Genomic DNA, 113,534 nt, shown 5'->3' on the forward strand with positions numbered 1-113,534 from the left:
ATTGAAACAGGACAAAAAGACTAACAGTCGAGTTTGTTTTACTCTCCTCTATTTTACATTAATTCTTCTTCCTCAAAAAGGTCTGCCTTGCCATTTGACTTCTGATTAAACAACGATTATAAGGATGGCTATCTCGCCAGATCACTTGGAACTTACATCTTCCCGGGCCAAGCAAAGTTAAACATCGACTGCAACCAAACCACTGATTTCCAAGTCGAGCAAACTATCGCAATCAACACCTACGCCAACCAACAAGACACAATTGTTTTAAAATAACAATTAAACCGACTGTAACAAATTGTTATCATGGATTTAGTCCAATCCGACGTCAATTCGGAAGAACTCGAGGGAAACCAATTTAATTAAAAATCAGCAAAATTGTTCAACTTGTTGTTTAACCATTTATTAAAAAAAAATACAGAAAACAGCAGCGTACATTTCGTCGATGTCGTTTTTTGATGACTACATCATCCAGAACGAACTAACCATCAACCTATTCGTTGGGTTCTTGAAGGGTGACATGCCGGTGACATAATGCTCATACACTCCATTGGCGATTAGTATGACAAGGTTCCTGAAGATCTGGAAGACCCGAACGTCGCCTATCGCGGCGAGTTCAACATTAGAAGCTACTAGGACACTGAATACAGTGAAACAAGTTTTCTCGTTTGAATTTGACGACAAGTCATCAAGGTTTTCCGCGCCTATTCGATTCCCTTCATATTTATGCGTCCGCATCAACTGTAACATCAAATTGACCATCTTCTCCGAGTACTAATCCTTAAATGAGTGCGGAAAAATTCAAGTGCCACTCGATTTTCCTGATCGCTCCACGCCGCGACGAACCTTGTTTCCAACAACTGGCCCAAACAAACGCCGAATTCAAAATCTTAACCCTCACAACACTTACGAATACATAGATGGTGAGTTCGAGCTTCACGACAGCTAGGTAGCTGTATTACAGCTTTTCGCCCACAAGTTCACTTATTCAATTATTCAACCAATCAATTTTCAAAAAATACCAAAAAAAATTGGCCTCCTCTACATAAAGCGCATAATTCCTTCCTTCATATAACCAGTTTTTGATGCTTCTCTCATTCTCTTCAACTTCACAAACAGCTAATAATTATATCAAAAAACAAAAGAAAATTGAAATTCAGTCTTTTGCTTGCACAAAAATGCTGCTCCAAATCAGGCTGAGAAGTTTTGGCAGGGTTAAACGCCTATGGCTAGATTCTGCAAGCCACCTTATCCCACCGTCGATTAAACTTCAGTTACTACCCCTCGCCTAGCAAAATGAGCAGCACAATAAAAAAATGGTGACCCAGAAAACCACTTTCATTGCTTTTCGATGTAAAATTGGCTCGTTAGACACTCTCTGATACAGGAATCATTTGAAACAATCAGAGACACTGTACGTCTGTATATCTCTATCTTTAACGTTTTGTCGTACACTTTCAAACGTTTTTTCAATAACGTTCTTTAAAGCTAAAAAAAGTCAGAAAGGTGAAAAAAATATTGTTTAACTTAGAAAAAAAGCATTAAGGAAAAAACGTCAAAAAGAGGAAGACAAAACGTGTTTACGATTGTTTCAAATACTTTTCTGCACTAGAGAGTGCCTAAATGGCAGGTGGCCAGTTTTACATCGAAATGTAACAAAAATGGATTTCTGGAGCCCCAATTTTTTTCTGTGCGGTTTATTTTGCAAGGCGAGGGGTATTAACTGAGGTTTAATCAAAGGTGGGATAAGGTAGCTTGCAGACTCTAGCCAAAGGAGTTAAGTACCGTGAAATTTCTAAGCATGATTTGAAGCAACTTTTTGCCCGGACAAAAGAGTGACTTTTTTTGAAATAACTAATTGCTGTTTGCTACAGGAGACTTGCGCAGAGCCAACGCCCCCACGTGATCCACAGCATCGGGGATACTGGTTGAGTTCTGTCCTTCCATGTGATTAAAACACTAGTCAAGTAGCTGCGTGTGTTGCCGATATAGTCATGCATTTGTAAGAGAACACGCACAAGTAACTTCGCAAACAGCTATTAATTATTTCAAAAAAAAGTCAGTCTTTTGTCCGGGCAAAAAGTTGCTTCAAATTATTCTTAGAAGTTTCACCGTACTTAACCTTGCAAGCCTTCTTATCTCATCTTTGATTAAACCTCAATTATTACCCCTCGCCTAGCAAAATGAACCGCACAGAAAAAAGTGGGGCTCCAGAAATCCATTTTTGTAACATTTCGATGTAAAACTGGCTCTTTAGGCACTCTTTAATTCAGAAAAGTATTTGAAACAAACATAAACATTTTTTGTTTTCCTCTTTATGACATTTTTTCCTCAATGTTTTTTTCCCAACTTTAACAATATTTTTTTTAACTTTAAAGAGCGTTAATCAAAAAACGTTTGAAAGAGTAAGACAAAACTTAATGAAATTGGTTTTCTGGGGCACAAATAACATCACTGTTAAGCGCAGACTTTGACAAAACAGAAAACTTATAAGCACAAAAATTAGTGGTTGCTATTGAAACAAGACGAAAAGTGCGGACTAAAAAAAAGATTTAGATAAACCAAATCAACAGTTGGTTTAAAATCATCGTACTTTTTTGTTAACTTTCTCAATGAACTAACTCCCAACCCGCTTTTCCTGCTTACGAACCTATAAGAAACTTCAATCTCTATTCCAACAGTATTCTTCTGAAAGGACACTTCACCCTTGTTAACGGATAAGACTAACAGTTGAGTTTTTTTTTCTTCTATTTAAAATTACTTTTTCTTCCTCAAAAAGTTCTGCCTTGTCATTTGACTTCTGATTGAACAACGATTATAAGGATGGCTACCTCGCCAGACCACTTGGAACTTACATCTTCACGGGCCAAGCAAAGTTAAACATCTACTTCAACCAAACCACTGGTTTCCAAGTCGTGCAAACTATCGCAACTCGACCTACTCCTGGGATACCCGGCCTGCTCCAGGACAATCAACGCCTACACCAACCAATAAAACACAATTGTTTCAAATTTACCCTCACAATTAAACCGACTGTAACAAATTGTTATCATGGATTTAGTCCATACCGACAATTCGTCTCGGAACTTCTCCATTTCACTTGGAGATCCACATGTGCAGCGGGGTTTTCTGTAACAAGCAAAAACTTCAAACTACAAACTAACAACAGCCCATCGGAACCGTCAACGGAAAAGCTCAAATATTTCGAAACAGAATTTTTTATCTTCAGTTTTATCACCAAGCCGACACATATTTGAATTTAGTCCATATAATTTTTTTAAATTTGGCATACTAATTATAACAAATGCCCAGAGCGTTGGATTTTTAATTGGCAGTTAATCAAAACTTCTGTTTTTTTCTTCAATTAAAATACTGCAAAATATCCACGTATTTTAGACCAACCTGAGATTAACAGATATTCGATGAAGCCAACTGGAGAATACTAATGGAATTTCTGTTGCAAGGTCAAATCGAACAAGCAAAGCTTATTGCCTTTTCCCCTGTTGCAGTTTTCTAAGTTTCATCTCCTTCCCTTAAGCGATTAATGACAGTTACTACTTCATTCTCTTTAACTCTTAATTGAACTCTAAGCAGGAGACCAATTTTCTCATGCCTAGCAGCTTCAGCGGCATTCATCGATCTTAAAAACGCTGACTACTTTTCAGCTTCACTCCTACACTAGCCTGCTAACAGCGATGCTAAACTCCTTTGCTCCAATTTCTTAGGTATATCGTCTGCAAGTCTACCTTCGCTACCAACTCTACTCGCAACCAACTCTACTCTGACCCGAACATGGAGTTGCCAGCACACCTCACCATCATGATGAACAACTCGCCAACGTTTCTTGTTCAGTTGTACTATCCGCCACAAGGCTATTTGCTGACCTGGGCTTTTTGTCATATAGTTACCTCACTGAACATCAAAACATCCAAAATTTCATCTTCCGCGCACAAGTCTACTAGCACCCTGCTTTGACGAGTACTTTATGTAGGCCATGGGAGCCGTAAGGATCTCCAGCGCCAGACCAACCACGACGATGGCCCAACCTTGAACAATGGACATGAGAGTGGGGGTACAGCAGTCAAATTTAAAAAACACGAAAAAATAGATAAGATAAAACTAATTCAAAATTATTCCTTAAAAGCATGTATATACATTTTTATAAAGCATGCCACAACTGAAGCCTTAAATTTTGATAATTAGTCCCACAAAAGTGTAAGCTAAAAGTAACAGGCCAGCTGAAGTATTCATCACCTTCAACTAAAAGGTAGATCAAGTCATACCTCATGGCCGAGAGGCTAAGACTTTTGTCCCGTACAAATAACACCAGGATTCGAACCACGCAAAAACGTTTTTTTTTTGTTCATACACCAGATAGACTCTGAAGAAAATGTTTAGGAAAACCAAAAAGCCTCACAAAAGGAAATTTTGCGAAAACACTCAATACTTGCACCCATAGCCTAGCGGACAGGGTACGCGACAGAACGACAATACCTCGGTTCTAATCCGAAGGCTGACGGTTGTAGTTTTTTCAAAAGGAACGAGTATCCCTACCTGGGGATCTGTTTTATAAAAATTTCGCCAGAACTATTTTATTAATAAAAACCCTTGAAAAATCCCTGATTGGTTGAAAAAAATCACCGCCAGTTTACGGACTAACGGATAGAATTATATATTATATATTATATATACATAAATAACAATAAAAGTTTTTTTGATGTCTTACACTAGTGCTGCAGGTAATTGAATTCTATGAAACTTTGCTGAAATCTTAACTTTTTTTTCAATATGCTGGTGTTATGCTATAACCATGATGTTATTGCCAATACCTTATCTTGTTTTATGAATAAAATTATATTCATTTTTTTGTTCTCTCGGTTCATCCAAATTACTCTGTTTTCTGCAATCTGAATTACAATTCTAGAAGCCATAAAGGATCTATATATATCCTATGGACACATATATAGATCCTTTATGGCTTCTAGAATTGTAATTCAGATTGCAGAAAACAGAGCATAATGGATGAACCAAGAGAACAAGAGGATGAAAAAAAATTAACCATAATAACAAGATAGAGTATGTGCAATAAGACCATGGTAATAGCAAAACCCCAGCGACAAAAACAAAGCAAAAAACTCCACTCAGATTAACCTTTTTGAAGCAAGAACCTCCAACAAAAACCGCGCACAGCTTTTTCTTTCAACTTAGGAAATATTTATTGTAGTGGTCCAAATGCTTTCCTACTGGTTGAGAGAATTAGAAAAAATTGCAACGAAAACCTATTTTTCCTTTGGAAACAAATGAAGCCGATTACAAAAACAGCTTAAGATTTTCTCTGATGAACTGACAGAGCCAATTATCGCAGTTAGTCTGAGAATTTCTTAACAGACTTTTTTAATCCGAATCAAAAATGCAAGGACATTTGAAACGACAAAACACTCGCTCACTATAAGTTGAACTTGAAATGATGTAGCTGAAAATGCGTGAAAACAAACACCCTCCACATGAATTTCTTCTTCATTTTTGAGTGTCCAGAAAATGTAACTTCAAACAATCAAAAGCTCAAAGAAGTTCCAGTGTTTGATTTAAAATGGCAACCGTGTTTGGCAAACCGTATGGCAACCGTGTTTAGCAAACGTTCATTAAAATTTTTCAATCTATCATTAGTTTCCAATAAATTATATTTAGAAAAAGAAAACAGTTGTCTACACAGAGGCGAAGCAGAATACACAGAAACCGCAACTTGAACAAAAAAAATTACAAGTTCAGCAAAGTTTCATAGAATTCAATTACCTGCAGCAGTAGAGGAAGATATCAAAAAACTCTTAATTATAATTTTAAAATTGGAAAACTCCTGCTATAGCAACGAAGCCGACAAAAACAAGGAACTTAGAAACTTTTTATTGTAGCGGTTCAAATGCTTTCCTACTGGTTGAGAGAATCAGAAAACATTGCAGAAAAAACTTTTTTTTTTCAAAACAAATAAAGCCGATTACAAATACAGCCTAAATTTTTCTCTGATGAACTACCAGAGACAATAAAAAGAGGTTTTTTCATTACTACTGGTTTAGATTTATTTGAGTTTTTTTCTGATGCTGAAACCAATGAAATAATTTTTTTCTAAATATTTTTTGATATTTACGTTTTTTCACTAAATCAATTGTCAAAAGATCAGGGAATTGTGTTTGCGCAACACCAAAAAAAACTATTAGCTACAACTTGAGTTTAATTTTAAATAAAACTGATGTTTCAATTCGGTTCTAAATTCTACTTCAATTCATACTAACTTTGAAGGGGGAGCGCGCGCCAAAAAAACGCAAAGATTTGGAATTTTTGGTCAAACGTTTCCAAATGATGCTTAAAAACGCCTTTTTTCAAAGTTTTGTCAAAACAGGGTCCTTTTAGTGCTTTGGGAGACCTCACAAAATTAATTTGGTCGACCTAAAAAAAATCCGTCCGCCCCCTCGAGAAAATCCTAGATCCGCCCCTAGCTGTCGTTGAACTTATTGTTTTACCACGTTTTTAATCGAATTTTCATCAATTGGAGTATCACTTTTGCATAAGACGAGAGAATTAATGATTTGAAAAACTTTGATAAGCAAGAAAAAAAAACCCTGTCTGCATTCTGCACTAAAAATATGCTGCTTTTTGATACACCATTCATTATACAACATAATTTTGGTCTTGAATATTGGTTCTAAACTGCTATGACCATATTTCAACAGGCTCATAAAACCATGATTTGAATTGCGGTTACCAGCCAGATTTGAAACACTAGTGCAATGTTAGAAACCAAATTGAAATATATTTCCTAGAACAATCAAACAAAAGAAATTGTTAGAAAATTGCAACAGTAGATTTTTAGTGGGGAAATAACAACTCATTTTGCATTCCAAAATTTGTTTAACTCCTTGCGCTCCGCGTCTCGATTTTTTAACAAAATTACACGAACGAAATACAGCTGCTGGTTGCCTGCTACAGTGCTGATTCGAATTATCCGGACAAACAATTCAAAATTTGAAATTTCAAAGACATTTCTCAAATTGGGTTAAAATTAGACAAAAAGGAAGAAAATAAAAACTGCTCAGAATTTCACAAGATTTAATATAGTGCCATTTATTTTTCAAAATTCGCAGCTAAATTTTTTATTCCAAAATAGTTCTTTTTTTTTAGTTAATCAACAATTATGCTAAGACTACTTATTGATAAGAGTTTATTGATAAGAAACTTCTTACCTTGTTTGCCAAATCTTTAAAAGGATACAATCTCCAAAAATCTTTATAAGAAATTATACTTTTGGTTGATAGCCGGAAAAAGTCATTTTTACTAAATAAAATACAAAATCTTTGCTTATAAACAAATTTCAAACAATTTGAGAATTTTTGGAATTTTTATCTTTCAAAATTATTGTTGGACTGAGTAAGAGGTTTCTTTTAAAATAAGTTTTTCATCAATTAACTTGGTAGTTTCAACGTAATTCTTGATTAACTAAAAAAATGACTAACTTTTAGGGCAAAATTTTGGCTGTGAATTAAAAAAAATTGCACCATACTAATTCTGCTGAAATTTTCAGCAATTTTGTTCTCTTAACCCAATTAAAGGAAAAAACTTTTAAAAGTGCAAATTCCGTTCATTGCGTCCGGTTAATTTAAGTCAGCACTGTACTTAACAACTATTAGATTGATAGAGCTATACATTAAAGTGATTAATTATGTTGAAAAGGATTTTGGAATCACATTTTTTTTCGAACCGATTTCACGGAAAAAAAACATTTCTTGACAAAAATTTGTTTTAAGCAGAAACTGAACCGCTGTAAACCTATAAAGGAAGTCATTCAGACAATGTTTATTGCAAAAAACTAAGGCAGAAATTAACTGTTATGAGTTCGTTGTTGCATAATTTTCTTGCTTCTATAATTTTTAATGACAGACTAGAAACTATTGAAAAAAGTTTTGCGTTTTTTTTAAATCATACATTTTAAATTTTTAATAAGAGCTCCCGGTTGCTGCCCATGTGCCAGAAATTGCAAAACACTGTCATCAATTAAACAAAATAAAGTTTTAAGAGCTCGTGAGAGGTTTTCAAGTTAGCTTAAGAAAGGTTAGTCTAATTTCAACAAAAATTAAATAGTTAGCTGTTTTTAGTGTATGAAAATACTGCTGGTTAATGCGCATGGAGTGTCGAATGGTTTGAGAAGGTTTCAAACACCGTTAGCATTATTTGGAACAAACTAGAGCTTAAAACAAAAGGATTTAAAATTGATTTAAGAAAAATTGTTGTCTTTTTTCAAATATTAGCCACTTTTTATCTGTTACAAATGCTACTGGTTGCTGGACATGTAGCGCTCAGTTTTTCGAAAACGGTTTTCAATTTGTATGAAAATAGAAGAAAAAATTTATCAGAGCAGGACAGGAATGTTAAAAAATTAATTTAAAACGATTATTACGTCCAGCTTCAAAAATTAGGTTTCAGCACAAATGCTGCTTAATATTCCTCATTTAGCACAAACCGTTTCAAACACAGTCAAATTCGTTTAGCAAACTTTAGAAATATATGCAACTAATTGTTTGTCCGAGCATGCGCCCGGATTGCTTGAATTTAGACAGCCTTGAATAATTGCCCAAAACTTTGCCCATTACCTTCATTTAAAATAATAACTATTCAAAAGCTGTTAATCTGTTTTATCTAACGTAAACAAACACCTGCTGTTTTTTGCGACCAATTAAAAAATGTGGAGAAACTTTGTATTCGAGTGTCTTTCAGTTTTAGTGTTTTGAGTGATAATTCTTGTTGAAACCCATTCAGTCGTGATTCGAATGTCCTTAAAAACTTTCAAAATCGGGTTTGAAATTGTTGACTTTTTGTCCAACTTCTAGCGAGTAAAGCAAACCAGCATGCTTCTCGTGCTTAATTTAGGCCGTTCACAATAGCTGCTTTATGCTCAAGTTTTGTTTTACTTGAGTATGATTAGTTTTTGGTTTTTTAAGGCCATTTTGAGAATTAAAAACAAAGAATTCGGAAGACCTCCGCATAAAAAACTGAAAAAAAAAACACTGGAATTTTTTTGTTGATTTGTTTTTCTTGTCATTTCTTTCGAAACAGTTGCCCAGTTTGCCTCTTTAACCATGAATGCCGAATGTGCCCAAGTTTCAGTTTTTTGTTCATTCCTTTTATCACACCATGCAGCCAAGATGATACTAATTGGAAAGGAAAGTTTCTTAAGACTATGGTCGGAACATTCTGTGCTACTTGCATAGTAACTGGCTAACCCTTTTTTGCTTTTACCAATCTAAAAATAAGGAGCATTCAGACTCAGAAAAAGGCGAGTGAAAGTTTTTGCGATTTTTCACGAACAAGCTGCACAAACCAAACAGGGACAAAAAAAGTTAAATAAGGAGCTGAAAGATGTCAAAAAAATGAGACCAGTTACGAAAAAAGAGACGTTAAACTTTGTACTAGGAGGTGCGGGAGGTGCGTTTTTGCTTAGAAAAACTGCTCGTTGGGTTAGAGAAAAAAACTAAAATTAAAATTTTAGAAACAGAGGTGAAGCGGAGCTTCTTAACACTTGCGATGTAAGTCACACATTGTGGTACAAAATAAAGAATGAAAAATTTAATTTTGAAAAATTATGTTGGAAAAAAAATAACTTGACGAAAGTTGAAAAACTACCGCAACATAAAATTCTATTTGTATGGGATGAAATTCATTAACAGCCCTTTAGGCCTCGGAGCGGTTAACCGGTTAATTTATTTTAACCGGATAATTTTTCATTAACCGATTAACCGATGGAAATGCACACCAAACCGATACTGTATAAAATTCAATCAATTTTGCCAAAAAAGTTTTCTTCAGAATACTGTATAAAAATCAATCATTTTAGCCAAAACGTTTTCTTCAGAATTAGCCGGCTAACCGGGTAATTTGAGATCGGTTAACCGGTTAAGAAAAAGTTATCCGCTCCGAGGCCTACAGATCTTAAAAAGTAGAAAGCATTTACTGAGCGGCAACAAACTTTGGGTCGATACCTGTGAGCCGAAAACCAAACGACCCACCCAATTGAAACGCACAATCCCAAACGGAGATATTTTAGCCTCGAAATTACGCAAATTAAGTTGACCAAGTCGATATACCACAAACTGAAACTGTTTGGATATTAAAAAAAAACAAAAAAACTCAAAAATCAGACATGGTAAAATTATATATTTGAGAAATTCCGTTAAAGTAAAAACGTTTCAAATTCGAACAAAAGCCATGCTGTAAAAAATCAACCAATAAATCCCTACCACAAAAAAATTGCGCTTAAAAAAAACGAAAAATGAACGGACAAAAACCACGACCCCGAAAAAATTTACGATTTTTTTGAAAAGATAATTACAACCTGAAACGGGCTTGAACTAATTTCAACTTATTATGAAGCATTCGTCTTTCTACTGTGCTGGCTGTTCTAGAGTCTATTTCAACTAATAATTAATACCGGGCGCTGTGAAACCGGGCTGTGAAAATGACCTCGTATTAACATAAAAGCGTTTGATTGTGATTGCAAAAAACCATGCACTATTTCGTGTTTAAATTTTGAGGAATGTTCTTCGCCTCAAGTTTTTGTCTGAGATTTATGCAATTCGAGAAAGTTTCTTTATATCATCACTGTACAAACTATAGCTACAGAAATAACGTTTTTATTAACGGTGAAGTTGAGAATTACTCCAGAGCTCCGTACATTAGGATCTGCATTCGCGAATCGGCAGAATGATCAAAATTTCTAAGTTAGTAAAAACTGATCTTAGGAATTTTTTAAATGGAATCTGCCTTTTTCGCATCTTCCTAATTCATTTATATCCGTTCAAATGCGTTTTCTATCTCTTTCAGCTTCTATCTCTAACTTTGGCTTTCTTACATCATCATATGATTTCCGACCAATGCCAAATTGAAAGGAAAATGGAAAATCAATAGATTCTCTTTAAAAAAACATAATCAATCAAAGATTGAAAAAGATAAATGAACGCAAGTAAACAAAAAACACACTGACTTTGCTGAAAAAATAGCAACTTTCGATTTTCAAAGAAAATAGATGCCCTTCAAGCTCCTTGAATTTCTAGAACGATTTATGACCGGCGCTTCTTTGATAACATTAACCCAATTAGAGAAAACTGGATCAACAGGTAACGTTTTCATTCAGCTAGAAATAAAAAAATTAAATTCCACTTACGAAACTAGAAATCGTTCGCGAATTTTCAAGACATTTGCACGTTCGTATTTGTAGAGTGCTATTTACGTCACTTTCAGCAGATGAATTTCAATTTAACTAAAAAAATGCATTATACCTAAGTGCATCAATATTTTAAGACTTTTCCTGAAAAAAATCAGTAAGACCTATTTAACAGACTTCACTACATTCATTACTCTTAATCAGAGAAAGCAAATAATTTCTATCAAAACATTTAATTTCACATCAAGTACAAATTTTTTAACAACTATCTAAGTTTCAGTCGAGCCAACTACTGTTTTAATAGCCTTCATTCGAGTATTCAATAGTGTAATCTGGGAATTTATTTTTCAAGATAGATACAGTTTTTGAGTGGTCAGCTTGTCCGAACCCCTGTGAGTAGCCAAAGACGAAGAGAGTCTTTTCATAGTTGTTTCGCTCTATCCTTCCTCCGCCGGGACAAGAGAGTGAAATCTCAGACGAGTTCACACTTTGTTCAGTCTACAAATAAAAAAGATCAAAGAGTAAAATAAAAAAAAAGCATAAAAGGTTAACTTTTTGTAATTATCAATTAGATCAGATATTTAGTGGGAAGCAGAGAGTACTACAAGATGGATTAATAATTTAAAAAATCCATAATGTGGCAAAATTCTTTGTCTTTCATTGCATTTTTTGTTGAACTTTCTCTCGCAAACTAAAGTTAATTTTGAGTGACACAAACAAACTTGACACAAAGTCGTAGTAGATTAAATACTGAAGATTAGAAGTCGTTTCTTAGTTAAATGAGCGCAAGTTATACGATTACCGCTTGTCCATAGCGGCCTTAATCCGTAACTCGAAAAGATTTTTTAAAAATCATAAAATTAAATTTGAGATCCTCATCCGAATTACAAATGTATCGATTCAATATTAAGTCTTGAGCTTATTTGAGTTAAAAAATCAGTTTAATTCTTCTTCTCGCGACCAATTTTGTCTTCTTTGTTGTCTCTTCCGATCAAGACTGGCAACTGTCTAAATAACTGAAGGGAAGCGTTGTCTCCATGGCTTTCTGGACCAGTGCCAAAAGATGTTGGCAGACGGGTTTGGCTTTGATTTTGGGCCTTTAATTCACCTTTTAACTCAGCAATAATCTGTGACTGCATCAGAATATAATTTTTAGCCAGAAGTAAGGTGGCAATTTTAGACAACTTTCTGACTGATGGACTATGTGCGTACGGTATTACGCTCCGCAACTGGTCCAACGCATCATTCAAATCGTGCATTCGTTTTCTTTCACGTGCGTTCACGTTCAGTCGGTGTAGTTTAACTTGGTCAGGTTTCTTATGGGACTCTTGGTGTTTTTCACCGTCGTCGCTATAAATTGAATTCTGTCCGTTGTTTTGAAGGTGAATTGATAATAAATTTTGATCCATGAAAATATAATTTTGCTAACTGCAACAATGTTATTTAATTCGGCCGAAAAAATATCAATTGGTTCGATATCTGAAGGAAACCGATGATAACTTTCAAAGAAAAATAGAAAATTTACGGAATACTTGTCGACCAAAGATTAACTTTTAAAACTATTTGTAAGCGAAGTTGAAATATTTACCATATTACGGATATTTGACTTATTGTTTTGACTGATGATGAAATTAACTGACAATCTGACGGGGTGAAAATTAATTGACGAGTTCGGTTGAAAAATCATTAAATGGCTCAACTAAATTTTGCCTCTCCTGATGTCACATTTAATGGATGGTCTCCAAAATAACGCCAACAATTTTACAGCCTAATCTATATTTTCCTGTATAACCGACTAATTGTTCTTGTCACAATATTGTCAACAGGTTAATTGAATTATTTTCCTATCCCGTCAAAATTTATAAACAGGTTACTCAATCCATCATTCCACAAAAAATCATCGCATTTTTATGTTACCTTACTAATTTACTGTAAATTGTTATAAAATGTTAAAATATGCTATACGATTTAGAGCGATAACATCGCAATCACCTAATGTTTTAGCTAGCAAAATGATGCTTTTGGCGTTTGCGTTTTCACTCGTTGAAAAAGAGATAACAATTTCAAGAACAATTTTCCAAAAAAAATGCAGAGAAAAGGAACTGCTGAAACCTACTGAAAACAAGATGCAGATATCTCAATGTCTTTCCACATTAATTCTTCTTCGTCAAAAACTTTCAAATTTGTTGTGGTTAAATCAAGTTGGGTTATCAATAAAAACGCTCACTGGGATTTAAAGCTGTTGAAACGGCCATCGGACTGTGGCCAGTGGAAAAGAGCATATCAAGAATATTACGATGGACATTCTTTAAAAATTTAAACCAATTAGAGAAAACTAGAACAATAAAAAACTTTTTTATTCCGCTGGTAACTCTGGAAGTAAAAAATCAAAAACTCCAAAAAAAACTTCGCTTAAAATTTTGCAACCAAACAAACTGAATGTCCATCGAAACAATTCCGCGTATCAAAAGGCACTTTGGATTGCTTGCTATAAATAAAAGAGCAATATGAAAAAAAAATTAACAGATGAAGTTTCAAAAAACTAGAATTCAGAAATTTCAAACAATTATCACAAAATTTAATTTAACTTTGACAGCTTATGAAATCAACCTTGTAAACAAGCAACAGTAAAACCTTGATTCACAACAAAAATGATAACTTTAAAAAAAGACGCCCGTTAATGAAAAACATACGAAAAATCATATTTGTCACAAACAACGGCAATCTTGAACCTCGTGCAACAAATAACTATATAAAACTCGTTCTAGAGGTTTTTCTTTTCAAACTGAAAATTTTGGAGTACAAAAATAAAAAAAATCCATGAAATATAGCTACGCTCTTCAAAAAGGAATTGAAAAAAAAACAATTGAATTGAAAAGAATTTCCTTAAAAAATTACCTAGTAAAAAAAACTACCAAAATTTGTACAAAATCAATCAAGCCTTCAAAATATCAATTTACATCTGAAAGTAACCCATTAACTCTAGACAGTAAACCTAGACCCAGAGCTGTTAAGGTAGAAACTGGAGATCTTATTAAATTAAAGATCCTGTGAATAATATATTAACGGATAAAAATCTAGTAACCGATTGCAACGCCATAGCTTATCGCAAGCGTGACAATAAAATTTCATTTCTAAAAATATTGGAGATTTTTGCCAAGTTCCGTCAAACTTTAAAATAAGCTAAGAAAAATTGAATAAATGATTTCATTTATTCAATTTTTCTTAGCTTATTTTAAAGTTTGACTGAACTTAGCAAAAATCTCCAATATTAAGATATAATGTTAGTTAAAATATGATCAACTTGTAGCAGAATTGACTTGAAGAGGTCAGTCTATCAACAAATTTCGTCTTCCTTAATCTGAAAATCGAAAGTCAACTTCGTCAGTTTCTCAGATTGTTTTATTTTAGAATCGGAACCACAAGGTCTTTCCTATGATACCACACTTGAACTCTTACGAGATTTCCTTGAGGTGGTCAAAATCGGTTGAAAAAAGGACGTAACGCCACACTTCCTTTCCACTATTCGAGTGGTCGGAATAATAAGTTACAATGAATAGGTATTACAAATTAGTTTTGAAAACCAGAAGCTTGAGAGTTTCAATCTCGATATGATCCGTGCTTTGTGCAACTCGCAAGCACAAAATTTTACCCAAAAGTTGCATGCGAAAATTGTTCAAAATTGGCCGACTTCTCTTTCTTAATAATTCTGTCTGTTTTATGATTTCTGTCTTAATATGATAAGTAAATAAAAGTTAAAACCAAAAGAATAAATTTAAAAGAGCAATCTCCCGATTTTGAGCAACTTAAGCATGAAATTTGAATTTATGGTTGACCTTGAGACAATTCTGTCCGAAAAAAATTAGCTTTTGCCCGAAGTAAATCATTTGCTCTTTTAAGTCAACTATTTAGGCTTCAACTTTTTGGAGCTCTATCGTGTGCAAAAAACAGCCCTAGGCAACATTTACTTTCGAATCTACAAAAATGTGCATAACAAAAACACGAAAATGGAAAAAAAATTCCAGAAAACTCAATGCTATTTACAGTTCTGTGAAAATTTTCACATCAAAGTCCAGCACCGCAACGTTTGCTTGTGCAAAAAGCAGTGACATTAAACTTCCCAGTTGCTGTATAGTAGCACAAACTGCAACGGCCGCAGTATGTGGCAAAGACTAACAATTTTCGGTCCTTTCCTTATTGATTTCGGTCTCAAAATTGGTAAGCTTTATGCTGCATGAAAAAAAAATAAAGTTAAAACAACTAAAACATAGCCTAGAGGCAGCTGGAAAAAGGTTAGTGGACTCTCGAAACCAAAAAGCTAAATGAAATTTAGTATTTGGAAGAAAAACGCATTACGTCAAACAGCGGGAAAGCTAATTTGAGCTACAACATCTTCGACTTTTTCTGAAAGTCACCGACCTAGAGAAGCAAGCGCCTTCAAATAAATCATTGATACCTGAAAACAGAAATAATCTTATGCAACTAGCACAAAATGTTTCCTCTACAATTAATGCTGCACAACTAGTTTAAATCTGAAAAAAAAATTCTTCGAAAAAAAAACATCTTTTTTTTTAATTGAACAAAGCTGCAGCCAATAAAATTGCAGATTATACTTAACTCAGAGGTGAAACTGAACTCCACATAACTTATGATACAATGCCATCTGATCATTGCAAGCTAGCGAATAGAAAATGAGACAGAAATAACCATTTTTCGGGGGGGGGGGGGACTAAATTCCAGGAAAACAGTCGAGAAACAAAACCACCCGCTTCAAATAATCCTTCAAAATTATAACTTTTTACATTATTAGTGCTTTCAATTTTGAGGAATTGAAAAAAAAACAAATTATCATTTTGTTTTTCAATCTTTTATTTGTAATAGATTAAAAAATTTTGGAGCTTCCAGTAATCAACAGCTAGACTACCAGTAATCTTTTGCGTCGAACCCCTCCAATTTATGATTTTAGCATTCCGGATTTTTAGGAACACGACCGAATATTTGGGCCAGTGAATTGACCGCTTATGGCGCTTTTCGCCGCTTCCGCTTTTTTCGAAGCGGCTTTTCGCTTTTACCGCTTTTCTAAACTATAGATCTCCGCTTTTTAAGAAAACAAACAAGGAAATATTAATTGAATTAAATCTATTAGTTTTTAAGCACATAAGATTCTCGAGAAATTTTGCGCCCAAGCGACTACGTTTTGTATGCTTTCTGGATAAGTCGACAAAAAATGAAGTGGTTTGTTGATTTTGACAATGGGCAAGAGTAATTAACTCGACAAGCGCTCTGCAACATTTTTATGTGTGAATAAACGCTTTTCTGAAAATGAGTCGCGCTTTTAGCGCTTTTCTAGAAATCATTCCGCTTTCACCTCTTTCGCTTATTTCAACTGGTTTACCGCTTTTTCCGGCCGCTTCCGCTTAAAGCGGTCAATTCACTGATTTGGGCTCTATGTGTTACGAACAATTAGTTGACCTCAATTCAATTTGGAACTATTACACAGAGACGAAGCAGAGACGGAACTATTACACAGAGACGGAACTATTACACAAGACAAGCGCAGCATTGCAAGCTATTGAATAGAAAATGAGACGGAAATTACGAAATAGAAAAAAAAACACTTTGAAAAACACTACCATCATTATGAAAATAAGCTTTTAATATTTGCCGAGAGGTAACTAAGCCAACATCACGTGGTTAGACAGCCCCAGGCAACAGTTACTTCCCAATCTACAAAAACTGGTGCAACAACAAGAAAACAGAAAAAATCCAGAGAGCCCAATTCTTTTTACAGTTCTGTGAACATTTTCAAACAAAGTCTAGCACCGGAAAACCATTGGTTACTGCAACATGGCCAAACAACAAAAGTTGATAAAAATTTGGCTCTTTTCTAGTTCTCCACCATTGCCTTTCGAAAACTCACTCACTCACAAGTTTATTTAATTTTTGTTTTGTTGATAAAATATACTGTAAAAAAACACGTGCCAGCATGAACAAGTTAACAGATTACGACATTTTTGATTGCAAATTGTCGTATGAACAATTATTCAACAATTATAACATGTAATTGTACAATGGGTGGGAAACTGGAAAAGGGCGAAAAACTTCTATTTATAAGACTCCTATTTACTAGTTAACACTGATGGCCTAACAAAAAACCGAAGGTTGATTTTTTAATTATCGGTCCAAAAGAACGTGTCAGAAGCTTGGTTATGGCAGCAAGGAACTTGAATTTGGCAATGAAAATTTCATTTAGAAAACATAACCTTTTCAAGAATATCTGCATGATATGGGCACTCTGCATATCCTCTCACAAGAAGCTTGGACAATTTCGTAGATTTTTCTTTGGCTTTAATTAGGATGTATTTAAATTTCCCTTCATTGTCAATTTCAACATCTTCAATTTCATCTAATTTCATTGTCTAGCTAAAATTAAACAGCAGAGGTTATATTAAAATTAAGATGTCTGATCAAAGTAGCACTCGTTGACTCGAGTCATATTTGAGGCTAAGAAGGACAGGCATTATAGTTTTTGGCTAAGGAGCCAGAGACAATATTTCCCCGAGCTTTTTAGCTCAATATGACGGAGGCACTACGTGGTTTGTTTGGAAACAGAACATACCACCACCACCTCGACGCTAGAAAGAGTAGAACGTTCTATTGTAGGTTACTACGTACACTCAGTGTGTTTGGCCATTTCACATGGATCAATCTAACACTCACCTTGTCTCATTTTCATAATCAAAATTTAGAAATTTAAATCCCGACGATGCCCAAACTGCGAGAAATAATTATTTTAAATTTCTTATCAAATTATTTTTGTTGAATTCCGAACCCATTTTTGGGTAAATGTATACTTGACAAAATAGATAAATTAAGCTTAACTCATTAAGCTTAACTCAAGCTGTTCATTTCAAAACAACAAACGCTAATATACTTGACTTAGTCCTTGTGCTTAGTCTTTCGCGCTACATTATCAACACCTATCGAAGACCGGCGCACCTCATACTCAATAACGGAATGGAAATCACATCTCGTGAAGGAACGACACAAGGCGATAATCTTGCCATGGCTTTTTATGCGGTTAGTATTAAGCCTCTGATTGACCGTCTGAAAGCCCACCTCTGCCATCAACCATGGTTTGCTGACGACGCCGCCTCGATCGGGAAGCTGCAACATGTGAAAAGCTGGTGGGAGTCATTGTTGTCACTGGGCCCTATAATAATAATAATAATAATAATGAACAAGGATTTAGACATAAAGCCATGGGGCTAAAATGCCCCGCGTTGGGAGTTTTAAACTGAGTTTTATAGTTTCTTTGAGTTTACACAGCTATTGCAGCAGTTTATTCTCCATGTGCATGGGACACTTTCCTCATATTTACTGATGAAATAAATCCAGAAAACGTTTTTGAGGCTTGATTTGAGTCTTTCGTATTTCATCGCAAACAGGTCTTCTTCTTCCTGAGTCTGTAAAATTTTGTTTGCTAGTATAGGTGTTCTGTGCCAGAAATTGCTTTTCGATTTTTCGTAATGATAATTTTTATGCGCTAAGTTATTTTTCGTTGATCTTCTTGTTGGGGCTGTAGATTCTTTGAACTGAACAAATTGTCTCCGATGGAAGTTGTATTGGTCGTTTATTATTTTATGAAGCAAGAGAATGCCGTGCATTTCGTGGTAGAGAGACAGTGGAAGCAGGTTTAATCTAATCAGTCTGTCTTTATAGTTGATGTTGTTACATGACAGTATCCAACGTGTAGCTTTTCTTTGGACATCTTCAATAATTTTTAATTCACACTTATTTGCTTTCCATATGGGTGGGCCATATGACACAATTGGGGTTACATATCCACAGTAGGAGTTCAGTTTCATTTTTAAGCTCGCTGATTTTGAAATATTTCTTTTAATTAAAAATAAGCAGCCTATTGCTTTTTGGGCTCTTATTTTTGCGTGTGCTGACCAGTTTAGGTTGTTGGTTATTTGTATACCAAGGTCTTTTTCTGAACAGGTTTTTTCAAGTATATGGTCACCGAGATACATGTTTAGGTCAAGTTGGGGGTCTTTGAATATTATATTGTGACATTTTTTCAAATTAAGACTCATGGAATTATCTTTGCACCATAAGTTGATCGTGATTAGGTCATGTTGGAGCAGGGAAGGGTTCGTTGCAACAATTTTATAATCGTCTGCGTAACCATAGCACGAGTTGGTGAGTGATGACGGTAAATCGTTGATGAATGTAATGAAGAATACTGGCCCTAACAGTGAGCCTTGAGGTACGCCGCAACTAACTTCAAGATGGCTGGATACTGCCGCACCTATTCGTACTTGCTGTTTTCTGTTGGTTAAGTAGTTTGCTAATAGTTTAAGTGCGTTTCCTGATATGCCAAATTTATTGAGTTTATATATGCACAAGTCGTGAGGAACTTTGTCGAAAGCCTTTTCGAAGTCTAAGTATATTGCCTGTAGAGACTTGATATTAGGGTTATCAAAGTCATCATGGTTTTGTCGAGGAATTGGAGCATTTGCAGAGTTGTCGATCGTTTAGGACAGAAGCCAAATTGGCTGTCATGGATTTGCGAGAAGATCTTTGGTGAGATTTTAAGGAAGATCAGTTTCTCTAAGACTTTGGATACTGCAGTTAGCAGGCTGATGTGCCTGTAGTTTGTGACCGATTGCTTGTTTCCATTTTTAAAAGTTGGGATGATTTGGCTAAGTTTCCAGATCGTTGGAAATGTTGCTTTGTTGGTGATGTTGTTATAAATCAGTTTTAGAGATGAAGTTATGCTATCTGCTAAATTGGTTAGGACTGTGTTACCGAGTCTATCTGGTCCTCTTGCTTTTTGGAGGTTTAATGTTTTAAGGATGTCGTATATCTCATTTTCAGAGAAATTGAAGCATTTGATTGAGCCAGGTAATTCAGCTATTGGTAAAATGTTTTCATTCTGCTTAATGTTAAAAACGCTTACGAAGTAATTGTTTAGAAGATTAGCTTTACCGTGCTCTGTTGATTCGGTTTTTTTCATTCCAGTACATTGTTTTTGGAGTACTTGAGTTTTTTCGTATGCTTTTAAAGTATTTTTGGAGCTTTGAGAAATTTCTGCCCTTGAAATTGATTCTTCGAAGTTTTTCTGATCTAATTCGGATAAATGATCTACAAGGTTTTTAAGTCTTTCAAGATTGCGGTTATTAGTATGAGTATTTTTAAAGGCTACTTTTTTTGATGCTGTGTTGAGTCTTTTGACAATATCGGAGGTTTCAGGTGTGATCCAAGGTGCTAGGTTCATACGGTGTTTGGTCTGTTTTTTCATGTGTTTTTCTAGTGCTATATATAGCCAGAGGTACCATGAGTTGATTAAGTGGTCAATGTTAGAGTAGCAGTACGGTTGAAATGGGTGTTCCAAAAAGTATTTGTTTAAAGTAATCCAATCGACGTTGTTTAATGAGAAGACACCAAAGTCCAGAAAGTCGGATCCGTGTTGTATGGGAGTGGCTTTTTCGTCATTGTGTGTAAGAGATGATATCGTGATTAGAAAAGGTTTGTGGTCTGATAATTCTCTTTCTTGGTGTGAGAAGTGTTTTTTCATATGGTTGTCTATCGTGGTGTTTAAAATAATGTCGGGGTTGTTGCAAAGGACAATATCTAATTGGTCATGAGGGGGTTCGATAAACTGTTGAAAGTTCATATCAATAAAAGTCTGCAGTACTAATTGTTCGTGTTTTTGGGTTGATTGCAAGGTTTGCCAATGCGTATTAGCGAAGTTGATGTCACCAACCAATAAAATATTTGGGCATTGAAATTCATTTGAGTAGTCAGTTAGCATATTCAATAGTTTGTTGAAGTCATCTGTGGATAGCTTATATTTGCTTTCGTTCGGGGCACTGTAGATACAGCATAGGATGAGAGGTGTCGGAGTGTTAAGGAGGAGTCCAACGCAGTCCGTAGTGTGTATTTCAAGTTTTGTGAAAGCTAGAGATTGCTTAACAGCAATAAGCACGCCCCCGTGTTTCGATTTTGTTGAGTTGGTAGGTCTATCACATCTAGTTATTATGTGTGCTGGCAGAAAAAGCGCGTTGTCAGGGATGTTTTCAGTTAACCAAGTTTCGCTTAAGCAAATGATGTCATAATCGTTCGATAGTATTATATTGCTATGTTTCATACGTCTATTTATATCCAGTATACTTCGTGTATTGAATGACATAACATTCAGCGATTCTAGTCAGTTGTCATTTCTAGTCTGAATTGTGCTGTTTGCCTCCGGTTTAATTGTAACTTTTGTCCAGGTGTCGTCTACTTTTTCATGCAGTTCTAGGTTTCTGATTCGAAGATTTTTGGGGTTTTTACTACTGCTGCTGAGATTTCTACGTTCTCTCAGGATGGCGTTTTCCAGTTTCATTTCTTCGACTGAGAGTTCCTTACTTATGAAGACATTTTTGTCATAATTTTTGAGGGCCGGTGTTGATGATAGTATCAAGTCTATTTCTCTTGGACAGGTTAATCGTACCAGTATAGTTCTGTGGTTTGCTCGTTCTTCGCTGAACTTTCCCACACGCTTGAGATCAGTGATATTGCATTCGAGGTTTAAGAATCTTATGATTTTATTTACCTCATCATAGTCATGGTCAAGTCTTTTTCTTCCATCTCTTTCCTTGATCTCGGGGACCCCTCTTATTCTCAATCCTTTGCTCAGGGGTTTGATTATGTTTTGCGCCGCTTCTTGTGACCAGGTTTTACCCTGTTCTGCTATTGGCAGGCTTTGGATGGGATCTTTAATATTTTCCATTTTTGTCGAGACTTCGGCTACTACTTTACTTAGTTTTGAAATTTCTTCTTCAATTTTTTTGATGTTTTCACTTTTGTCATGTGATGCTGTGCTTCTGATTACTTGATCTCTTATTACGTTGGACAAACAGGTATTGCATATCAGTAGTGCGTTGTTACCAAGTTCCAGTATTCCATTGAGTGCAACGGTCGAGAGGCCAGTGCAGACAACTTCAAGGTGCATAGAGCAATTACAGGTGTTGCAATTGTATATTGGGTCATTTTCGTTTATGGGTTTCTTGCATGTTTTGCAAGATTTTTTGTCCTTTGACATTCTCAGTTTTATTTATGTTTACGTCCTCTTTTCTCTGTGGAAACTGTGTTTGGGGGATGAAGGTTTAGGTAGTGTACTCGAGTCCTCAGGGTGGTACCTAAAGGGCGCCGATTGAGGACTGAAGTATCAGTGTTAGGGTTATGAGAACAGTTGTTTGAGACCTTAAGGGTACTTGATGACTAGCGGGAGAAAACGGTTTTTTTTATAGATGTGAATTCACAAAGACATCAAATCTGGCGATACCTAAAGGGTAATCAATAGAAAATTCAGTCTCTGTGAAAATGATGACACCGACAAGTGTTGTTGCCGCAGTGGTATATATTCGAGTAGCCCTCGCTATCAGTTTTTACACAGAACTTCTTGTAGATGATTTTCTTTTTCAAAATCGTTTGGAGACTCGCAAGCGATGCTGTTGTTAAATGCACTTCGTCGGAAGATAGAACAGTTTTGGTGGTTATTCCTTTCGATATACCGCGATATCGCCAGAGTTCTTTCTTTTTGCGAAGAATATCGTTTAAACGTTCCGTTCGGGCTGGTCTTCCGAGTCTGGGTGGTAGAGCGATAATGAAAACTTTATTGCAACGTTCTGTCAACCGTAGGCCAAGTTGGGATAATTCTTCAGCAACGTCTTCGGGTGTTCTCGTTGAGTCTTTTTTGTCTTTCGTAAACAGATCGTTCGCACCAATGAATAGAGCTATAATATCGTATTCGTTCTTGCGGGGCAAGAAGTTTAGAACATCCGCGATACCTGCACCAGGAAGGCTGAGGATATTGAAATTTGGGAAAGTTAGATTTTTCAATTGTGAGTCTCCGATCAACAAGTGTTGCGACGACGATTTCTTGAATATGTGAAATCTCATTGGTTTTCACCCATCCACGGCTAGGAACGGACGGGACTTTTTTCGTTTCGAATAAGGTGTTCTTGTTCCTAGCTACAACTTTTCTGAAAACACACAGTTTGAACGAGGGAAGAGGAATCTATTTAATAAGTTTACTTTGATATTCTTAACTAATAAAATATGTAAGCGTATAGACTGTTAACTGAACAGATTGTTCGTATGAACACAACTTATTCGTATGAACACAACTATTTAATAAGTTTATCACAACAATTAGGCTAATGTTAACTTATGAATACTACCCGAGACCAGACAAGTGCTGGCTGATATTAAAAGATGAAACGTCCAAGAAAGTAGCTGAAGACCTTTTCGCGAGTTCAAAAGTTAACATTACCACGGAGGGCCACCGATATCTCGGGGGAACATTAGGTTCGGCGCAGTTTAAACAGCAGTACGTTGGGAAACTGATTGAGGAGTGGGTCATACAGATCTATAAGTTAAGCGAAATGGCGACTCGCGAACCACATCTTTCTTATGCTGTGTTTGTTAAAGTCATGCAGAGCAAGTGGTCGTTCGCCATGCGCACCATTCCCAGCATCGACGACGGTTTAACTAAACTAGAGGTCCACATACGTTATTTCCTAGAAAAGATTATGGGCAGAACCATCTCTGACTTTGAGCGCAGAGTTTTAGCTTTGCCCTGCAAAATAGGTGGTCTAGGCGTTTTCATACCCACTACGCGAGCGGAACGAGAGCACGAGAACTCGAAACAGTTGTGCACGAGATTAACGAGCGCTGTTATCGAGAAATGCGAGCTACCACCCTCGCATTGCACAGAAGAGCGCAAAGCCATCAGAAAAAGGAACGAAGAACACGCTAAGTCAGAATTGAATCTAATATTGCAAGAAGCCACGCCGTCTCTAAGGAGAGCCTTGGAGGTGCTCCAGCCATAAGGAACATCAACTTGGCTGTCCTGCATGCCGTCCAGAGAACACGGTTTCTACTTTAACCGCGACGAATTCAGAGATAGTCTGAATTTGCGATATGAGTGACCACTTGTCAACATGGCCACGAAGTGTGAATGTGGACAAAATAACAGCATTGACCACTCATTAGGTTGTAAGCTAGGTGGCTTTGTGATTATGCGCCATAACTGCGTCCGGGATCTCTTTGCTGATGTTCTTGATAGTGTATGTAAAGATGTAAGCATTGAGCCTCCGCTAATTTCCCTGACCGATGAGGAAAAAATTACTATTCGGGTAAACATTGAAGAAGGCCCTCGTCTCGATATCGCATGCAGGTCTTTCTGGACGCCAATGCAAAAATCGATGTACGACGTCAGAGTGACCCACATCAACTCACCATCGAACCGTGGTAAGCCAGTTAAAACAATTCTTGCCGACCACGAGAAGATGAAGAAAGCTGCATACCTAGAACGGGTTCAGCAAGTGGAGCATGCCAGTTTCACCCCCCTTGTCTTTGCTACTAATGGAGCAATGGGTGAAGAGGCCGATCACTTTTGTACTGTTCTAGCGGAAAAACTTTGCTCTAAGAATGGCTGCTCTTACGCTGATAATGAGAACTATATAAGAAAGTGCCTGAGTTTTACCGTCATCAAGTCCGCTCTGATAGCCCTACGCCGTAAAAGGAAAATGAGAGATTCTCCAGTAAGAATGGTGGATGTTGATGTAAATATTCTCAATTCCCGATAGTCTGTCTTTAAGTTCACTCTCTCCTAGATGCGCCTTTCTTCTGTCCTTTCCCGTGTCGTCCTTCTTGTCTCTCTGCTATAGCTCTCCGCCAACCCAGTTCCATATCCATCAGTGTCTGTTTCCCGCTCTACTTCCATCTGTTCATGGTTCCCGAGTACCACAACTCGGCCTGTCGTTGCACACCGTTTTGGATGGTTTGAAGCTGTGCATTTTTACTATTTTGAAATTGTCTGTTTCTGTTCTGTACTTTTCAGATACAAATTTTAATTAACTGTTGCTTATTCCTTGTTAGCAACCAGGTTGAAATAATTGACACCCTACCACTCGACGTATTTACTGTACCAAAATCTGATCACAAACCTATTAACTCAATAATTCGCATAACGGAATTCAAGAAAAGCTCCACATTTAGTAAGACCAGTTTCTATAGCTGTTGCAAAGCTGACTTCAACGGTTTAAACGATGCGTTTTCAATCAACACCTTCTCACCTTACTTCTGGTTAAATGTTACAAAAATAGTCGAACTATGGTACGAATGAATTCATAGCTTTCTGCCAAAATTCATCCCGCGTAGAACTCAACATAGACAAAATTTTCCTCCCTGGATAACTCCTGCGACGTCAAATTCAATGAAACGTCTGTCATCATTACCCAAACAAAAAGGTTCGCAATGTGCCTCGGTGATTGCAATGAATGAAAAGGGACAAACCGCCGTAGAGAATAACAGAAGCGAATACGAACAAGATCTGGCTAACTCTGTTTAAATACTTTAGAAAGTTCCGTAACTCAGAATTACCTTCCGTCATGAAACTTGATAATTCAGTTGCGAAAACCTTGCCAGAGCGAGCTAATCTATTCGCCAAGTTTTTTGTAATCTAGCATTTATAATCTCTTCTCAACCATCCTGTCTTGAAAAACAAGAGCACTCAGCTAAACAAATAATTCCTTATATAGAACCAGACAGGAATCTGATTGCCAAATTATGTAATGATCTAGATCTAAGTAAGTCGAGAGGTCCCGATCTACTACCCCCTGTTTTCTTTAAGCGTTGTGGTAAATCTTTAACGCCCTCTCTCTACCATATCATATATAAAGCACTCCAGACATCTTGTTTCCCTGATAAGTAACTACAGGCCAATATCACTTCTTAAAATTGCCAGCAAAATCATCCAAAAAAATTCTTTTCATCGATCTCTATAAACATCTAGAACCTTTGTTGCACAACAACCAATTGCACAACAACAACGCGCAAAAAGATCAGGGACCATCCAAATGCTGCTCTATCTTGTGTGACATTCGACCAGAATGGACATGAATGCAGATTCAACAGATTCGAAATTTTAGCAGCTAACCTTCCGAATTGACGGTTTTAAGGGATTAACAACGTTATTGGGACGATTAGTCAAACGGTGAAGATCATGATATTCTGGTATTTTGAAATTTCAAAAATTCGAAGTATGACGTCATATATCTGAGAAACGTCAGAAACGATCATTTTGGCAGAAAACCGAAATAAAACACAACAACAACATTAGTTGCGATAGCGATAACGACGAGAATTGTGATTGGAAAACAACAATAAATTGCAGAAGTAGCAGAGACCGTTCCGAGTTGCAACTATTGTGTCGCTACAATAGATGCAAGGCCGTTGCGAACAACTGTGAAGGGTGGAAGACAGCCTTCCGGAAGGAGAATAAGAGTCTTATTTCCCCGGATTCAAGAATCCGGAGGGGTCTCGGGACTGGAACTTTTATCATCTTTTATAAACGTTTAGCTCCCCTATTATGTCCTGAATTGAATTTAATTTACATCTGAATTCATTCTGCTAAGAACAGAAGCTAGGAATTGGGGGAAAGGGTTGATCCATCTTCGATGGAGATGATGATTTTTATCTACTGAACAAAAACAATAACAATTCGATAAATAGTAGTAGCCCTGTTTTTAGGAGTGACCACGTGGTCTGGGGATACTGAGACCCAGCCATGAGCTCACTACTTCTGCATGTAATCTAGTTAATTTGAGTGTTTTGACCGAAGCCGAAAGCAGTAACGTTTTTGTCGACCCGATGTTAGAAAGACCACCGAAAGTACTGGCTTGGTAGAGACGGTGAAAAGCATGTAGAGCTCTGTTTAGACGTTGGCCAGTCGTCTCAGAACCTAGCTTTATTTTCCGTCGATATGTATCTTCTGGGCGAATGTTACATTGATACCATATATTTAGCTATAAGCAAAAATGAAGAAGTAGACGTAAAATATACCGATTTCGAGAAAGATTTTGACAAAGTAGATCACGGTATTCTGATTGATAAGCTCTACTCGTTGAAAATCAGAGGCAAAATATTAAAGCTAATTTATAACTACCTGACAAATCGAACACAATGTGTCAAAATCAAAGACTGTCTGTCCCAATCATTCTATGTCACAAGCGGTGTTCCTCAAGGATCAATCCTCGGGCCATTGTTTTTTCTTGTCATGATTAACGACCTACCAAGTGTATGTAATCATTCCACCAGCTTTCTATACGCAGACGATGCAAAGTTCATACGAATTGGTACACTTAACGCAGAATTTCAGAATGACCTAAATAACATCTTCACGTGGACTCATCAAAACCAGATTGCGTTCAATGCGTCAAAATGCACTCACCTACCGGCGACTTTTACTTCGACTCAATTCAAATTAAGAAAGTCTCAGAAGAAAAAGACCTAGGAATAATTGTAAAATCGGATCTAGGCTGGACATCGCATTTTAAACTTAGAAGAGAGTAAACTAAAAATTTCTGGTTTCATGCAAAAAGGCTGGCTATAATGGTTGCTCAAAAAATGGACTTTACCAACACGATAGGACTCAAAGGACGGTTGCTGCAATGGATGTGGGAGCATTTCGAGAAAAGATTCGATGACTCCAACCCCTGTAGCTGGAAAACTCTGTGCGACTCTACCCGAAACAACTGCAGAAATATGTCTAACTAACTGAACTGAAACTGTGGGGGAAACCCCTTGCGTACGCTAAACTCATATTTTTAAACAAATCCATCCACTGTTGTATTCCTTTAAGGACAACAGCGAACTATTCCATTTCCCCCTTTTAAAAGACAAAAATATCTCCAATTGTCTCCCTCTGAACTTATATAATGAAATGCACGATATACTAATACACCCAGCTCTGCTCGAAAATCAGTATGAATAGTGTGAAACGCATCTCCGGTGCTTCGAGTGTTTAACAAAGTATGAGAAACCGAAAATATTGGAAAAAAGAATTGCATCCTTTGAGTGTACTCTGACAGCACCCAATTACAAGGTACTTTCAAATTTTTTTTACTCAAATTTTGAAACCATAAAATTCTGTGAAGTTCTTTTAAACAAATTAAAATGACATCAAAAACGTCACATCTCGGAAACTAAAAGCAAATGAGCAGACGCAATGAATGCAAAGTTTGCAACTCGGGACATTACTCCCACAGTACCCTACTACATCGTTCTGGCGACGCAGCGTAGCGTGCTAGACTACGCGGCTTCTGCCTGGCGGCCCTGGCTGGCCAACACCCAGCTCGAGAGAGTTGACCGAGCCCAGAACCAAGCCCTACGCCGCATTACTGGACAGAAAGCCTCCTGACCTCTGGAAGCCCTCCGCCTCGAATCCGGTGTCCAGAGCTACACTACCACTTCGAAACGACTGGTCGCGGCTTCGAGATAGAAAGCGTACAGGTTTCCCCCACAGCACCCCGGCGCATCCTTCTCGAAGGCAACACCTCCCACAGACTGTACAGAGACAGCTGGAGGGAGAAGAGCAAACGACTTGAAGAGCAACTCCCCACCGACCTACAGAAGAGGCTCCCCCTTCAACAGATCAAGGAACTGCTACGACAGACGACGCTGGGGAGTCTCCACCACCCTAGCAGGAAAGAACAGAAGTGACGACGCGAAAGACTAAACGATCAGCATCATCAGCAACTCTGGTGCTGACTTGGTCATCTATACGGACGGTTCGGCAGCCGAAGGTACCAGGAACGGAGGTGCAGGGCTTGGCCTCACGAGAGGGAGCCCTGCGGACCCCGAAGTTTTGCATAGCGCCAGCATCAAAGGCAGGGCTATCATTCCGTCCTTTGAAGAAAAAAGAGAAGCTTTTGGAGCAGCGCTGAACTGGATAGAAGACTCCAACTGCGACCCCGACACCGTCATCATGATCTGCACTGACAGGCAGTCCCTTGCCACAGCTCTCGAAGGCGACGGACCTGAGACTTCCGATCTCAGCCTCACTTTGGACTCCCTCAGGCGCCCGATCAAGATCCAATGGATTCCAGGCCACATGGGTATCCCAGGTAATGAGCTGGCCGACAGAGCAGCCAACGAAGCATTTAATCTCACAGACAAATCCAAACCAATCACTCTGAAAAGTGCGATTTCTACAATCAAACGATCCTTCAAAGATCCTCCCCTCCAACATCCCCGGACGGCTGCAACCTATGCAACCTGTCTACATCACGCGAAAAAACTATTCTTAGGGTTAGGTCCCATCAGATGGAAACTTGTGAATTTTGTGAACCTTTTTATATCTAATTTCTTTGAAAAGCGTTGAAAAAATTCTAAAAAAACGTCATATCTGAAAAACTACAGGGATTTGAGCAGTGATAATTCGAGGCAAGATTCGCAATCCCTGAGGTTCTCAAAAATTTTGGATCTTTTTAATTCTAAGTTTTTTTTAAAAACTTTTTGAAAAATTCATAAGAAACGTCATAGATAAGACAAAAAATCTTAATTAAAATAATGGATTCAATAGAAATAATGGATCTTAATTAAAAAAAAGGGAGCTGACCCTAACGCTAGAGTTCCAGAATCAAAAAATTCTAGCTAAAACAAATTTTTTTTTGATATACCTTATATGCTAGCATGAAAATTAGCGACAAAACGAAATTGTAAAAATAAGTAACTACAGGCCAATATCACTACTTAATACTGCCAGCAAAATCTTCGAAAAAGTTCTTTTCATCGATCTCTATAAACATCTAGAACTTATGTTGCACAACAACCAATTAGGATTTTGCGCAAAAGGGTCAGGGACCATCCAAATGCTGCTCTATCTTGATACCATATATTCAGCTATAAGCAAAAATGAAGAAGTAGACGTAATATATACCGATTTCGAGAAGGCTTTTGACAAAGTAGATCACGGTATTCTGATTGATAAGCTCTACTCGTTGGGAATCAGAAGCAAAATGTTAAAGCTAATTTATAACTACCTGACAAATAGAACACAATGTGTCCTAAAACTTAAAGACAATGTGTCCTTAAAGACTGTCTGTCCCAATCATTCTATGTCACAAGCGGTGTTCCTCAAGATCAATTTTTCTTGTCTTGATTAACGACCTACCAAGTATATGTAATCATTCCACCAGCTTTCTAGAGAAGACCGGATTTGTCCGTTATTTGAGCTTGTACCAGTAGTAGAGGTTGCACTTCGGCTTGTGCAATTTGACGGCGACCTTTCAAAGACTAATGACTCAGTTCTTGACTAGCATAACAAAGAAATATGGGAGCCTCGTGATGTGCTATGCAGATGAGTTGGTGATAGCCACACCCACCTTCACTGACCTTATTGATAGGCTTGATGAAGTTTTTGACTGAATGAAGAGAGCGGGCTTGAAGTGCAAACCTTCGAAAGGCGAAAGAAGAGGAATGGAAGAATAGTTCTCCGTCCCATTGCATACGGCAGTAAGGTTTCGAGCGACACTGAGATGAAGTATGGTGCGCCAACAGCAGAGATGTTTGCGGTAGTCACTTTCGTGGAGAAGTATCGCGCTTATTTAGAGACGACTCATTTTAATTTGTGGATGGACAACCGAGATTTATCCTGGCTGAAAACATACTCGATGGACCAGAGTTACATTGGTCGTTTGATAGTAGGTTTGGGTGGCTATCACATGATAATCGAACTCAAGATGCGTGACAGGCACCTGAATGCTGTCTGTCTCGGCAAGAAAGCCTAATTTTACGAAACCTTGAAACCGAAGAAAGCCAATCAGGCGGAAATCAAAGAAGAGTTCGTCTTTTTAAACAAAAACACGTAAGAAACACTTCTCTTGACGAGGTGGCTGGATAAGTCAGGACATCCTGCACCGGGACACCCTGAATTACAGCTGGAAATACGCGGCAGAGATCATAATTTTTTCCAGGAAGAACCCGGTGCCCTTGGATTGTTTGCTACATTCCAACCTGGTTCAGCACTAACTGTCTCGCATGAAGATAAACAGCCTCTCATTGCCAGACAAAATGGTGCAAGTCAGATTCTTGGAAAGGGAAGCTAGGCGGTTGTTGAAAAGGTAAGTGATTAGAGATAATCATGAACGGGCGGCAGCAATGGCATCCTAGATGGTCAGTGAGAAAGCAGGGATAAAACTATCAAGACTACATTACAAAAAAAACGAAAGGGACTGTAGGACAGTAGTTCAGCGAATAGTCCTCTCAGTTCATCGTACAAGACGAAGATAGATATCGTGATGAGAGCATCGTACAAAGCGAAGGAACCAGAGAGCAGGGGACTCAGAAGAAGACAGTCACATTCGAGACCCCTGATCAGGGACTGATTGTGATTGAGTCGGAACACTCGGAGCAGGAAAGTTTGTCCCGGGAGTCGACACTCAAGGAAGCGGAGACGCACATGAACACGACCAGGTGGACAAAATTTTGTCTGGGGAGTTCAGTTGGATGAGTAAACCAAACACATCAGAAAATGCCGTGGAGACATGCTCCACGGTAGAGTTATAAGCCAAAAATGTCGCGAGAAAATTGGAGGCTGATACATATTCAGACAGAAACTCGAGCTTGGGATCGGATGTATTGGAATTGGCGATCGACACAGTGTTGTTGGAGACTCGATCAAGAGACTTCGACAGGGAAGTGTATCGAGACCCTGATAGAGATCGCTATATGACACAGTCTTTGATAACAAGGCAGATGAATTAGAGATGATAGCGGTATCGAAACGTTCAGAGAGCCTACTACCGCAGAAGGAAGCAGTCAGGATTGACCTAGAACCATTCAAACAGGCGACAAAGCCATTGAATGATTTGATGTGTTTGGGAAGACATACTCCTCGTTTGTTGGCTAATATTTTTAAAATAGATGACTTGGTCAATAACCGGAAAATAGTTTCTTAAAACAGTCAATTCGTCTCCTGATAGTGTAACTTGTTCTTTCCGCTGAACAACTTGTCCTCGGCAATTCATTTGTTCTGTTCTGGTCAAAGTTATTTTGATATCACTCTCTGGTGTCATCCAAGCCAAGTACACTAAATTTGGAGATGGGTACGTCTCCGCTTTTGCTAGTCTTTTGTTGTTGCTCATTTTTCAGCAAGTCAGAGAAGAACTTGATTTTTTCAGGGCGCTGTGATTCCTGGAGTTGTAATGATGTTATTGTCTATTGCAAGATGGATAATTCTTGAAATGTAAGTTTTCAATTCTCGGGCAACCCAATTCATCAAGATTCACAACTTCTCGATCCAAGTTATTTGCAAGAAATTCAGCCTTCTTTTTTTCCTTGGCGTAAAATACAGCGTTAGGATTTTTCAAAACGAATAATCTGATTGAGGTTTAAAAACAATTATTCTCCGCTTTCCCAGTGAATTCCGTGAAAGTAGTTTGTTAACCAGTTGTACGCTTTTTTTTTCAGCTCTGGGTAGTAAGTTGAAAAGGACTGGAGGTAGAAAAATAAGAGAGTCGCTATAATCAGAAGTTGAAATTGCTAATTCTTTAACTAAAAACGTACTTTTTTCTTCAGCGAAATCAAGTTTTTGTTTCCAAATCAAACCAAAAATTTCTAGACAATTTGAAATTAACAGCCAGCTAAAAGAACAATTTTTTGTCAATGTTTTCGGAATAAGCGTAACTTAAACTCATGAAAAATTTAGGGAAAGCTTACGTTTTATCAGCTTCCGAAACCTGTTGTTCCAAAAGCTTTTATTTGACGAACAATTTCAAGCGAGCTAAAATGTTCAACTTGCTTGTTTTAGATGTCATCATATACCGAAAAAGTTATTATTCCGTTCGGTGGTTTGGAACTCCTCAATATCCCCATTGAGGAGGTATATGTAAAAGTTCAGGCTGCTGCTGGTCCTGACTTTCTGCTGGTGAAGGAGCTCTGGCTCAGGCCGCGCCAGTGGGCCAAGAGAAACCTCTTCTCCGGACTATTGTCAGCTGAAGGCGAATACTCACTGAGCAACTCAGAGACGTTGTCGCCCTCAGATTCTGGCTTGGGATGAGGGCTTCTGATCTGCTGGGGCTAATGGACAGCGCAGCAGTTTCAGTATATTCTCACCTCTTCTTATAAAGAAGAGGTTTTTTGTCTATAACGAATTTTATTTTTCAGTCCCTTTCATTATCATCCCCTTTACCCATTATGCTTCATTCGGCTTACTGGATTATCAACTTTTGGGTAAATTCAAACGTTTTATACTTATTAGTCCACAATATAACGCGCGCAGTGAAGTTTGAACCGTCAAAGTCAAGGGGAACTTGCATCAACCAATATTTTTTTCCATTCCCGTTTCCATAAATTGCAACGGCACATCGAAAAAAGGGGGATTAAAAGTGGTTATTTACCTAGCCACTTTTACACTACTACTCATGCGAGGAGCCGCCAGATTCATGCGAGTAGGTGATCAACCTCAAGGGTCAGATAAGTGAAGCGGAGAGGTGTTTAAATAACAGCGAGAAGCTGGGGGTGACAAGCCTGCAAATCAGGAAGCAACTGAGACTCTCACAAATTGAGGTAGAAGCGGGATTGAGAAATTCGCGCAAAGGGAGGGAGCCGTTGAAGGCTACAAATTAAAAGTTAAAGCTCTCGAAATAGAGATGAATTCGCTGCAAAGCGAGTACAAGAAGACAATTTCAGAAAGTCAGAGGGAGAGGAAGAAGCTTCACGTTAATTTGAAGGCAGAAACTTTTGCGAAAGATTTTTTCTTGAAGAGGCTTAGTCTACATGATACTTCGTTTTTGCCGGAACTAGCACCGCCTGAAACTGTGGATAGGCATTTTAAGAGTCTTTGCCTTCTATGCCACCCAGACAAAGGTGGAAAAGAAGAATGCTTCAAGGTGTTGATTGAAGCCCAAAAAATTTCTCATGGATCCAGAGGCGAGAGAAGTCTACAATAAAAGAGGACTAGACGCCACAAAAGATGTGTTGCGCTATGAAATGGACATTTAAACTGGAAGTTTGTCCTTTTGACAAAGTTTTTGATGTGCTCAGTAAAAATTTTCCCCCATAACGTGCTAAAAAAAATAAAAATTATATCATGGGGTAACCAACTGATTGGTAGAAATATCCACCATAATTGCTCCGGCGTGAGTGGAGCACTCCAATTTGTAGGGAAACGGAAATTTCCCTGTTAGAAAAGTGTAAAGATCATAAATTGAACTAGGATGGCAAGGCCATTGCTATTTTGAGATGTCTGAGAACTGTCAACGCATTAAATAATTTTGACAAATATGCAAACGCCTTGAAAAGCGGGAGAAAACTTCACTTTATATAGTGTCAAATAGGGCTGACAAAAGGTGCGAAAATCCGTAATCTGGGTAAAATCAATAATTACTTGGATTAAAGAGAGAGAGAGAGAGAGAGAGTTTAGGCTTTTGTGTTTTACACAAGGGTTTGAACCCATCACTTGACGGCTGAGCTGACTTTCTATAGATTGCAATGTCCACAGTTGCTTATGAAAGCCCAGGAACCTAGGTTGACTTCAGATTAATCTTTGTAGAAGTAATTCCAGTATAGTTTCGTTAGTTTTAGTTTGTCAAAATGTTTGAGGCCGACATTGCCTTTTCATATTATATTCAATAATTGACTGGTTCGTTTCTAAAAATTTTTGTCAGCCTTTCTTCTTCGAGTTTTTGTTACCGATGTTAGATCTTTTTGTCTTCATAAATAAAATTGTAATTGAGTTTTGCATTCAACTTTATCGATAGCTTGGTGTTTTAGCTGCCTTTCAACATTGATACTAACATAAACAGAGCATTTAGTTTAACGTAATACGATAATGGAAGCACTATCCGTTCAGTTTGTCTTTGTTTATAGTTGTTATCCCAATTACCCATTATACAGATATTTGCTTTCCTTTGGACACGTTCTATTTCTTTACTTTCAGAATGGTTTGCGAACCAGGTTGGTGACTCATAACTTATTGCAGGTTCTACATATCCTGCGTACGCATTGAGTATAGTGTGTTTAGCAGCAAGAGAAGAGATGTTTTTTTTTCAGGAAGTAGAATGCTTTGCAAGCTTTATTTTAACTATTTTCGACATTTGATTTACATCATAGTTTGCTGGCCATGATTAATCCAAGGTCCATTTGTTCGGTTCTTTCAGAAAATTGTTTTGAAATCAACATGAAATCAAGCTTCATGCCTTCTTTCTGTTTTATTGGTAAGATATAGCAATTACCCTCGTTTAATTTCATTTTATTAGCATTGTAGCAAACTTCACTTTCGATAGATCTTTCTTTATTGTTTCTGGCATCGCAGTTACAAGCTTGAAGTCATCCGCATGGCCGAACGCATCATATTCTGTCAGTGTTTTTGGTAGGTCGTTCAAATATATTATGAAAAGTAGCGGGCCAAATAAGGAACCTTGAGTTGCATCGCTAGTGACAGTACTGTTTCAGAAATGCAGTCACTTACTTTAACATACTGCTGGTGGTCAGATAACTAACAAGCAACTATTTTGAGAAAGTTACCTCAAATGTCTATTTTTTCAAATTTTGGAGCAGCAAGTTGTGTGGAACACTATCAAAAGTTTTTTGAAGTCAAGGTATAAAACATAAAGCTCGTTTTCCTTTTCATCGTATTCTTTGTATAGAAGGTCTAAAAACAAAAATAGTTGGGTAACAACTGACCAATGTCTTCTAAATCCGTATTGCGATTGGTCTAATTGCGTTTTAAATGTAACATACAATTCTTCAAAATTAAGTTTTTCCGAGACTTTTGATATGCTGCATGAAAAACTTATGGGTCGGTACGGTTCAATCATTGCTCTGTTCTGGCTCTTAAACAATAGTATCATTTCACTTATCTTCCAATAGGTCGGAAAGAAGCCCTTATTTAGGGCAGTTTTGAAAATCACTAATAATGAATTGGGCAAAGATGGTAGAGTTTTGAGCACTGCGTTTCCTATCCGGTCTGGGCCACATGCCTGATTAGTTTGTAGCTTTGTCAAAGTTTTTGTTATATTCATTTCACTGGTCTCGATTTCATTGAGTTTTTGCCTATCGTAACAAGTTTTCGTTATTTGATTAGTTTTAAGGAACACATTGGAAAAAAAATCAATAAAAAGTTTACATTTTTGCCTATTGTAAAAAGATTTTGTTATCTGATTACTTTTAAAGAACACATTGGGAAAAAAATCATTAAAACGTTTACATTTTTATTCGTCCTCATTTGTTTTCTGATTTTTGTCAGTCATAGTCACGGGGTACCTGCTGCTTTTGTGCATCGATTTGAGATACTTTTGAAGATATGAGAATCTTCGACCTCGAAACGTATTATTTTCAAAATTTGTTTGATTTTCGTTTAGCGACCTTTTCAGTCTCTTCTCCATTTTCTTAAGTATGATAATTCTTTTGAGAGAAGATTTTTTTGACACTTTCCGTTTATGAATTGATATCATCTCTAAGAGGTGTGATGACTCTTTCCCAATTCTATTGAGGGAGATTCGATCTGTGTGTGGTTGTTCGGGGAACATTTTCAATTAAACTTAAATCAAGCCATTTGTACCATTGTTTTACTAGTTCATCGACGCTACTATAGCAATGAGATCAAAAAAAGTGCTCTTCTATGTAGTATTATAAATATTTCCAGTCTACCTTGCTAAAAGTGAACTTTTTCTGTTTACTTTTGTGCTTAATTTCTGTTTCTAGTTGCAGTGCAACAACAAAGGCTTCGTGGTCCGAGTTGAAGCTTCTGTTAAATTCATTACCACAAGATCGGTTGATGGTCATGTTTGGATTGTTCTCTTTTTTTTCAGGGAAAATTTAACTCCAATAGACACTCAAAATATTTGTTTTCATTTTGATTCTGCGAGTATAACGTCTTCCAATTAGAAACATAGAAACGGTGCAAGCTGGGAAAATCATAAAACTTATACATTCAGAGCAATCAGTTGGGTTATAAATTTTTCCTTTGGTAAACCCTTCCAATAAGAAATTCCTGTAATTATCACATAAGTCTAGGGGATTAACTTTGAATATAAATATTAAAGCAGTTGAAGATGTTTTGATTTTTTAATTAAAATTATGCTCAATCCATGTTTCATTCCGAGAAAGCACGTGTTGGGCTGATCCTACCCTATGACGAGGTGCTCTCAAGGTGGATCAAGCAGTTACCAGACTCGATAAACCAATTTTAGTGACAGATGTAATGACATCGTTTAGTCTGGTTGAAGAAAATGATTTCACGGTTTCTCAGCAAAAATTTTGTTTGTTCCAGATCTTCCCTTTTAAATCTCCCACTTATCTTTATTTAATTATTACATAGTCTTGTGGTAAAAGTTCGGTCTGGCAAAAAACCTAGCCCCGCTATTAAGGTACTCTCTAGATGTTAGGCTGGACTCTAGTCAAGACTGCTCGATACCTTTCTCTTTCTTAGATATGATGTGTGAGTGACGACATACACGAATAAAAAATTTCGAAAAGTCTTGAGCAATGTGCATAGCGAAGCTAAATATCGGCACTTTCAACGTACGCCTTTAGGAACGATTAAACACCTAGTGGACGACGCGAAAAAGTATAAAGTGGACGTTTGCGGCCTTCGGGAAAGAAAGATCCAGTAGGAACGAGACGTGAATATCGATAAATTCAGATTAATAACCCAGGAAACATCCAAAAAACACTACGGAAACGAATTCTTTGTGTCGCTGAAAATCGCCAACAGCGTACACAGCTATTGGAAAGTATCCGACCGGATATCTGTTCTCCAAGTTCGATTAGAAGCTGAATACAAAATAGAGAAAACCGGGTAGCTGACGTTGAAACTGCCAAAACGTGAACAATACAGGTGCGAACGCGTCACCGATACAAAACTGAAACTAACAACTCAGAAACCGAAACATCTCTCAACCGTCGTCAATGTTTACGCCCCCCACACAGGCAGATTACATCACAACCGAGATGAGTTGGATGAAGTTTACCATAAACTAAACAAATTGGTTGGGGCGAACAAGAATCACAACCTCTTGTACATTGCTGGAAACTTCAACGCCAAAGTTGGACGCGCGACCGGATACACGTGCATCGGAAGGTACTCCAGGGGACGGACAAACAACCGCGGCACGGCTCTTCTAGAAGTCTGCGAGACGAACCAACTCTTCATCAGCTTTCAACAACGCGCCAGCCACATAACGACGTGGGAATCGAGAAGAAGCGTTAATGGAAAACTAATAACCTTTTTCAATCAGGTTGACTACATAGCCTGCTCCATGGATATGAAACGAAATTTGACGAATGCAAGAAGCTACAGCGGAACGATAACAGACACTGATCACCGTCTGCTGGTAGCAAGATTCAATATACGAAAGTACAAGTTGTACAAGACTAAAACCGAGCAAATTCAGCCACCACTTACCATCAATCGCTTGTTGTCCGAGAAGAAAACGAGAGAACAAAACCAAACCGAACTGGAGGCACGAATAAGAAAATCGGAACGCAACACGACCTGGGAAGTTTTGCGCAAGGACGTTTTCGCAGCCGCAACATCAACCTTGGAAGAGAAAGTAACGAGAAAAGATCATAACCCAGAGATCCTTTTCTTGTCGCAGAATTAAAGAGACTTACGACTGAAAGTCAAGGAGGCTACGTATGAGGACAAAATTAGAAGGCTCAGAAGCGAACGAAGTCAGATCCTCAACGAAAATCATGCCAAGTGAAGAAAGCGAAACAGGTTAGCCTCGACTTGGTATTGACTGAAATTGAAACCACACGTGACAATGCGAAGATGTTTAAATCTGTGAAATTCTTGTTACGAGGGAAACGGCAAAACCCGACGATGAAAGATGACAACAATCACCCGATAACACCACCGGAGGAGAGATACGAGAGCATCAAAGATCTTTTCCAACAACATTTCTTCAAGAACGATATCGACGAACTTGAAAGCGACACGTCACATGAACCGTTGGATAAGCCAATAACCGAAAATGAAGTAAGATCTGCGCTGAAGAAAATGAAGCAAGTAAAGGCTGCTGGGTCCGATTGGATTAGCGCAGAACTGCTCAAATACGGACCAGATATCCTAGTAACATGCGTGACGAGCACACTGAACAGTGCGTTCAAGCAGCACACCGACCTGAAGCTTGGTTATGGAAACCTGGTTCCGCTCCAGAAACTCGGAAAAAGAAGGGAATCATCAAGAACCTCCGACCAGTTGTACTGCTTCCAACAATCCGTAAACTGCTATCACTGATAACACTGAACCGAATCCGCTCGCCCAATGAACAATACATCTCTGACTCTCAGTGTTCAAGCGCAGAGAGACAACGGACATTGTCTGATTATTCAAGTGGCTGGTCGCGAAATCTCAGAAATTTCAGATGGGAGTGTATCTGACAGCAATCGACATGTCATCTGCATTTGACACGATCGACAGAAATCAGCTTATCAATACATATCACAAGATCATTCCACGAGACGAAATTCAACTACTACCAAAACTTTCGACGGAAACTAACCTGAAGATCAAGATTGAGAGTTTTCAGAACCATGAAACATTCCCTACCAACATCGGATCACCCCAGGGAGACGGACTAAGCGGAGTAAACTATGTCTACTTTGTCATTGCCGTTAAAGATGAAAGACAGGAACGAGATAAAGCGAAACCACCGGCACAATAAGACCACGATTACTCAATCCAGAAACCAGACGAAGCGATTTACGCAGATGATACCGACTTTATAAGGGAAAACGAAAACGACTTAATTTGGATTCAAGAGAACGTCACTACCATCTTGCAGACGCGTCGACTCAATGCAAACCCGGACAAGACCGAGATCACAGTGATCAAACGAGGAAACAGATCAGGAGAGAGGTGGAGGAAAACGAAGAAGCTCGGCCCATTAATGGGAGATTCTGAAGACGTGATACGTAGGAAAACGCTAGCCTTAACAGTCCTAGCAAAACTGCAACTTGTCTGGCGCTGCGATAAAATCAAATTGAGAAGACGATTGCGACTGTATAATTGCCTGGTGAAACCGATACTAATTACAACTGCGAAACCTGGGGTCTGAGCAAGACAGAAGGAAAACTAATCGACGCATTTCATCGCCAACAATTACAAAAAGTACTAAAGATCAAGTACACATACAAGATATCCAATAAACAACTATACGAGCGATGCGAATCATCACAAGTATCCCTCAAAGTGACCAGAAGACGGTGGTATGTGCTCGGTCACATATTACGTCTACCAAAGACAACACCCTGCTGGCGGTCTATGATCCATTATTTTAATCAAGAAGGATTGAAGAAATTCCGAGGAAGACCCCGCACCACACTCGTGGCCACCATTAACGAAGACATCAATGTATTCGAAGCAACAAATCAAAAAATAGCTGCAATTCTTGAAATTGCACCACTGGAGACACTCAAAACCCGAAAACCTGCTTCACCTCACTCAAATCGCAGCAGAAAGAAAGTGCTGGAAGAACATAACGAACGCGATCCACATTGCTGTCCAAGCGACTCAGTCCTGAAAATCCAACTGAGCTGTGTACGGGCTTACCTGATCTGACCTGAGATATGACGTTTTTTCTCTTTTGAAAATTTGAAAAAGTTTTAACCTTCAAATATGTAGAAATTTTTGTTAAAAAGAAAATTCCTAACGTTTTCGCAACTATGTGCATTTTCAGGTTTTTAACAATAAACTAATCTAAATGACGATAAAACATCAATTTACAAATGTTATTTACAATAATTCACATATAGTTTGGTTCTTAATTATCATGTTAAAAAATTAGCTAATCACAGTTGACCTCTAAGTTACTATTAAAATTAAAATGCTTTTAACCTCTAAAACTAATTAAACATTTTAAAACTAATTTGTCTGGAAGTTTCTGAGTCATAATCTTGATTTAGACATGAACGTTTAAAAAAAGAAGATATTTTGGGACTGACTTTTCAGTGTCAATTCCCTGCTCCTAAACTCAAGCCCGTTTTCTCTCTCCTGATATGTATTGCCTCTAGTAATAGCAATTTTGTTTGGTTGTTTGACCTATCTATAATTTCCCAACTAAGATCGGCGCTATAGTTTGTTCGACATAGGTGGAAGTGCATCCACAACATGACAGTTTATAAACCACTCTTGACTTGAGGTCATTAGAAAATGCTGACCTCAGTGATGGTAAACATGATTCTAGTTTTCTTGTGGTGAAAACCACTTGAACGTTAGTTAATTTTTGTTGCCTGTTAGCAAATTATTGGCTCTGGTTACCTCTATATTGCACCATCAGCATTGGGGGCTTCACATCCTTTGGTGATTGAATTGACAAATACCTCTCGCTATCCAGGCGCTTGCCCTTACCCTCGATGATCTTGCACAAGGCGTTTAAAGCCACCTTTGCGGACCAATTTTCAGGGTACTATTTTGTCAGCCATTGCACCCTATTAGTTTCCATAGCCTTATCAAAATGCTCCCAGCTAGACGTAGTCCTAAAAACCCGGTGTACAGTGCCTTGGATAACAATACGCTTATACTGAGTTGGGGCGCAGCTTCTATAGTGCAGTATAGTCCCTGTATCTGTTGGTTTTTGATACCAACTGCAAGTTACACGCCTATCCTGCGATACATTTATGTTCAAATCCAGGAACGGCAAATTCCCCTCCGAATTAGTTTTCTCTAGAGTGAACTGGAAATTTGGATGAAGAGAATTCGCGGCATCGAGAAGACAACTCGGCTCCCCTCTGACTGTTCTAACAATGTCATCCACATACCTGAGGAACAATTTCACCCGGGGAGTATCCTTCTCCTTGTTCTTAGCTCGGCAGCAGCTTTCACAGTATCAGACTATCTCGGTTATTGATGCGTTTACGTCATCGAATATTTTCCCGCATTATAGATAATACCAGTTCCGGCAACTCTCGCATTCAACCCCTTTTGATCTATATGCGAATTTCCTGCTGCAACATGGGCACAAGACATTTTTGACATTATTTTGCTGTATCTCCGATCCCACCGGTATTTTTTGTCTTAGAGCTATTTCGTACTCTTTCGGCCACAAGTTTGCCAGAATTACAGCGAGGGACGCGCCCATTGCTCAAACATCAACTTGAACATACCATGAATCATTACACTTAAAATAAACTTTGCTGACCGCCATATTCAAAAGCCTTTTCATGGTTACTCTTCGAGTTTCAGGACGAGACTCCTGGCTGTACAGCTTCTGTAAAGCAATTTCAATTGCCTCCTTCAGGGAAACGTTAGAGTACAAACTTTTCACATCAAGAGATATTATGCTTTCATCCGGATCTAGAGCAATGTTTTCAATTGTTTCTCTGGCCTCGTTAATATTGGTTTCTATTTTGGCTCCAACGATGCTGTCAAAAAAACTTTGCAACTTTTTTGTTAAGGTTCTCATACGAGCTGCCTGAAAATGACAGTACTGGTCGTAGGTGTTTCTCGGCCTTGTGTACCTTAGCTAAACCGTACAAACGGGCGGGTTGCCCCCTATTGACCTCATCTTAGAATATAACTGATCACTTATCTCGTCTTTTTTGTTCATGACTAGTAATTCTTTGTTAAGTTCCTTCTCAGTTTTCAGTATAAACTCTTCAGTGGTTGCATCTTTTTTCACAAACTGAGCAGATTGCAACAAGGATTCCGGCTTTGTTCCATACGTTTGTTTCCTCATCTTGCAAAAACCAACCCCCTTATCAAAAGGCACAGCCAGCAACCCATTATCTTTAAGATATTTCCTCGTTTTTTCAACGGCTTTGTCTCTTGAGGTTTGCCTTACTTTTATTTTTGCATATGCCTTTGCCGCGGCTTTTATTTCAGATAACGTTTCACCGGGTACTTTTTGATTTTTCAATTGTTAGAGAAAAATGTCGATATCCGCCAAAAAGTGTGTTTCGTTAAATTTGTCTCTAATGGGATGCTTCGGGCCCATTGATAGCACTTCATATACCCATCCAGGCAGTTCAATGTTATCAAGTACCTTAAGTGATTGCTCATTTCTCCCTCCAACAGGTTTATCTTGTCTCCCGGACAGTTTTTCTAACTTTTTTCTATGGTTTTCTGATGTTGTCTTTAAGCTTGCCTCAACTTCACGCCTCACAAAGCGGAAAATGGATGCCCACCACTGTTCGTCAATTTCTTTTTGCACCAGTGATCTTGCTTTCATTAGCATCTCCTATTACCTTTACAAGTTTGAAATTATGTACTTTATAAGTTTTGAAATTGTCGACCTTTTAGTGGGGTGATGTCAGGTTACTACCAGCGGATGCTTTTTTGGCCTCTCATCTTAATATTATTGATTTTTTTTCATTGAACAAATTTTTTCATTGAACGTACAATCAATTTGAGAAAAAACTGTATGATACTTTTGTGCCAGTCGGTCATATTCGGAAGTTTGACCTTGAGAGAAGCAAAAAACACTTGATTTTGGAGTGAAATTTAGTTTTTCAAAATTTCGAATGGAACCTGTCATGCACGATTTTCTCGCGATAACTGAAAATCAGAAAAGAGAAGTCAGAACGATCGAGTGACAATCGCGGGAAAGTTGCTAGAAAAATCAGTGGGAAATTGCTATTCGCAATTTCAGTAGCAATAATAATCGAGAGTAGAGCTGTCCCATCTGAAACAGAGACGAGCGCATTCCCACGAACTGGATTGTTGTGACTGGAGTACTATTTTTAACTGGACCAGAGTGAACCTTAGGTGGAAAGGTGGACAGCTAGAGTGTCCCAATGGTTCACGAGAACTCACAGTCTAGAGTAAAAAACTTGTTTTGTTATTGAAACTGACTAACATTAAACTCATCTTAGTTACTTTATTGATTCTTGAGTTGCTTACCGACTTATTTACTTCCTGGTTCTTGAGAGTGCTACAATGTGAGTACTAATTTAAATTTCTAGAGTGTGTTTTATAATTGTTATGTTGAGGTAAGGCGAGTTTTAGGTTGATCCATCTGAAATGGATCAAAGTTCCACTGTCTAATAAAAATAAACTTAACGGATTGTTCTAACCCGGTTTTTAACGGCGTTCATGTATTTTGGGTATCTAGAGACCTAAGTATGGGGACGTTTCTAATTCTAGAGTGGGGCGATATTTTAGTAGTAGCCTTTAAGCTGTAACGGGTCGTAGTCTCATGTCACAAACGAACCGAACTGGCTCCGACCGTTCTTGAGGTAGATAAACACAAGAGATGGTGTCCCTGACCCTTGAGCCAGTGGTTATAGGGCCTATTTTTCTTAAGCCTCATGTGTGACTGCAGTAGACGAATGTTACATAGTGTTTTTATGGCGCTCCTGGGTGTTTACGACATCAAGACTACGGAGTCGAACCCACTTGAGACAGCTTCAGGCTGAATGCCCATTCTAGAGTACCGGCGGTACGGTTCGACAGGAACGTGCAAACCTTCCGGTTGTACCGTGATAGCTTTTTAAGAAAACTCAAGAAAACTTCCTGGTACGCTCTCCGAACGAGGCTTAGCTAACCGAGTAAAGGGGGGCAACTAGGGGGACAAAAACACGAGCAAAAAGACAAAAAGCAAAACAAAAACCAAAAAAGAATAGAAAAAGGAACAAAAACCATAAAACGAAAAAAGACAGTGACTTTGACACCAGATTAGTTGGATCAAACCTTTATATTAATTAAATAGTATACCCATACTGTTTTACAAGTTCGATCGTTTCGATCAACCTAGCAATTTAAACCAGTAAACTGAATAAAGTGCCCGAGTGTGGGGCGTTGTCAAGGGTTTTCAGATAGCTTGGAACTTAGCTGGACCAATAGGAGACTTGACTGGAAGAGGTGACCAGCCGAGTGGGAAAGTGGTTCAGGGACACTTGAGCTGAACCAATAGGAGACTTGACTGGAAGAGGTGACCAGCCGAGTGGGAAAGTGGTTCAGGGACACTTGAGCTGAACCAATAGGAGACTGGACTGGAACAGGTGACCAGTCGAGTGGGAAAGCAGCCAAGAAGGATTTGGCAATTCTCGAGTTCTCAAGTTGGGCAGAACGGGTATCGTTAAAATCCACATTACATTATAGGAGATAAGTGTAAAATAGGATAAGCGACATCCCCGGTTTTGAGGAACGTTTTTACTTGAGCAGGCCTGGAGACAGGTCTACGGTTTTCTCTTGAGAGGTTTAGCACCCGGCGCTTAAGGTAATTTTAGGCTTAAGAAGGGGGGCTAAAAAGGGGGGAGGTTAGAAGGGGGGCTGGTTAAGTTAGAGGTTGGCGGTTGTAAATTGTAAAAAGGGAGAAATTAGAGTAACTAATTAGTCGACATCGTTGACTTAGTTACATTAGACATTAACACGCGTTGGTAATATTAGGTGGATATCGAAATTTGAACTCGAGTTAAGGAAGGTACCCTGGTCGGATTGGTAGGGGGGAAGGGACATAGACAGTTTTTGTAATACCCCATAAGATCGCTAGCAGGGGGGAAGGAAACGCGTGACAATTAGGTACCAGACATTTTTTTTAGATAGAAGGTAGACATTTGTCACCTTTGAATTTTAGGTGGGCTCATCTTTCTGTTTTTATTACTTTTTCTTAATTAGATTTTTGTTGCATTTTGGTGAGGATTTTTGTTAAGATTTTGTACGAACAGGTGATCACAAGATACCTTGGCACAGGTTTTGGTCTCAAGTTACTTGGAACATTGAAATAGAGGTAGCCAAAAAGAGAAATAAGAAAAAGGGGGGTCAGCATTTGGCTTTTAAGAGAGGATTTTGGGAAAATTTTACTAGAGCTTGAGTGGTGGTACAAGGTACAGTGAATCAAGAAGTCCCCATAACGAAGTGGAAAGAAGTCCCACCACCCAGACACTTGTCAACAGTCTTGGGACAGTACAGTCTTGGGACAGTGGTCTTGGGACAGGGTCTTGGGACAGGGTCTTGGGACAGGGTCTTGGGACGGGGTCTTGGGACAAGGTCTTGGGACAAGGTCTTGGGACAAGGTCTTGGGACAAGGTCTTGGGACAAGGTCTTGGGACGGGGTCTTGGGACAAGGGTCTTGGGACAAGGGTCTTGGGACAGGGTCTTGGGACAGGGTCTTGGGACAAGGTCTTGGGACAAGGGTCTTGGGACAGGGTCTTGGGACAGGGTCTTGGGACAGGGTCTTGGGACAGTAGTCTTGGGACAGTAGTCTTGGGACACTAGTCTTGGGACACTAGTCTTGAGACAGTAGTCTTGGGACAGTAGTCTTGGGACAGTAGTCTTGGGACACTAGTCTTGGGACAGTAGTCTTGGGACAGTAGTCTTGGGACACTAGTCTTGGGACAGTAGTCTTGGGACACTAGTCTTGGGACAGTAGTCTTGGACAAGAGTCTTGGGACACTGCCGGAAAGTACTGGGACGGTACCGAACAGTCTTGGGACAGGAGAAAGAAGCCTGGGACGGTACAAAGAAGAGTAGGGACGGCAATTGGAAGTCTTGGGACAGTGTAAAAATTGAAGTAAAATTACAAGAAGTGTTTTAAGACAGAATTAAGATAGAACAAGACTAATTGGAACCAGGTACGGTTGAGACCACAAATAAGGAAAGTTTCTCGAAAAGTTAATAAAGAGAACTGAAACAAGGTTTTCACCACGTTGTATATTTTTTTTTTCTTCTTTTTCTTCCTTCCCGAAAGATTTTATTCTTAGAATAGGGTTGTGTATATAGTAAAATTGTAAATAAAAGCAATTGTAAATAGAAATAATGAGGCAGAGCAGGGTACCGGTAGCTGAAAAAAGACCTACTGAAGCAAAGTATAATTCGTCGCTACGCAAAACAACATCAATGGGCCCAAAGATAACAAAGAAGAACTTTTCAGTTAACATGGTCAGCACAAGGAGTACAGCGGAGAACAGAGCAAGAGAGGGCATGGAAGGGGAACGAGTAGAACCCACCATCGAGATTGATCTAGAGACACCTGATCAAAGTGTTGATGAAACAAGGAAAATAGCGACGGAGTCAACTCCAATGCCCAATGCAGAAGAACCAAACTCGAAACCCGTAGAATTCTCACCAATAGACAACGTGGAAGATGCAATAGGCAACACCGAAGAAACGGTGAAAGAAGACTCTCAAGTAAAAAAGACATCTTTTACAGAAAGGTTGGCGATGATGGTCGGAATAAAAACGAAAGAGAACGTGACTGAAGAACCAAAAGCTGAAAGAGCACGAACATTTGGAACAGTGAGCACGAAGACGACAGAAGCCAATCCGAGAGAGGAACAAACTAGAGCAGAAGCGACGGCCGAAGAAAAACCGACGGCTGACCATGAAGAGGCTACTCTTGAGCTAGGTGACTTGATGGCGAAACTGAATCAGATCGACAAAAAGCTGAAGCACAGCGAAGAGGACAGAGAAGTGATAAGAAAAGAATTAAGATACAACAAAAACGAGTATCTGGATAGTTATTTTAACCTGGCCAAGGCAACAGAAGAGAGACTCAAGGAGATGTCAGATAATGTAGAAACCACCAATGAAGAACGAGATAAGAACATCAAAAAAGATTTGCAACAGTTAAAAAACCGATATGATGATGTCAACAGCCAATTAGGTAGCCTGGAAAAGAGAATGGACACAATGAGCAAAAATCAGGCCGAGAGTTCGTGTGCAATACAGGCGAAATTGGATGCAATCTTGAGTAATTCTACCTCACAAGAAAGACCGGCAGCGGATCGCGCGCAAGGCACCAGAGTTGACTTTGTGGAACCACAAAGGAACAAACGGCAATCGACACCGTTGCCCCTAACCCGGAATACGGTGAGCATAGCACCAACAGCTGCTAAAACAATCATGAAGAATGGAATGTCAAGTACAACGACTGGTCCGGGGGACTCAACAGCTAACAGCAACGCAGGTCCGGATGCTATGACATGGGCAAACACTTGGGAGATGATGAACAGGACTCTAGAGGCCTTCGCCACGAGGAACACTAACTCGAGCGATAGGAGAGATGGGAAATCAAGAAAAACATTCAAGAAGCCAAAAGAATTCAAAGACGACTCTGATGGATGCATTGACAAGTGGGTGGAAGTGATGAGATTACATCTAGAGTAAGACAACTTGAACGATGAAAGACAAGCATGCACAGCCATACTCAGCAATTTAGAAGGCACAGCATTAAAATGCGTGGTTGCGAAGAAAGAAGAAGAACGCGATACCGCGGACAAGATCTTCGAGATATTGCTGAATCGATTCGGGTCAGGCATGAAAGGTCACCAAGCGATGATGCGATTTGAAAAGAGAAGGCAGAGGGACGACGAGTCAATAGATCGGTTCCTAGATGATCTCGAGAGCTTGAGAAGAAGGAGTGACCCAGAAGAGTCGACAAACAGAAGAAACTTTAGCATTGCCTCGAAGTTCATTGATGGGGTAAAAAGTGACGACTTAAGGACAATGTTAGCAACATACTAAACATTGTCGAAAGACAGCGCACCAACCCCAGAAGAAATGAGACAGAAATCAAGGGAATACATGCTGATGAAACCCAAGAAATACTCGTATTCAGAAAACAGGAACACGCAAGGGGGAAGTCAACCGCAGAGGTCGTCATGGTACAAACCTAGAGATGACATGGACAAGCGCAGATCATGCGCGAACTGCGGGTCGGCGGATCACCACGTGGCTGACTGCACAACATACAAACAAGGCATGAAGAGTCTAGGATATGCACCAGATGAGGAGGACATGAGCCAAATGGAGGAACACGAGTACTATAGCGGCTTAATCATCAAGATAAGCGCAAGATGCTTCTTCTGTAACCAGGAGGGGCACTTCCGAATGGATTGTCCCTTGTTCTGGGAAGCGGTCAAGGACCAGAGTCACCCTAAACATAAGCTGGCATTAGCGGCGGTGCAGAATCAGCGGAACAGGCAAAACGAATTTGAATCGAGGAACTTAGGAGCACCAAGCACGGAATTGCCGACGAAGACAGTGAAAGCTGTATCACATGTTAATGATGCCATAGAATCCGCGGCAGGGAACTCTCTAGAGATAAATTATGAGAAAGCGGCGACGGAAGCAATTGCCAAAGTGAAACAGGACCTGGCTGCGAAAGAAGTAGAGCAACGACTAAAGCTGGAGATAGAAAGACAGAATTTTAACGAAGCATTAACTGGATCGAACCAAGCACCAGAAGCTGTACCGGGCTCAACAAAGACCGGGAATTGTAACAATGTAAAAATGATTACGGGAAATCCATTCGGCATATCGAGAATCGGGGCTAGAATAATGTCGATAATCACAGTGGGCGGCCACGAGGTAACCAGAAACTTGAATGAACCGAGTGACCAGACAGTAATGCATATTGATGTGTACGCAGATTGCTTGAGTCGTATAAGCCCACAAACGACTTCTAGAGCGCTGAGAGCACTACTCACGAGAGGGGGCAGCAAGTCGGTACGTGTTGATAACAGGTATACTGAAGCTTATGGTCCACACGAGGTGATGCTAAATATAGATGGGATTAACATCTATACCAAGACGATGATAACATGTGACGAAGACCTAATTGGGCAAATCTACGTAGGGAAAGAAGAGTTGAAAGTGAGATCAATTGGACACTGCGCCATGCTTGAAGAAGATGCAATGCACATCGGAACAGAGGCAGATGTGACAGGGCACGTGCTAGATATAAGTGGCAAAAAGACTCAGTTGCGTGGGTTGCTTGACCCGGGAGCAGTCTTGAGCGTTATACCAATCGAAACTTGGGAGAAGATGGGCTTTGACAAAGGTGACTTGATAGACTCGAGAATACGGCTGTCAGCTGCAAACAAAGGGGCCCTACGGGTGCTGGGCAGGACGCCGATAATAGCCCTCAATTTGGGGGAACGTAACCTGTGGATGAGCTTCATCGTGGTAGAAAACCTAGATGAATCTGACCAATTCATTTTGGGCAGAGACTTCATCAGGAATTTCGACGTAACGATTGATCTAAATAACGCAATGTTCAGGATACGGAACCCGGATAGGAGGTACGCAGTCAAACCGGTAAATTTAATAATGGCAAATGAAAACAAAGCACCGGTATTCTTGAGTAGGAGGGTGAGGCTAAAAGCTAATGAAGCGGCAATCGTAAGTTTGAGGATGAAAAATTACAATGAACTAAGTGACAACAAGCAAGTGTGCATAGTTCCGAATCCTAATAGTCAAAGTGCTGCTGTTTTAGGAAGATCATTTTCGATAGCGAAGAGCGGCCTCTGCGTCAGTGTCTTGTTGAATACCCTTGATATACCGATCACGATACAGAGAGGGAGGAAACTGGGATATGCTTTACCGGTTAAAACTCGATATGAAACAATTGAGAACTCAAAACAAAATGAAGTTGTTGATTGTCCCAATCACAGGGACAAAATTTGTATCTTGAGACGATTGCAGAAAATAAAAGATTCTTCAGGTCTTATTAAATCACTTAAGTCAGAAACGGATGATGGTCTTTCGAGCTGTTCAAACTTTCCGGAGCGACCTACACTAGATGAAATGCAAACTGATAAACCGGTCCTGCCGGAGATTGAACACTTGAGGGGCAAACTGAAAGATGAACAGCTCGAAGCCATCAAGGACGTACTAGAGCGGAACGAGGAAGTTTTTTCGAGGCATAAGGCGGATATCGGGTGTTGTAATTTCGTTGAGCATGAAATAGAGCTTGAGGAAAACGCGGTACCACACAGGGAGGGGGCGAGGCGCATGACCCCACACAAATCGGACGCGTGTAGAAAAGAGATCGAGACGTTACTAGAGTATGACATGATAGAACCATCCAAGTCACCGTGGGCGTGTGGAGTAGTGATGGCCAAAAAGAAAGGCGACCAGTTGAGGTTTTGTTGTGACTTTCGATACCTGAACTCCGTCACGGTGAAGGATGCCTATCCCATACCTAGGATTGATGAGAGCCTCTCGAAGTTAGGTGATGCAAAATTTTTTACGACTCTTGATTTAGGCTCGGCCTTTTGGTAAGTACCACTAAGGAAGCAGGACAGGGACAAGACAGGGTTTGCCTGCGAGTTGGGTCTGTTTCAATGGAAACGGATGCCGTTTGGACTTTGCAATGCCACAGCCACGTTTCAGCGGTTGATGGCACACGCGCTGATAGGCGTAACGAAGAAGTATGGCAACCTGGTAATGTGCTACGTGGATGACGTGGTAATAGCGACGCCAACACTGGAAGACCACATTGAGAGACTAGACGAAGTGTTTGCATGCATGAAGAGGTCGGGGCTAAAGTGTAAACCATCAAAGTGCGAGATACTCAAGGACTCAATAAAATACTTGGGCAGGATGGTAGACAAGCACGGCATCAGACCTGATACGGACGCCGTGGAAGCCGTCCTGACCTGGAAATCACCGAAGACAGAGCACCAGTTGATGAGCTTCCTGGGTTTCGCTAACTATTATAGAGAGTTCATCAAAGGCTATGCAGACAAGGTATACCCGATGCAACAATTAATGAGACACAAGGGCAAGAAGTTCACGTGGAACAACGCAGCAGAAGAGTCATTCCAGAGGATAAAGAAAGAGCTGTGTGAGGCACCAGTACTGGGTATGCCGACTGAGAAAGGGATGTACGTGCTGGACACGGATGCGTCGGTAGTCGCGATTTCTGGGATTCTTCACCAAGAACAAGAATGGAATGGGAAGACAGTCTTGAGACCAATAGCGTACGGGAGCAAAGTCCTAAGCGACACAGAGATGAAGTACGGGGCACCGAAAGCAGAGATGTTTGCAGTGGTCACCTTTGTCGAGAAATACAGGGTATACCTAGGCAGTGAGCCCTTCAAGCTGCGAGTCGACAATCGAGCACTAAGTTGGCTGAAAACGTACTCAATGGACCAAAGTTACATTGGGAGGTGGATAGTTTGCTTGGACGGATACAACATGATAATTGAGCATAGAACGCGAGATAAACATCAGAATGCCGACAGCTTGAGTAAGAAGACGGAGTTCTATGAGAGACAAGAGCAAAGAGAAGCAGACAGACCTGAAATCAAAGATGGCTTCTCATTCATGGACAAGGAAACGTACGACAGTCTTCCACTCACGAGGTGGCTGGACAAGTCAGGCAAACCGATAGAAGATCATCCTGAATTGCCTAAAGAGCCTCCAAAGAAGACCATCTTGAGGAAGAGCAAGAGGATTCCGATTGAGATTATACTCAAGTCGAAGATCGTGAAGGAGACGCTCAAGGCAAAAGGCTATGATCTTAACCAGGTGGAAGCAGGAACTGCACAGATAGATGATGACTTAATGAGGTTGCTCGAGAAACTATCAGATGATAAGCCAGTGATCCAGGAGAAGGGTACAGAGAAACCGGAATTCACTATACTTCGGAGAAAAGAGACAGTGAACGATACGGACTCATCAAGAGGAAGCGTCACTGACAGCAAAGATGTCGTGCGGTCACTAGTTGACAAAATCCCCGAAGACATTCTGGAGCAGACCAGGGTTAGGAAAAAGAAAGTGACGTTCAAGGAGGATACTGAACACCTGGGACTAGGTCAAGAGTCCGGGGAGTGTTCCAGGTTCACGGAAGAAGGAACCGGAGAAGGAAAATTGTCCGGGGAGCGTGAAGGATGGGATGAAGACTCGGATGAGAGCAGCGAAAACCAGGACAGTCTGTGCATGATACTGGCGGAAGAGAAGACAAGGCACCACGACAGGGAGTTACAGACGGATCCATCATCAGGAACGTACAATCTGGAGATACAGGAGATACGAGGTGGCGAGGAACTTGAGAGAATTGCGGTTTCAAGGAAGCCATACAGAGAACTATCATGCAACTCAAACGTCAGAACAAATCTGGTGCCAGAAGATGATATGAAAATCGTGAAAAGGATGATATGCGTGAAGCTGAGTGATGACATCCACAAACCTGGTGAGATGAATGGACAGATCATGGCGCTAAAGGAGCATGTCAGGGCAAGATATAGGCTGTCAGACCTAATAAGAGCCCAAAAGAATGACAAAATGACAAGTAACCTCTCCAAATGGATCCAGTCGGGGGTCAAGGAGAAGGGGGAACTCGAGGAAGACAGCTACAAGATCTTGAGCCAGTTCTACAAAGAGAAAAAAGACTTACTCTACCACACAGCTGATGGGGTGGTAGCATGCAAGAGGAAAGATGAGGAGAAGATATTACACAAACACAACCTCATCATACTGCCACAGTTGTATCAAACGGAGGTGCTTTTCAGATCGCACGACCAGATGGGCCACCAGGGGATAGACAAAGTACAACAAAGGATACTTCACAGGTTTGATTGGCCAGGAATGAGAAAAGCTTGCGAGAGATGGGTGAATGCCTGCCTGGCATGTCTCCAGGTAAAAGACCCAAGGAAGATGAAATTTCCCCTCAAGTCCGTTGAGAGCTCAGAGTTCAATGAAGTGGTGCAGATAGACCATCAAAAAATCAGCATGACGGAGTCGGGATATAACCAGATACTGGTTATAATAGATCACTTCACAAAGTTGGCGGAAGCGGTCCCGTGCCAAACAGCCTCGGCCGAGGAGACATGTGATCATCTGATAACGCATTGGATATCGCGGTATGGTTGTCCAATGACTTTCCAGTCGGACAACGGCAAAGCTTTTGTAGGGGACTTGACAAAAGAATTGATGAAGAGATCGCACATTGCTCAAGCACACTCGACAACCTATCATCCACAGACCAATGGGTTGGTAGAGAGACAAAACAGGACACTGGTCAACATGTTAAGGGTGTACTGCTCAAGATACATGACGGACTGGGACAAATACCTGCCACAGGTAGTAGGAGCCTACAACAGTACACAGCACTCAACTACGGGCATCAGTCCTTTCATGATGTTGACGGGCAGGGAGAGAGCAATGCCCCTGATATTCTTTTACCCGGAATACGAAGGGAAAAGGACGTCGCCTCAGGCATACGTGAAAGAAGCGATCAAAAGACAACAGGAATTGAACGAGCTATGCAGGAGGAACACGGCGCAAGCGCAAATGAGGCAACGCAGGAAATACGACGAATAAATATTACGAGCAAAGCCATATGAAGTGGGCCAATACGTGTGGGTCTTCCAAAATGTCATACCGCCCAAGGGAACAAAGAAACTACTCAAGAAGTGGAGGGGACCATTCATGATAACGGAGGTTCATCAACAAGGACGGTTCTATCGCTTGAGTACTGGGCGAGCGGCACATTATGAAAATCTGAAGCCTCACGTCCCGTCTCCAGAGGATTGGTGCATACCGAAGGACATGGAGGGTCTTGAGTACCTGGTGGTAGAGCCAGCGTGTGAAGTGAATGAGAAAGGCACTAGAGAGAAAAATGATGGTAATGAGAACTTGAGTTTGGACGACAATGAAAAGATAGGAGTGGAGTCTGATGCAGGATCATTTGTAGAAGAAGACTGGAACGACCCGGAGCAAGACGAGGTGCCGAAATGGATGGAACCGGATCGAACAACACCACCGGAAACCAGGACTGGCAATCGTAAACGCACAGGCATGAGGTACAACAGGTACGGGGATGACTTCTTGATCGATAAGATACAGCCAGACAAATTGGGCGAGGAATTACTGAAGGCAGGCGAACTGGAAGCTGGAGAGGAATGAGAGGTCATTGACGATGGTGGTCATTATCCGCAGGATGATTACTCGACGCCAGAAGTAGAAACGGATCTCGAACAGAGTGAGATAGAGAGGAGGGAGAACACGAACTTGAGGATTCTAGAGTGGATGCGTGATGTCAAAGACGAGAGCCGCGAAGGACAAAGCATTCAGCAAGTCGATGTATCAGCAGCAAATTACATGAAGACAGAGGACCCTCTTTTCGGATGGACGGCAACAGACAGGCCACTGGACATTCCTCAGGACAATTCAGACCCGACAACATCGACGGGGACGTCGATAAATATTTTTGTCCGGGGAGTGGGGGTAGGACTTACCCACACCGAAAATTTGATGATAAAGAAGCTCAAGGAAGTGAGAGAAACGAGCGAATTGGAACTGGAGGAAGAAGAGCCAGAGCCTACTATAGGTCGGAATTTCAAAACGAAATTCGAAATACCCAATGAATACTCGGAGAACATCATGATAACAGATAGCGACTTCATCCTGTCAAACAGGACCAGCGCGATCTGCATCACGGCGGACATGAGTTTCAAATCAAGATTGGAAGCTGACTTCAAAAGAGAGTACCAGAATGTAGAGTTTCTGTTCAGACAGAGACCAGGACTGGGAGGGATGGCAGCGCTTCCACCGTCAGTGGCACAAGTCCCGGGCAAATATCTGTGCTTCCTAGTAACGAGGGTCAATGACAGGAACACAATCGATCCCGAACACGTGATATTGGCACTAACAAGATTACGAGACTTCATGATTGAAAGAGGGATAACAGAAGTCTCAATGCCGGTGTATGACCCGAACAGGGGCAAACTGAGCCCGAGGGAATTGTACGCTATCCTACATGTGGTCTTTGCAGAAACTGAGATAATGGTGTATCTTCATAAGAAGTACTACTTGAGCATCGCCTGAGTCGGGTACATGGGGGTATCGAGTCGGGTGTGAGGGAGGAATCTTGAATTAGGTACTGGGGTGCGGCGCAGGTAAAGGGATCTTAAGATATGATTGGCATGACAATTAAATTTTAAAACGAGTTAACGGTGCTAAAACATAAAATGAATCTGCATGCTTTTAAGGGAATTCCAATTGAATTGTTTTAAGTGATATGAAAATGATAAGATTTTAACCATACTGGTAAAAGGGGGGTCTCTAGGTTAGGAACATGACATGTCAAGTTTCAATATGCTTTCTGTTTTCAGATCAAGTTTGAAAAACAAAGTTGAAAATCCAACTATACTCTAGCGAGAAACAGAGAGAGAAACCTTGATTGAACTCGCGATAATCGGCACTTACAGCAAGTATTTGCAAGGGAACAATTCGAGAGAATTCTTGAGTTGGGTAATACTTGAGTCGGTAAGGTAATTCTTGAGCTGGTAAGGTAATTCTTGAGCTGGTTAACACATACCTGTATACATCCCGAAGTCACGAAGAATGGCAGACCGATTATGGAAATCCGTGCCCGCGGCCCTGAAGAAGCCCACTCTTGATGAGCTGTACAGACGCCTGAGGGACTTGGACTACACCCAAATAGACGAGAGAATGGCGGTGATGCTGAATGCCATCCTCCAGTTGGAGGACCAGGGTGAGTGCAGGGAGTCTGCAACGGAGGCTGTCTTGATGATCGGCTACACCACCGAGGGAATATCGAACCAAGAGCAGACCAGATGGTTGTCTTGGAATGTGGATGGAGGAGTAAGGGGTTTTGACTTGGCAAGGAATCCTGGCCTGAATAACAATACCGAATATGGCGCAGGGGAATTCCCACTACCGACTAGGCCAACAGTAAGATCCACAAGCCAGAGCTCGAGTAGGGTGCCATCGATGTCACGAACGCAACAGACGACCGAGGCATATCCGGATCTAGGTGTTCTAAAGAAAGAGCTCGAGAAGACGCAGAAGGAAAGGAATAAGGCGAACCTCGATCGGGATCAGGCAAAACTGGATCGGGAGAAGGTTCAGCTGGAAAGGGACCAGGCGGTCAACGAGCGAGACCAGGCTCTGAGGTTGCTTGAGATGCAAAAAGCTGAACATCAACAGGAGTTAAGGGTGCGGGAGAACGCCGCAAATCGTGATCAACTGAGGTCGGAATTGGACATAATAGAACAACGACAACGCGAGCTTGATGCACAGAAGGGAGCCAGGCCGAAGGAGCGAGTGGTCACCAGCTCGAGGCCAGAGTCACGTATGGAGGTGGATGAAGCCCCCAGAGCAAGAGCACGGTTCAACCTTGACCGCGAGGCCCGAGAACACATGAGTGAAGGGTTGGAAGTTTGGATACCGAATGACGCAACGTCTTCCTTGCGTAGCCTAGAGACGCAACCCATACGCCCACTGATGGATGTGGAGCTGCCGGGATATACCCCAACCTCGACCTCGAGTGACAGTCAGGTGAGCGGCGGCTCATCGCGTCTGAGAGAACTGGGCGAGAGATTGCGACAAAAGAGTCGTGAGAGTTCGGCAAGACCGGAGCTTCCCCCGACGTGGAGGGAACAGCCGGTTAGGAGTGTCGTGATCTTGAGTTATAAGAAGAATACAGAGGGGAGGTACCACAGGCACAATCGGCTGGACTGGAGTACGGAGCAGAAAGCTAGGAGAGACTGCTTTCATGATGCGGCCTGGGTGCAGTACTTGGCGCCACCCCGGGTACCAGAAGGTGCGGTTCATCTAATCGTAGGGGACAGCCTGGTGCGGGTGTTGACCCGGATCCGATCGCACTGGCAGACGGGAATCTTGAGTTTCGCTGGAGCTGCCACGCCACAGATGTTGGCAACGCTTGACATGCTGGGGATGACCAAAGTATACACGGTGACCCTGATGGTCGGGACCAACGATGTATCAAGGGGTGAAGCGAGGAAAATAACAAGGCTGCACGATAAGGTGAGCTGCCTTCTTGAGGAACTGAGGATTCAGATGGACCCCATCCTGTTGACGATATGTACTGTCCCCTACAACATGATGTTTGATCAGCACGCCTTGGAGATGAACGAGAAGGTGCGGAACCTAAACAAGGTGATAAGAGACATCCACCGGAAGAGTGTGCTCCCTTTCAGACTGTTGGACGTGGCAGAGCGCATGGAGAAAGAGGGATTCCCTGAAGACACCTCCAATGATGGAATCCATTTTGATAGACCAAGGGGAGCAGAGTGGCTAAACGACGTCTTCCAAGAACACATAAATGCGCTGGAGGCGGATCTGCTAGAGACAGCCCAATTCACATTAGGACCACCTCCGAACCCACCATTCCTTGCCTCAAGGGCCTTGTCTGGTCGCTTGGGACCGAGAGTTGACACTAGAGACAGTTCAAGGAGCAGCCAGACCAGATTGCAGAGTGCCACGCCAATGGAGTCTGAGGAGGTGACGTCATCAACACCTCCAAGCTCGGCGATATCCTCAGTGGTAGTGGCAGAGAGCAAACGGGAAAATAAGTCTATGGAGACCGCTCGCTTGAGATATCCTGAGAAGGTGAAAGAACTGGATCTAGAGAGTTTGGAATGCAGGCAAGAATTGGCGGAAACCCTGGGGATCGAACGAGTGTCACACGAGGATTTGAATAGGCATCATTGCGTGGACTGGTTGAAAGCTCATGAGGCGCACTTCTCGAGAGCGAAGTTGATGGAGACCACAGACCTGACTGGAATTCCCACAAAAGCGATCATGGGACCCATTAACTACAGACCTCTCAAGCTGCTGGGGAGTCCTGGACTTATAGCAGAACCTCCCAAGCACCGAACTAGCATCGCCAGGATCAGGTTGGCAACCCCGGCACAGTTGAAGGTGGTAGACAAGCTACTCAATCCGGGAGGAACGGGATTGCCAGATGCCGCTTACGAAGGCTCGAAATTGGCGGAAGATCCCAGGTACGGGACGCCCTGTGGGAGTACCCAGCTGGCCAAAACCCTGGCAGTTTATGATAGAGCAGATCCAGCTGCTGCGAGAGTAGTCATTGTGGCGGGATCAGACTTCGAAGGAACGTCTCCCAAGTTGTTCTGGCCGGAGACTTTGATATACTCTTTGCCAGGAGCTGAATTAAATCAGATGTTAACTCTGGTGGTGGCAATAAAGTCGGAGATGCCCTGTGAACCTGAGCTGCTGTTGTTTGCAGGGATGAATAATCACCTGCACGCGATGGGACTTCTTGAGCAACTAAAGGGCGATGAAATTCCGACATCGAGGAAGATATGGGAAGCCATTCAAGCGTTGTTTGCGGCGATGAATGAAGTGCAAGAGAATGTTGTCTCGAGATTCGGGTCCAGGACGAAGGTGGTGTTTACCACATCCCCTGGATACGCGAATATGCCACCCGCCCTACAGTTGGTGTACGCGGTCTTGATCCTGATAGCAGAAGGGAATGAATGGCGGATTCTAATGGCAGCCCCCAATCGGGAGTTGGAGCCATCGAACCTGAGGCTTCGCAAGTCAGAATTGGCGGCGGCATGGGCGGACATATCTCATGCACTGAGGGGCTTTTATGGACTAGCCGACATCCTGATCGTATTAGACGAGGTGCTCTTGCTAGAGATATCGAACTTTGCCAGGCAACTCAAGTTCAGCCCAGTCATCGGGGAAGATCACCCGGCGATGAGCAAATTAACGGCCAGCTTGTGGTTTCGGAGTATGGATGTGAAGATCACAAACTCCACCAGCAGGTCTAGAGGTCCCAGTAACGAGAGAAGAAATGTGGCCGAGACGGAAAAGCAATTAGAATCGATGAAATATCGTTTGACTCAAGAGAATGGCTGGTGGCCATTTTTGACACCAAGGCTAGAGAACGCCACGAATAAGACAAGGGAGGAAGCACCACTCCTCGTGAAACAAGTCTGGAGTTTTCTAGAGAAGCAACTGGAGCTGGCCGAAGTAAGAGACATGACGGTGGCTAGATTTGTCTCGGCCGCCAATGAAGTGACGATTGGAGGGTTCTGGAGAGAGCACGCCAAAGGCGAATTGAAGACTAGGAGGGATTACGAGATTCTCAAGTTCTTGAGTCCTTGCTGGGAGAAGGAATTCTTGGCAGGAATATTCGGTACCACGGCGACTATCTTTGGAGCATTCGTGCAGGAGATACTGGGCATGCCCATCAGCCTGCTCTTGGCCCTGTATTTGGTCTACCCCAGATACTTGTTCAACATGGGCCCAGCATACATGTTTAGTCGGGGAGTGGAGACACTTCGAGTTGATGGGTACCTGGCACTAGTACTCTTGACCCATGGGGAATTGGTGTCGTTTCATCAATTAATGGAATATGGAGAGCCTCTGTCTATGGGGAGAGTCCACACGAGCATTGAAACCAGCTCCTACAAGTGTGCCGCAGGGTTGAAGACGTTGCTAGTACAATACCTCATGATGCAAAATCGGCACATGACGGGTGAAGATGAGAATCCAACTTCGAGAGAAGAATGGAAGAAGACGAACAGAGGGATGCCTCTGCTGACGGACCTATGCCTGGCAATGAGGTCGGACCCAATGGGGATAATCCGGGGCCTAGAGGAGGTGGTGACCTGCATTTATGGTCCAGCAGTGACGTACGCGTTCCCAGACCCCCTGGTGACAACGTATCGTCACTCTGTAACGCACTTGAGTCTTATCAGTATACTGGATGGGACGGCGTTAAATTGGTGTCAGCAGGAGGTGCTCAGAGGGCGAATGAGCAACACGGTACTCTTTGGAAAGGTGAAAGATGCCGAGCTAATAGTGTACAACTTCAGGGGGCAAATGCAATGTAGAATGGGAGGCAAGCGAGAGGGTCCCATCGAAATGTATCCCAAATTCTGGAACTTGAACCCATTGACGGCGCACGGACGAGAAATCTTGAGAATTCCTGCCTGGAAGGAGTGCTTCGCACTGTCGAAGAGGGAGCTGGAGACCATAATGGAGAAAGAAATCCTCCCAGCCACCATGCCTGAGTTCCCAATAGTCAGGAGGATGACCTTAGGAATGAACAGTCCCTTGGTAGTTCCCTCCATAATGGCGAGGATGACGACGGAGGAAATGCAGAAGGATTTCACTGATGGCTGGGACCCCCTGTTCATCGGCTACACGGCGGCGGTCTACTTCCATACCAGCGAGACGAAGGTAAATTCGTGGACGACGCAAGCGAAAAAGAGTAGAGGTTCACAGCCCCCCGGATATGAGGTGCGGAAGGTCTTGAGAACTCTAGAGAAGGAGGGACTTGAGAACATGCTACCCATATGGGATGATGGCAGGATGATCGTGATGGAGGGGCACGTCGCATTGGTGGACGACATGAAATTTGCTACGAGAAAATATAAGGCACCCTACGGCTTGGAACAGGTGGAAATGAGACAGGAGGGAACAGAACTAGATGCAGCAGGTCAACTGCATGTAGCACTGACGGAATACAAAAAGCTGGATCCTACGACGCCATCACCACTGTCCGTGGACACGCCTGGAGACAAGAGGAGTGGACCCGTCGAGGACCGATTTAAGAAAATTCTCGAGAGAAGGAGACATGAGTCAGAAGAAGAGAGTATGGATGAAACTCTCAGTGAAGCCGGTGAAGACATGGAAGTGGGGAATACGCCTGAACCAGGGCCATCAGGGGAGGAGCTCATCACTCAAGAGCTGTTGAAAGACTTGAGCGAGGAGAATTGGGTAGATACTGCCACACCACCCCTGATTCCGTCCCCCCGGAAGGATCTGGAATTGCCATTGGCAAGTGAGACCTTCAATATGGGGATGATACTCTTGAGCTCGGAGGAAAGGGAAAAGAACACTTTCGAAGGGAACAGGGACATATTTCTGGGATCACTGAAGGACGATGCTTGGCAGGAGTTCTTGGAAGAATTCAATCAAGAAGTGGGCAGCGAGACGACGCTGGACAAATTCAAGGAGGAACTGTGGGACACAGTCGTAAGATTTGGAGAACCGCTTCTGATAGGAACGGGCCTGGATGAGAAGGCGAGAAAAGAGCTACTGAGCAAGCTGGTAGAGCTGAGGAATTCACGATCGAAGACTAGAGAAGAAAAATGTGAGGACAGCTCTACTCGGAGACAAAAAACTGTAGATAAAATGGTTGATGATATAAAAAGGGATAAGGTTGGGACTAGTAATATGATTAAAAGTACTAATATCCTTAAGGCTCGAGCAGGGGGGAGGCAAGAGTTGGAAGGAGTGGATGGAGAGGTCGAATCAGTGATGGTAGCCACAACACCCTCAAGTAGAGATGTGAAGACTCGCAAGAGGAAGAGAGAAGTGGAAGGATTGGGTAGTCCTTCAGTGGATGCTGTTTCGGAAGGAAACTTGAGAGAGACGGCGCCCATGGTTTTGGCTCGATGCAAGACGGCGGCATACAAGAGCAGCTCGGAGCTCAGAAGACCACTTGAAGTAGAGAGGGAAATAGAGGTTTCCACCAGTTCGACATCGGAGGAAGACTTCAAGCCTCAGAAGATAAACGTGAAGAGAGGTTCAACGAACGGACAGACATGGGAAGTAGATGTCGGCAAAGAATGGATCTCGAAGGCACACCAGGCCACAGGCAAGCGAGTGACAAGTGATCCATTGGAAAGGAACAAGACGAGGAACACCTCCCGGACGTGGTGGGTGGCCCTTGAAACATTGAAAGAAATGGAGGACTGCTGGAAGAAGTTGGACAGTGGAGTAGCTCGCAAGCGACGCAATTGGGCCACCCAGCAAAAGGCCGAGGTTAATAGAATAGAAATGGCAAATCATCTGAAGAGGTCCTGGCAGAGTTTGTTGAAGGATCATTTTGAAGAAGCAATGAGGACACCCTCATCAGCACCACCATTAATGGCGAATCCCTTCGTTAGAACTGCAGGACAATTAATGTTCACCTGGAGTCTGGTGGGGATAGAGTTGGAAACACTGACCTCGTATGACAGGCTGAAGTTGGGAAGCAAGAAGCTAGATGTGTATCAGGCACTGATGCAACACGTAGCCAGGGACAACTCAGGCTTGAGCCTGGCCAGAAGAAAGGATGCCACGTGTTTCTTGAGATGGATAATGTCGATGATGTCTGATAGCACCATCCTGGCATGCCAACAGAGAGCAAGCGTAAGCAAAACCATGGAAAAAAGAGTCTCAACGGTCATCTTGAACGTGTATCAGAGCACAGGAATAGAAAAGGAAGAGGGTTCCAGACTATCCCTAGAGAACCATAGGAAGCTAGACGAGGTACGGAGGTTTTATAATAAGAAGTTCGAAGAAGAACATGATGTTCACCGTAACCTGGCCTCGTCAGAGCAGTACTCGAGAATCAGCGAGAAGGGGGAATACCAATATGTGTCTGGAGTGATGGGAATGGCCTACAACCCCTTCTTAGACTCGGAAGCTGGAGGCGCCCACAGGAACCATGAGGTAGCGGAGCTACTGAAGTTTTGGACAGAAAGAATAATGGAAATAGAAATGGTAGAGAAAGAAGGGCCGAGCCTGGGCCTGATTCTTGAGAAAACATCAGAGGTGGTAAGCATACCGCGTTCGAACAAGAGAGTTGAAGTGAACATGGGCGATGGAAATGGCTTGTTAATCACGAACTTGGGAGTGGTATGGAAGCTATTAAGACCCTCCTGGTGTCCACATCCCCACGCGAGTCTGATCGAGGAAACCACCGAGCGAGTGAGGTTAGCACCAACGGAAGATGAAGATCTGGCAAAGTTGAGTGTGCTGCATAAGCTAATTTCACCTCAGATGCAAGAGCCAAGCGAAAAGACTAGTAATCCCGGGTCAGCAAAGAAATTGGAGCCGGGTAGCTGTCTGGATTCGACGTGTGGAAACGGAGAGCACACCTGCGATGGACGGTCATGCGTTAGAATACTGTCATTTCAAAAAGAAGACCTGGTCACTTGGTTCGAAGACATAACAGAAAGGGAGAAAAGTGAAGTGCAAATAGTAGCGGAGAATGTGTAGTCTGCAGTCACTGGAAAGACTAGAATCTGAACATCATTTAGTGACGGCGTTGAGCGTAGAATCATGGCCCGGGGTGTTGCAGGTGACTCAAAAACACATCCGGAGCTGGAAGGTTGGTCTCGAGGCGGAAATGGGATTTCCCATGAGCGAAGCTTATGGCTTGCCATTGAACGCGAAATCGCTGATAGGGTCAATGATGGCCAACTTGTGCGGAAGTCACTACCCACTGCACATGGTGATGGTGGAAGCATCCAGCCAGAGAGTACTGGTGGACAAGGCCTTCTCAGTGCCCAAGTGCGTGAGGTTGGCTCGGATATCGCATCACTCGCACAAGTTGTTGAGAAAAATCAGAGGGACAGTACCAAAAGAATTGAGAGATGACTTGAGTGAAATCTGGGGAGAAGAACTTGTGAAGTTGGAGAGAGAGAACACAAGCGATCACGAGAGACAAAACGTGATCGGAAAACCTGTGGGAAGTGCTCCAAACCTGGAAGATAACGACACGATGCATGAGAAAATGATGGAGCTTGAGCCTCTCTTGGAAGCCTCGGGGGAGCGTAACCTCAGGAGCATTGAAATCGCCCATGGAGAATGCCCATGCCACTGTTTAGCGCAAACGGTGTGACATCCAGATCACAAGAACCTTTGCCTGGTGTGGGATATGGAAGAAATCCGGTCGATCGGACTACCGGATCACCGACAGAAGGTGACGATCTTGGTAGTGAGTACGATGTTGGCTCTGAGATGGATAGAAGAGAATATAACGAAGTATCGGGAAGCGGGGACGCCAACGGCTGAGTCAATATACGCGATAGACTACAGTAGGAGACTCGAGTTGTTTGAGACTGCGTGCAAGGTATTCGCCATACCAACGGAAGTCAGACATGTCTGGAGCCGTTTGAGGTACTTCCCATGGTTTCGGGCGACGCTGACGTCCTGGTTGTACATGACAACGAAAGATCACATGAGAAAACATCGAAAGGAGTATCGACAGTTCCAGGCCGAGATTGGGCCGGAAGCTTTCAAGAGACCCCTGTTAACCCATCGTAATGCAATCACGACAGGATGGAAGAGAGTGGGTAAAATGTCTAGAGACAATACCAAGGCGAGGGAATCGATACTAGAGGAGGACCTGGCGAAGAACGTGAGCTTGAGCCTGCACAACTCCTTTTGTTTGAACCGGGAATCTAGGGTGAAGGCACTACCCAACCAAGCAAAGAGGTTGCAAGAGCAAAGAGAATGGATGCGATCCTACGAGCAGCTGAAGGCTTGGGAGGAGATTGTGATTAGCTCCGATGATGAAGAGGAACTGTTGAGACAGTTTGCCGTATCTAGTACTTCAGGGTGCAGTACCTCCAAGGCGAAGAGTGCGAGATGAGCAGGTGGCTCGAATGGATCTTGAGTCTTGAGAGGGAAAGGGGGGCTTGAGCGTGGATCCGGGTGAAACTTGGATTCACGAAAAAGAAGTTTTAACAAAGCAAATATTGTTATTAATATACTATATTTATTATATAAATCAAAATGCTGCATGACAATTTCCTGATTGAATAGGACAAAAGAAATTTTAAATGATTGGCTTGGAAAGCAAGAATTCAAGGGTGCAGGTGTGTGCAGATTTTGATTGCTGTTTAGCGATAGTGTGAAAATTTTACATGGCTGTGAATTTTGTGGTGTAGATAAGCTTAAGTCTGCTGCAAACTTCTGTAAATGACCACTGGCACTGTATCTTGAGTAACACTCGGTTTTCTGGGACTCACTGGCAGAAGACAGCACGCGATGAGGACATCGATCTCGAGTCCGGGGAGTATGTGCCAGTCGGTCATATTCGGAAGTTTGACCTTGAGAGAAGCAAAAAACACTTGATTTTGGAGTGAAATTTAGTTTTTCAAAATTTCGAATGGAACCTGTCATGCACGATTTTCTCGCGATAACTGAAAATCAGAAAAAAGAAGTCAGAACGATCGAGTGACAATCGCGGGAAAGTTGCTAGAAAAATCAGTGGGAAATTGCTATTCGCAATTTCAGTAGCAATAATAATCGAGAGTAGAGCTGTCCCATCTGAAACAGAGACGAGCGCATTCCCACGAACTGGATTGTTGTGACTGGAGTACTATTTTTAACTGGACCAGAGTGAACCTTAGGTGGAAAGGTGGACAGCTAGAGTGTCCCAATGGTTCACGAGAACTCACAGTCTAGAGTAAAAAACTTGTTTTGTTATTGAAACTGACTAACATTAAACTCATCTTAGTTACTTTATTGATTCTTGAGTTGCTTACCGACTTATTTACTTCCTGGTTCTTGAGAGTGCTACAATGTGAGTACTAATTTAAATTTCTAGAGTGTGTTTTATAATTGTTATGTTGAGGTAAGGCGAGTTTTAGGTTGATGCATCTGAAATGGATCAAAGTTCCACTGTCTAATGAAAATAAACTTAACGGATTGTTCTAACCCGGTTTTTAACGGCGTTCATGTATTTTGGGTATCTAGAGACCTAAGTATGAGGACGTTTCTAATTCTAGAGTGGGGGGATATTTTAGTAGTAGCCTTTAAGCTGTAACGGGTCGTAGTCTCATGTCACAAACGAACCGAACTGGCTCCGACCGTTCTTGAGGTAGAAAAACACAAGAGATGGTGTCCCTGACCCTTGAGCCAGTGGTTATAGGGCCTATTTTTCTTAAGCCTCATGTGTGACTGCAGTAGACGAATGTTACATTTAAAATTAATTACGCTGGATTATGAATCCCATTAATGAATTCGATGATTTTGTTTCATTTTTTTCTAAAATGAAAAGTGCAGTTGTGCTCTGTAGACTATTTAAGAGTTTCGTTTACGAATATCTGAAACCCAGTAGATTTTGAGGATTGACCATTTTAGTTAGAAAAAACTTCAAGCAAAAACTTTTTTATCGTTCAAATTTTGAAATCAAAAGCTTTGTTGGTTTCCCCTGTATTTTTACAGTTGCATTCACATCGGTGTTTTTTCATAGAGTTTATGTATAAGGAGAATGCGTTAAAATTGTAAATTCAAACAAACGTTTTTGCACATTTTTGTGCATATTTAGGTTTTAAAAATTCTAAACTATCTGTACAAAATGATCAAAGATCATAAAAAGTGTCATACTCATCATTACTTCAAAATTTTTATGTATAAGCAGCTTTCATGTTAACTAATCTGTTTGAAGAAACGGAGGTGCGTTACGCGCTAGTTTTTTTTAAAACCTGAGTCGCTTAAATTTGTGCTCGTTTTTTTTCGGCGAGAAGTTGAATAGCTTGCAATTTTCCGCTTCCGTATAGCATCTGGTCTTTGCTAGTAGACGAAATGAAATTTTACTCAGTCGGTGAGAAGAATGCATCATGAATCAGTGCTCCGCTGTTTAAATTGCGTTGTCTGCTAATTATTTTTTGCGGTCCTGGTCCCATCCCATAGACAGCCCACTCTTTTTGTTTATCATACCTTATTGTTCGGACCACTGAAGAATGCAGTTTGAAAAAGCCAAAGCAAAAAAGACAAAAATATTTGGTTCAATTTTTTTTCGATAATTTTTTTGGCGATAAATGTTGCCAAAAATGCGTAGGTTACACTTGCCATCGCGAATATACTAATTTTCAAGGCTTTCGTTCAGATCAGCTCATAGCCGAACGAACAAAAAACATCACAATTTGCAAAAAAAATTTTGTTTTGTCTCTAGTCCGAACTTCCTGTGCTACTTGTTTAGCAACCTGTTATCCTTGTTTACTTTTTTTTTTACAATAATCAAGCCTTTTTCAGCAATTTTGTCAAGTGTCAATGAACGCAGTGAAGACACTCATAAAGATTGTGTCGATGATTTTTTTTCAGGTAATTACAATTTCATCACAATTTGCAAAAAAAAATTTTGTTTTGTCTCTAGTCCGAACTTCCTATGCTACTTGTTTAGCAACCTGTTATCCTTGTTTACTTTTTTTTTTACAATAATCAAGCCTTTTTCAGCAATTTTGTCAAGTGTCAATGAACGCAGTGAAGACACTCATAAAGATTGTGTCGATGATTTTTTTTCAGGTAATTACAATTTCATCACAATTTGCCAAAAAAAAAACAATTTTTTGTTTTGTCTCTAGTCCGAACTTCCTGTGCTACTTGTTTAGCAACCTGTTATCCTTGTTTACTTTTTTTTTACAATAATCAAGCCTTTTTCAGCAATTTTGTCAAGTGTCAATGAACGCAGTGAAGACACTCATAAAGATTGTGTCGATGATTTTTTTTCAGGTAATTATTGTATACGCTCAAGTTGAATTTTTCGGGATTTCAATTTTGAAGTCCAATTCAAAGTCATTATGTAAAAAGCGGAGAATTTTCGCTCTCCAATTACGAAAGCGGAAATGGCACAAGAAAACTTAAACGACTTCTAGTTTTGAAAGTAGATTTTCTTTATTCAGATTTTCCTGCGGAAAAAAGTAGCCACTCAGATTGGTTTAATTTTTATCAAAAAAGCCTCGATAATTACCCTTTCGTAATTGGAAAGCGAAAATTCCCCGCTTTTTACATAATGACTTTGAATTGGACTTCAAAATTGAAATCTCGAAAAATTCAACTTGAGCGTATACAATAATTACCTGAAAAAAAAATCATCGACACAATCTTTATGAGTGTCTTCACTGCGTTCATTGACACTTGACAAAATTGCTGAAAAAGGCTTGATTATTGTAAAAAAAAGTAAACAAGGATAGCAGGTTGCTAAACAAGTAGCACAGGAAGTTTGAACTACATAAACAAAACAAAAAATTGTTATTGTTTGTTGCAAATTGTGATGTTTTTTGTTCGTTCGGCTATGAGCTGATCTAAACAAAAGCCTTGAAAGTTTGTATATTCGCGATGGCAATCGGGTGCTTGACTTTTTTCCCCGTAAACAACTTTGTCCACAGGACTCACTTCTGGACTTTTCCACTTCTTCGTCCTCTTTGCAAATCCTACTCCTCTCGTATGCAAATATTGAGCATGGTTGAGTTGTTGTTTAAAATATCCGTTCTTTCCAACAAAGTTTGCTTTTCATTTTGGTAGCGATTTTTCCAACTCGATTTGTTAAAATTTCATTTGTTTTTTTTTTGTCTTTTTTTTCGACTTAATAGGCTTCGGCCTATTTTTATATAAGCTTAGTGGCCTAATTTCGATCGATTAATTTTATGGGAACAATAATTTAAATGCTCACCTCTGGATCGCACATAAAGCTTAAAATCTTAATAGAAATTATAGTTCAAGATTTTCATGACAACATTTTCGGTTCGATAAGTTTCGCCCTATGTTATCGGTTTAATGGCTGCAATATTTAAGCGAAAAAAGAGTTTGTGTGTGCGTGTCTGTGTTTTGAGGGTGAAGGGTACATAATAACTTCTTATTAGTCCTAAAAATTTTCGAATTTTATTGTGTTTCTTTTTTTTCGGCTTGATATTTTTCGGCCTATATTACATCGGCTTATTCGCTTCACATTGCATCGTTTCACGAGCTGTGTATGGTTTATTGAGGATGAGGGGACTTAATAACTTCTTATTAGTCTTAAAAAAACTTTCGGCTTTGCTTTTCATTTTTTGGCTAAATAGGTTTCGGCCAATATTATATCGGCATAGTGGCCGCATATTTTTTCATTTGACGCGTGAATGAAGTTTGTGTGTTTGTTTGTTTGAGGATGTGGGGGACTTGATAACTTTTTAAACAATTTTGCGGCCTAAAGGGTTTCCGCCAAGGTATTTCTAGCTTTGTTACTGCTTGATAGTTTTTCTTTCGATGCTAGCTTCACATTCTATTGTCTAGGCTCGTTTTCAAAACTAGCCTTATCGAAAGATGTAGTTTTTTTTTCGAAATTTTCGAGTTTATAATAATAAAAGTAATAATACAGAATTTAGAGAGTGTCAGGGGTTTTCACCCATTTCTCAGTTCATCTTCAGTTCAGTTTTATTTTACTGAGAGGATTGCAGTTTCCACATCTGCATATTACTCTCCAAGTACATTATTTTCTTCGGTGTATTGTTTAGTGAAAAAGTTCCAGTAAATGTTCTGAATAGTAGCTTTATTTAGAAATTTCCCGAAACTTTCATAAACACGAAGAACGTAGTTGTAGAGTAGTTTCGTCCTTCGAAAGAAGTTTTCGTTGGTTTTATTTAGTCGCGGTTTCGATAACTTGAATTCACCTCGATTGCTCTGTCGAGTATTATCGCATATTGTCTCATTTTCGAGTGAACTTTCACCATCAAATTCACCTGTTTTAATAGATAAAAGCATTAAGAGATCATGCATTTCAACATACAGGCTTAACGGAAGGATATGCAATTTAATTAACCGATTTCGATAGCTTAAGTCAGAACCTATTATCCATTTTGTTGCATGATGTTGAACTTTTTCGAATTCTGTTAAATTTCCTTTATTTGGCAACCAGGTCTGAGAAGCATATACAGCAATTGGGACAACGTATCCAGTGTATGCATTCAATTTGATTCTCCAGTTACAATTTGATGTTAGATTTCGCTTTTTTTGGAATAAGGCGCCCATTGCTTTGTTCGATCTGCGTTTGCAATTTTCATTCCAATTTAGGTTTTGCTGCACTATGGGCCCTAGGTCACGTTGCGACTGTACGGGGGTGAGTTTGGCATTGCATAAGTGTGCTTCAAGGTTTCCTTTGATGTTAAGAGTATGCGACTTTTTTGTGTTTGGTAGCATCATATTTTTATTAAGCCAGGCTTGGATGTTATCGGTCGCCTTGTTCATTGCTACTTGATTTGTTACAATTACTTTGAAATCATCAGCATACCCGAAACTGTCCATATCGGACATACACTCTGGAAGATCATTAATAAATAGTAGAAAGAGGAGGGGACCCAGAATTGATCCTTGGGGAACACCGCTGGTTACATTTCTAAGGGTTGATTTTGCGCCGCTTATTTGCACGTATTGCTTGCGTTGGCTTAAGTATGATTTTAGAAGTCCTAAGATGTTTCCACCAATTCCAAGAGACCTTAATTTGCTAATTAGCACACTATGCGGTACTGTGTCAAACGCTTTATCAAAGTCGAGATAAAGAACACTTAACTCATTGACAGATTCTAGATCATTGCATTCGTATATTTTGTCGAGAAAGTATTTTAGTTGCAGTGTCGCCGATCGTCTTTTTCTGAAGCCGTATTGACTAGTGTGGAATTTTGTTTGAAAGAAACAATAAATTTTATCAAAAAGGAGTTTTTCCAAGACTTTTGAGCAACAACATAGGAGGCTAATGGGACAGTAGCAGGTTAAATCAGCTTTGTTGCCCTCTGTGAATATTGGTGTTATTTGGCATATTTTCCAGTAGCTGGGGTAACATTGCTTGTTTAGACATGTTCGAAAGATCAGTTTTAGTGATTTACACAGGGTTTTGTGACACTTTTTTAAGAGTGTTTCCAATTTTATCGGGTCCGGTTGATTTGTCAGGATTAAGTTCAAACAATATGTCGCTTATTTGTTCTTCAGTGTAGTTAGCTGAGTTTAGTATGTTATTTGGTTCATTTCCAGGCTGCATATTAGATTTACTTCAGCCTTTTCAACATTTATTGACGCTACTGTCTTATCAAAATTTACTGTTTGGGGGAATTGAGGGTGTTTTTCGTATACATTTCAAGTATTTCTATATTTTACTAAACGTTCTTCCTTCAAATACTGATTTTTCATTTTCAGCGAGGTCTTTCTCGGATTCAAGTTTGATTTGCTTTTCAAGGCGTTTGAGTTTAATCAATTTGCTAAGAGTTACACTTTTTCGTTTTTTCATTGTTTTCAGCTTATTCATAAGATTTGATGTAACATTGGAAATCGCAAGTGGTGCGAAGCTCAGTAACGCCTCTGTAAAATTATTCTTGAAATATGAAGAGTTTTTTCCTTTGTAATTTGAAAGCTGCTTGATGTTTTTTCTAATAAAAAACAATTCACTTTTTTCTGTTTTCTTTCGTTCTTTGTCATTTTTCCAACTATTTTGTCATTGCTACGACTCAGTGTTAATATTTTCGACAGTCTGCTGAGTTTTCTACTTTGGTTCAGCGTTTGGTCAAACAGTTTTCAAACTAATGTTGCTATATAGAAGAAATATCAAAGCAAACTTGAATGAAAAATAAGCATTAAAAAAACAAAGCAGATTTACAAATTTTCCTGTCTTTAGATGTTTAATTGTACATATCTTCGATGAAATGATCAGCTTAAGGGACTGATTTTTGTCTGATTCACGTTAGCTTCATTTTCGACCTAGTTTGCCAAACAGTCCTTGTTCGTCTGCCATTTGCTCAATCGAATTCAGAAATTCAGTCACATCTTTTTTCTCTTCAGCTGTGAATGGTCCCAACTCATTTTTATCTTTTCCGCCCTTGTAAAGAAAAGATGTAGAGCGTTTTTCGTCGCCTTTTGATGTCCGAATTTCAGCCCGAACGCTATCGTCTTGAACAGTTTCGTCGTCGTTTATTTTCGGCCGGTTGATCACGAACTCGGCGGCGTTATCATCATGATCCAAATCGACGTTGTCGTAATATCTCTGAATCAGATGCGAAGGTTTTTTCTTTGAAGGTTCGCCGCTATCGTTCTTGTGATGAGTCACGTCAGCATCGGGACTCGGTGATGGTTTATGCTCATCAGTTTTTGCTGCTCCATTTTCCTGAGGAGTGTCATCGGCTTTGGGCTCTTTAGGGTGCTCTTCATCTTTCTTTTCGTACTTTTCCTCCTTGGATTTGCTGCCGACACAACCCATGTTTCTAATCGATTATAAATAGCAAGAGTAAGAAATAGCCCGACAGTATTTAAAATATAATTTTTCTTGCCCTTGTGTTCGTCTCGTCCAGGATTAAGCTAGGGATATTTAGGCAATATAAATTTAAGTTTTATATCAGGCTATGGAACCAAATTATACCAATATTATAAGTGAAACTGATGGTTTCACGTTCCACGATTATGAATGGTAAGCACTAAAACAGTGGTTGATAAAATCCAAATTGAATTTAAGCCTTCTTAATTTAAACTTGCGAATTCGCGGTGTACAGTAAGTAAGTATGATATAAATGTTTGGACTAAATTCGACCCGTATTCTATACAAGAATATCCAAATTGTGTGACTAGCCTAAATCAATTTCAATTTGAGTTGAGATAAAGAAATAGCGAATAGAACAAAGTGTATTTATTTATTCCCTGCGGTGGTAAAGCTGTATTGTGTTTAGACAGAAGTAGAAAAATCTATTGTGTTTCTAATATGTTGTGCTGGAAATAAAAACAGGCCATAGCTTGAATTATTTGCAAATTTTGCTTTTTATTAAAATATAGTAGTTGTGATGGATTACGTTTCTTTTTGATGTCATTGCCTTGTAACTTTTGTAATGTTGATCTATTATTTTTTCCGTTTTATTAAATTTTCTAAGCGTCAATTCTAAATTTTTAAGCTTGCCGAGATCTTTTTTTAAAAAACAAATGTGGATCAAAGTTAAGTATATTACAGCTTGCAGCCAAGTTGATTAAATGGTCTTCAATGACCATCGAGTTTTAATTTTATTTTTTGGGAATGCCAAGTTCATGCCAGTTGATTTTAATAACTTAATTTAAAAAGAATGAGTTGAATATACTGAACGTGGTTGTGTTGGTCAGAAAAATATCGGTGCTTTCTAGTTTTTCTAATTTGGTGCTTCTTAATTCAACAATGTTTTTTTTTTCAATCCTGATACAAACTAAATATAAATCCCATAGAAAAGACAGGTATAAATGCGTTTCTAGATTTAAAAGAACTGATGGAAGTGCTTTTTTTAATATGGCCAGCAGGCACGTAAATATCGATGTATGATGTACGGACACTTCAAGAAAGAACAGCGGCATATGTCACGTCACAATCAGTAACGTAAATTGAAAGTTGAGTCCGAATAGAAAAACTCCGCGACCGAGATCACTTTTGGATCTAGTTAACAATCCCCCCCCCCTATGGTATTTACTTAAGAATCTGCATCCCTTTAAATAAATGTCGTAAATTAACACTTGAGAATTCTAATTTTGTTGCATTCTGATTGGTCGAAAGCTCGTCTTGGTCGAAACTTAATTCGAAACTTGGTCGAAACTTAATCTACTCACAAATCTCCCCCCCCCTTTCTGAAAGGGGGGATTGTTAAGCAGATCCTCACTTTTGAATATCGGAATGCGAATCACGGCTTTGAGGGTCTTAACTACGATACCACATTTGGCCCTAAAAGATGTCTTTGAGGTGCTTAAAAGTGAAACAGTGTTCCGTTAATATACATCCATCTATATCAAACTGGTCCTACCTAACATACTCGAGGGCGTACAGTACATATCACGGTTTTCTAGACAAATTTGAATATCATCCAAAATTAAAGTACAAGTCAGCGTTATACAACTTGGAGAGGACAAACAAAGGTCAATCATTTGTACAAACAGGCTTCCCTGGCATAAATAAACAAACATAAATGTTTCTCAACTGACCGCTTTAGATTATTGTAAGTGGATGGTCAATTTATTCTGTTGTATAGATTGCTTTTAACTAGCCTGTTAATAGTAATGAACGTTGTGGGTACTCTTATATAGGTCTTTTAGCTAATTTTTTCGTTTTTTTTTTCAGGAGCGTAAAACTTGTTTACGCTCAATTTTCATTTTTCGCGGTTTGACTTTGGTTTCTTTTTAAGTTCAGTGCATTTCTATTGTTAAAAAAGTAAAGGTCACGCAGAATGCATGTACTTCACGCAAAGTATAAACAAATGTTGCAAAATAAAAGTAGAAATGTTCCTTCGGTAATTGCAAATAACGCTTACTAATCGCAAGCTTAAAATTTGACCAACAAATTTTTTGGCGAAAACAAAGAATTTTTCTATTCGTTTCTAGGACGAAAATATATAATTCATTACGAAGGCGAAGCAAGCGAACAGAAAAAAAAATCGATTTTGAGAAAAACCCGTCTATTTGATTAAAGCATTTAAAGCCGGCGTTAAATAAGTCTTCAGAATCCTTTACCACATGATTTCGACAGAGTTTGGTTAAATTCCATTTGAGCCGAAAACATTATTGTGCACCTCTCACTTCCAGAACCAAAAATGTAAAAATCTATCCTACCTTTCAAACCGCGGAAAATTATGACACAAGCCGATGAAACAAGGTAAAACGAAGAAGGCAAAGAAAGAAAAATGCTTCCAGTGCAAAAAAAAATCTGTATAAATTTGCAAGTTACAGGAGTTAATTAAAAAGTTTTTCGATAACTCTGAAAAATCCTTCCAGCGCAAAACAACGCAATCCATGAAACATAAGCTTACAAACAATTGACAGGCAATTTTTTGAAACGGACTTATTCCCGTTTGAAAAACCGATTCTGGTGTAGGCTTCAACTCTAAACCAAGTGTGACCGAAAAGTTGTAAACACAAATAAAAGCCTAAAATCCGAATTGATGGCGCTTGCTAATCGCAAACGTAAAAAGTTTCTTGACAATATGGCTCGATATTAATTCTTTTACACCCCTCAACGCATTTTGCAGCAAATTTTCGAATTTTTGATGTAAAAGAATGAGTTTCAAAAAGTTGGCGACAAATCTTTTGCTGTCAGATTTTGTCATTAGCTTTCCAAACTGTTGCAGCTTGCTTTACACTTATGAAAAAAAGTTTTTGAAAAGTATTTACGCTTGAGATTAGCATGCATTTTAAATTCAAAACAGTTTTTTTTCTGTTTAATTTTTTGTCAAACAGAATCATTATGTACGCTTCCGGTTTTTTTATTCATTTTGTTAATTCTTTCATCTCGTCAACTAACAGACGTATTTTGAGTTTGTTTGCATGTAGAATATCCCTTATATTTGTAAAAGTAGCAGCTTCGAGTTGTCTAATTCAAGTTTTTTATATGCAGTGAAGGTTTAGTCGGCTAAAATAAATTTCAAGGTAATGGGATTTACCGAGCCTGAAGTTTCAGCAAAACGGGAAATCCGTTTTTCAGTTTTTACACTTTTTTCCCGGAAGCAACTTTTCTAACAAATTTGTAAGAAATTGAACTTGTTTTTTTTAGTGAACCTTTAAAACTTCCAGTCGCTTTCTTTGGTCTGGTAGTAATGCAGTTGGAGGCATTCTAAGGAGTTCTAGTCACGGCTGGGTCTAGTTTTTTTTTTCAGTTAATGTGAGTGGATTTTTTTGTGTTTGTGTTACTGACTGTTTTTCTGAATTTGAGTTTTCATTTATTCAAACAGTTTTTTTTCAAAAATTTGTTGTGGACTCATTGTATATCTCTTTATTCGCAGCCAGGTACCGATATGCTTTCGCTGTATCGCAATTGCTGCCAAATTTCGCTTCGCCTCTAAGTTGGAAAATTTTTGCTGACTGCTAGAAATTAATCAAATTGAAATATCAATTTTAGGTTGTCCATAAATCACTTGCTATGTTCCTCTAATTCTTTAGCAATTAGATGGCCTCGTTAAATTTTTAATGTTGTACATTTTTACATCTTTTATTAGTTATTGTGAACATTACTTCTCTTTAAATTTTTTTCTTTATTTAATCGAATGGTTAAAATTTGGAAATGAAAATTGCTTATTGTTTTTGGCTTTATTTAACTTTCTGCTTCTATTTTTAACTATTTTTTTCTTTGTTTTTTTACTCCAATTCGCCTCTGTGCTAGAAAATCTTTTAAAGGTTTATGTCCAGATTTTGAACCGAAGTTAGAGTGTATCGGGATACAAAACAAACAATTTTCATTGCAATCCCAACTAAATGTTTCCTTGAAAAACAAGGATCACATTGAACTCCCTTCAGACATCGGGAACCAAATTTAAAATTTTCAAAATAAGTCAGATTTCGAAAGTTTTTCAATTTTGTGCATTCACTTTTTTCTATTCTGGCAGTTCCATTAATATTTTCAAGGTTTGCGATGTCGGGTACCCCTAGTGTGCCTGCGTCTCCAGATCTTACTTCAAGGGAGGGCAGCTTAGAAGAGACAAACTCGCAAGATAATCATCTGTTAGAACCCGAACACAGAGACTCCCAAACAAGACTCTCGCAGCCCGAAATGAGCAACGGGGATACTGCTACTAATTATTTGAACGGTCATGTAAATGGCTTGAGCACGAATGTAAACCAAAACTATTTTCTACAATCTCCGCCGAGTAATTATTGTCAAAATGGACCATCAGCTAATAGGTTATCTTCAGCACAGTGTAGTAATGCAACAGGAACCTCAAATTTGCTTTCGCAGTGCCAAACAGCCGAAGGTTGCCTTAGCACAACAGCTAGTTGTCAGCTTAACTTTTGTGCACATTGTTCTAAACTATCACCCAATCATATCGCTCTGTCAGCTCCCAGTAATCTGATTGGTCAACAGAGCTCACAACATTCGCATCAAAACCCAGGCAGTCATCATGATTTGAATAACTCAGGTTATAGCAGCAGCGGTATGATAAATAGCTTTGCAGGTGGATCCAATTTTCAAGTGCCCGGAGGACTCAATGCCCAATGTTCCAAACATGGTACTACTGGTCACGTGATGAATGGTATGAACGGAGACGTGGCTAATGGTGGAGGTGTGGGGCAGTGCAGCTGTGATTGGGTGGATTTGAACGTGGGAGGCAAGTTGTTCAAAACTACAAAAATGACACTGTCCAAGGTGCCTGGATCCTTTTTGGACTGTCTCTGCAACAATCAGAACCTCATCTCTAGTCATCTAGATCAAAATGGTATGTTTTCAGTTTTTTTAAATGGATCCTGGCCTTTCTCGCTTCTAGTCATAAGCAAAAAATAAAAGAAGCTAACAGACACCCGGCTTGTTGGATTGTGCGATATTTTGAGCCATATTGTTCCAACCACTTACGAAGTTGGAGAGAACTAGTTTTCATTTTTTTCATGCAATTTCGATTCCTATTGTAAAGACCTTGCATTCGTGGTTGGCTTCCTAAATAAGACTTTCGAAAGCTCTGTCTAAAACAGCCTGCTTTTTTACAGTATTTATGCTCGAAGCATTATGTGCTCTTGCGCAAGAGCCTTTTCCTCGTGTTAAAACAGCATCTATAGAAACTATTTGTTTCGTGCATCTTTCTGTTGGATCATTTAAATGTTTGAAAATTTGGCCATTTTTGTGGAAACTGTTTGACTTTACCGGGGAAAAAACCCTGCCAAAATTTAGGTTAACAGTTCAATTGAAAGAACATGGTGCAAAGTTTTTCCCTGCATAAATTGTTACTTATGGCCGTAGGAAAATTTTCTTGAAAACTATCCCGCCAATTTTGGTATTGAGTTCATTTGAAAGAGCTGGTATCTGGCATCTCCCATACATAAGCGGCTAATCCCTTCCCTTACTTTAGCAGAGAAACAACTAAGGTTTTGGATGAAGTCCAATTATTGAAATTTTGAAAATTAAGCATTTCATTTCGCATCAGTACAATGTATTGTAAAAACATCGAACAGGCAGTTTATAAGGAAAATAATTAGTTTTATTGTTTGATCATTCAGGTGCGATTCTGATAGACCGTGAGCCGGAGTACTGGGGTCCAGTATTGAACTGGCTGCGGTGTGACAAGTTGATTGTTGCGGACAGTGTGCCACTGGAGGGGGTGTTGGAGGAGGCCAGCTTCTGTGGACTGACACCTCTAGTGGCCTTACTCAAAGACAGAATACGATTCAGAGACAATAATAGTAAGACTACAGAAAATAATTTAAAGCATCAATCCAAGTGTGTAAAATTAGTGTGTGGAAACGGAGAACCATAACATTTCAACTCAAATTAAACAAGAAAGGACGCGCTGTTGTAGATAAAGAAAGTACAAGTAATCTTTTGCTACACTTGGAGCGTAAGTGTATTAGTACGAGCCTCCTTATTTTCTTAATCTATTTCGCAAATAAATAAAGTCCATTAAAAATGTTAACTTAGTTGGTGGCATTTTTGCTATAATCACGATCTGAAGCATTGGTAATTTCATAGCATCTATTCTCTGCTTTATTTGTGGCTAATATTTGTGATTTATTAAGCGTCCGTGGCTGAGTGGTTAGCTTGTGAAAGTCTTAATCTCTAGCTCGCAGATCGAATCCAAGACAGCCGAATTTTTACTAATTTGTGGCTTTTTTCTACTTTTTCTTATTACACTTTATACAGCTGCTTTTTTTCGTGCTCTCGCTAGTGCTTACGATGCGACGCCCCACACCTCTGTTACACTTGCAAGAGCAAGTGTCTTGTAATCGGGAACTAGACTTTTTCCCGTAAACAGTTTTTTTACCGGTAAGACGGTAAGCACTTGTAAAGTTGTTTTATTAGTTAACATTTGCAACTTCGAGATTCCTTGCCACTTGCGCCACCGGTAACGAGGTTGCCCTTATATCCTATGGTCTGGGGTTCGAGTACCGGCCGTACCTTGTTTTTTTCAATGTATATGAAATTGGATTTTTTTTTCAGGGAAAAATTGAATTGTCGGACTTTCGTTTGTCTGCTTCTGTTTTTTTGGCTTAGTTGCCCAACTGGTTTTTTTGGTGCTGTAAGTAATGTTCATCGCAGATGCAAGTATTTTGATTTGCTCCTGTAATTTGTAAAATTATAGTGCTGACGTATATTTTCATTGGTTTTCCTTAGTTTTTTTTGCTCAAATGCTTTATTAGACTTTTATGGGTTCGGCTTATGTTTTGTGGACTTAGTAACCGTAATATGTGCTGCTTCAAAGGCAAAAATTATTGTTTTTTGTTTGAAAATTTCTGGTAGTTTTTGTTGCAAGACCTAACAAGCTTTTAGAACTTTTTGTCGATTTAGTAGTCGCTGGTTTTTAGTACTGGTGGCTGTTTTTCTGCTTCTGAAATATTTTGTTTTTTAGTTTTTTTCTCGATTTTGTAATTTTCGTCTCATTTTCTCTTCGTTGGCTTTCAATGATGCGTGTGTCATGTATTGCCAATCATGCGATTCTGTGCTTCGGCTCTGTAATACTTACAAAATAAAATTAGTGCGACTAATTGTTCCTTTACAAATTGGCACTTGAATTTGATATTGGCATCACGAAGTTTAAAGTGTACCCAATTTGTATTCAACCAAAACAACTCTAAACCATTTCAGGAGCTGTCAGAACTAACAGGGCTTTGCCCTGATATATGAGTTGTCATGTTTAATTTTCAAGCCCCACCCGCCATATTTGCTCCAATGCCATTTGGCATGGTTTGTCGCTGACGCTAAATTGGCAAAATATTCGCGCGTTTTTTTTATCCCAATACAACGTGATCGATTTCTTTTTTCGAATGTAGAATTTAACCAGTGGAATGAAAACCTTTCCTAATAATCCAGTTTTCTCAAATTGTTTTGAATTTATCAAAAAAGTGACTATTTTAAATTGCTTTTGAAATTCAAAGAGCTTTAAAAAAACAATGTTTTTCTGTTTCTTTGCGTTCATTGACCCTTTTCCAACATGAAGGAGAAATGGATATCCCTAGCATAGCTTCCCTGAAATGATTACCTGATAGCATTCAATTAATGGATTACAACAAGTCTAATGAAATATGTCTTACACTTATTCACACTTATTCTTGATTGGTACGAATGAAATAATCTCTAAATGTATGAGCGACATTTTTAAAATCTATTTCTTGACATCAATCCACAATTTTAAGATAGTTGGTTGTTTTCAATCGTATGATATACTGATTAAGCTTTTCTGTTTCTTGATCACAATTAAGCCTAACTGTTGTGGTAAACTTATTTATTAGTTTAAGAGAAGAATCATGGATGCTAATTAAAACTTGTTAACAACACAATTGTGCGTAGATCAGATTTTCCTGGTCTGCGGTTTCACCACCAAACAGCATTTTTGACGTCGAAGACACCATTAGCCCATGTGCTGGGAAAGATGAACAAGATTTTCAAGTAGAATGCGGTTTGTCAAGCAAAGTTCAAGAGACAATAAGCAAGTCGCATGAACTTATGATTCCAAACCTACTGAAGAAAATGAAGAATAAACTTCAGAGAATTGAGCGTTGCGATTAAAATGGCCATTTAAATCCTGAAAAGCGAGATATTAGCCGCTGTCAAAGTTTCTGCGCAATTATTCGCATAACCTGAAAATGCTTTCAGAGTGCGAAAAGCTGGAGAATTATAATCTTCAAGACGATCTCCCCATCATTGGGGTTGTCGAATACCTGATGGTGAAAAAACTGCAGATGAAGAAGCAACTATGGCAAAAGCTTTTGATCTCCCTAGTGAAATCGGTGTATTAATAAGCGACATCCATCATATTCCCCCAAAGGGATGCCGATTATTGTTCACTTTTCGTGGAGAATTGTGAAACTCAATCTTATGCGCAAGAAACTGGTTACTGACAGAATTTGAGTAAAAGTCTTATTTTCTCCGGCTAAAGAAAAACGATGAGGGTATCAAATCGGTGTGGACCAGAAAGGGCTGTATTCATTTAATATGGAAAGCCGACGAAATGTGTAAATGAACTATACGATGGTGATGAATTTCCGAACTACAGCGCTTGTGTTTTGAATTGTTTAGGTGAAAATGTTTTCGGGAGTCAGATAGATCCGGATTCTCGTGAACCGTGCCCTGCACTAAATGAAAATTGTAGTAAATCCGTTATTAAGATGTTCGCTCACTCAAAAGGAACCACGAGGATTTGAAGACTTAGTATATTATCTGATCAATTCACCTGATAAATTATGCGTCTCAGAGACATTGCTCACTAAAGATGACAAGAAGGACATGTTTGTTATCAAAGCTTTTCTCTCAGTTTGCATTAAAATTAAGGAGTCGCGTGGAGGAAGTAAAATGATACAGATAACGACTATGTTCGTTTTATTGAGTATAATACTGTCAACCTTGATGAATCATTAGGCTTGTTTTGGAGGCAAGCCTAAGAAAAAAGCTTTGGTGGCAGACGTCCAAAATCAAACCGAAAAAAGAGACAGTTTGTGCTAAGAAACGAAAAGTACTGAATGAGCTGACACCATAGCAGAAAAAGCGCGGAGCAATATATCTACAGTAAAAGCAGGAGCAGGTTTTGAGCGACGTGGAAAATGATTATAGAAACACATTTCAGACTAGCTCAAAAACTAATCTGAGGCTACCAAAGTCAGCGAATTTAACCTAAGTCAAAGAAAACAGAAAAGTCAGGAATTTTCCAAATATGAATACCGTGGAATCCCTGTAAAATTAAAGTTCCTAGATAGTTTTGAAAAAAGAAGTTTCATTCAAGATTAGCAATCACAGATAATCTATTATAAATTTAAATGCGGGCTTCACTGTCTGGCCATGTTTAAGCTTTTTCAAGGTGTTATTTTTGCATGTTTAACAAAAGATTTTTTGCACGTTTAAGCCATATTGTATATTGCAATGGTTAAGATTTTCTTCGATTTCCAGATTAAAATTGGAGTTTATTTCACCAAGTTTGAAATTAGCAACCGAATAGTAGAATGCTGCCAGGGTTTCCTCTGATGTTGCGATTCTGGCCGCCATATATGAATAACCAAATCCTTTAAAATAACTAAAGGCAAATTTCGAGATTTTTCAAAAATTCCTCGAAAACTTAATTTAAAAAGTTTCTTTAAGTTTAAAATTTTCAACCAGGTAGTTGGGTGCTGCCAGGGTACTCTTAAATGTTGCGAACGACGTTTTTTATGATTTTTTAAAAGATTTTAGATATAAAAAAAAATCGAAGTTCTCATCTCTAAAGTGATACTCTGTCAGTTGTTTTCAGGAATTGCGATGTTTGCCTCCCAGCAAGACTGCTCAAGTCCTTGTAGTTTTCGAGATGTGACGTTTTTAATGACTTTTTCAAAAATTTTCAAAGAATTTAGATATAAAAAAAATTTTCACAAAATTTGAAGTTACCTTCTCTAAAGTGAGGCTCTGTCAGGGTACTATCAGGAGGTGCAATCTTATCCTCAAAATATGACTGCGCAAAACCTTGTAGTTTTTCAGATATAACGTTTTTTAAATTTTCTCAAATGAAGTTTCTCAAATTTTGAATTTCCTAACGCTGTAGTTGGGTACTGTAAAAGTACTCTCAGGAGTTGCAAATCTTGAGTCCAAATTGCTTTTAGTTTCCAAGATTTGACTTTTCTTAGTCTATTATAAGTTGTTTCAAAGAACTTAATTAAAATTTTGAAAATCATTAAGTTTTCTGAAGTTATACTTAGAAAACTTGAATAAAAAACTTTGAAAGTTATTAAATGACTTTTTCAAAAATTTTCAAAGAATTTAGATATAAAAAAAATTTTCACAAAATTTGAAGTTACCTTCTCTAAAGTGAGGCTCTGTCAGGGTACTATCAGGAGGTGCAATCTTATCCTCAAAATATGACTGCGCAAAACCTTGTAGTTTTTCAGATATAACGTTTTTTAAATTTTCTCAAATGAAGTTTCTCAAATTTTAATTTCCTAACGCTGTAGTTGGGTACTGTAAAAGTACTCTCAGGAGTTGCAAATCTTGAGTCCAAATTGCTTTTAGTTTCCAAGATTTGACTTTTCTTAGTCTATAATAAGTTGTTTCAAAGAACTTAATTAAAATTTTGAAAATCATTAAGTTTTCTGAAGTTATACTTAGAAAACTTGAATAAAAAACTTTGAAAGTTATTAAAGAAACAAATTATATACGCTTTGGAAGTTTGATAAAGCAAATAATATGATGAAATCGAAATTCTTGTATGAACGTAATGAAATTAAAAGGATGGTTCGTCGAGCAGTAAAGAGAAGTACAAAAAATTCAATAATTGCATTGGAGACTAGAGACAAGTGAAATAACATTAAATGAAATAACAGGTAAACGCCTAAAAACTTGTGGAACTCCAAGTGTATTTGTAAATGCAAAACCGATAAGCGCCCCAATTGCATTTGGCAATTTTTTCAATGAGTAATTAGCTAGTGTGCGAACAAGGCTTGTAGGGAAAATCCCTCATGTTATTTCTGTGATACATTTCGATTCTCTACATCATTCTATGTACCTATTTATTAACAGTTCTTTTCATGAAATTTTGAATAATCTCTTCAGCCTTAAACCTAAACAGTCGTCAGGTATTCACGAAATTACTAATAACTTCCTAAAATTATCTTCTGTTCTTATAATTTAAATAAAATTTTCTTCAAACCCAGGAAGTATCCAATTATTTTGAAATTTGCTAATGTTTTACCGCTTCATGAAGAAGAAATCAAATTAAAACCTAATAACTATATCTCTTTTGCTCTTTCAAACAGTTGCGACTAAATTTTCGAAAATGTTATGAAATTTAGGGTATTCAACTGTTTCAAAAGATTCAAATTACTCTTTTGTAAACGATTTGATATCCGGTGGATAATAGGTTATCTGTTTCAAATCAAACTGCTTTAATTAAAACAAAGTTAGGCAGATTTTGTGGAGTTGTCGCAAAGATTAGACTTTTTCTACTTAGACCGGTCATTAGGTTATATATTTTAATTCGAGCTTCTTGTTTCAGAAGATTTTTTAATTGGTTTTTTTAAACGAATCTTTAATAGCGTCTCGGAAAAAAGCTTTCTGTCTCTGAGTTTTTCGTCTATGAACTTTTTATTTTTTGCATGCACTCCTTCAACAATCTTCATGTTAAAAGTTTTTTGAACTAGAAAAGAAAAGCGTTTTTTTATCACAATCGATAAATCGATTTTTAATGGAAGAATTCGTTTTGTTCAAAATATTTAAGGTTTCATAATTTAGTTTAATGTATTGGTGTTCAAGGGTTGCCAATTAGTGGACATTACAAATCTCTTTTGGCTATCCTCTGTAGCGCTTGTCATTTATATTTTGTCGGTGTTGTTACAAAACTTGGAGAAATAAAATCTTTCTTTCACAATTTGGCCGCATATAGCAACTTTTCTAGATCCGTTACCTTTTTTTTTCAAATGATCAGACTGAAAATTTAAAAAATAGTCAGTGAGATATCATTTAATGGACGTCTGATTCCCTAGATTTTGCCGAGGTCTCAAATGTAAATCACTGATGTTAAATTGACAATGAAAATTTTCGTTCAGCTCAATTTCATTTGATAATTGAAGGCAAACTCCGCTCTCGGATAACAAGTTCAAATGGCACAGAAATGCGAATGACTTAAGCTTCGAAAATGGTTTTTAATTTTCGAAATTCCCAGCAGAGGTAAAACAAATTCCTTTTGATCCAATTTTTCCAAATTGGGTTAGTTGTTTGCTAAAGTTGTCAACCATAAGTGGTTCTGGAAATTCAAAGATCTTTAAGGTGATATGTTTTTGTCAGTACTCAACAGTTGAAATTTTGATTGTTCTCCTTTCGTTCATTGGCATCTGCTGTTTGTTGGCTATCAAATCGGTGAAGCGTCTCCTTTATTTTTCAACAGAGTATTGTATGTGTTCCTTTTTAGCGCTGGGTCACTCGCACGTGTATCGCATTCTGCAGTGTAAAGAGATGGAATTGGCACAGACTGTGTCCACCCTGACAGACGGATGGAAGTTCGAACAATTAGTCAACACGGGCACCAACTACAGGTATGTTCTGGAATTTTAACACAAGTTTTTGACAATAGCTTCTTCTATAATAACGTTAAAATTAGCTTTTGTGTCCTGATTATTTCAAAAATTTGCCAGTGATGCTCAAGCTTACGGTTCAAAGATTTTGAAGAATCCATTTGCTGGATTTCAAGTTCAATTCAAGTTAATTTGTTAAGAGGTAGGCAGAATTCACTCTTCAGTTACGAAAGAGGAAATGGCGCGAAAAAAAGTGATCGATTTCCCAGTCGAATAAAAACTTTACCGTAAACAAATTTTATCATTAAAAGTGAGCTAAAAAATGTTCTTAAATGTCAAAGAACTAAAATATCATATATTTTTTTCTTTGGAGTTCGAAAGTTGACGTTTTTTTTTTCAAAATAAACGAGTCAATTTTTTTTCTTTGCGTTCATTGACTCTTTTCCAACTTTTTTTGGCTCTAATTTAACCTGGTTGTTCAAACTGAGGAAAAACAAACCTATCAGCTCTGCATCATTGTTCGAACCTCGTCACGGAAAACAATCCCTTTCAGCCGAGATCTCGATTCTATAAATGTTCTTAAAAAAAGTTTTTTCGATTTTCACATCAATATTCACTGAAATTAACGACACCCATGTAGTTTTAATTTTAGCTATACTTATTTCGAATTCTTGCAGTTTTTTCTGCGTTATTCAATCCTATTCGCCTTTTCCTAAAAATACTCTACAGGATATTAAGAACAAATTGTTTTTTTTCTATTTTGGAAAAAATTGTGTTTTTAAGAGTAATGAACACAGTGAAGACTCTTATATAGGTCTTGCTGATTTTTTTGTTTTTTTTTCAGGAAAAAGTCTTAAAATATTGATGCACTTTTTGAGTTCAATTGAAGTTCATCTGCTGAAAGTGACGTAAATAGCAGTCGCCAAATACGAACGTGGAAATGGAGCGAAAAAAGGTGAAAGATTTCTAGTTTCGAAAGTGGAATTTATTTTTAAGATTTCCCAGCGGAATACAAATTTTACCTATTGACCCAGTTTTCTCAAGTTGGTTTCATGTTTTTAAAAAAGCGCCAGTCATAAATTGTTCTTGAAATTTTAAGAGCTTAAAGGGCATCTATTTTTTCTTTGAAGTTCGAAAGTTGAGATATTTTCAAGAAAGTCAGTGTTTTTTATGTTTACTTGCGTTCATTACTCTTTTCCAATCTTCGATTGATTATGTTTACAGTTGTTAAAGCAAGTGTATTGCAACCGGCTACTCTACTTTTTTCCGATAAGAATATTATATACAGATTTCAGCACTTGATACACGTGCGCTAACTTTTGTGCAGTAAACCGGTCGTGTTTTCGTTCACAATCAATTGATAGCAATGAGATCATTGATTGGGTTCACGGCAATATATAAGCTGTAAAATGACAATTTATAAGCAGTATAAGCGATAGTTCATATGCCAATAGAAAAGGAGTAAAACATTTTAAAAGACTTTTCGTTTTGGGTTTTTTGACCTTGCAATTTTGGTGTTTAATTTTTGACGGCTAAATTTTTCTTTTGTTTCTAAGGCCACTTGTTCGATTTATAGAGAGGTGCACGCTAATATTCTAATTTAAACTTAATCGAACATATTGTTATCGGCTTTATTGCTAGCCGTTTTTCAGTCTAAACTAGACTGTTGTTATTTAAGTTGGCAAACCTTTTGTTGCGAGTTGGTTTTTGTGTAGCTTAAACATTATAAATAGATTTGTGATCATTTTCGAAGTTTTATTCTGAAGACGCAAAATGCTATTTTTAGTTCACTCTGCCCTTTCTACTGTTTTTTCAAGCTCATTGATTCTCAGTTGATGATTTATTGCTGTTGTTTTTCTACAAGCGAGCGTAGTGAGCTAGTGTGAGTCTCCTTTTTTCCATCCTAAATCGCAAATAAAAGTGCTCAATCGGTGGCACTTTTGCTATAATCATTATCTCTAGCTTTGAAATTTTCAAACCATCTATTCACGGCATATCATTGAAAATTTATTAGCATCTACAGCTGCGTCGTTATTGGTTAGGGTTAGTAAAATTTCAATTGCCCCTGGCGCAGATGCCAGAAAGTGTGACTCCAATTCTCGAGGTTGGAGGTTCAAATACGACACAAAGCAAAAGTTCACTATTTCGAGGCTTGTTTATACTTTTCTTAATTTCTGTTTTAAGGTGCTTTTTATTGTTTTCTCGCTTGTATTTGCGAAGCGCATTGTTCCTCTTAAAGTTGATTGAGAAAATCAAAGACTAGTAAACAGTGTCTGTGGATATTGAAAACATCCATTTTTATATAGTCCATCCATTTTTTTTATTTAACAAGTTTGAAGCAGTTGATTTTGCGCATTAAGCGCAGAGATGTAAATTTTCTGCTTGAACTGACTGTCATTAATATGCCGCTGATCGAGTTTCAAGTAATTTTGCAGAGTTTTTTTTGTTTTTGATGGCTTTTTGAACGATTTTTCAAGTTGATCTATTCTGAATATGATTTTCTCCGTCACGAAAGTGCAATCCTTAGGACCTTGTTTATAAAATTTTCAGGAGTCGACGAACGAGTGATGATTCTTATATAGGTTTTGGTGATTTTTTGAGCTTTTTTCAGGAAAAAGTCTTAAAATACTCAAGTTACTAGAGACTTGCATTCATACATATTATTGCATTCATGAATGCACTTAGGTATTATGCATTTTTTGAGTTTAATTCATCTGCTGAAATTTTATTTAAATTGCACTCTCCAAATAGTTAATTTATTTTTGTTTGATAGACAAAAAAGGTCGTTTTTACTATGTTAAATTCCAACTTTTTATTTAAAAACAATTTTTAAACGGTTTGCAATTTTTTTTGGAGAATATACCCTTTCTAAAGTTTGTTGGGCTATGTAAGGGGCTTACTTTGATATAATTAAGTCTGATCGACTGGGTATTTTTGGCGTAATTTTTGATAAACTAAGAAATTTTATCGAGCTTTTTTCTAGTGTGACCAAAATTAGCTCTCCCAACTTTATAGACCCTATTTTGAGCCGCATGCAAATTTTTGGGAAAAAAAACAAGCTAAAAAAATTGCTTTATTTCGGCGCGCCCTTCCCCTCATTTTTAGTATATATTGGCGCCTTTAGAAAAAGTTTAGAGCTCGCCAGCCAAAATTGGATATCTGAAAATAGTACAAAAGGGGGGACCTAATTGATCAACATTTGAACTCAATTGAAAATATATTCTTAAGGTAAATAGGAACTGGTGGTAAAAATGGTGAGGCCTTAATATTGAATGGTGGACAGTCAATGAGCAGAATGGTCTAACAGCGGAAAAATAGACAAATTTTGAAATATACTGGTTAATTGACAAAATCAAGTATTAGAATCGTCAACATTTACCAATGAAATGAATAATTCATACATTAATAGAGCATTTTCATCAAATTATTTCAATTGAATTTGTGAAAATCGTGATCACATTACTCGCGATAACAATATCGTGATCACATTTGTTTTACGTGATCACATTTTTTTTCAAATGTGATCTCGATAACAATATCGTGATCACATTTGAAAATCGTGATCACATTTGTTTTACTCTGTTTATGCAAAATCTATTCGTTTCTTTGGCAATAGTGACAATTCCAATAATTGTTTTACAGATTGGCCTATAAAAATCAATGTTTGTTTGTTTTTCTGGTCTTGGACCCATTCTGCTTTTAGACCATTCTGCTTATTGCTCTTTTTCTCTTTTTGAATAGTGGGTTTATTTGTTAGAATTGCCATCAAAATCAGCAAGTTGCTTATCAATCCAGCGTTCTGAAATTGGGTTAGATATGTCGAAAAATTGTCTATCATTAGAGGTTCTTGAAGTTGAAATTTCTACGAGTTTGTATACTCTGTTCTATGATAGTCTGTTCAAAAACATCGAAGCAGTGGCCTTTTTTAGCAAAATATTTGGTGCTTGTTAAGCGCTTTTCCGACTGTCGGTTGGATATTGTTATGGCGAGTACTGGTTTAAAGCATGTTGGGATTGCTTTTGTCATGGCTATGAAGTATTTTTGGGATGTTGTTTGTTCAGATATGGAGAGGAAGACCAGACGGAGTTTCTGTGTGTGGTGTCGAAGAGAAAACAGGGCCAGAAGAGTGAAGATATCATGTTGGACCAGCAGGCGCAGAACTGGCAGAACAGACAGAATAACCTGGGCAGGGGGGGCACACATCACCAGTACCACCACAACCATCACAACCACAACAACCGCACCTGATTACTACAACACACAGTCCCCACTTATTCTTCTGCTTGTCTAGTTAAAAGAGTTACAAACGAGCACATACTTCTTATGATGACATCTAAATACTAAACAAGATCATTCGCTGATGGCACCCAAATCTGAAATACACATCGTCCATCCCCCTACTCCAAGGGGCTAAAAAGCGGGAATTATAAGAACTGTCCTTTTCCCTAATAGCAAATACACCCTGGTCAAGACTAGTAGAACTCCTAGAAATTCGGAATTTACCACGCTTCGAACTGAAGTTGAGAACAGTATGATGCTTGGATCTGTTAATCTTCTGGTTGCTGTTCTTTTAAATATTTAAAGATTGGTAACAATCACAAACGGTTTGAACACGCAAGAACAAAATCAAACCCCAATTTTCCACTTGGAATTATTTTGCTAGAAATTGTGATATTTCTGGTGCTCTACTCATGTAATATAGGAATTATGTGTTGAAAAGATATTTTAGTTTAAAAAGTCGGGTAATGTTTGCCGAGATTTTGCTATTTCTATTTGGAAAAAGTTAATTAATGTAAATACTTTTAAATGACGTTGTTAACATCTTAACATCTAATTTGTATGGTAATAAAGAGTTAACAGCTCTAATGGAATGCGTTTGGGTACAAATGTGCTCATCTCATTTCCCTGTAAACCATTATTTTTAATTTAAATATCCAATTTTGGGGACTCAATCAGCTGTCAGTCATACTGTACAGAATACAGAGTCATCTATTTACACTATCGAGTTTAAGTGAGCGTAGTGTAATAGTACGACTATTTTTTTCTACCTAAGTCGCAAATGTTGGAGCCACAGCTTTTTGATAGCATATGCTTTGACATTTGATTAGTAATAATTTAACACAGTTTATGCATGTTTAAATCATCAATTGAACCGAAAAAAGTTTCAGTGAAATTTTGTTTCAAACAGCATAACAATGATAAAACTCGATTTCAGAACTTTTCTAACTCAATATATCTGACAATTTGAAATGCATAATTTGTACTTAATGTGGCTTTCCAATTTCTTACATGCAAAGTTGTGGCTTATTTCTTTTTTTTTGCATATCTTTTTATAAACTGCTTATTTGCCGTGTTCTTGCTAGTGTTGCGAAGTGCAGCTTCGCCTCTGTGTTCAGTTATTTGACTCAAACACAGTTATTTGACTCGTCCACCATTCAAACACATTTATATTATGTGAGAAACTGGTTTTTTAGGTTAATTGTTAAGAGCAAATGTGTTTGAAATTAGTTTGATGTGGCGATAGAACATTTTGGTTGAAAAATGATTGTACGGAGGAAAAGGTGAAGTTGCCCTATGTTCCGAGAAGTTCAGTTGATATAGCATAAAAAGTGCATCACTCGTTGCTGTTCGAAGTAATAAAATAGACAATCTTCTTTTCTGTTTAAGTCTTGCTGTGCGCTATATTTTGATCATCATCTTCCAGTGCTTTGTGTAGTTTAATCAAGAGTTCCCCCTCCTTATTAGACTTAGTTATTTTGTACATGATCCATTGCTAATTCTCAAACTTTTATCCCTCAATTGTCAGAAAACAGGTAATTGAATTAAGGTATTGTTATACGGCGCCTAAATAGTCTATTTATTAATCTTGCTGTCAGAATGAATAATTATTGCTTCGAATTTTTCTCTTCCTTTTGACTTGCAAAATAAATTATCCTCTTCGAAGTTTTTGTGAAAGATCAAATGAAATCGGCCTTCGTTCATATTTAAGGTTCAAGTTTTGAGTTATGACGAAACATTTAATGTAGGTCGGACGCTGATGTTATAGCTACTTGAATTTAATCTGCATACAAAATCGATATAAAGGAAAAATAGTTTTCTTTTGAAGTTGACAAAATCAAAAAAATAATAATAATAATAATATAAGCCAACAAGCTACTTTTTTGTGGAAATTTTTGAGTCCTATTTTTTCGAGTTCTCCCAAAACCAGTTAGACAACGTTTGCCGAAAATTTTAGCTCTGTACACACGTTTTCGGTAAGAAGTGACGAAAAAGCTCCCCTCTCAAATCTGCCGTATATTGGCGCCTTACGTGCCAAAAAAAAATTAGCGGTGTGTCAGCTTAAAATTTGGATGGTGAAGGAGTCGAAATCGCGAAAGAAAAAGCGTCCCTCACTTAACCTTCCTCGCCTCTCTAAATTTGATACTGATGACACGTAATTATAGGTGACATTCGTAACTGATTCTTCTGTTTCTAAATACCGTTCTTAGAAGTGATTGACCTTGTTTATCGTTTCAGATATTGTTTGTTTGAGACCCCAATAACAACTATAAGGTATTGAGCGAGATTACGACTGTAGAGAATGGTGTTCCGAGAAGATATGCAGATGGCGGTTGATTCTCCCCCCGGTGGGGGTCAAGAGGAGGAGATTGATCACGAGCAGTTCACTCTGTTGCTGGAGTGGATTGACGAGATGCCTCTCACGAGGGTGAAAAGAAATCTAAACAGGGACTTCTCTGACGCAGGTTCAAACTAGTAATAGTTATCATACTAATAAATTATTTTCCAACCTATAGAACATTATGCATCGGCCGATATAACATAGATCAATTGGACTTGGTTCGAACTTCGTGTGTACATCGATAAGTTTAACTCAAACCTATCAAGCGATGCCACAGTAGTAGTACTAATAAACTACTACTGCAACATTACCGCATACTTAAATATTGATGGGATTTTACTTTTCATAATGGAAGTGAAATAAATATGTATGACCTACGTGGGTGGCCAGTCAATGAGCAGAATGGTCTAAGAGCAGAAAAACAGCCATATCTTGACTCATACGGGCTAATCGATGAAAAATTATTAGAAATGTAAATACAGTGCTGATTTAAATTAACCGGACAAAACGCGTTAAACTTGAAATTTAAAACGCATTTTGTTCAAATTGGGTTGAGTTTAGGTGACAATTTATGAAGACAAAACTTGCTTAGAATTTTAGCAGAATTAATATGGTGTATATTGTTTTGCGAAATTCGGGTCCAAAATTTTACCCCAAAAATGGGTCATTTTGGCTTTTCTTAGTTAATCAAAAATTAAGCCGAAAATAACCAGTCGATCACAGACATAATTATATCAAAGTGAGCCCCTTACGTAGCTCAACAAACTTTAAGAAGGGTATAATCTCCAAAATATTGTATAAATTAATTTATTTTTGTTTGATTTTTGAAAAGGTCATTTTTACTATATAAAATACCAACTTTTTATTCAAAAACAATTTTTAAACAATATGCATTTTTTTTTGGAGAAAATACCCTTCCCTTCTTAAAGTTTGTTGAGCTACGTAAGGGGCTCACTTTGATATAATTATGTCTGTGATCGACTGGGTATTTTTGGCGTAATTTTTGATTAACTAAGAAAAGCCAAAATGACCCATTTTTGGGGTAAAATTTCGGACCCGAGTTTCGCAAAACAAATTACACCATTTTAATTCTGCTAAATTTCTAAGCAAGTTTTGTCTTCATAAGTTTTCACCTAAACTCAACCCAATTTGAGAAAAACGCGTTTTAAATTTCAAGTTTAACGCGTTTTGTCCGGTTAATTTGAATCAGCACTGTACTACTAACAAAATGAATAACTTGTACATAAATTGAGTAATTTTATCAAGTTTCTTTAAATTGAATTTTAAGAAAATCTGTATACAATTATTCAATTTATGCATAATTTATTCGTACTTTTGTTAATATTGACAATTTTTATACTTGTTTTGCCGATTTGGTTATAAACATTGGTATTTTTTTTATTTTCCTGCTCTTAGACCATTGTTAACATGAAAAAACTGATCTATTACAGAATGACGGTATATCCACGAGGGAAAGGACCGACAAACGAGCTGTTCTGCAATTAACGGAAAACCGCCACTGTGTCCTTGCAATTTTTTTCCAGGTGTCTGGATATGAAAGAACGAATTTACTTTTTTTGATAAGAGATACAAAGTTTATCAAATTTATTAATATATATGTGCTGGAGCAGTCTTGACTTGTGTTGTAGTATTGGTGGCAGAAGTGATCCACCATCAGCTGGCGGAGAGCAAAGTGGCCCAGTTGGTGGAGAAGCACAACTACCAGAGTGCTAATTCCTCCGAGAACAAAAAGGCCAACTGGGAGCTCCTCAGACAGTGAGTAGATTACATCAGATTAGACCACGTGTAGAGTGCCAACTACTATTGCATCACATGGTTTCGTCTCGCTTTTTCGTCTCTTGACTACAATAGAGTAAAGTACAGTGCTGATTCAAATTAACCTCACAAAACGAACAAATTTTGAAATTTCAAATGTGTTTTTCTCAAATTGGGTTAGGTTTAGACAAAAAGTGAAGAGAACACAAATTGCTTAGAGTTTCACCTGAATTAATTTATTTCAGAAGAATTAATTTAGAATTTCACCAGAATTGCTATTTATTTTTCCACAAAAATGGGTCATTTTGACTTTTTTATTAAATCAAGAATTACGTTGAAACTACCGAGTTAATTAACGAAAAACATTTATCCAAAGAAGTCTCTTACACAGTGCAACAAAACTTAAGAATGGTAATATTTTCAAAAATTTGCGGAAAATGTTTGAAATTTGTTTCTAAACTAGAATTTTGATTTTTAAATAGTAGAAATGACAATTTTTGGCTATCAACTAAAAATATATTCTTTTATACAGATTTTTGGAGATTTTCCCCTAGCACAACTTTGTCGGGCTGTGTATGAGGCTTTTTTTGTTTCACTAGCGTCAGCTTAGTGTATTATTAAAAACCTTTTTTTTTTCTAACCTAAGTCGCAAATATTTTTTTTTAGATCAGTATATCTCGCATTTTTTAAATGCATAGTTTATACATAAGGTGGATTTATGCTTTGCAATTTGTTACAAGCAATGTTAGCGTGGATGCCTTCAGTTTGTTGTATTCCAAATTATTTCTTGCAAAGTTGTGTCTATTTGTATTTGGTGCCTTTTTGGCTGAATGGCATTGGCAATTTAGTAGTATATGTAGCTGCTTTGCTCGTGGCTAGTGATTGTCGAACAATATCTTGATTGCAGTAGGTTGCAGATTGAATCCTTGACCTTGCTGAGTTTTTACTAATTCGAGGCTGATTTAATCTTTTTTCTTGTTGCCTTTTCTAGAGCTGCTTTTTGTCGTGTTCTCGCAAGTGTTTGCGCAGCGAAGCTTCGCCTCTATGTTTAATTTTCTTATCAATTAACTCAGTAGTCTCAGCGTATTTCTTGATTAGATAAAACAGTCAAAATGATCTATTTTTGGGGAAGATTTTGGCTGCGAATTTCGAAAAATCAATTGCACTATATAAATACTCGTGAATTTCCTAGCAAATTTTGTTCTCACTTTTTGTCTTATTTGAGAAAAAGTTTGAGAAAAAAGCCCCTGATGTTTCAAATTTTGTTCTTTGTGTCCTGTTAATCAGCACTTTACCTCTCTTTTGTCTCAATCATAATTCATCGCTCCATTGAATCGCATATCTAAGATTTTCGCGAATAAGAAAATTTTATTCTCACGAGAGTCAGGGTATTGCAAACGGATATACAATTTTCCCCCGTGAACAGCTTTGATCATGGCTCATCTGTAAAACTTTGCTGGAAGATTACTGCAGCAGACATTTTTGAGCGTGCTCTATTTTCAATTCTCGTTCTATTTACACAAGTGGAGTGTAGTTTGATACTTCAAGGACACTTTTCTCCAACCTAAGTTGCTAATATTAGTTTTATGGTAGGAAATTTTTTTTTCACGTAGCACTTTTGCAGCAGGCGTCATTGGCAATTTAGTGGCATGTGCTTTGCCATTCGACTAGTAATAAGTTAACACAGTTGATGTATTGTCAGGTGGCAGTAATCGATCAGATGTAACCGAAACGTTTTTTAAACTCAATGTTTCGCAACATTTTTGAAATGCAGAATTTAGACACAATTTGGCTTTTACTTTCAAATTAGTGTGATTGACATTAGTTTATTACGTTCCAAACATTCCATCCTAAGTTTTTGTGCATTTCAAAGCAGTTTTGCTTGTGTTTGCGAAGTTGAAACTTCGCCTCTATGTCGAAATTTGTGAATGTGTTGGTTGTTGTAAATTAACTAATCTTTTAATATTTTCCTTGGCTTTTAATTTTTCTTCGCTTAGTGTTTGTTCTGCTCCAATTTTTAATAAATTGATTCAAGTGTATGAAATTTGTGATATATCTTTTTTTGATTTTTTTTTCAAAAAGTGTTTTTTGGCTTAGTGGCTTTCGTCTGTTTTTGTCAGCTTGTGCCTTACTATGTTTGTGATGTATTGCAAGTCGTGCGAAGCTCCGCTTCACCTCTGTGGCGAAAAGCGAAGCAAAATTTTCAACACAGGTATGCATGCGTTGAAGTTTGGGGGTATGTACGCCTAAATTTGATGTCACAAAATAATGAAATTTTGGTGGAAAAAAGCGAAATCAGGGGTAGTTAGTAGTGGCAAATTATAATTGATTTGTGTGCCCTCCGTTAAAAAGTTTGAGGAATTTCAGCTATTTTTTAGCTATTCGTTTAATCGCTTTAGACTGCATCGTTTGCTGGGCGATAATAGTTGCGATATTAGTGTGCTGTGGGTACGTGAAGCATGATAACTTAGCATGGTATTTCGAAATTTTTCGGGGCTCAAAACTTGTTTTAAAAAATTGTTTTTCAACTCAAAAGCTCAAAAGGGGTCTACCCTGTTAATAAATTTTGTCACAATGTTAATTCAACTCGTGTTGAAATTTGGGGGCATGCACGCCTAAAATTTATATCATAAATTAATGAAAATTGGATACATTTCAGTGGAAAAAGCGAAATCAGGGGATGTTAAGATTCGTTAACTATGATTGATTACTGTTTCCTTGAAAATTTTGACTGTATCGACTTAGAGAGCATCCATATTACGTTAAAATCTTTTATTCGCAATCATTTCTTAATTTTTGTCTGTTTGCAGCAAAGTGCTGCGGAAGCTGCCGATGCCTCCGCCGGGACTAACAGACAGGGATATTCAAGACTTCATCAGTGCGAAGGAGAATGCAATTGAGAGGTTTCTGCTCAAACTCAGACCAGCACTCGACCAGTACATCAAACGACGCAAGACTGAACAGGTACTTTTATTAGGCAATATTATATCTTGAAGCAGTTTATTTTTCAAGGCCAATTTACCATGTAGACTGCAAATGAGTTCATTTCCCGCACCCTTGTTATCAAAAAATACTACCAAGAATTTGTCACCAATTATAGATAGAATGGGTTCAATTGGTTCATTTTTGTTGTTTCAGGCCGGAGGAAAAGATACTTCACGTAAGTTAGAAACCCAATGCTCTCTTCGTTGAAATTTGGTATAGTAATTTACAATTTGAACTTTAAACATTTTATTCTGTTTAGTACTGTGTTAATTGTTTTAAATTATCTGCGAATTATAGTTTTGAAATTTTGGCTTTCTGACTTGTTAAAATCTTTCATTTATTTATTTAAAGCCGAAATTGGGCTAACTTTAAAACAAAAAGTGGCTAATTGGTTTCTTATTTAAGTTTCAAAATTGTGCTATAATGTTCCAGGTGAACTGCTGATCCCCCCTCTATTTCAGATTACCCCACGCCCGGTTATCCCAGGGCATACTCTAAGAGAGAAACACACATGATTGCTCATGGTAAATCTAATTGGTGTGCAAATCAGTCTGTCATTTTGATTCTTACACACTAAATTTATTGGCTTCGTATTTGTACAATATACATTCTTGCTTACTAACCAAAAAGCATCAGTTGGTTGTGATTAAGAGTCAATCATTTTTTTTGTTTTTTTTTTCAGGAAAAGTATTAAAATTTGTTCAGGATCAAATTTACTTTTTGGTGGTTTGAATTTTGATTTCTTAAGTTCAGTTTTTTCTTTTGTGAAAAAAAAGGAAAAATCCACTATCGAGCAGCAAAAGTGTAAAGGTCATGAAAAAGGTGATCGACTTCTAGTTTCGAAAGTGGAATTTAAATTTCAGATTTCCCAGAGAAATAAAAACTTTACTTATTCATTCAGTTTTCTTAAATTGGGTTAATTTTATCAAAATTTGCTAGTCATACAAAGAGTTTTAAGGGCATCTAATTTCATCTTTGAAATTCAAACTAAGATTTTTTTTCCAAAAACCAATCAGTATTACTTTTCTGTTTACTTGCGTTCATTGACTCTTTCCCAATTGTCAGTTGGGCGAGGTCTCAGTATGTATATCAAATTAATAATTGCCTTGTATCAGGCAAAAAGATTGATTTGAGCTGCAAGTTGCACGTGATGTTGTGTTTGTTTAAGCAAAAAGTGTTGTCTATAAACTGCTTCAACTGACTGATAATTGCTGCAATGAAAGGCAATATGAAGAACTTTGACAAAACGGGCAATTTTGCCGAGCAAAGTTTTTTAGGTGTTCGCATTCGTACTGTGTTTCATTACTCATGATTTTTATACCGATTTTCAAAAAAGTCATGGAATATTAAAATAGTGCTCGGGGTCTTTTTTTTCTCTATGCAAATTCCGACTTTTTAACTAGCCATTTTCAATATTTGTTTCTACCATCAAAAAGGTATTAACGCCCTGAGCTCATTTTCAAAAAAAAATTTTCTAGTGATTGTTTCGTAAAGTTACGGGGATTTGAAAATTACTATTTGTCCGATCTGGGATATTTTAGATGTATTATGTACTATTAAAACGTAAGCAGCGATTTAATGAATCATTCCTAATTGAATTGAGACAAGCATGTAGGTATTCACCAGACGCAAAATCTATTACTTTATATTTACATAGCGTGTGAGGTTAATATAATTTTTTATATTGAGTTCAATCCTCAATATTATGTTTATTCGTTTTTTTTAACTAACGTTTCATTTTATTTTAAATTTGAAGTTCTTCTCGACATTTAGAGCATTAGAGCTTTGCCGTGATACGAGCAATGTTGTTAATAATCGTGGAGGACAGAAAGGAAATACGCACTAAACTCATTCTAAATTGTTTTGCCTGCGACGCTTGCACTGATCCTTGTCTCTGGTTTTTAAAAGATGTTGAGTTAGTTCTTAATCCGACTCGAAGTTGTTTGTTGCAGGAGGAGGATCCAATTCAATTGGAGGAAAATCGAAAGCACAGCCCGGGTAAGAAACAAATTTTACTTGAGGCCTTAACCATTTATTATTAATACCAAATTGTTGGCGATGCCATTTTCAGTCGAATCTGAACTAAATTAATTAATCGCGTTTGCTCGTTTTTCGGTCATTTCAGCATGCAAAATGTTCCAACAGATCTAGTTGGTGTTTAAGTTACAGTTTTTTGACTGATTAAGTGTCAATGATCGAAAAAGTACATTTATATAAGTCGTGTTGGTTTTAAGTTTTTTGAGGAAAAATCAGTTGTTCATTTCCTTTCTTAAAAGAAAGGCAAACTCCACTATAGTTCAGCTAAAGTGTAGGCAAACTCCTCTATAGTTCAGCTAAAGTGTAAAGGTTGCGAAAACGTGAATGACTTTGAGTTTTAGAAGACTTCCCAGCGGAATAAAAATACTATATATTGGTCCATTTTCTGATATTGGGTTATTTTAATCCACAAAATGTCCATCTTGAAAGATTAATGAGTTTCAAAGAGCTTTAAAAGTTATGTTTTTTCTTTGCAACTCAAAATTTTACAATTTTTCAAAAAAAAGTTATTTATTAAGAGTACTGAACGTGTTGAATACTTTTATCAAGGTGATTTTTTTTGTGTTTTGTTCACGCTCAATTTTGATTTTTCGCGGTTGACCTTTGATTTCTTTTTAAGTTCGCCCCATTTACTTTGTTTAAAGGCAGGCAATTTTCACTATCGAACAGCAAAATGTAAAGATCACGAAAAACGTGATCGACTTCTAATTTCGAAAATGGATTTAATTATCAGATTACCCAGCGAAATAAAAGATTTACATTTTGATCCAATTTCTCAAAGTGGGTTAGTTTTATTAAAAAAAAGGGTAAAAAATAAATAATTCTGTGAAACTTAGTGGCATATATTTGTTCTTTCAAGTTCTCAAGTTGAGGTTTTTCAAAAAACAAGTCCGTTTTTTCAAAAAAATAACAACTCCGTTTTTTCCTGTTTCCTTGTGTTCATCACTGTCAACCGGTCATATTTTTTTCTGTCCTAATGAGTTATTTGGCACTTTTGCAACTATCTGTTCCTGTTGTATGTTTAGTTGCTCACCAATGTTACAACAATTTGGCATTATCGAAACTTTATCCATACTTAGAGAAGGCAAAATTCACAAATTGTGTCTATGAGGGAGCTGTGTGCATGCAAAACGTGGCATTTTTGTGCCTAAATCGTCAAAACCGAGTTACATAAAACCAAAACGGCAGTTACCTAAAAACTCTAAAAAACGACGCAGTTTTTTTGGGGGAACTTGTGGCTGTTTTAATGTCTCGGGATAGCTTGGAATGGCTGACCCTGCAAACTATTTGTTAGTTTTTTTCAGTAGTTTACCAATGCTGATTTTTTCACATGATTTTGCTTCATTGCGTAGACATTAAGTTTTTGATTAGAATCATGGATAGTTTTTTTCAGTACTCTTTAAATATGCGTTTATTTGTTAACATTTGTCTGTGTCTGTAGGAATTATGACGCCTTGCCTGCTTGGGCTAAGATGGAAATGTCTGACAGGGAACAGAAATTGGGGGCGGCTGAGGAGACCATTCAGGTAAGCTCGCCCTTTACCTCTTTTCACCCTAATTTGAACATTTACTTTGGCTTATTTCGTGTTATCGTGTCGCCTTCAGTTAAAAGATTTTTTGTTTAGTTTTAGCTAATTGTATTGCTTTATTCTGCTAAGCAGGTGGCCTTTTTATGTTTTACTTTACGAATTGATGTACACTTATTTAGCTCTTGTGGTTTTTCTTTCGTTTTTTTTGGAAAGTCTTCAAAATTGTTAACCCTGAACTTAATTTTTTTTCATTTGACTGTTAATTTTTTTCAAATTCTCTTCATATTCACTTGCTAAGAGGATTAAAAATACGCTCTTAACTAGGCAATTTGTCTTATAAATGCTTAAAATGGACTTTAATTTTAAAAATGGTTTTAAAATGAACGGTAATTTTCAGACTTACCAGCGGTTAATAAATCTTTGACCAAGTTATCTCTATTTAGGTTAGCTGAATTAAAAAAGTGTCAATCATGAAATATTTTTGGAATTCAAAGTCAAGGGGGATGTAGAATTTTCTCGTGGGGGGCGGATTTTCAAATAAAAAATTGATATTCTGAGCTCTCCCAAATAACCATAAAGACCCTATTTGAACAAACTTTTCTCCGACGCAGGCAAATTTTTGAAAAAATACAGGTCAAAAAGGCGTTACTTGTCAAAAAACTTCAAAAGTTGCGTGTTTTCGGCGCGCGCTCCCCCCTCGATGTAAGTATATATTGGCGCCCAAGGCGCCTTTAGAAAAATTTTAGGGTCAGTCAGCCAAAAATGAAATATCAAAATAGTACATAGGGGATCCTTTGGGTCGGCAGGGGGCCGAATCCCCCCAAAATCTGCCCCTGTTCAAAGAGTTTCAACCTGGTGTATATCTTCAAGGGTTTTCTTCCTTGTTTTTCAATCATTTCCTTGTTTTTATTTTTCATTTTTTTTTCTTAAAAAAAATAATAACAAACAAATGATTATTTTTTCACTTTTCTGGAGTTCATCGATACTCCAACTGTATGTTAGCTATGTTCGTTTTTTCCGCTCAAAACTGATTTTTATAATTTTACCGGGATACTAATTTTCAGTAACATCAAATCAGCAATTTCATTAGTTATATCAGTATTAGTCGCTATTTGAAAGTTATCAACGTTTTTGAAATATATTTCTTTTTTCGGCTCGTTGACATTTCTTAAAAGTTGATCGACTATTATCAATGTGCTGGGTTGAAAGATTCGTGATGATAAGTCAGTTGAAAGGTTTTGCAAATTATCAAAATTCAAAATGTTTTAATTCACCTTTTGATTCTGCATGTTTACTTCGAAGGTTTTGGTTCTTTGATAACATGCTGCTGAAAAAAATCTACCCTGCTGAAAATATCAAATCGCAACCATTTTTTTTCCAGATTAACAACTTGTAAAAGAAAAATTTTTGAAGCTTTTGGTTAACTATGTGAGCTCCTCACTAACAGACCTGTCTTCAGTCAAAATATCTTCAGTTCGAAATTTGTTTTTTTTTCTATGTTGGTTGTGAGTTTACCAACTCTGATTTGGTTGTACAGTTCCGTTATGTAGTTTTTTGCTTTAATTGTTATAAAGGGTTACAGCTTATTTTTCTAAGCCTAGTCTTTCGTGGTGAACAAAGTTTGTGGTGAACAAAGTTTGGGGGTGTGTCTGTCGTGGGGATTTGAAACGTTCAAAATATTTTTCGAACATGCTGGTGTCTGCTCAAGAAATGCAGGCTTACGTATCACTGCGTAACATTAGTTTAGATTCTTGATCCATATTGGCAGTTGTTGTCTTAATTGGCACGTTTTTCTCATTATGAATTTATGCAAATCTAAACTTATTTATGCAAATCTAAACTTAAGTGTTTGGAAATTAAAGTTTTTAAGTCATTTTTTCAAAATTATTTCGGCTTATTTGACTTTGTCTCATTTTCTGTCGACTAACTTGTCATGCAATTTTTGTGTTGTATCCAAAGTGGTGCAAAGTTCTGTTTCGCCTCTATGTCTCTTTCTGCATCGTAAATGATTCTTACAGCAATGTAGGAGTAACTTAAGCTGACTGAGTTTTTGGCTGCTATCTTTTAGATTCTTTCTGCCAAAGTGAAAAAACTGGAGCGACTTGTTTACCTTAAGGACTTAAGACTCAATCAACTAGAAAAGGGAGATGGCGCCAACTAACCGAACGGAGAGAAGTCGAAACCCAAATCATATCAGATTGCACCCAACAGGCAGAAAGCAGTTATTTTCGACCAGATGAAACTATCCAGAGCGCACTACTTAGACTTAGAGTTAAATTGAATACGAGGCATTCGAAGAACTCAGTTTATAAAATAAGTTGCTTAAAGAAGCGGTAATATTAAGCTGATATGCAGCTTAAGCTCACACGAGGTCATGCTTAAATAAGGGCCAGCTAAACCATTTGATGTTTCGCGCTTTAGTTTTTGTTAACATCAAGTCACAGACTTGACTAACTTGAGTGATTTTGTTATCTGATATATATTTTGAGAAAAAAAATTGAATCGGTTGCCGAAATTAATTCAATGCTTGGTTCAATTCAAACGGCCTACAGAGAAGAATCTCTTTTAATGTTTCAACTGATGAATTTTTCAGATAAAATAGCTGTTTTTCTCATAAGGTGATGCTATAATTTCAAATTCAATAATTTAGTGTGTAAGGAGTAGTTGTTCATGATCATTGTAAATAGAAAGTGTAAATCTTGTTCATAGGTTTTGGTTTACTCTATGTATAAATTTAGTTTCTACAATTGTTTGGAATTTCTAATTTAAGGATCCATAAATTGACTTTTTAGGCTGACATGTGAACTTGACTTGACTCGTTTAGTTGTCCTGATTCAGCAACAATTTACAAAACTTAACCAGTTGTTCTGCTAGTTGCATGGGATAACGCGATAACACTACTCGGTAAAGGAAAAGAAAAAGTAAAGATTTGAGATTTTCATAAGTTCACGAACATAGTAAAGACACTAATATAGGTCGTGATGATTTTTTTCTCAAAAAAAAATTCTTGAAAATTGATCACGCTCAAATTTAACTTCTGGTAATTTGACTGCTTCTTAAGTTCTATTCAAATTCTTTTGCTAAAAGGAGGAGAAATAATGCTCTCAAAGTAAGAAAGCGGAAATGGTGTCGATTCTAAAAGATTCTTTTGAAGTATAGAGAGATTCAACGTGATATATGTGTTTCAAAACTTGAGAAAGTCAATCGGTTTTTTGGCTTCCTTGATTTGATTGATACTTTTCCAACTATATTGTGGGTATGTTTTTGATATGAGGATGAATGAAAATCCCCAAGAACACGTTATTGTTAGCTTCTTAGTTAGCGAATATCAATTATGGATTACAATAGGCTCTTTAAGTCTAGGTCAACCTCTGAAACTTTACTTAAAAACGTTGTTAAATTGATATTTAAATCGAAACAGTTTCGCCTCAATACTGCCAGCTTTCTGCTCTTCTGTAATACTATTTCAGGTCATGAGTTTTTTGATCCATCAAGCCTTAAAGCTTACTAAACTTTCCTTCGGCGTCAATGTAATAATTTTGAGGTGAGACTGCGCGCCAAATATAAACAATTTAAGTCGAAATTAATCGAAAATACTCAAAAATTAAAAAAGACGTTTTCTCAAAAAATCTACAGCGGCGCAAAATTTTTTGGCAAAAAAGAATCTCACCATCGAAAAAACAGTAAACCTTTTCCTATTCATATCCTGGTTTTACTACGAAAACTTGAATTACTAATCATGATTACCGAGAAACTCTTATCCGAAGTGGAGGTACTGTTCACTCAGCTATGCTTGATTTTCAGTTTTTAAACCATAGGCGGATCTAGAGTTTTCTCGATTTTCGAAGAGTTGGCCGGCAGTTTATTAAAGATCGAGCATTTTGTTTTTATGAATAACACATTTCAATAGCCTATTTTATCTTAAAACTCTGCGGCAGTCTATTTTTTAGTTTACAAAAAAAGGGTAACTTCCCAAATGGCATAAAATTCGAAACTTTTCCTAAATGGCATAAATTTCAAGTTTTCATTGTAATTTAAATGTTTTCTATCAATTTCTAACTAAAACATTTTGTCAGGAACGAAAGCATGTGAACAAGAATTGGAATTAATTGCTTCCAAACAAATTCAAGCAACAGGTTTGTCGAAAAAAATTGACCACAAGAAGCTTATTAATAACCGCAAGCTTATGCTTCTTGCTTTTGATAAAAAGTTCTACATTTGAATTGACAATTTGACTAATTTTCTCACATTGCTTACGAAAAAATTGTTCTCGATTTTTCCAAAGCAACTGTTGCATGAAATTTATGCCATTTGGGAAATATTTCATTTTTATGCCATTTGAGAATTATGTCATTTGAGACGTAATCCAAAAAAAGCTAGGAAAATGTTTTTTTTTTGGCGCGCGCAATTGACTCAACTCAGCTCAATTCGTTGCCTTTGTCGATCATAAATTGGAGTTGCGAAGTAGCTTTAAAGATCCCTTTTCAAAATATTTAAATTTGCTTTCGCAAATCAAACTCCAAAATTATCAAAAAAACATAATTCTGAAATAAACTAGACTGACTTCTTGCTTGTTTTTTTTTGAATCCAGTTAATAACGCTTGTAATTAGTAAGCGTTATCAAACCAGCACAGTTTTTTTCGAATTAACAATTTAATTCAAAGAATCACTTGTACCTCGATTCATAATTGCTCTTGCGATAAGCAAGAGTGCAAGGGTAGAGCAATCGGAAACTAGACTTTCTTCCTGTAAATAACTTTAACCACAGAATAGTCACATTTATAGGATTGGTAAAATTCAGACATGCTCAATTTCCTGAAAATTCAATCAAAACTACCTTAAGTGCTAGTTTTCTTTGTTCAAAGTGTAAGTGTTTTACATCCCAGTCACAGGTGGGACTCAAAACTGTCGGCTCAAAGATTGTCGGCTTTTCTTCCTCTTTGTAACTTTTGTTCCGTTGCTAAGTCAAAACTCAAATGAAAGCCAGGTTAGTCTAGAACTAATTTTTATCGAAACAATTGAAAATTTAATTACGTTTGCGATTAGCAAGCTTTATCAAATTAAAACATTACTTCTTATTGGGCTTACAATTTGTTTAACAGAATCACCTGTATCTTGGTTCTTAAGAGTTTCAAACTTCTATGCGTTCACTGCCAATTTAACCTGGAGGTAGCAAATATGCCTGAGACGGTACATGTAGGCTCCAACATGACCAGGAGATGTCAATGTGAGATCTGTTTTTTTATTTTAAAAAAATATTCTTATTCAAACAAAAGTATCGGCAAATTATTTTTCTGCTTATATGTCAGCTTAGTTTTCACATCTTGGAATCGTTTTTTTTTTTTGCGGAGTGGATTTTTCTTTAAAATTGCTTTAAGTGTTTGATCTACTCCTACAGTTTGAATTCCTCCTTACATTGATCTCGTATCTCCTTTTTTTCCTAAAAAAATTCCTCGGCTCAAATGTTTTGGCCTATTTTTTATCGGCTTAATGACCTAATTTTGGTTCGTTTCTAAGGAAACACAACTTGAACCCTCCCCGTCTCGCTTTTCATGCGGGTTGTTTGTTAACCAATCGGTTTGTTGATTTTTTATTCATTATGGAAAATTATTTCCAAATTCATTGAAAAATTTTAGTTTTTTCAATAAAACTTTTACTGGTTTTCAAAAAGGGTATCATTTGAAAGACCGCCTGCTCCCCTGTGTGCTTGTATAATCTCCTAAAATAATTTTTTTCTGATTCCCTTTGTCCTCAGCCTTCGAAAAGCTCTTTGGGGGAATATTGGACCCATATTTTTGATTCTTTTTTCGTTTTCCAGAAAAAAAACCTCTTAAATTTGAGTTTTAGTTTCAATAAATAGAACAGTTGTGAAAAGTTCCCTTCATAAGCGGGTACGCTCAAGTTTTTGTAGACATAGAGTTATCGCCCTCGGAATAGTGCATTTTTTAATTTTTGACCCTATTTTCAATTTTTTTGAAAATTCTCGAAAACTACCCTGCCATATTTGAGAATTGGGTTCAATTCAAAGACGGGTTGCGGAAACGCATTTGCTCATGCGACTATTCCCAAGCTTTTCTGACACCTAAAGTTATGGCCCACAGAAAAACTTTGTTTTCCTTGTTTTTGAAATTTCTCCGAAACTACCCTGGCAAATCTGAGATTTTGGGTTCAATCAAAACTACCTGTTGAGTGATTCCTTGCTGAATCAGCGGCTACGCCCTATTTTTCACACAAAGAGCTATGATTCTCGGAAATTTCAAATTTGTGAACAGTTGACCGTTTTTTGGACTTTTCTCGCTGATTATCCTATCAAATCTGATATCAAAGGTTTAATCGAAACCAGGTTGTTGAAAACCTACCTGTATAACTGGTTATGCACAGTTTGTAAAAGAAAAATCATGGCCTTCAAACAAATCGAACTTCAAACAAATCGAAAAACAAATGGCCTTCAAACTTTTGGACTGTATTAGAACACTAACGTGCCATTTCTCATTTTTTGTTCAATCGAGAAAACCGGTTTTGGGAATCTTATTTGCTTAAGCGGCCACAGCCTTCTCTTTGCAGGAAGAATTGATGGATTTTGGAAGTCCTTTTGATCGTTTTTTTAGAACTTAAGAAAAATCAAAAATTTTCTAAAAAACCGTCATAAGTTCTAAAAAACGAATATATTTGACTTTTCTTAACATTTGCGCATTCAAATCTGAGAAGCAAAGTTCAGCTAAAAAAACCGGTTGCAATAACTGTTCGTGCAGAAACGGCGGTTCCTTAGTTATAAGAGAAATGTAATCTCTGGGAAAAATGATTATCTCATTTTTTTTACTCTTCTCACTTACCTAAACAGAAAAAGAATTTAGGTTTTAGGCAAAGACCAATTTTTGAAATCACATTTTTTGCGGCATCACTATGGCAAATTCATTCAATATCAAACACATACCTCCAGCTTTACCTGGGCCCTTAGTTGTTTTTCATCTAAACATGCAAAAATTTTAGTTCACCTCTTCTTTTTTTTCAACATTAAAAAAAAATTTCGACTTGCGATACAAGAACATGTTTGTATTGTTTTGTTGCATACATGTTTTTGTTGTATCTCAAATGGTGCTTAGCTCCGCTTAGTTTCTGTGTTTATGGTAGAACTAGTTTTTTTTAACGTTTTCCATTTTTTCGACTTATGTCGTTTTTTATGTGTGTGTTGATGGCAAGTGGTGCGAAGCTCCGAGGTAACAAATCTGCTTGGGACAACAAAGGTCCTTAGATTGAATCTGACCAGAACATGTTTTTTGAACAAATTATTCTGTTTCAAATTAAATTGTTGGCCAAATATTGGTCTGCTTATCTGTTGTCGGCTTAGTTGTCACATCTTAGAGTAATTTCTCCTTTGCTGCTTGTTTTTTTGATTTATGTTGCTTCTGTGTTTGATTTACTCCTACAGTTTGTAGTTTAACTTAACTTGACTTCGTAATATCTTCTTTGTTTTTTGGTTTCGCTCAAAAAATTCTTGGACCCAAATTGTTTCGGCCTATGTTTTATCAGCTTATTGATCTAATTTTGTGTCGTTGTAAGTAAAACAAATTTTTAACACCCCCTATTCATTGTTAAAGTTGGTTTTAAATTGATATTTCGGTTTGTTGAAATTTCTTTTTTCTGTTACGGAGTCTTATTTCCAAGTTTTTTGAAACAGTTTCAGTTTTTTCCGAAACTTTTTTTGATTTTCATCAAAATGTATCTATTGAAAGACTGCCTCCTCTCCTATGCGCTTGCGAGTCTCTTTCTATTTGACCCTCGGTCCACAGCATTCGAAAAAGTTTGTGGGGGAATATTTGGCCCATATTTTTGTTTCTTTTTTCGTTTTTCTGAAAAGTTCACCTCTCAAGTCTGATGTTTTGCTTTCACTGAATAAAATGGTTTTGAAAAGCTCACTGCATAAGCGGTTACGCCCAGTTTTTAACGCATAAAGTTATGGCCCTCGGAAAAGTAAATTTTTGAGTTTTTGACCGTTTGTGAAATTTTTTGAATATTCTCGAAAACTACTGTGGCATATCCGAGAGTTTGGGTTCAATTCAAAAAACGAGTGGTGGGAAGCTCATTTTCTTGTGCAACAACGCCAAAATTTTTCTGACACCAAAAACTATGGCACTCGGAAAAGTCGAAATTTTGATTTTTTTGACTGTTTTTTAAGTTTAAATTTTTCTGGAGAACTACCCTCCCAAATCAGAGGCTCTGGGTGCAATCAAAAATACAGGTTGCGTAAGTCTCTTCTGCAAAGCGGCTTCGCTCTATTTTTCTCGGAATTGTCACATTTTTGACCGTTATTGACCGTTTTTGGGGCTTTTCTCGCTAAATATCGTGCCAAATCCGATATCATAATCTTAATCGAAACAACTGGTTGTGTTGAAAGCTTACCTTTACAATTTTATTTAAAAAGTTATGGCCTTGAAACTAGATAAAGTTGTGAACTTTTGACCATTTTTGAAAATTTTTTGAGTTACGCGAAAACTGCCGTGTCAATTCTCAGGTTGTGTTCAATCGAGAAACCTAATTTTGGAAATTTTATCTGCTTAGCGGCCCAAAACTGCTTTTCAGAAAAAAAACTAAAGATTTTGGAAAGTATTTCGACGGTTTTTTTGAACTTTTGACCGTATTTTTTCTTCAAATTTACACAGTCAAAAAGTTCAACTGAAAGAACCGGTTGCGATAATGGTTCCTGCAGCAGCGGTGGCTCCTTAGTTTTTTGTAGGAGAATTGTTGTCCTTGGGAAAATTACTTATCACAACATTTTTATTCTTCTCACTTATTTTAGCAGAGAAACAAGTCAGCTTTTGCGTAAAGTCAAGTTTTGGAAATCACATTTTTCGTGCCGCATTAGTATAGCAAGTTCATTCAATATCAATACACACCTCGAGATTTAGCTGGGCCCCTGGTTGTTTTTATTTAGACATACAAAGTTTTTGGTTGACCTAATTTTTTTTACAACTTTTAAGAATGTTCTAGACTTGTTTGTTCTATGTTTGTGTTGTATCGCAAGTATCGCTCCGCTTCGCCTCTGTGTAAAAAACATTAACAAACAACGAAGCTTTATTCAGTAACACTTGAAACTTAATTGGTTTAGTGGAATCGGAACTAAACTCGATCATTGAAAACTCTTCAGTGTAGTAGTTTGTAAATTAACGTTGCGACACAGCAAAACCTTCTAATTTCAGATAGACGTAGAAAAAACATGCTTGACTTAAAAGCATAATGCCGATGAATTGTTGTCTTAATTTTGCAACTTTTGACAACTACATTTTATCGAATGAGTTGTAAATACCATTTAAGTAAGTATCGACCAATGCAAACGCCTGGCTATTGAAATACTTCAGTTTAAAGTAAATTCCAAATTATTTCATTTGGAATTTGCCAGATTTGCTCAAACCCAAACTGCTGATTTTTTGATTTTTTTACTCCAAGTTTTTGCTGTTTTTTAATTTTGATAAGCAAAGTTAATTTCACCAAACAGCTTTTTGTGCAATACTACAATTTTGAGGCTAGTCTTAAGCTCGTTTCTTAACTAACATTCATAGAATTAAGCCAATCAAGTTATAAGCTACACGCAATTTAAAAAAGCCGATCAAAAAACTGCACGCATACACAAACCACAGTCCTTTTGTTAAAACTTTGAAAACTTTTTTCTTAGTCTCCAACACTTAGCGAGATAATATTTTTTGTTTCGCTAGTTTTTTTCAAATGCCGCCGATGATTCGGATACAAATAGCGTTGAACAATAAATTAATTAAACCTGAAAATTCAAAAGCAGTAATTGTGATGGTTTTTTGTTTTTATGAAGATTTTTTTCTGTATGATTTCATCGGTAAATCAGGTACCAGAAATATTTATTGGACTGGGCTGAGTGATATATCATAATAAAGACGTGATTTGAACGACGTTAAGAAACTTCCAAACAATTTCCCAGTGTTGAGAAAAAGCGGTTTGAACTTTTTGGCTTTTGGTCTAATTTCGATCGAATAATGTGATGATATTTTTACGGCCCAAAAAATTTAAGTTTTCTAAATTAAATCTAGTTTTGAACGCTATTTTTGGCACTTACCGGGCAAAAAAATTTAAAAAAAAATCAAAAATATTGTTTAAAAAACAGAAAAAAATTTGAAAATTTTTTATTTATAGTTTTCATGAAAATTTTTTTCGGCTATTATTTTCGCACGTGGTCTTGAATATCTTCAATTTCGAAAAAGCTAACATTGACTTTTAATCACCCTTGGTTATCTCAAGTTACAGAAGACTTTATTGCAGTTAGAGTGGCTTAAGAGGCGCCAACTGCAACAGCAAACAGCAACCCTTGATTTTGTTTGGAAGCTGATTGACAAACAACAAAAATGGGAGAGGTTATAGAAGGCAATTCAGAATGATGGTGATTGTTATGGTTATAATTTGTTCAGCGTATGCTATTTATTATTTTTTGGTTGCGCTTGAAGAAGGTCTACAACAAGTTGAGCTTCGGTCTGTAGTTGAAATTGCAGTCGGGTGAGGAGGAAAAGTGGTAGACTTGCACGTCCCCCGACCTTCTTTGGATTCACTAATGATATTGATGGTACAGAACAGCTCAATGATGTCGACTCTCAACATCAGCAGACTGGTTTGACACAACCAATGCAAAATTTGACTATAACAGACTCTTCACAACATTATCCAAAACAAAAGAACGACTCCACTGAGCTTCTTGACATCATAACATACACAGTGGTCTAACTCAAAATATGGTAAATTTGTCTTTGTCAGATGCTCCAGATATGTCACCTTGTCGTAAATTGCAAGATTACACACCCTTTACTTCACATGCTGATTGTATGGGGCATGGAATTAATCGTGTAGAAATGTGTGAAGTTATCTTGAACTGTTTGAGAAAGTGGTGCATTGGAAACCAAGTTGTTTCAAGTTCCGTCGGGTGCTGACGCGTTTTTGGATTTGCTGGGAGATCTAGTAATGAACTCATTGCTATTAAGTCAGCAATGCTCATGCCAGCAATACTTCTTCAGAAGTTTTCCAGAAACATCAAAGTCAAAGAAAATATTCTACATCTCAAACGCAAAAAAGAACATTGGAAGAGTGGTGATTTAAAGGAACTTTTAGAAGAAGGTAGGGCTGTCTAAAGTAAACTACGTCTAATAAGCAACAAAGTTCAGGAAGAGAATCTTGCTCGCTCATTCGCTAAGTTCATGATGAAAGGAAAAATAACAAGTGCTATGCGACTGCTCAGTGGGGAGAAAGCTGGGGTTCTGAAAAAAGACAATTTGACAGAAGAGAAAAAAGTTGATAAAAAAGAATGCGAGTAAACCGTGAAACTATCTGTTCGCGAAGCATTGACAGATTAACACTCGGCATCTCGTAAATTCTCTAAATCAGCAGTCTTACCAATGACGCAAGACTTATCAGACACAGCTTTCCATCCTATTACTGTGTTCACCGGTGCGCTCTGAACATATTCGGAGCAGCACGACTTTTTGGCGCCGATTCTTGGCATTGGAGACGCTTATGCACGGCATTTGGTGAAAAATCTAACTCTTTGTGTAAAGCATTGGCCATTACATCTCGTACACTAGCTACTGTGGTAACAGGTCCTCAGGGAGTGCAAGCATTAACCGCTTCTCGTCTTGTTGGTTTGGACAAAAATCCAGCTGTCAGACCAATTGGCATTAGAGAAGTTGTACTCAGAATAATTTCTAAGAGCCTACTTCGTCCCATCTTGCCTGAGCTACTCGGTGCAGCTGGTACCAACTATCTGCTGGCCAACGGGCTTCTAATGAGCTCAACAGACAGCTTGCTTTGCTGAACATGTAAGTTGAGTGCCCAGCTATGGCTACGTTTCTCACTAATCTTTACCGAAAGCATGCAATTTTGTCTATAGACGGAGAAGTGATTTTGTCGCAAGAACGTACTACGCAAGAAGGTTTTATAGCTATGTTACCTTTCATTAAACGACTCCGTGGCCATCTTAAGCAATTTTGATATGCAGATGACTCAGCTGCAGGTGAATAATTGAACAACTGAAGTCATGGTGAGAAGAGTTGAAAGAATTCAGACCGGAGTAGGATATTTCCTGAATGCTTGCAAGACTAAGCTTATTGTTAAACGTGAACACTTGGACTTTGCAGAGCGTGTATTCTCTGGAAGTGTTATAACAATTTTAGCAGAGGGACACAAACATATTGGATGCCCGATTGCCAGCAAAAAAATCATTGAACAACATGTTCTCAAACCGTCAGATGGATGGATAAATGAGTAGGAGAGATTATATCACATCATTGAGACACGGCCACACTGCGCTTTCCAACCGTTTACATATAGTTTCATTCCAAAATTGAATTACAAGATGGGAGTGATTGGTTGTAGTCTAGATGAAATTAAAATTAATCTCACCAAACTCGAAAACAAAATCAGAACGCAGTATCACCAGGAGACATTGAAAGATCTGTGCTGGGTGGTTTGAACATCAACAATCATGAAACAGACGCCGCTCAGAAATTCAAAGATTCCGAGAGACTCTGTAAACCTCTTGTTGAGAAATTTTGTCAAACGATACTGATTTATACGGAGTTGCAAGTAGGCAGAAATGAGCATCTACTGAAAAACAGAAGGAGAAAGAACGGCGCGCCCAAAAGAAAGAAAAACGTTGCGTTGGAATTGCTTGTCAGTACACCATACTCAAGAACATTTTAACTGGCTAATAAGAGAAGCGCGTCAAACTGGCTCACAACATTGCCGTTAGAAGAACATGCTTTTTGCCTGAGTAAAACAGCGTTTAGGGATGCATTGTGCTTGCGATATAATTGGCTGCTGAAAGATGTCCCTTCTCCTTGTGTTTGTGAAAAAACATTCCCGGTTGAGCGTTGCTTGTCTTATCTTACTGGAGGCGTCCCAGATATTTGGCATGGCGAAGTGAGAGACATAACAGCAGAAATGTTGACTGTAGTTTGCTCAAATGTTGTAGTCGGACCACATTTAGAGCGGTTATCTGGCGAGCTTTTGGCTTTGAGAACATCATTTAATTTCGATGAAGGGCGGCTTGATATTTCAGCTAATGGAGTCTGGAGAGACAGATTTGAGAGGGCATTTTTCGATGTAAGAGTTTTCATTCCTTGTGCCAAATCAAATTCTGGTACTCTGCCAAGTGTGTAAAGGACGCCTGAAGTGGAAAAAAAGAGATGCAATGAGCAACGTATCAGAGAAGTTGAACATAGTTCATTCACACCTCTTGTTTTTTCGTGCACGGGAGGCATGGGTAAACTTGCTACCAAGTCTTACGAAAGACTTGCTTCGATCAAAAAAAAATAGCTTCGTTTTGTCAAGTGCTTTGTTGGTTTCCATGTCGTATTGGATTTGCGCTTCTCAGATCTTCAATCATGTGTATTCGTGGATCCCGTTCATCATATCGGAGACCGTGGAATGATTGCTTAGAGCAAAGAATTCTTGAAGCACGCTCATTAGACATTAGTTAAATTGCATGGATGCTTCTTTTAGGATATTCTCATGTGAAGTCACCACTATAGAATATGGATATGAAGATGACTCCAATAAAACTGAAGTACAGCCCGCCTTGGTGTTTACAATATGAATGGAGGAAATTTTTATGAACCAGGAAGAAAATATTATCAGTTCAATTCTACTGATTCT

At 38.3% G+C, this 113,534-nt stretch overlaps 3 protein-coding genes across 4 annotated transcripts; 2 read left to right on the plus strand and 1 right to left on the minus strand.

Moving 5' to 3' along the window:
• Positions 1 to 11,420: 11,420 nt before the first annotated feature.
• On the minus strand, positions 11,421 to 23,292 carry LOC134853880 (sex-regulated protein janus-A-like). The gene is made up of 3 exons (XM_063869836.1): positions 23,277 to 23,292; positions 17,470 to 17,629; positions 11,421 to 11,704 (listed from the first exon to the last, which is right to left on the minus strand). Exons 2-3 carry the CDS (start codon positions 17,620 to 17,622, stop codon positions 11,504 to 11,506), a joined length of 354 nt encoding a protein of 117 aa, XP_063725906.1. The 5' UTR covers positions 17,623 to 17,629; positions 23,277 to 23,292; the 3' UTR covers positions 11,421 to 11,503.
• A 27,146-nt stretch (positions 23,293 to 50,438) lies between these two features.
• LOC134854458 (sperm flagellar protein 1-like) lies at positions 50,439 to 102,652 on the plus strand. Of its 2 annotated transcripts, XM_063870712.1 has the most exons (9): positions 50,439 to 50,448; positions 91,441 to 91,669; positions 93,195 to 93,321; positions 96,132 to 96,285; positions 96,460 to 96,481; positions 96,768 to 96,830; positions 98,259 to 98,304; positions 99,785 to 99,869; positions 101,941 to 102,652. In XM_063870712.1, exons 2-9 carry the CDS (start codon positions 91,507 to 91,509, stop codon positions 102,031 to 102,033), a joined length of 753 nt encoding a protein of 250 aa, XP_063726782.1. In that variant the 5' UTR covers positions 50,439 to 50,448; positions 91,441 to 91,506; the 3' UTR covers positions 102,034 to 102,652. The 2 variants fall into 2 exon arrangements, with proteins under 2 accessions (XP_063726782.1, XP_063726783.1); XM_063870713.1 differs by lacking the exon at positions 96,768 to 96,830.
• LOC134854295 (uncharacterized) lies at positions 76,385 to 90,223 on the plus strand. The gene is made up of 4 exons (XM_063870493.1): positions 76,385 to 77,191; positions 77,964 to 78,146; positions 84,824 to 84,947; positions 88,988 to 90,223. The coding sequence occupies exons 1-4, from the start codon at positions 76,390 to 76,392 to the stop codon at positions 89,172 to 89,174; spliced, it is 1,296 nt and encodes a 431-aa protein (XP_063726563.1). The 5' UTR covers positions 76,385 to 76,389; the 3' UTR covers positions 89,175 to 90,223.
• Positions 102,653 to 113,534: the final 10,882 nt, after the last annotated feature.

This window comes from Symsagittifera roscoffensis, chromosome 9 (assembly GCF_963678635.1).
Source record: "Symsagittifera roscoffensis chromosome 9, txSymRosc1.1, whole genome shotgun sequence".
NCBI lineage: Eukaryota > Metazoa > Xenacoelomorpha > Acoela > Convolutidae > Symsagittifera > Symsagittifera roscoffensis.

Excerpts from the sequence above, each read along its gene's own strand:
- LOC134853880 (XM_063869836.1), bottom strand. The coding sequence starts at position 17,622 with ATGAAATTAGATGAAATTGAAGATGTTGAAATTGACAATGAAGGGAAA. Across the intron at positions 11,705-17,469 it reads ATGCAGATATTCTTGAAAAG|ACTGAACAAAGTGTGAACTC; the intron begins GTTATGTTTTCT and ends TTTTATTTGTAG.
- LOC134854458 (XM_063870712.1), top strand. The coding sequence starts at position 91,507 with ATGGTGTTCCGAGAAGATATGCAGATGGCGGTTGATTCTCCCCCCGGT. Across the intron at positions 91,670-93,194 it reads CAGGGACTTCTCTGACGCAG|TATTGGTGGCAGAAGTGATC; the intron begins GTTCAAACTAGT and ends CTTGTGTTGTAG. Across the intron at positions 99,870-101,940 it reads CGGCTGAGGAGACCATTCAG|ATTCTTTCTGCCAAAGTGAA; the intron begins GTAAGCTCGCCC and ends GCTATCTTTTAG.
- LOC134854295 (XM_063870493.1), top strand. The coding sequence starts at position 76,390 with ATGTCGGGTACCCCTAGTGTGCCTGCGTCTCCAGATCTTACTTCAAGG. Across the intron at positions 77,192-77,963 it reads TAGTCATCTAGATCAAAATG|GTGCGATTCTGATAGACCGT; the intron begins GTATGTTTTCAG and ends TTGATCATTCAG. Across the intron at positions 84,948-88,987 it reads AACACGGGCACCAACTACAG|ATATGGAGAGGAAGACCAGA; the intron begins GTATGTTCTGGA and ends TTGTTTGTTCAG.